Source organism: Nicotiana sylvestris, chromosome 10 (assembly GCF_000393655.2).
Source record: "Nicotiana sylvestris chromosome 10, ASM39365v2, whole genome shotgun sequence".
Taxonomy (NCBI): Eukaryota; Viridiplantae; Streptophyta; class Magnoliopsida; order Solanales; family Solanaceae; genus Nicotiana; species Nicotiana sylvestris.
Genome location: NC_091066.1, coordinates 1,757,307 through 1,901,485, shown reverse-complemented (window position 1 = coordinate 1,901,485; position 144,179 = coordinate 1,757,307). Strand labels below are relative to the sequence as shown.

Sequence of the window (144,179 nt, the reverse complement as noted above, 5' to 3'; positions counted from 1 at the left end):
GTTTTATTTTATTATATATATATATATTTTTTTATAATTAAAAAGACTTTCTTAAAGAAGTCAATAATGGAAAATATTTTTGGATTTTTTGTTTTGAAAATTGGGAGTCTAAAAAAACCTTTCTAGACTTTTTGGCAGGACAAATATTTTTGCAACAAATAAAGATATATATATATTTTTTGGAAATAAAGAAAAACTTATATATATATATATATATATATATATATATTTGCAACAAATAATAAAACCACTTTCAACGTCCGACTCTTTTTATTTTATTATTTTGAATTTTTCAGAAACGAATAAAAAAACTATTTTAAAGTAAGACTCTTTTTCATTTTCATTTTCAGGGGAAGACAAACTATTTTCCTTTATATATATATATATATATATATATATTTGAAAAATAAGACAGAACAACGATTTTTTTTTCTATTTTTCCTTTGCTTTTAATAAAACAAACTAATAAAATATTTTTATTTTTTTTCATTTTCTCAAAATTTCGGCAGAGTTTTGACAGTATTTGGGCATTGGTTTTTTTTTCAAAAATAAACAGTCAATTCCCTAACCGCTATTTCTTTTTTCCAATTTTAAAATATTATTCCTGATATTCAAAAGTCAGTCAACACACAAATCCGGATCAAATAAATGCGCAAGTAGCAGCAAGTAAGATGCATCAGGATGGTCATTTTTTTTTGTACACCTGTCCTAGACAGACCCAACCCCTGTGTTGAGCCTCCAAAGTCAAATGCACGTGATGCAAACAATCGCTCCTACTAGGGATCCGGCATGAAGCTGAGTTATTCTAAGTGAAAAACACCTGAGGCATAATGATATAGCCCTGGCTTACCCAAACGGACAGTTTGAGCCGAAGCGGGGGCAACGTACCGGGAGCACGAAAGTCTACCCGGCCTAGTTACTTGTCCCAACTTCGTCTTATTTGGTATGACTTCTAACAGAAAGGTGGGCCACGCGCACGTGTACACCATAAATTCAGAAGACTCAGAAAGAAGAAGGGTTTTGTAGCAGTTTTATATACACAGTTCAGATAATATTAAAGCGGTAAAAAGCAACATTTAGCACATTAAGCATAAATCATGTAAAAATCAGATAATAAATAAAGCCAACTATAACAATTATTTCAAGCTCGAATTCTTGAACCCTGAACCAGTGGTTCTGGGTATTGTTCCCCAGCAGAGTCGCCAGAGCTGTCACACCTCCTTTTTCCGCCCTCGCGAGGGTGCAGGGTGTTTTCTCCAATTAAAGGACAGTCGAAACGGGATTTGTTTGTTTGTTTCAGAGTCGCCACTTGGGAATTTTAAGGCGTCCCAAGTCACCGGTTTTAATCCCTGAATCGAGGAGAATATGACTCTATCTATTTAACAGTCTGCGCACCAGAAATCCGGATAAGGAATTCTGTTAACCCGGGAGAAGGTGTTAGGCATTCCCGAGTTCCGTGGTTCTAGCACGGTCGCTCAACTGTTATATTCGGCTTGATTATTTTGATTTGTTAAATACATTTTTATTGCATGATTTTATTGTTACCGCTTCTATTTAGATTTAAAGACCCTTCTTTGAATCGAATCACGCGTACGTATATTCGTGTTATAAATTATATTTTTTAAAACATGCGGAGTTGTGTCACGCGCACGTGTACACAATAATATAGATAATATTTTTATTAAAATAATCATTTTCGAAATTATGCTTTAAATAAAATCAAAAACATTCGCCCTTTTGGTATAATTAAGTAGTGAACCTCACATCTCGGGTTTTTATGAAATTAATAATGATATTCTCCGAGAAATCCCTTTTATTAAATATTCGATCGAAGTCACGCGAACGCATAATCCGAATTGCTTTTAGAAATATAATTAGGTTACGCGAACGTATCCCTAATCACAAAAATATTCTTGATGGTAGTATAAATTTTCCACAAATTGTTTATTACATCCATACATTTTTATGTGAAAGTCATGAGAAATAAATATTCTTCTAGTCTCTAAATTCCTTAAAAAGAATTTACAATTTATTGGACGTTGATCGCAATTTATATTTTTTCGCGTATGAATTATATTCCTCAAACCATTCGAATTTGAGGAGTAAAATAAACAACGTGTGATTAATACTACCATTTAGTGAATACAATATTTGCCTACCCAAATAAACAACGTGCAAATTACGTATAAAAATTGGGAAAGAATGGATGTAAGAAAGGAAGTGATATTTTTGAAGAATTTTCATTATTCTATTTGTAGCAAACGCTATTTACACATTTTTGACTTAAAATGTTACAATTTATAAATCTCATCTTTCTTTTACACCACTTGTTTTTAGTCCGAGGTTATAATTATTTAGTTAATTTTTGATTACGAAGATTGAGTTTGAGATAAACACTAACTCTGCCTATGCGAATATTTACAAACACTAACTCTATATTTTGTAAAAAAAATCATCGACATTATTTCATACATTAAAAGAAATGAGTTGATCGCGTTCCTAAAATAACTATGCCATTTGTTATTAAGAAAGAGAACTAATCTACCAATTGATTTAATAAGACGACATCATCTAGCTTTAAACAAAATTGGATATTTGACAAAATAATCTAGTAATGTAATTTCTGGGTATTTCCGTACTATTCTTTACTTAGCTAACAATATCACAAGATTTAATTAATGGCCAATTTTCTGCAATGTTCCCTATCTCAACAATTTAAACAGTAAATGTCATCACTAGTCCTCAAAACATATAAGATTATCGTGGAATTTACTACTCCAGAAGGTTAATTAGTTAACAGTTTATCATGTCAAGTATAATACTATATTAACCAACTAAAACAAAACTGAAACTTAAACTAATAAAATTTAAATGAGTAGAAGACATCCTTATAATTCCAAACTTCATTTACTTGCCATGTTGAAGCTTTTCATGCCATGAATTTAAAATATATACCTGATATTGGAAGCAAAAGAAAATGATGATGAGAATCAGCAGCAGTAATAACAGTACAATAGCAACAACTGCCCAGCAACAGTAACAACCCAGTAACAGACCGGTGGAGTAGTAATCCCAAAAACAAAAGCTTTAAGCTTTAAATGAAACAACAACCATTAATACTAATTTCAAACAAAGAAAGAAAGCAGTAGATTTTTTTTTAGTTTTATTTTATTTTGAAAGCTTAAATATTTTTCGGAATTTTTCTCTCTTCTATTCTCTGTCCGTTTTTTTCTCTCTATCTGTGTGTGTATTTTTTTTCGTATCTCTCTCCCTATTTCTGTTCTTATCTTGTGTTCAAGACTTCATATATATAATCTCATCCCATAAATCTTTTAATCAATTAAATCAATACTTTTTCTCTACCCAACCCATTATCTTTTCACTCATCCCCATTACATTAAATAAACATATCACACCACCCCATTATATTTTGTCCCCCATGCTTCATTTAAAATAATGCAAGATTCCCCCTTTAAATTAAATCTTGTCCCCCCTTTATATTAAACAACTATATCACAACCCACCCCATTTCATTTTGTCCCCCATGCTTCAAATAAACAATTTCAAAATGTACAATTCCTAAACTACCCCTCACGACCTTACTGAAATTACCAAACTACCCCTGAACGTACTACAAATTTACCAAACTACCCATCAGCTATAACACATCAATTAATCAAACTTAACCAAAATATAGACAATATGATCAATTTCTAACAATGTTCAAACAACAATATGAACACGGATGAACATCATAACAACAATATCACATGAACACGATTTTAACAATATTTCAACAACAAATCACATGAACACAAATTGAACAACAAAGAACAACTAAAATTTGATTGAACAATATTTTAGCAACAAACAATCCTATTTTCGGATTCAACAACTACAACAAACAAGTATATTTAGATTTCTAACTTCAATCATATTGAACTTAAAATCAATTCTAACAACATTACAACCAACAATTCCTATATTAAACTTTATGAGATAAATTCAAGAAATAATCACAAATGGTAAACAAGAAATCAAGCTATACAAATTTCGGATTCAAGAACAAACAAACATAATATGAACATGAATTAAATCTAAAAATAAAAACGATGGATTCAAATGATTAAAACCAACATACTTCCCTTATTACAACTAAATTCTTTAGACAAATAACAAGATCGACGAAGAAACAATTATGAACTTAAACTTGAACTTAACAATATTAACAATTTCTAACAATACATAAACACATGAAACAAATTGAAGAAATAGTTAATTAAATTTCAATTTGAATCTAACAAACATCAAACTAACAAATACTTACTTAAACAATAATACAAACATGAAATAAACATGAAAACAACTAATTAAACTTCTATTTTGAAATCTGAAAATTAATTTAACAAACAACATGAACACACTAGAAAATTATTTCAAAGATGAACAACGAACAAAACAAGGATTAAATCATTTAACGATTTTGGATCCGGAAAATATCAAACAAAATATGGACAAAAATAAAACTCAAAAACAACTAACCGGAGATGAATCAACGACGAACTTTGATTGTAAACAAATCTGTCCGAGCCTCGACCAAAGCTCGAACGAACACGGACAACTTGAACAAAGCTTGAATAAACGGGGTTTGTTCAGTGATAATAGTAGCCGGACGCAGCAGCGGAAAGCAACGTCCATGGCGGGCAGCAGCAGCGATCGTACAGTAGACGCCGCGAAGTTGTTGGAGAAGAAAGCAGCAACAACTGCGTGGGCAATAGCAACGAGAACGGAGGGGGATGCTCAACCTTGCATCAGTGAAGCAGTAGCATCAGCTACTGCTAGACGTTGGAGCTTTTGACTGAGGCAAAAGCTCGTTGGTGATGATGCTGCCATGGAGAAGTTAAAGCTTGAGCAGCTGGGGAGGTGGAGGAGGCGTCCATGGATGCTGGACGAAGAAGACGAAATAACGAAGGTGTTCAGCGAAGGGGTCATCGCTTGGTTTGAAGGAGACGGAGGCAACGGGGTCGTAGCAGCCATGAACAGCTGCTACGTGCACTGTGTGTGTGCAGTGAGGGTGAGGAGTATGGAGGGGCAGCCATTGATGGGTGCTTGAGGAAGCTTGAGGAAGAAGAAGAAGATAGGAGGGGGGGCGGATGGTTTAGCAAATTTTAGGGTTTTCTTCATTTTGTTTTATTTTGTTTTTTTGTAAAATGTAAGACAAAGGGGTTTGGGTCTTTTGGGTTATGGACTGGGTCGACCCAGTTCGAAATGGACTGGGTCGTAGGGAAGATTGGGCCATTTTTTGGGCCTGTGGCTTGAAATCGAAGAAGAGGCCCAATTCCGACTTTCTTTATATTTTTGCTCTCTTTTCTTCTTTTATTTTTCTAAAACTAAATTATAAAAATACTTAAACTATTATTAAGAACTAAATTAAGTTATAAAAGCGCAAATTAACTCTCAATAACAATTAACGCACAATTAAGTATTAATTAAGCATAAAATCGTATATTTGGACATTAAATGCTAGAAATGCAAACGATGCCTATTTTGTAATTTTTAATTTTTGTAAAACAAATTTAATTACTAACAATTGTAGAATTAAATCCTACATGCAAAATGCGACATATTTTTGTATTTTTTATTAATTTAGCAAATAAACACGCACAGACAAATGCCAATAATTATTCAAAATATAACAAAATATCACAAAATTGCACACCAAAGAAAAATCATTTTATTTTTGAATTTTTTGGGAGTAATTCTCATATAGGGCAAAAATCACGTGCTTACACCTAACACCTTCCCCTCGGGATAATTTCTAGCCCTTACCCTAATCTCTGGTCTCTTCGATTCTATTCTTCTAAAAGTGTCCTAATGCACTATAATCAATAGGTGGCGACTCTTCAAACTTCAAAACTCAATTCTCGAAAGGGAATAGATTTGTCCTTCCCAATGTCGTATACCCGATTTCGACACCAACTGCGGGGGAGAAAAAGGGGGCGTCGACAGCATAGCGACTCTGCTGGGGATTCCTTAGGCTTTTACCATTGCATGTTGCTCGTGACTTTATTATCTCATTAATTGCTTTATTTACTGTCCTTTATTTTTTCACTGCGAAAACTGACTTGGCTTTTCATGTCTTTTTCTTTTCTTTAACTGCTTCCCTTTACTACTTTATTTCAATATTGTTGTAATTACTGCAATTATTGTAATCATTTATCTTATGAACGTGGAAATACATGTCAATTTGTTTCATTCTTGTAAACTGCATCTTCAACATCATACTTCATTCGTGCCAAACAAATACCATAGCAACGCTTATAATGAGCGGTTGCGCTCTTCCAATATTATCACCCTTTAAATTTGGCAAAGGCTTATTTGCGGTAAAACCAGTCGATCAGCGGTGCAGTCGACGGTTCTGTGCCTTTCCCTCTTGAGTTGTCCGCTCAAGGGTACCTGTCTAATACCCCAATAGGAACCTTACTCTGTTCAATTGTGCATGCATCATGGTCAAACCTAACCGAGTCAGTTATGTTGTCCACATAATGACTCATTAATATAGCCTTGTCTAAAGTCCACTAGGTTTCCTTGAAACCCAAACGGGCACCACCATATTCTGTGCATTTATTTGGAGAACTAAATGCTTTCTATGCTAATTATTGGTTTAAATAATCGAGTCTGGTGGGGTAAGGGTCTAACACTTTGTTTTGCAGAAAATGAGGCACGAAGTCCCCAGATTTGGCATGGTAACCAATGTTCACCCAAGGCTGCTAAATTGGTGGGAAGACCTCCACTCCAGTGATCAGACACTCGTCCATAAATACTTAGGGAATCTGCCCTCTCTTCTAGAAATCCAGCCTGACAACAAAATTATAGAGGCTGCAACTCTATTCTGGGATAGTGACAGGTCCGTGTTCCGCTTCGGGGACCTTGAAATGACTCCTTTGCTGGAAGAAATAGGAGGTTTAGCTGGTATTCCTTAGGAGACTCCGGGTTTGCTTATGCCAGAAAATCGCAAGGGTAGGGTTTCCTTAAGATGATGGGACTAAAGAAGAACCCAGACTTGACATGTTTGAAAAACTCATACATCCCGTTCGACTATCTGTACGAGAGATATGGCCATAGCAAGTCATATCACACTTATTTAGACGAATTTTCCCTCACCTCACTGGGGCATATTCACAGGAGGGTCTTCGTATTAATGTTTTGCTTCCTGGGGATGATAGTGTTCCCTATGAAGAAGTCTAGGATCCACACCAGATTGGCCATGGTAACTAAGACTCTGATGGAAGGGATTGGAGGGCGGCCTTTCAGCATAGTACCCATGATTATTGCGGAGATATACCGAGCCCTGGACAATTGTCAGCGAAGGGCCAGTCATTTTGAGGGATGCAATTTATTACTTCAACTCTGGCTCATGGAGCACCTCCAGAAGGGAGAATACCGGCAGGAAGTCCTGCGCAGAGACTGGGATGATCACATTGCCTTCCACCAGCCAAGGCGTATGAACTATATGCCTAACATGTTCGCTCAGCCAGAGGACGCCGGAGGATGGGTAGAGCTGTTTGAGAATCTGAAGGAGGACCAGGTACAGTGGATGGTTGAGTGGTTCCCTATGGAAGAATTCATTATTCGATCCCGAGATGCGCCATTCCTCATACTCATTGGTCTAAGGGGAACTTACCCTTATGTCCCCCTCCGGGCCATGAGGCAGGCTGGAAGAAAGCAAATCATACCAAGGGTCTACAAAATGAGTAACTTTAGGGCTGATTTCCAAGACGATGATAGCCCTCACAAATGCCAAGCTTAGCACCTATGGCATTGCAAGATCGTCTTAGGGAGAGAATCTATTGAGCCGGACAGGTATCATGTCGGATATGTGCCCCATTATTCGGGTTGGTTGGAAGATAATCACAACGGTATGGGTCAGCCCGGGTTCATTCACGGACACAGAATCATCGATGAGAAAGCTGAAGCACGAGTTAAGTACAATCAACTGCGCAAGAGAATTCGAGAGTGTGAAAATGAGCACCGGGAAATACAGGAAGCCCACCAGAAGCTGATCGACGAATGGAAGGATATGGCTGTCAACGCCAACAAGCGGTTAGGGTATCTGGAGCGAGGTCTAGTAGAATTGGAAGGAAAGTTCTTGAAGAGGATCGAAGACTGCCAGAATGCCGAGGGAAATACGGGCGGGCATTTGGCCCGAGCCTACTTACTGCTAGGATTGCGCGAGCTGGTGCAGCTGTACGAGGGAGGCAAGAATACCGAATCTGGGGAAGGTCCTTCTGGGACCAAGTAGTAGAACTTTTATTTTCTGATTTCATAATGTAATAAGGCCACTGGCCATTGGTGATATTTTATTATTCAGTTGTTTTAAGACTCGTCTTGTTTTTATCAATAAAATGAGGCATTTAGCATTATAAGTTCTCCAAATTTAATTTGTCGTTGGGCCTACCTCGGGCACAACGAGGCACCCAAATTAGGAAACGACTTATATTCCTGCACGAAGTGTTTAAATATCGCAATATTTTCTTTCTCAGAATCCGCACTAACTTTTCACCTTTTTGTTTTTCTTTTATTTTTATTCCCCTCCCCAAAGGTTAGTTCGTGCATTCTGGCATCATCATCATACAGTACGAGATCCAAGGGCCCTCCACCTCCTCCTTTTCCAAGTCTGACCAGAAACAGGAACAAAAGCAAAATGGGAGATGCAAATGCTAGAAAGGAAATTGAGGAGACTTCTCAGAATACTCCAATTACCAAGGGAACTGCTGCTCATCTTGAGCAGACATTGCTGAAATTTCAGGAGGAATTGGACCAAGTCCGGAACTTGGCAAGCCTATCAATCACTCTTGCCGCTCCTGATGTTAATGCCCAGAACCCCGCACCTCCACAGAACACCCCACAACCACAAGTACAACCCGCTCACACCCAAGCCTACAACACATGAAATAACACTCCACTGCTCATTCCTGAATCGCAAAACACCACAAACTACCACCTCCTCAACACTCATGTCTTCATGGACACTATACCCCACTACACCCAGCCAATTTCAGGCGCATCTGACTCAGACGATAAAGACTCCCTTATCAGGAATTTGGCCGCTGAACTCAAGAAGTTAACTAGCCGGTTCCAGGGTGTCGAAGGTAGCAAAGGCGTTGAGGGGTTTAACTACGAAGATCTTTATGTTCAGCCAGATGTTGAACTCCCAGAGGGGTACAAACCTCCCAAGTTGTAGATGTCTGACGGTACAGGTGATACCAGGGTCCATCTAAGAATGTATTGTGATAAGCTGGTAGGAGTTGGAAGGGACGAGAAGATCCGCATGAAGCTGTTCATGAGGAGCCTGAAAGGTGATGTCTTATCTTGGTACATCACCCAAGATTCAAAGAAATGGACAAGTTGGGTGAGCATGGCATGCGATTTTATGGACCGATTCAGGTTCAACACAGAGAACGCACCAGATGTGTTCTACATTTAGAATCTGAAGAAGAAACCCACAGAAACCTTTCACGAGTATTCTACTCGTTGGAGGTCAGAAGATGCTAAGGTCAGGCCAGCCTTAGAGGCAGAGCAAATGAACAGGTTTTTTGTCCGGGCTCAGGATCCGCAATACTATGAAAGGCTGATGCTGATAGAGGGTCAGAAATTCTCTAACATCATCAAGTTGGGAGAAAGGATCAAAGAAGGTATCAAAAATGGTATGGTCACTAATCTTGAAGTATTACAGGCCACCAACAGGGCCTTACAGTCCGGTGGCACGGCAAAGAAAAAGGACATGAATTCTGTAATGGTTGCGCAAAGAACCAAATCCCCTATGAAATACCAAACATACCCCTCAACTCCACTCACATATCAACCTTCCCCAAATTACCAAGAACCCTCACCCACATACCAAATTCCACCACCCGCCTACCCAATCACCTCCACCACCCACATATCAACCCACTTCACCAAGATATTCCCAGCCCTCACCTGTGTACCAAGCATATAACTCTCAACCTTCTCATTACCCATCACCACCTGCTCGCCAAAACTTTCCTCGACCCAGACCAAATTTCGACTGCAGACCTCCCAAACAATATACCGCCATTGCTGAACCAATTGACCAACTATATGAAAGACTCAAAGCAGCCGGTTATGTTACCCTTATACCATCCATAACTCCAGAAAATCCCTCCCAATGGGTCAACCCGAACAAAACCTGCGCATACCATTTCGGAATGAAAGGCCATACCATCGACGAGTGTCGCTTGTTGAAAGACAAGATTCAGACCTTGATTGACAATAAGATCATTATAGCAAAGGAGCCCGTTCCCAATGTCCGTAACAACCATCTTCTTGATCACAAGGGTGGAGGCATTCATATGATCGAGATTGAGGATGATTGGGACCCCAAAGGGTCAATCGGGTTGATTGCTAAAGGAGATGAGCCTAAGAAGCCAACAGTCACCCTCAACCCCATTGTTGTTCAGATCCAGCCTTCTGAGGGCGATTAGATAAATGTGTTTGTACCACTCGAGTTCGAAGCGCCTCATGGAAAGGCGCCGAGGCCAATTGAGGTTGAGTTTGGGATCCTAAAAGCACCTGCACCGTTTGAAGTTGTTGTGTTACCCCCGAGGATGCCTATTCCAGTTTCCATGATAGAAGTAATGTCATTCAATTCAAATGTCATACCTTGGGATTACACAGCAAAAGCTAGGAGAAAAGGGAAGACACATACTGGAGAAGCAATCGCCGCACATGGCATGACCAGAACCGACAAGATATACACTCCAGAACATTTAGTTGAGTCCAGTAAACAAGCCTCTGGACGGTCTGTCGAAACTGGACCCGATAACCTTTGGAGAAAGATACAGTCCAAAGAATACTTGGTCGTTGAGCAACTGAACAAAACACCAGCGCATATTTCCATCCTGGCTCTTTTGCAAATCTCTGAGGCACATAAAAATGACTTGATGAAAATATTGAGTGAAGCTTATGTTCCCAGCAACATAACGGGAGGCGAAAAGGCGAATATGGTAGGACAAGTGCTGGAAAGCCACAAGATCACCTTCCACGAGGACGAGTTACCACCAGAAGGACTGAGTCACAACAAGGAGTTGCATATCACCATGCAATGCGAAGATTATTTCATCACCAGAATCTTGGTTAACGGGGGATCCATCCTTAACATTTGTCCACTAATAACTCTCAGGACATTGGGGAAAGGTTTGCACGAGATCAAAGATGGAGCTATCAATGTTAAAGCTTTCGATGGGTCCCAAAGATCCACCATTGGGGAAATTAGCCTGTGCTTGCAGATGGGACCTACCTGGTTCGATGTGGACTTTCAAGTTATAGACGTCCCGGCATCCTACAATTTATTGTTGGGACGACCCTGGATCCACGCCGCTGGGGCTGTGGTATCAACCTTGCACCAAGCTGTAAAATTTGAATGGAATCACCAAGAAGTGATCATTCATGGTGACGGTAGCAACCCTATATACAGTCGCCCAAACCATCCCGATGATCGGAGGTAGGAGAAGAATATGCGGAGAAACATACCACCACATCGAGCGAGTCAACGTTGTAGACAAGGATAAATGGTGGGATAACAAGATTGAAAGTATCTTGAATTAGTATGGGTACGAACCTGGAAAAGGACTCGGCAAAAACCTCCAGGGAATCCCCAAGCCCATCAAACTGAAGAAACAAGGTACCACATTTGGTTTGGGGTATGAGTACACTTGGGAGGAGTTCAATCACTGGTCACAACCATGGCGCGGCCCCTACAATCCACTGGAACATCTGATACCTCGCCTGAAGCAGACTTTTTAGCCAGCAGATACTATATATGGGACCAAGGAAGATGAAGCATTGGCAGCCATGAAGAATCTGTTTCTAGAAGACGATAATATGGACTGATGTGTTATTTTCAAGGAGGAAGGGGAGGAAGGCCCTTCTGTATAAGCTGTGAACCGAGGAGAACGCTTCAGCAATTGGTCAATCAGAACCACCAGGGCCCGGAAAGCTTCGGGGTAGCAAGGCTAAACAAAAGCACCATGCATCATATTTTTACTTTTTACTAGCTGATTTTATTTCCGCATTATCTTTAATTTTGAAAAAAAAAAGCTCTAATCTTCAAAACAATTATGAATTCAGTCAAAGCAAATCAGTCTATTATATATCTCGCTCTTATTATTTTCTATCATTTAATTTACTTTACACAGCATTACTATTACTTGCCTTGACAATAAACCAGCGATTGTGACTTGCAACGAGACAAAGCAACAAATGGATATGGATTCAGAAGAGGATGATATACCAGAAGAGGTCATCAGAGAGGTTGAGAATTTTGAGAATAGGCCTAAGTCTAACTTGGACGAAACTGAGGTCATTAATTTGGGAGATACAGAGAATGTCAAAGAAACGCGCATCAATGTTCACCTGTCGCCATCAGAAAAGAAAGAGTACACAGAGTTCCTAAAGGAATATGAAGACATATTCGCCTGGTCATATGATGATATGACTGGTCTCAGTACATCCATTGTAGCTCACAAACTGCCAACAGATCCAACATGTCCGCCGGTAAAGCAGAAGCTCAGGAAATTCAAACCCGACATGAGTTTGAAAATCAAATAAGAGGTTACCAAGCAAGTCAAAGCCAAAGTTCTCAGGGTAGTAGAGTATCCGACATGGTTAGCCAACATTGTGCTAGTGCCAAAAAAGGATGGAAAGGTTAGAGTCTGTGTCGACTACCGGGATCTTAACCGACCAGCCCCAAAGACGACTTCCCCTTACCAAACATACACATTCTAATTGTCAACTGCGCCAAGCATGAGTTGCAGTCTTTTGTTGATTGTTTCGCTGGATATCATCAGATATGGATGGATGAGGAAGATGCAGAGAAAACGGCATTCATCATACCATGGGGAATGTACTGTTACAAAATGATGCCATTCGGTTTGAAGAACGCTGTTGCCACCTATATGAAAGCCATGACTACCATCTTTCACGACATGATACACAAGGAGATCGAGGTATATATGGATGATGTCATCATCAAATCCAATAAAGTCAAGGATCACATGGAAGACCTAAGAAAGTTCTTCAACAGACTGAGGAGCTACAATCTGAAACTGAACCCCGCCAAGTGTGCATTCGGGGTTCCTGCTGGAAAATTATTGGGATTCATCGTAAGTCGTAGAGGAATAGAACTAGATCCATCAAAGGTCAAAGCTATCCAAGAATTGCCACCGCCAAAGAACAAGAATGACGTGATGAGTTTCCTGGGGAGGCTCAACTATATCAGCTGGTTCATAGATCAGTCCACGGTCATTTGTGAACCTATCTTCAAAATGTTGAAAAGGACGTTGCTACCAAATGGACCAACGACTGTCAGAAAGCTTTTGACAGAATTAAGGAATACCTGTCAACGCCACCGGTCTTGGTTCCGCCTGAGCAAGGAAGACCCCTATTGCTTTACCTTGCGGTATTAGATGGAGCGTTCGGTTGTGTTCTGGGACAACATGATGAAACAGGGAGAAAGGAGCAAGCCATCTACTATCTCAATAAGAAGTTCACACCATATGAGGCCCGGTATTCCCTTTTGGAACGCACCTGTTGTGCTCTGACTTGGGTAGCGCAGAAGTTGAGACATTATTTTTGTGCCTACACAACTTATCTCATATCCAGAATGGACCCTCTAAAGAATATCTTCCAGAAGCACATGCCCGCTGGCAAGCTCGCCAAATGGCAGATCCTGTTAAGTGAGTTCGACATTGTTTACGTAACCCAAAAAGCAATCAAAGGGCAAGCATTGGCGGATCATCTTGCCGAGAATCCCGTGGACGGAGAATACGAGCCCCTAAAAACGTATTTCCCCGATGAAGAGGTATCTTTCATAGGAGAAGATATTGTAGAGTCCTATGATGGTTGGAGGTTGTTTTTCGACGGAGCAACAAATTTCAAAGGAATTGGCATAGGAGCAGTCCTAGTGTCAGAAACAGGTCAGCATTACCCGGTATCCGCCAAGCTCAGGTTCCCCTGCACCAATAATATGGCCGAGTATGAAGCCTGTATCTTGGGGCTCAAAATGGCCATTGACATGAATGTTCAAGAGTTGTTAGTGATCGGGGATTCGGACTTGCTCATACATCAGGTTCGAGAAGAGTGGGCAACCAAGAACTCTAAAATACTCCCTTACTTGCATCACATACAGGAGTTAAGGAAAAGGTTCATAAAGACAGAGTTCTAGCACGTCCCCAGAATCCAGAACGAGTTTGCTGACGCATTAGCTACTTTATCGTCCATGATCCAGCATCCAGATACAAATTTCATTGATCCCATCCCATTAAAGATTCATGATCAGCCAGCTTATTGTGCCCACATTGAGGAAAAAGCAGATGGAAAACCATGGTTCCATGACATCAAGGAATACTTGACAATAGGGGAATATCCAGAACTTGCCAACGCTACTCAAAAGCGCACACTGCGTAGGTTATCCAGCAACTTCTTTCACAGTGGAGGAATCCTGTATAGGAGGACTCCCGACTTGGGTTTACTAAGGTGTCTCGAGGCAAAGGAAGCATCCAAGTTATTGGACGAAGTGCATGCAGGGACCTGCGGGCCGCACGTGAATGGTTTTGTCTTAGCGAAGAAGATACTCCGGGCAGGATATTTTTGGATGACTATGGAAACAGACTGTATCAAATATGTTCGGAAATGCCATCGCTGTCAGATACATGCCGATATGATAAAGGTGCCTCCAAACGAGCTCACAGCAACGAGTTCACCATGGCCATTCGCCGCTTGGGGAATGGATGTTATTGGACCTAACGAGCCTGCCACATCAAACGGACATAGATTCCAACTGGAAGGGTCCGTACATGGTTCACCGGCTTCTGACCGGAGGAGCCCTTATTCTTGCAGAGATGGAAGGAGAAGTCTGGACGAAGCCAATCAATTCAGATGCAGTAAAACGTTACTATGTGTAATCTTCATACTTTCCTTATGGGATGTAATTTGAACTACGCCTGACCTGATTCCCATTTAAGAGGGGATACGTAGGCAGCCCTATGGGTTCGGTCACAATTTAATGAAAATTCCTTTTCCCCCACCATTGGAACTGGGGCAGAATTTTGAGGAGGACCCTCAAAATTCCGAAGTTGATTTTAGTCCATGTATCGCCAAGAGCGCCGGCCCAGTAAACTGGGGCAGAATTTTGAGGAGGACCCTCAAAATTCCAGAGCGAAAGAGGTTGCAATGTCTTGAACCACGTCACAGTCATTGGTTCATCTAAAAGAAAAATATTTTCGATTATATATTTGCGTTATATTTACTAAATCATGCATAACTATTATCTGAATTGTTGTTGTTTAGTGACGCTACCCCTATGACACACAACGTTAAGAGACCGGGGAAGACGAACTAACCTTTTCCTCTTACAAAACTCACAATTTTTCTTTGGACGCAGGCAGTCGATTCACAATATCATTAGATATATTTATGCCTCATACTTTCTCAAGAATACAACTTCTCAGAATCATCACTTGCCCGCAATTGCTATCCGTACACAATCTCCCTAGCAATCATATCGTCGTAATCGGCTATCATCTAAGAGATCTTACTACTAATCGTCCTTTTACATTTCTCTGCATTGCATACAGCTACTTACCTGCCTTTCGAGACTAAGCTCTGTCTCCATCTGCATTTTGCATAAGGCTACTTATCTGCCTTTCGAGGTTAAGCTCTACCTCCATCCTGCATAAGGCTACTTATCTGCCTTTCGAGACTAAACTCTGTCTCCATATGCATTTTTGCATAAGGCTACTTATCTGCCTTTCAAGGTTAAGCTCTACCTCCACCATGCATAAGGCTACTTATCTGCCTTTCGAGGTTAAGCTCTACCTCCAACCTACATAAGGCTACTTATCTACCTTCCGAGACTAAGCATTGTCTCCATCCTGCATTGCATAAGGCTACTTATCTTCCTTTTGAGGTCAAGTTCTACCTCCATTCTACATAAGGCTACTCATATGCCTTTCGAGACTAAAATCTGTCTCCATCTCGCATGGCTGAAACATCGCCACTTTATTTTTCGAACGGCTGAAATATCGCCACCTGCATTTAAATTCTCGCTTTGGCTGAAAGATCGCCACCCTTTGCATTCATTTGGCTGAAATATTGCCACCTTCTCATGGGCTGAAAGATCGCCACCCTTTGCATTCACTTGGTTGAAAGATTGTCACCTTCTCATGGGCTGAAAGATCGCCAACTTATTCAAAGGCTTCATAGTTCGGAGGCACTATCGGCATAGCCCAAGAACACCATTTCATGGCATGCGAATCTTTAGTTTTATGCTCTTCATGGCCCAGGACATCATAGTCTGAGGACGTCATCCTAACCGTCCAAAGACAGCATTCATGGTCCAATGGGAACTTGCATCATGTTTAAATTATGCACAATACACGCTACATTGCTCACTTGTAGGTACACCTGATAATGAACTACCGTCTCAGCAGGAGCGATCCCGCTCCGGTCCTCCGCAGCCTATTCGACTCCAAACACCTTTTCAAATCTAATCATTTCATCCGTCTTTTCGAATCTCCATCGACACACTCTGTTAATGGTTCCTGAACTACATATGGCCTGATTCCTATAAAATCAGGGATATGTAGGAAGCTCGGAAGCCAGGGCTCGGTTGAAACTCTTTTCAATCACTGATCCGGTCAAAATTGGTCATCTTGTCTTTACCCGACAACTCTTTCATCCTCCTCGGGTAAAGAGGGACAGTTTTTGATACCCAATTTTTCCCGTTATATTTTCAAAATGACATATATGTGCATATATAAGCATCCTAAAGAGTTTTGGCATTTTTAATGATTTTTAAACCAATTTATAGCCTATTCTTTACACTATAAAATCCAATAATTATTCCCAAAGCTTGCCATTTTGGAGGATAATTTATTTCATTCTCATATTTACATCAAAATATAGCTAACATGATTTTTGCATATTTTTACAAATTTGTTTGTTATTTTTTAAAACTAAATTGCATATAATTGCAATACTAGCCTCTTTAAGATTTTATAGCATTTTATAATTATATAAATTGATCCCAGTATTTTAAATTAATATTTATATACTATTTACTGATTCAGTACTTTTAATTTAATTTCAAAATTATTTTTTACTATTTTTATAAAATAAAAGGAAAAAACTGGCTATTTAATATATAGCCCTAACTCGTTTCAATTGTAGCCCCATTTACCTTTCAGTTGTAGCCTTAATTAACCCCAATCTTAACCCCCAATTGGACCAAAATCCCCGATCTAATTTCCCAAATAACCCGACCTATAGCCCATTTATCTTTACCCGCCCGGATTCCTTTTAATCCAGGCCGTTGATCAAATCCTTTTGATCAACAGCCACGATTACCCCTTTCCTTTTAAACTCACCTAACTCAACCCTAATCCCTCATTTCTCTCTGATAGCCGCCTTTGGATACTCTCCTCTCTCAACTCTCTCTCGAAGGGTCCTGAAACCCTAGCCTCTCTCACCCATCTCCGACCATAACCTCACCGGAATCCATGGCTTCCCAGGCCATGAATTGCCTGTACCAACCTTCTTTCACCCTTAAACCATGGGTGTTCGAGATTTCGAGGTCTGACCTCGATGGCGTCCGTTCAAATCCTCTACAGATCTGTGGTTTTATGGCCTCTCCGGCCTTGCTCTGGCGAGTTCAAGATTTAGGAGCCTATCTTTGGCCATTGACATGAATGTTTAAGAGTTGCTAGTGATCGGGGATTCGGACTTGCTCATACATCAGGTTCGAGAAGAGTGGGCAACCAAGAACTCTAAAATACTCCCTTACTTGCATCACATACAGGAGTTAAGGAAAAGGTTCATAAAGACAGAGTTCTAGCACGTCCCCAGAATCCAGAACGAGTTTGCTGACGCATTAGCTACTTTATCGTCCATGATCCAGCATCCAGATACAAATTTCATTGATACCATCCCATTAAAGATTCATGATCAGCCAGCTTATTGTGCCCACATTGAGGAAAAAGCGGATGGAAAACCATGGTTCCATGACATCAAGGAGTACTTGACAATAGGGGAATATCAAGAACTTGCCAACGCTACTCAAAAGCGCACACTGCGTAGGTTATCCAGCAACTTCTTTCACAGTGGAGGAATCCTGTATAGGAGGACTCCCGACTTGGGTTTACTAAGGTGTCTCGAGGCAAAGGAAGCATCCAAGTTATTGGACGAAGTGCATGCAGGGACCTGCGGGCCGCACATGAATGGTTTTGTCTTAGCGAAGAAGATACTCCGGGCAGGATATTTTTGGATGACTATGGAAACAGACTGTATCAAATATGTTCGGAAATGCCATCGCTGTCAGATACATGCCGATATGATAAAGGTGCCTCCAAACGAGCTCACAGCAACGAGTTCACCATGGCCATTTGCCGCTTGGGGAATGGATGTTATTGGACCTAACGAGCCTGCCACATCAAACGGACATAGATTCCAACTGGAAGGGTCCGTACATGGTTCACCGGATTCTGACCAGAGGAGCCCTTATTCTTGCAGAGATGGATGGAGAAGTTTGGCCGAAGCCAATCAATTCAGATGTAGTAAAACGTTACTATGTGTAATCTTCATACTTTCCTTATGGGATGTAATTTGAACTACGCCTGACCTGATTCCCATTTAAGAGGGGATACGTAGGCAGCCCTATGGGTTCGGTCACAATTTAATGAAAATTCCTTTTCCCCCGCCATTGGAACTAGGGCAGAATTTTGAGGAGGACCCTCAAACTTCCGAAGTTGATTTTAGTCCATGTATCGCCAAGAGCGCCGGCCCAGTAAACTGGGGCAGAATTTTGAGGAGGACCCTCAAAATTCCAGAGCGAACGAGGTTGCAATGTCTTGAACCACGTCACAGTCATTGGTTCATCTAAAAGAAAAATATTTTCGATTATATATTTGCGTTATATTTACTAAATCATGCATAACTATTATCTGAATTGTTGTTGTTTAGTGACGCTACCCCTATGACACACAACGTTAAGAGACCGGGGAAGACGAAGTAACCTTTTCCTCTTACAGAACTCACGATTTTTCTTTGGACGCAGGCAGTCGATTCACAATATCATTAGATATATTTATGCCTCATACTTTCTCAAGAATACAACTTCTCAGAATCATCACTTGCCCGCAATTGCTATCCGTACACAATCTCCCCAGCAATCATATCGTCGTAATCGGTTATCAGCTAAGAGATCTTACTACTAATCATCCTTTTACATTTCTCTGCATTGCATAAGGCTACTTACCTGCCTTTCGAGACTAAGCTCTGTCTCCATCTGCATTTTGCATAAGGCTACTTATCTGCCTTTCGAGGTTAAGCTCTACCTCCATCCTGCATAAGGCTACTTATCTGCCTTTCGAGACTAAACTCTGTCTCCATATGCATTTTTGCATAAGGCTACTTATCTGCCTTTCAAGGTTAATCTCTACCTCCACCATGCATAAGGCTACTTATCTGCCTTTCGAGGTTAAGCTCTACCTCCATCCTACATAAGGTTACTTATCTACCTTCCGAGACTAAGCATTGTCTCCATCCTGCATTGCATAAGGCTACTTATCTGCCTTTCGAGGTCAAGCTCTACCTCCATTCTACATAAGGCTACTCATCTGCCTTTCGAGCCTAAAATCTGTCTCCATCTCGCATGGCTGAAACATTGCCACTTTATTTTTCGAACGGCTGAAATATCTCCCCCTGCATTTAAATTCTTGCTTTGGCTGAAAGATCGCCACCCTTTGCATTCATTTGGCTGAAATATTGCCACCTTTTCATGGGCTGAAAGATCGCCACCCTTTGCATTCACTTGGTTGAAAGATTGTCACCTTCTCATGGGCTGAAAGATCGCCAACTTATTCAAAGGCATCATAGTTCGGAGGCACTATCGGTATAGCCCAAGAACACCATTTCATGGCATGCGAATCTTTAGTTTTATGATCTTCATGGCCCAGGACATCATAATCCGAGGACGTCATCCTAACCATCCAAAGACAGCATTCATGGTCCAATGGGAACTTGCATCATGTTTAAATTATGCACAATACACGCTACATTGCTCACTTGCAGGTACACCGGATAACGAACTACCGTCTCAGCAGGAGCGATCCCGCTCCGGTCCTCCGCAGCCTATTCGACTCCAAACACCTTTTCAAATCTAATCATTTCATCCGTCTTTTCGAATCTCCATCGACACACTCCGTCAATGGTTCCTGAACTACATATGGCCTGATTCCTGTAAAATCAGGGATATGTAGGAAGCTCAGAAGCCAGGGCTCGGTTGAAACTCTTTTCAATCACTGATCCGGTCAAAATTGGCCATCTTGTCTTTACCCGACAACTCTTTCATCCTCCTCGGGTAAAGAGGGGCAGTTTTTGATACCCAATTTTTCCCGTTATATTTTCAAAATGACATATATGTGCATATATAAGCACCCTAAAGAGTTTTGGCATTTTTAATGATTTTTAAACCAATTTATGGCCTATTCTTTACACCATAAAATCCAATAATTATTCCCAAAGCTTGCCATTTTGGAGGATAATTTATTTCATTCTCATATTTACATCAAAATATAGCTAACATGATTTTTGCATATTTTTACAAATTTGTTTGTTATTTTTTAAAACTAAATTGCATATAATTGTAATACTAGCCTCTTTAAGATTTTATAGCATTTTATAATTATATAAATTGATCCCAGTATTTTAAATTAATATTTATATACTATTTACTGATTCAGTACTTTTAATTTAATTTCAAAATTACTTTTTACTATTTTTATAAAATAAAAGGAAAAAACTGGCTATTTAATATATAGCCCTAATTTGTTTCAATTGTAGCCCCATTTACCTTTCAGTTTTAGCCTTAATTAACCCCAATCTTAACCCCCAATTGGACCAAAATCCCCGACCCAATTTCCCAAATAACCCGACCTATAGCCCATTTATCTTTACCCGCCCGGATTCCTTTTAATCCAGGCCGTTGATCAAATCCTTTTGATCAACAGCCACGATTACCCCTTTCCTTTTAAACTCACCTAACTCAACCCTAATCCCTCATTTCTCTCTGATAGCCGCCTTTGGATACTCTCCTCTCTCAAACTCTCTCTCGAAGGGTCCTGAAACCCTAGACTCTCTCACCCATCTCCGACCATAACCTCACCGGAATCCATGGCTTCCCAGGCCATGAATTGCCTGTACCAACCTTCTTTCACCCCTAAACCATGGGTGTTCGAGATTTCGAGGTCTGACCTCGATGGCGTCCGTTCAAATCCTCTACAGATCCGTGGTTTTATGGCCTCTCCGGCCTTGCTCCGGCGAGTTCAAGATTTAGGAGCCTATCTTTAGCCATCTCCGACTCAAGACCGGACTTTCTTCCAAGACTTCTTATTTCTAGGGTTTCTTTGAAACCCTAAAGCTATTCGAGGTTTTTCTCTAGTTGTTTTCTTAGATCTATGCTATATATGTGCTTTAATGGAGCTTTAAAACGTTTTCCCCAGTCTTTTCTTTCAAAATTCGTTTCTCTTTCATTTAGGGTTTCTGAAAAGTTTTAAGATGTTTTCTGACTTTTCTTCTTCTACTTTTCTTTGTGTGAATTTGTTTATGCTATGTTCTTATGTTCTCCTTTTCTAACTCGCGTGTTTTTTCTCCTGTGTTCCTGTGTTTGCTGTAGTATGCAAGTTCCTCTATCATGCTCTGGTTTCTATAGCATGCTTTTACATGTCTATCTTATATGTTCCTTTATTTTTACTGAGCTTTTAACCCTTGCCTTTACTGGATCTTTGCTTGAACTCTAAGTATGTTTCACCTACTGTTTTCCTAGGCTTATACTGCCTCTTCTCTTCTAAACTTATTTGAGTGACAAGCTTTACTTAAACGTGTTCCCTGTGTTTCAAATTAGTTTCTACATTCTATTTGCCTTGAGCCTGCTATTTTATTTGATTGTCTTCTCATAACTCTCTGAAGGAGACTACTGAGCCTGTTCTAGTTGTTGTCTTCTCATCTATGCATCTGATCTGAGTCAGAAACCCTAGTATTTGGGGTTTTTGGCAGGCTTGATTTCATGTTTGGACTAGGGTTCTATTCAGAACCCTTGACTCTTTCAGACTCATTCTGAGTCTACGAACTAAACCCTCTTTGTTATGACTCTGAATTTTTCTATACTAGTCTCTCTCTTTGTTTCACATGTTTGTATGTTTTATATATGATAAACTCTTCTTTCAAAAGGTCTTTTGCCAACTTGTGATTGATTCCGAATTCCTTTTTGTAAAGAGTGATTGAGTGTTACTGATTTTCTTAAATTAGACCTCTCTTCACCTTTCTTGGTTGGATTCATGCATACCAGACCTCAACTCCTGATTTTACTGGCTGTTGACTGATTGTCTTTCCTTATTTGCCCAAACCATGTACTAATGTTGTATTCTGGCCCGGACCCGGGCCTTAGTGGGCCTAACGGGCCGGGCCTCACGGTCCCGGGCTTCGTGGTCCCGGGCTCTGGCGGTACCGGGCCTGGCGGTCCCGGTCTTCGTGGGCTCAATGGGTGGAACCGGCCCGTGACGGGCCTAAGCCCACATGGTCCTGTGCTTAACGGGCCGGGCTCGTGGGCTTCGCGGGCCTAGCGGGTTTTTTTTTAAGGCAATTTCTTGTAGTATCATGGCTATATTAAAAATATATATGTAGTATATATGTATATCTAATTATTAAAGTGCTTGACGAAAAAGAAAATAACAAAACAATAGTAAAACACTAAATTGTCATGCATAATATATTTTCTTGTAGTATATTATATTGTATCTTATGTATATATATTCTCTTATATATTTTCTTGTAGTATATATATTGTAGATAATCACAATCATTACCACTTCTACCAATATCAGTAGTAATAGAAATCCGATTAGGTATATGAGTAAATAAATACCGCAAATATTGTTCATATTCATGTTTGAATTTATAAATATCACTCTTAACTGTTGCGCGAGGCCAACCTTTATAAGTAGGATTAAAAACTTTTCTAATATAATGAACCCAATTAGGATTAGAATGCAAAAGTATAAGGTAAGCACATAACAGTAATCATCTTTGCTAATTCTTCACGATCTCTATTTGGATCGTAATATAAAATACCTCCGGTGACAGTGTTAATTCCTGGTTGAACTAGATTTGAACCTGTACTAGGGTTAACCGCAGAATCTACACTTGTCCCCTCTAGTTGCGCTTTCATTTGAAAAAATCTAGCCTTATCTCTAGGGTGTGTTTTTATGTGCCTAGTCAAACTACCCGTGCCGCTACGGTCTCCAGTATATTTATGCACCATTAATTTCCCACAAGTTTTACACTTAGCCTTATTTTGTTCTCTTACTTGAGTAAAAAAATTCCAAACTAATGATGTTTCTAGGCGTTTAGCAGGTTCTCTATTAAAAGTAGGAGTTTCTACAGGTGGGTCGACCGGTGCATCAGTTGGGTTATTAAGAGGACTAGTAGGTGTATCATCTAAATCCGGTGCTTGGGTTTCATCATCATCCTCATTTTCCTCATTATTTTCTAAGATGGTTTCATTAGGATAAAGAGCATTCATAATTTCATCATCTAATCTTTCACCTGGTGCAACATTATGATAAAATTCACTATCGGTAAATTGAAAACAAGGGTGATCACTATCAAGAATTACGGAAGGAGGAGGACGTCTAGGTTGGCGACTACTTTCAACTTGCTTATCTTTTCTAGGTCGGGGAGCCGGGGGAAGGGTAGTTGGTTGGCCACTACTTTCACCGGTTTTATCTTTTCCTTTACCAAACATTTTTTTCAAAGTAAATGCCATATTAATTATAATTATGCAAACTAAACCACACAAAAATATATTCTAAAAACGTAAGAGTTGAAACGAGTTTACCGGATTGCCGAACAACTTCTTGAAAATTGAAAATCGTTGAACACTTGAAAACTTCAATTCAACAACTTCACAATTTTTCACGAAATTTCAACAATAAATTAAGTAATTGTAGTAGAGAGATTGAGAGAGATTGAGAGATATTGAGATATATTGATGAATTGGTGAATAAAAATGAAAGAATGAGGGGGTATTTATAGTTGAGAAATGGGGAAAAGTATAATTATATAAAGTTTGGGGTTAAAATAAAGTTTGGGGGCCAAATGACCATTTTTTAAACATAAAAACGGTCATATTTTCAGCCCAAACGCCTAGATTTTAAATATGGCCGTTGGAGAATTTTAAATTTTTTAAAAAAAAAAAAAAAATAGTCGTTGGGCCGGCCAGGCACGCCTGACGGTCCCGGGCTAAACGGTCCCGGGCTCGTGGGCTCAAACATGAAGACCGGCCCGTGACGGGCTTAGGAGGACCACCAGGGCAGGCCCACCCAGGACCGGCCAACCAGGCCCGTTAGGACTGCGGGCCTGGTCCGGTCCGGTTCAGGCCCGGCCCACCGAGCAGCCCTACCGTGTACTACTATACTCTTTCCTTAAATAAGTTTCTGTGTATTTACCCTTATTGTACTGCTTTGGAAAAGATTTTGAATCAAACACTTTCCTTAATTATTCTGCCCGTTTGAAATCAAAATGCCTTGACTGAAAGGAGATTATATGAGATTGATTGCAAAACTATTTTCTTACCTTTTCTTACTTGTTTTCTGCACTATAAAAGTGGACTACCCTTCTGCACTTGAACAGACTTCAAAAAATTGCACTCTTACACACACAGTAACAAATGTAACTCTGCTTTCTACTCTCTTCTTCTCCCCAATACACAGACTAGTTATGTTGTACTTCTACTTTTTGCCTTCTGAAATACTTTTGAGTTCTCTCTGAATCTTCGAAGTTTTCTACTGAAACCTGAGTTTGTTCCTGCTGTTTGCTTGCTGTGATTGCTCTGCTATTCTATTCTCTTACTTTGCAACTGGTATGTCCATCTTAGTTTAAATACTGCTCCTCCACTGTGTTTCTGCAACCTTGTTACTACTTTTACTATGTGAATTCCCTTTCCCTTTCCCCTTTGTGTGTGAGTTGGGTTCAGGGCATAACAGCACTCTAATATTGCTATCTATGATTCTGAACTGGGTTCCTTGAATCCCTAACTCGATCAATTCCCACTCCCCTTTACCCTTTTATGTGCTTGAGCCTTGGACTTAGGTCTGATAGTATCCTAATCACTATCCAGACCATGGTCTGACCTTCAAAGGTCTGCTACTAACTTGTTTAACCCATACAAGTGGTCAGGGGTGTGCCAGCCTGCACTTGTGGCTAGGCATGACCACCGTCTGTTATGGCTCCCCAATTTCCTTTTTACTTTGCACTTACTCCTAGCTATAAGTTTTGCCCCCCTCTTGCAAGCCATGCTTTGGGACCCCTAAGTTCCCTCTGAACGTAGATGCCTGAGGGTTGGCTCTTCCACACTGCACTAATTCTAATGGTATCCTGGGTGTAAGCAATGCCGGGAATCCTTGAGATTACTCGTAACTTTGAAACACTTTGGATAAAGAGAAGGATTTAGAAATCTGGATTCGGAATTGGTTAATCACATGTTATTAGACATTAAGATTGAATTAGGCTGCTCGGATCTAGTTGTTGGTCTTTGATGTATTTTTATCTTTTTCTGGTTTTTAATAATTTATATAAAACTCGGGGAGCATATTAAAAGGGTGTGGGAGGGGTTTTTCTTTCTTGCATCAAAAAGGGTAGAAATCATGCTTTAGGACTCTATTCTTTAGTTTTACTAGAAATCCTGCCTATAAGTCTGTGTAATATTTCTGATTCAAATCACATAGAAAGCATGCTTATAGGGTTTAACGTTCACATATAGAAATCATGCCTATAGGATATGCATAATCGTTAGGCAAAAACTCTGGGATTAATTAAACAAATTCTGGACAATCAATAATGTAGATACCATGCCTATAGGATTTGCGTCAAAATCGTTTGCCCGTTTTAAAAACTACAACAGCTGGCTAATTAGTTTTTAGATGCTTAATTCAGTAATGTTTTTTCTGAAACTCCAAGCCTTTTGATAATTCTCTCTTAAAAACAGTGTGCATTCGTCTTTAAAAGACCGAGTTCTTCAAGTTTTTGCATCTCTTTCTGAAATGGTTTCTCAAATGTCCTGCCTAAACATTTTTTTAACTCAAAATTCCCGAACCCGTCCTTTAATTAGTTCTGTAGCTTATTATTTTCCTTAGATATTTCTATCTCTGAAACCCTTTCACAACCATTACTGTGTTTTATTTTTACCGCAGTCTATACTTTTTTTCCAAAACTCCTCTGCATTAGACTACTTTTTCCTGAAACCTGGACCTTTTAAACAACTCGCATTAAAATACCTTAATTTTTGACAATTGTATCTGAGTTGCCTAATGCAGACTTTCTGTCTAAATATATGTGTTGAACCAGTCCGCTCGCCGCTTAATGTTTAACTTAAGACCAAATCAGTATATGCTAAGACATGTTAAACTAAGTGTTGTCTGATTTAAGGGGTTTATTTGAGCCTTATTTGTCTGTTTACTCATCCCTTTTATTTGATATTTGTTTTGATTGTCGAATTAGAATTTTGTCCTTTGAAACCCCATAAAGGCCCCATCCCTTTCTTCCCTCTTAGGATTAGAAGTCCTAATACCCCAGGACTGATAGGTTGGGACGGGTACTAGCATGCAATAAGTAAACGAGACTAATCGCACTTGAATACCTTAATGGGGTGGGAAGGGTAGAATATGGATATGATGACCGTTGCGCTAATATCATGTGTGACCCCTCTTCTGAGGAGTGATTGCTGAATATTGCATTGATGTAATCCATATTATCGATAAACCTAGGACCCCCTTCCCCTTTACTTGTTAATTGTTTTTAGCTTTCTTTTAAGACTAATTTTCTAAACTCTCTACTTTTTCAACTCTTAAACTTGTTTGCAAAGCTATGTGAAGCCCTTTACTTTGTTTTCTTACTTGTCTTCTTAAAGTCACGATTGTAGTATGGCCGGGAACCACACTAGTGGATCTTGAGGGGTGCCTAACACCTTCCCCTCGGGATAATTTCTAGACCTTACCCTAATTTCTGGTCTCGTCGATTCAGTTCTTCTAAAAGTGTCCTAATTCACTATAATCATTAGGTGGCGACTCTTCAAACTCCAAAACCCAATTCTGGAAAAGGAATAGAGTTGTCCTTCCCAATGTCGTATACCCGATTTCGACCCCAAATGCGGAGGAGAAAAAGGGGGCGTCAACAGATATCTCCCCTTCATCTTTATCTTTTATTCCGCATTTTTCTAGTCAGATATTGTAGTAGATTGGAATTCTGTATTAGAGGCTCATATTCGTGACACCGGGTCCTATTTGGGGATATGTTGCAGTATTTTGTTAAACTTCAGGCGTTCATCCGTTATTCCATGTTTCTATGCTCTAGAGGTATGTTGGGGACCCGTCTTATGTCTTGGAATTCAGCACGGTTCAATTGAATGAGGATCTGACTTATGATGTGGAGCCAGTGGCTATTTTGGGTCGTCAGGTTCGGAAATTGAGATCAAAGGACATAGCTTCGATGAAGGTGCAATGGAGAGGTCAGCCCGTGGAGGAGGCTACCTGGGAGACCGAGTAGGAGATGCGAAGCAGATACCCTCACCTATTTGAGACTTCAGGTATGTTTCTTGACTCGCTCGAGGACGAGCGTTTGTTTTAGTTGGGGAGGATGTGACGAACCGACCCGTCGTCTCATGTGTTACCGCCCCATTTCCTCCATATTATGCTTCTTCATGTTTCATTATCTGCATTTGGTAAGTTAGAGTTAATTCGGATTGAGTTTGGTAGGAAATGAGACACTTAGTCTCTTTAAAGAAGGATTGGTTTGGAAAAGTCAACCAAAAGTTGACTTATGAGTTAGAGGGCTCGGATGTGATTTCCGGTGATTCGGTTAGCTTCGGGGGATGATTTGTGACTTAGGAGCATGTTCGGAAGTAGTTTTGGAGGTTCGGTGTAGAAGTTAGCCTATTTTGGCGAAGTTTGTACTTTGGCAAATTCCAGTTGGTATGTGAGATTTTGATTCGGGGATCGAAATGGAATTCTAAGAGTTGCAATAGCTTCGTTAGGTGATTTGGGCAAAATTTCAATTGATTCGGAGGTGTTTTGGTTGGGTTTTTGATCGAATGCGACTTTCGGAAGATTTGGATAAACTTAGGCTTGAATTTGATAGAATTTGATGATTTTTGTGTTAACGGTGGTGTTTTGATGATTCGAGCAAGTTTGAATAAGGTATTGGAGCATATCTGTGTTTTTGGTTGAGGTCCCGGGGGCCTCGGGGTGATTTCGGATGGCCAACGGGGTGAATTTTGGATTTGTGTGATTGTTGAAGTTCTGATATCTGGTATTTCTGCATTTGCAGAAAAGGGACCGCAGAAGCGGTTCCGCAGATGCGGTATGGAGGTCGCAGGTGCGGTTTGAGGCCTCGAGGCAGTTTTCGCAGAAGCGGGCATTGGTCCGCAAATGCGGTCACTGTAGAAGCAGAATTGGACCACAGAAGAGGTCCTGGGCGAGTTAGTGAAATCCGCAAAAGCGATAGTCGCAGAAGCAGGTTGGACACCGCTGATGCGAAAATGACTGTTCACAGAAGGGTTTTTAAAGCTTATTTTGTTCCGCAAGTTCAAGCTTATTTCCTCCATTGTTGGACAATCTTGAGAGCTTTTGGACGAGGATTAAAGAGGGTTTCGACTGGGATTGATTGGAGGTGAGTCTTATGACCTAGAAACATCATTTACTTGTAGAATCAACACTTAAATTCATGAAAATTTGACTAAAAATGGAAGAACTAGGGCTTGACTTTTTGAATGAAAAATGGGGATTTGAGGAAGCATTTGAGCTCGGATTTTGGAGCTTTTGTTATGTATAGACTCGTGGAAAGATAAGGAACCTATTGGTGTAAAATTTTCTAGATTTCGAGAAGTGGGCCCAGGGCTCGGGTTTTGCAAATTTTGGGAATCTTGTTGTTTTTTGATTATTTTGATTGGGTTTTATTCCCTTAGTATATTGTGATGTATTGTTGTGGTTTTGGTCAGATTCGACGCGCGAGGAGGTCGATTTGAGAGGCAAAGGCATAGCAAGCTAGACTTTTGGCCGGCTTGAGGTGAGTAATAGATGTAAATGCTGCTCTGAGGGTTTAAAACCCCGGAAATTTCACATTGTAATGCTATATGGAGGCGAGACATGCACTCTATGGCGAGTGCGGGGTCGTTTGCTATTGGGGATTATGACTTGGTCCGTCCCGAGTGATGTTCTTATCGTATCTTTGAGTTGGAACTTTCTTGTTATCATCTTTACTTGAGATTATCCTTACATAGGATTGAATTATTATAATTGGGCTTTGTGCCGATTGTTCGAATCCTTCAGGGGTTGCTATCACTGTTTTCACCTTACTTGTCATATTATCTGATCTCAGTCCTAAGTTTTATTACTCTTTTGAAAACTAAGCTATCCTTCTAAGATTTGATAAACTTGAACAATATTTCATTGACATTTTGAGCTGAGAATTAATGCTTTAAAAAAATGCCCGAAAGCTTATGTGAATTTCTGGACTGAGCACGGATCGGGCTGCGCGCCGCAGCAGTATTATATTGATATTGAGGCCGAGAGCCTAGTTGATACCACGAGATGGATTGATATTGTGCTTGGGCTGTAGGAGCCCCTCCAGAGTCTGTACACACCCCCAATGAGCGTCGTCGACAATAAATAAATGGAGCGGGCTGCACGCCGCAGCGGGTAATAGAGTGTACCATTTCATGTGTTGCATTTTCTCATGCATTGGTTTCATTACCTGTTTATTTGTTGTTTAATTTCCAAATTCCTATATCATTGGTTTGTTTCTTTCTTAGCTATTGCTCTAAATTGCCAGTTATAGAATACTTTACGTATTTCCAGGATTTCTTACTCTCAGTCTTTATTTATGTTTATTACTCATTGGGTCGGAGTACTCACTTTACTCCCTGCACCTTACGTGTAGATCCAGGTGCTTCCCAGGCTGAGTGAGATTTGGTATAGCTGAGCAAAGCTGTTATCCGGGAGTATCGAAGTAGCTGCATGGCGTTCGCAGCCTTGGATCTCTCCCCTCCATCTTTAGCTTTTATTCCGCATTTTTCTAGTGAGACAATGTAGTAGATTGGAATTCTGTATTAGAGGCTCATATTCGTGACACAGCCTATTTGGGGCTATGTTGCAGTATTTTGTTAAACTTCCGCATATTTTATCAGTATTCCAAGACTTTCAATATAATGCCTTAGTATTTTCCCTGTGTTGTATCTATAATCTGTTTAAGTTCAGGAAAGTTTTGTGAAAAGGTCGGGCTTGCCTAGTAGTGTGTTGGCTGCCATCATGACTGGGGTTGGGGTCGTGACAGTTTTCTATCATAACCGCACCTGCGGTTGGGTCCCGCAGGTGCGTGGCCGCAGAAGCGGCACTTGCCATTGCAGAAGCGGAAATGGGTAGGTTCAGCAAGAGTTGCAGTAGGGATGATTTACCGAAGAAGTGATATCGCAGTTGCGTAAGTGGGGTCGTAGGTGCGAAAGGCTTAGTTTAAGTGAAATGTCGCAGGTGCGACCATTGTTCCCCAAAAGCGGACCGCAGGTGCGGTCCCATGACCGCATAAGTTGAATTAGCTGGGCAGAAACATAAAAATTCTTGCCTTCGCAAATTTGAACAATTTTTCCCCTTTTTTTCAAACGGGAAGAAGCCTTGGGGAGCATTTTTAAGGGGGATTTTCAGAGGAATTCATTAGGGTAAGGTCTTTGGTCCCTAAACTCGTTATTGGTGTGATTTTTATCATTTTAAGCATGAAAAATTAAGTAAATTCAGTGGTAATTCAAGGGTTAAGGCTTGACTAATTAGAGATCATTGAGTGATGATTTCAATTTCCAATTGAGGTCCGATTTTGGTACTTTTGGTATAATTGAACTCGTGAGAGCGTAAGGATTTTGGAAATATAAATTTTACCTAATTTTGAGACATGTGCCCGAGGGGAAGTTTTTTCCTTGCACGTGAGGTGACAAGTGCGTACTTGAGCTAATTATTGAAAATTCAATTTTCTTTAAGTAATTTCAATTATGTTCCTTTTTCCTGTTTTATACTACTTGCAATTTAAGCATGTTGTTAGTTTAGAAAAGCATGTTCAATTGAATTAATTGCTTACTTGCTTAAACTGCCTTAATTGCATTATGTAAAGCATGTTAGGTTAGAATTTCCTGTTTACTTGGTACGAAATTGAGCTTACTTGAGTACTCCTTATGTTGTTGCTACGTGTTTTATTTTGGGACTACGGGACGGCATCCCGGGAGATCCCCTACACGTATTTATGATTTGAGTTGAGGTGAGGGATACCGGGAGATCCCCAACACGCATATTGAGGATACCAAGAGATATTCAGGATACAAAGTGATCCCTAGCATATATTGAGGATACCGAGAGATCCTCGGAATACCGAGAGATATCTGGCGTGTATCGAGGGTACTAAGAGATCCTTGGGATACTGAGAGATCCCCGACTATTATCCTTGTGAAAAGTGGTATTTCCTTGTGATTGTTTCTGCCTCTGTTTCAGTTATTGAGTTCCTTACTTTCCCGTATTAAATTCTTATTGTTAGCTTTCAACTATATATCTTATCTTACTCTGTCATACTTTATATTTTTATTTTATCTCAGTAGGGCCCTGACCTTCCTCGTCACTACCCGGCCGAGGTTAGGCTTGGCACTTACTGAGTACCACTGTGGTGTACCCATGACCTTTCTGTACATGGTTTTCATGTGCAGATCCAGGTACTTCGACTCAATCCTATCACCCTTGAGGCAAGGCAACTACTCCAGAGACTTCGAGGTATATCTGCCGCGTCCACAGACCGAAGAGTCCATTTCCATTCTATCTTGTAAAGATAACCCTTCTATCTTTCTGTTTATGTAGACATTTCGGAGTTAGATCACTTTTATTATATTCGTAGCTTGTGATTCATAGGCTTCCGGGTTTTGGTAATATGTATTAGTTTTTGAGAGTTAATGTTGTGTATGACGAGCGGCAGTTTTAAATGTTGTTTTATTACACTATTTCTGTTTTAAATTGTTTTCTTCCACAAATTGGTTTATTTTCCGCATTTTAGGCTTACCTAGTCGTAGAGACAAGGTGCCATCACGATGGTTCACAAAGGATGAACCGGGGTCGTGACACCAATGTGGTGGTCGATGCTTTGAGTAGGAAGTAAGCCAGTATGGTCAGTCTTGCGTATATTTCGGTCGGTGAGAGACCGCTTGCTTTGGATGTTTAGGCTTTGGCCAATCAGTTTGTGAGGTTGGATGTTTCTGAGCTCAGCCATGTATTAGCTTGCACAGTCGTTCGTTCATCATTATTTGAGCATATCCAAGATCGGCAGTATGATGATCCTCATTTGTGTGTTCTTAGGGACACAGTGCGGCACGGAGGTGCCAAGCAGGTCACAGTTGGAGAGGATTTTGAGGCTGCAGGGTCGAGTTTGTGTACCTAATGTGGATGGGCTTCGAGAGTTGATTTTAGAGGAGGCCCATAGCTCTCGGAACTCTATTTATCTGGGCGCCACTAAGATGTATCAGGATTTGCGGCAGCATTATTAGTGAAGAAGGATGAAGAAGGATATTGTTGCATATGTGGCTCGGTGTTTGAATTGTCAGCAGGTAAAGTACAAGCATCAGAGACCTGGTGGTTTGTTCCAAAAGATTGTGATTCCTGAGTGGAAGTGGGAGCGTATCACTATGGACTTCGTTGTTGGACTCCCACGGACTCATAGGAAGTTCGATGCAGTGTGGGTTATTGTTTATAGGCTGACCAAGTTAGCACATTTCATTCTTATGGCAGTCTCTTATTCTTTCGAGAGGTTAGCTGAGATTTATATCCGGGGAGATTGTTCGCCTTCATGGTGTGCCCGTGTCTATCATTTCAGATCGAGGTACGCAGTTTACCTCACATTTTTGGAGAGCAGTTAATCGTGAGTTAGGCACACGGGTCGAGTTGAGCACATCATTTCATCCTCAGACGCACGGGCAGTCCGAGCGTACTATTCAGATTTTGGAGGATATGCTCCAAGCTTGTGTCATTGACTTTGGAGGATTGTGGGATCAGTTCTTACCTTTAGCGGAGTTTTCCTACAAAAACATCTACCATTCGAGCATCTAGGTGGCTTCTTATGAGGCTTTATATGGTAGGCGGTGTCGGTCGCTAGTTGGATAGTTTGAGTCGGCAGAGGCTTGGTTGTTGGGTACGGATCTAGTACAGTAGACCTTGGACAAGGTCAGGATCATTCAGTATAGGCTTCGTACAGCTCAGTCCAAGCAAAAGAGTTATGTCGACCGTAAGGTTCGTGATGTGGCATTCATGGTCGGTGAGCAGGTGTTACTTCAGGTGCCGCCTATGAAGGGCATGATGATATTTGGAAAGAGGGGCAAGCTTAGCCCTAGATTCATTGGACCGTTTGAGATTCTTGAACGATTAGGAGAGGCGGCTAACAGACTTGCGTTGCCGCTGAGTTTATCAGTCGTGCATCCAGTGTTTCATATTTCCATGCTTCGGAAGTATCACGGCGATCTATCCCACGTGTTAGACTTCATCACTGTCCAGTTGGACAAGGACTTGTTCTATAAGGAGGAGACGGTAGTCATTCTAGACAGGTAGGTTCGTCAGTTGAGATCAAAGAGTTTTCCTTTTGTTCGTGTTCAGAGGAGAGGCCAGCCTGTTGACGCAGTGACCTGGAAGTCCGAGTCCGATATGCGGGGTTGATATTCCCATCTTTTCTCTGACTCGGGTACTTATTTTTTATGTCCGTTCGAGGAAGAATGGTTATTTTAGAGGTGGAGAATGTGATGACCCAAAAGGTCATCACTTGTTTTGCAAGTCGATTCTGTGTTCCAAGGCCTTAAAAGAAAACCTCTTTTTGTCTCACCTCGATTGGCGTGCGCAGTCCAAACCCGTTTCCGGAAAGCTTTTATATGAAAACTAAGTGAAATAGGGAAATTGGCTTTTAAAATTGAATAAAGTTGACTTTGGTCAACATTCCTGGTAAACGGACCTGGACCCATAATTCGACGGTCTCATAGGATCTGTAGTAAAATTTGGGACTTGGACATATGCCTGGATCAAATTCCGAGGTCCCAATCCCGAGAAATAAATTTTTAAAGAAAATTATTTTCTAGAAAATTTAAGAGTTTTTGGAAAGGAAAAGATGTTTGAATTAATGGTATCGGGCCCGTATTTTGGTTCCGGAACCCTGTACAAGTTTGAAATAATAATTAGGTTGAATCTGTAAAATTTGGTAAAGATAGGAATTGGTTTGGTATAAAACGGACTTAAAGTTGAGAAATTAGAAATTTTGGTATTCTTGAATGATTTCATGAATTTGGGGTTTAATTCATAATTATTGATGTTAATTTGATGATTTGATTGCACGATCAAGTCCGTATAATGTTTTTAGGTTAGTATGCATGTTTGGTTTGGAGCCCCGGGGGCTCGGGTGAGTTTTGGATAGGCCACGGAGTGGAATTGGACTTAGGATCAAGTGCTGGTATCTGGTATTTTTTATCAGTCTTCGCAATTGTGAAGTTCTCAAGCTTGGTAATTGCGACCCAGGCATCACAAATGCGATCAAATCCTGGGCAGGCCCTATTCGCAAAGCGAACCAGTTATGGGAATTGCGAAGCCCTCCTTTTTGCAAATGCGATGTTACCTTGGTCGCAAATACGACAGAGTCTTCGCTATTACGAAGATAGCAGGTTCCAAAAGGTTCGAAATTGCGAAGATAGCAGGTTCCAAAAGGTTCGTAATTGCGAACCCTGGTCGGAATTACGACATCTGCAACCTGCTAAATCATAACTTAGCCGAAAATTTCTCATTTTTCAAACTCTCTCAAACCTAAAACTTCTTTGGGTTATTTTTCAGAGGCAACTACTCTTCCAAATCGATTGTAAGTCATTTCTAACTCATTTTCTTTAATCTATAACATCTTTTACATGATTTCAACTCAAAATCAAGGGTTTTCATGGGGGAAATTGGGAGTTTTGGGTAGAACTTAGGTTTTTCAAATTTTGGGGATTTGGACCTCGATATATTTGGGTTTGTGGATGAATGGATAATCAGGTTTTGGTTCGAACCTCGAGTTTTGACCATATGGGCTCGGGGTCGATTTTTTACTTTTTGGGGAAATCATTGGAAATCCTATTTTCATGCATTAGAATTGATTCATTTAGCACTTATTCATATCGTTAAGTAAATTGTGGCTAGATACAAGCGAATTGGCGGTGAAAACAAGAGATAAAGCGATAGTTGAGGCTTGAATTGTGTTCGTGGCATCAAGGTAAGTGTTTGGTCTAACCTTAGCTTGAGGGATTAGGAGTCGTGTCTTATTTTCTATGTGTTAATTGTTGAGTACGACATATAGGCATGGTGACGAGTATCTATACGTTGGTGTCAAGCATGCCCGTGAGTCTTATATTATGACTAATGTGCCTCGTTTCGTATTGTTATTGCTTTATATGATGATTTTTATTGTTGAATAAGTCTTGTGAAAGTATTGTTGGTAATTGATCATTGTAGAACGTTGGCTCAAGTTGAGAAATGAGTTGTGAAGAAATTAGGGAAAAGAGAAGAGGTTTATAATATTGTTCCCTTGCCGGGATGTTATTGCTTTTGATATTATCTCCCTTGTCGGGACGTTATTATTCATGATATTGTTTTCCTTGCCAGAATATTGTTGTTATGCTATTATTCCCTTGCCGTGATTTTATTGAAATATTATTGATTCCCTCGCCCAAATTGCTTTGTGATTATTTCTTGGGTGAGGAAGAGTGTAAAACACGAAGGGTGGTGCCGTGTATAATTTTTAAGAGTGTTAATGCACAAAGGATGATGTCGTGCCGATATTGTGAGGTAAAAGCACGAAAGGTGATGCCTTGTCACACGATGTACAATTTCGTGTCATGATATGAGTGGTAATGCACGAAGGATCATTCAGTGTCATGATTATGTGAGGTAAAAGCACGAAGGGTGATGTCGTACCAATTTTATTGATTTTTATGGTGATGACGAGAGTAAAAGCACGAAGGGTGATGCTGTGCACTTGTCTTTTATTTCTGATTCTTGTTGATAATTGAACTATGGTGTTCTTTACATTTATCTGCTATTTTTCTACTGATACTTGTTGTTCCCCGCAGCATGTTTTCCCCTCATATCCTTAGCTGTAAATTTCTGCTTTTACTTTTTCGCTGTATATGATTTAATTACACATGTTTATTTGGTAGTCTGGTCCTAGCCTCGTCACTACTTCGCCGAGGTTAGGCTAGGCACTTACCAGCACATGGGATCGGTTGTGCTGATACTACACTCTGCACTGTGTGCAGATCCCAGTGCTGCAGCTTTTGGACCGCAATGAGGTTGCTGCCTTCAGTCCATTTAGGCGAACCAAGGTAGTCATGCATGCGTACGCATGCCTTGGTGTCTCCTTCTATTTTTCTATATTGTTTCTTCTATGTATTTCTCAAACAACTTGTATTTATCTTTCGAACCCGTATTTGTAGTATTCTTAGACAGTCTGTGAAATTGTGATACCAGATCGGGGCAGTTTTTAGTTTATGAATTTGTATCGGTATTGATATTAAACTGTTACATTTCGTTCTTCCGCTTATTTAATTCTGTTATTTATATAATGCAAATTTACAATTGTTAAAGGATTAAAAATGAAATAGGTAAATATTTGGACTGATTGGCTTGTCTAGCATTCACTAATAGGCGCCATCACGACTCCCAAAGGTGGAAAAATCCGGATCGTGACATATGTAGGAAGTGCTAATATTAGGACTTTACATTTTTTACCTTATAAAACAAAATAGATAAATAAGCTAGAGCACTTGAAAAACGTTACATTTAGGAAGATAGCATAAACCTAAAAAAATCATAAGAAACGAAAAAGAAAAACCCATTACGAAAAAGCTAATTACTTTGGAGTTTGCAATAATTTAATAGAAAGAAAAAATATTCATCCTTAGAAGCAGAAACCATGACCCAAACAATTAATTCTTATTCATGTATGACTTCAGTGACTTTGCCTTTATTTATATGTATTTTTATGAATTTTGATTTTTTTTTTTCAATTCTCTAACAATAAGTTCATGTTATCATAAAAAAGGATGAAAGAAAGAATAAATTCAAGAGGAAAACAAAGAGACGCCAATATGCATGATACTCATTTTATTCTCTTATAAAAAAGTAAGAAATAAAAAGCTATATAATAATTTTAAAAGTTAATAGAAAAATATTCCCGACGGAATTAAGAGGTATTAATATGCATTTTACAAATGGGATTTATAGTTTGGTATGATTTCAAAATTGTAGTATTTTGGATTAATTTTGCCTAATGTTTAGAAGTTTGAAATCAACATATTCTTTTACCTCTATAACTTCAAGTTGAAATTTTAAGTAAGTTGTGAGGAATTCGGACGAGACAAAAGACATAATATATTCTAAGTAAGTTGTAATTAATTTTATTTATTTAAATTTTTCATTCCTTCGAACAAATGACTCTCTATCGTTTTTTATACATTAAGTAATTTATTGTAAAATATCAAAGAGTTATCTTGCCTAAACTGGAAACATTTTTAAGATTAGGATTTCTTTTTTAATAATTCTCGATTTTTATTATTGTTGAATATTATTTCATCATTTTGAGATTTTCTCGCTATACTTAATTTTATTTAATTATTTTGGGAATTTCTCCTTTTCCTTCAAAATAAGTTCTTCAATCCTTAATATCCTGTCGGGTGAACTACTCTGGACTGGTTCCAAAGTCCTATATATGATCACATTTGTTAGTTTGCAAACTTGATTTTTTGTTAGTTCTTGTTTTATAATTCAATCATAAATTTTGAATATTATTTAATTTTTTATTAATAATCTTGCAGATTAAGGTAGAAGAGGTGAAAGGGGCGATGCGTAAGATGTGCAGGGGCGGAGCGATGGGGCCAGACGAAATTCCGATGGAATTCTGGAATAGCGCGGGGCGAGCAGGCTTGGAGTGGTTTACTGGGCTGTTTAATGTTATTTTTAGGACGAAGACGATGCCCGAAGAATGGAGGTGGAGTACAATGGTTGCGCTGTACAAGAACAAGGTTGATATCTAAAATTACAATAATTGTAGGGGTATCAAGCTATTGAGTCATACTATGAAGGTTTGGGAGAGGATGGTGGAGGCCAGGGTGAGGAGGTGTGTGTCTATTTCTGAGAATCAGTTTGGATTCATGCCGGAGCATTTGACTACGGAAGCGATTCATCTGGTAAGGAGATTAGTGGAGCAGTACATGGAGAGGAGGAAGGACTTGCATATGGTGAGGATTGTGGGTGGTGACTCGGAGCATTTTCCTATTGTGATGGGGTTGCACCAGGGATCGGCTCTTAGCCCGTTTTTATTCGCCTTGGCGATAGATGTACTGTCGCATCACATCCAAGGGGAGGTTCCTTGGTGTATGTTATTTGCCGATGATATAGTATTGATTGATGAGATGCGAGGCGGAGTTAACGTAAGGTTGGAGGTTTGGAGATAGACCGTAGAGTCTAAAGGTTTCAAGTTGAGCAGAACCAAAACATAATACTTGGAATGCAAATTCCGTGACGGGACCCATGAAGCAGACGTAGAGGTAAAGTTTGATGCTCAAGTTATCCCCAACAGAGCTAGTTTTAAGTATCTCGGGTCTATTATCCAAGGTAACGGGAATATTAACAAAGACGTCACACATCGCATCGGAGCGAGATGGATGAAATGGAAGCTTGTTTTCGGTGTTTTATGTGATAAGAATGTGCCACCAAGACTTTAGGGTAAGTTTTATAGAGTGGTAGTTCGACCGACTATGTTGTATGGGGCTGAGTGTTGGCTAGTCAAGAACTCCCACTTGCAGAAGATGAAAGTAGCAGAGAAGAGGATGTCGAGATGAATGTGTGGGTGTATCAGGAGAGATAAGATTAAGAATGAAGCTATTTGGGACAAGTGGGAATAGCCTCCGTGGAGGACAAGATGTGGGAGTCGAGGCTAAGATGGTTCGGATATGTTAAAAGGAGAAACATTGATGCTCTTGTTAGGAGGTGTGAAAGGCTGGCCATGGCAAGTATGAGAAGAGGTAGAGGTAGGCCTAAAAAGTACTGGAGAGAGGTGATTAGACAGAACATGGCGCTGCTTCAACTCTGTCACACCTCCTTTTTACCCACCCGAAGGTAGTATAATGGAGTTTTTCCACTTTAAGTGACATTATTCGAAATGGATTATTTATCTGATCAGAGTCGCCACTTGAAATAAATTATGGTGTCCCAAGTCACCGGTTTATTTTAAATCCCAAATCGAGGAAGTTTCGACCTTAAGAGTCTGCGAACCAGAAATTCTAAGTAATGAATTCTTTTAACCCGGGGGGAAGGTGTTAGGCACCCCCGAATTCCGTGGTTCTAGCACGGTCGCTTAGCAATTTATAATTTGCTTAATTATTTAACTACTCATTTTTTAAAATCTATGTGCAATTATCTTTTTATCGTTTTTAAAAACTTGATTTATTCGTAATTAAAGAACTGTGTTATGCGTACGTATACTCTTTTCTTTTGGCGCATCAAAAATCATGTCATGCGAACGTGTCCACAATTAATAACGCTTTGTTTATTTTGTTTAAGAAAAGTTTGGTTGAAGTTGCGCAAACGCATCCCTCGATTTTTTTTAAAACGAGATTCGTAATTGTGTTACGCGAACGTATACACGGTCACGGTGGTTTGATTTATTAGGAGCGTGCTTAAAACATTTTCTACTAGTGCTTCAAGAGTTGATTGTTTCGTATGCGCTTGAATCTGTTTGTGGAAATCTAAAATTTAAGAAATTTTTGCGGAAGGAAAGAGGTGGATTGATTATGGCAAGAGGAGCTAGTTTATGAATTGTCATAAAAATGGGCTAACTCTAAAATGGATCAACAATGTTATTATAGAAATGGGCCCTGCATATTTTCTGTTTCTAGGCCCAAAATTCTTTTACTCCAAAATTAAATCCATAACCAATGTAAAAGCCCAACCTTTCACCTACTCCTAGCAACTTCCCCCCAGATATTTACATTAGATTAAAATATTCTTGCAAAAAAAAAAACTAATAATCTAATCAACGTTCAAACAAAGAAAAATCAAAGGAAACATTGGCATGATTTCATGTAATTATCAAATAAGACATAATAACAGTAAAAGAATGAAGCAACGGTAGGAATTGGACTGAGCACCAATTCAAACAATAACAGGCTTTCTTAAACGCATAAAGCTCTATTTTTAACTTTAAACAAATTCTTGAAGATTCAGTATAAAAATGATACAAAATTAAGCAACAGAATACCATTTAATCTCATTCAACTGCTAAACAGATTCAACAAAGAAATTAAAGAAAAAGCGATATATAGAGTGATATGAATCAAACGGGGAATATATAAATAGAAGTGAACCTGAATCGACTTGCGAGAAAAAGAAAAGAAAACAACTGTCGGAATCCGACAATCCACAGGAACGGAGATCTCCAAACGGACCTCAAATCTACTGGGTTTGGGTGGTGCTTTCAAGTTGCTTTTCGGGATGGTTTGGGAGTTGATTCGGGTCTGTTTTTAAGCTAGTTTCAAGCTGAAATTTGTGGAGAATTTTACTGGTTTTTCAGCGAAGAAGCAGTTGAATTTTCTGTTGTTGTTTGAAGCTTTAGGGACTAGTTTTCATGGTGGAATCAGCTAGTTTTTGAGGTATTTTCAGGTTGTCTTAATGGCTGAAAAGGTGTGCTTCATGGCTGCTTAGGAGCGAAGAAGATGAAGCTCAAAGGGAACAGCTCTGTTGAAGAAGCAGCAACGGCTGGAGATTATCGCCTAAAGAGCTTAGGATGTTCTCTAGCTTTTGGAGAAGATGAAGCACTAGGTGTTTTTCGATGGCCGGAGATGATGACTGCCGTTTTTTGTGTAGTCAAGGTCTACGACCTTTTTCATTTTAGAAGTTATGTGTTATTTTATAGGGGGTAAGATTAGTTTAGGTCAAATAGAAATGGGTATGGGCTCAATGTTTTGGGTTTGAAAGAATTTTGGTCATGAATTTGGGCTAATTAACTTTGGGTAGGAAGACTAAATAAAAATCTTTTTTTTTCATTTTTTCTTTTTCTTTGGTTTTAAAATCTAATAAAATCCTAAATTAATCATAAATCAATCTAATTTGTAAAAATTAAAATTGTTTATCTATTAAAATAACTAGTTAACTTAAAACTAAATGAAAACACTACTTTCTAAAGACTAAAAGCTAAATATGTAAAAATAACATTTTTTTGTGATTTTCTTAATAAAATTAATTCCTATGTGCAAATTGGACCTAAGATGACATGAAATTAAAACGTGACATTTTTTATGATTTTTCTATGATTTTAAAATATTAAAAATGCATAAAATGCAACTAAATAAAGAAAAACTTCTAAAATCTATTAAAAATCATATTTGGTTTATTTTTAGGAGTTATCTTCATGTAGGGCAAAAATCACGTGCTCACAAACTCACTAAGAATATGACCTTTGATAAGAGGGTGTAGAGGTCGAGGATTAGGGTAGAAGGTTAGTGGGTAGTTTTTTAGTTGCTCACCAATAGTCTTAGTAACACGCATGTCCCTTTATATTCTTAGACTTTTATTACGTTATATGATTTTGTTCGCCTCAGGTATTGTATTCCATGTTGCTATTATTTGGTACTAGTTATCCTTTATCTCCCTATTTTTCTTCTCTCTTCCTTTCTTGATTTTCTTCTTTTTCTTCTTCCCCTTTACGAGCCAAGGATCTATTGGAAACAATCTTTCTACCTGAATTAGGTAGGGGTAAAATCTACGTACGAACTACCCTCCCCAGACCCCACATTTTGGAAACATACTGGGTTTATTGTTATTTTTTATTAAAAATCTCGTTTTCATTGATATGGGTACACATGCGACGCATGTATCCTAAAACTAGTCTTATAATTGCAGTAACTTTGTGTAAAGGCAGAAAAATGTTCTCCATGGTTCAGATAAACTAACCAGAAAAACAAGAGACTTCATTAAAAATAGGGAAAGGGCCACAAATGCCAGACAAAAAGGGATACAAGTGATTAGAAAACAAATCATGTTAAAGTTACCATCTATGGGGTTGTGGAAGAAAATCTAGTACCTAACCAAACTAGAAGCATTAGGGTCCTCAAAATGGTGTAAATTTCAACGAGAGAATGGAAGAGTAATGCCATCTTCATGACTTCTTTTTTTTTGCAAATATATATAACTGAAATTTACGAGTTATAAAAATACATGAAAAAAAGAAATTACAATTAAAGAAGAAACAACTCTCAGGAAATCGAGAGAAACAATGACTAGTTGCCCCAAGAAAGAACATATCGACGTGACGAAAATTTGCCTATTCAGTTGAACATATTAGGAAGAGGTCTAACGGCCATGAAAGCATCTACCATCTGCAGGAAAGACCATTCAACAAGCAAGTAAATTAGTGGAATTGAAAACATAAAGAAATAGTAAGAAAAACATAGAGCACGTCGAATGAGAGAGAAACATAAAAAGGAAAAAGGGATACAGTAATTTGGACCAGCAAAAGATGCACTAAAGAAGAACCTCACAACCCCCCCCCCCTTTTTTTTTTTATCCCTGAGCGCACATAATCGAAGAGGCAGCAAATTGAGTGTTGAAATAACAGTGAAGGAATGTCATGCTCATAAGAGGAGCAATTCACACCCTTGACATATCTAGTGACTTGTCCGAGGAAGAGTAAACACCACTCAGCAACAATGAGTTAGGTAAAGGATCCTATGTAGTAAAAGAAAATGGAGAACTGGCGCTAATTTCAATCTCTGTGTTCACTTAAGCTAGCAGACCAAGCTGTATTTTTTGGCCACTAAAGAGAAAATTATGTCATTTGAAATTGAGATTAGTCAGGACAAATTGACTTGATAATCTAAGGGAATTTGAAATGGAGAATGAGTACTTTAAAATTCGGAAGAGCTAGTTCACTTCAGGTTACACCAGAAGTTACTGTTAGTTACCTCATCAGTCACCAATGCCCTAGCCCGTCGATGTCTTTCAACTAGATCTGTTAGAACTTCAGTGAGCCTCTTTTTCACTTCACCTGTTAGCATACGTCCAGACCCATATTCCTGAAAGCGAGCATATGACCATTATTGGTAACTTCAACTACTGGTTAGTCCTTGTGCGAACTAAATTAAACACCAAATGCTGGAGTTCTACCAATGAAAGTTTTGAATTGTAAAGAAATGAGATGACAAAATATGTACACTAACCTCTCTAATGCGTTCCAGCTCAGCATCATCGTCCAGGAAAAAGCCAAGATACTTAAATGGTATATCAACCTAGACAATATCCAAGATGAGAGGTTTTACTTTGCTTTCTTCTTCTTTTTCCGTGGGTAAAGATGATACAAAATTTTAGCAATCCAATCGAGAAGAGAACAGGCAGAGACAACCCGCAGCCTCAAGATGCTATATTCAGGCACATACAACAACAACCCAGTATAATCCCACTTAGTGGGGTCTGGGGAGGGTAGTGTGTACGCAGAACTTACCCCTACCCTGGGGTAGAGAGGCTGTTTCCAAATAGACCCCGGCATCCTTCCCTCCAAGAACTTCCCACCTTGCTCTTGGGGAGACTCGAACTCACAACCTCTCGGTTGGAAGTGGGGGTTGCTTACCATCAGAGCAACCCCTCTTGTCAAATTCAGGCACATACAATTATTTAATAGAAATGCAAGTCCTAGGAATTAGCAAGTGGGTCCATATAAATTTGGTTACCTCCAAGTCCGCTCCGTACTTTCTGTGCAACTCAATTGAGTCTTGCCCACCAGAGAATGCATATCTGTTTATCTGCACATAGTTACAATTTAAAGGGTCATTTATTCTGCTTTGTAGAGATGAGTTATTTAGCATAGAGTAATCAGTCTGGATAATATCCATCTAGGAAACCTATATAAGAACTTCTAAAGGGGAAGCAAACTCCAATAGCCTCAGTTTCCGGTGTTACCTAGCTCAAAATTACTGTAGTGGGACTTGACTCCTACGCTAGGGCATAGTACCTCCCCCCCCCCCCAAAAAAAAAAAAAAGAAACCCCAACTCTTCCCTCCCCACAAACAAGAACTTTAAAAAGAACACATTGAAGTCTGAGAAGGATAAGTATGGAAAAGCAATTACAGAAAAAATTTCTCACTACTGCAAGTATTGATTGAAGACACTAAGGTAACAAAGATGATTTAACAAGATGGTCCAGCAAAATGCTACAGTTGTCCCAGTAATACAAACAAAAGGCGCAATAGAAAGCCCATATATTGATCGGATAATCTCAAACATCATATGAGGCTGCAAACAGAAGATTCAGTCAGTAAAATCCACAACTTAAAACTGTATAAAGGTGAAGGCACACTTGTGCCATTGATGAGAATTGCCCAAAATCAGACAGTGTAATTCCATTACGATTATTGTTGAAAGTCATCTACTATTTAGAAGTATCTTTAACATCAATTGTATGATAAGGTTCTTCTCAAGAGTGTGCATCATAGATATCATTTTTTACTCAATAGGTTGGAAAGCTTATCCCCACTTTGGGATTACACTGGTTTTTTTGTTGTTGTTGTTGTTGTAGGTTGGAAGCAATTCAATTACAATTATCAATGATAACAATAATAGAAAAAGAAAAACACACATTCCACACTCTGTCCAACAGCTATAGTGAGCGCCCCAAAATCTCTTCAATTTGCTCACAAGGTATCAGCTAAATGAAACTAAAATTCCAACATAGTGCAGGTTCTTCATCTAAAAGGCATTGAAGGTCAAAATACACTATCAAGCACAGCAACAGCAATTGCTCGCATTTATAGACAGAGAAACTTCTTAACATCTAGGATTGGAACCATAGAGTAACTTGACTCACCCTAGCTTCTTAACTTCTCCCCTATCTTAGCTTATTTTATTTTATTTTATTTATTTGTTTATTTAGTGGTAGCTGAAACCTGATCAGTAGCTAACCAAATGTTGAAATGGGTTAATTTTTTTGAGAAGGTAACAGATTTCATTATATTAAAAGATAGTCCTTAGCACAAAGACTGTGCTAAGGAGTAAAACCAGGGTTACAAGACCCAAAAAGTTGCAAAAACAATCTTGTAACAGCTACAAAGAACAAATGAGATCTTCTAGAGAATCTACATCTTATACAAGGTCCCATGTTGAAATGGGTTATTAATGTGTATGGAGATAGCGAGAGAGTAGAGATGGATTATTAATTGTTAAATCTTATTAACAGAGTTTATTAGGCAGAGAGGAATGCATTGCTCTGTTGGATCTCTAGAGCACAGAGAAATGTGTGTTACTTGGCATGGTTGGCGGCAAGGGGAGTGATTTTGACAGTGGAAAATCTGAGAAAGAGGAGGATCACATATATCAGCTGGTGTTTCACATGGAAAAGCTCGGGTGAAAATGCAGATAATCTCCTATTGCACTGTCAAGTGACTACTCGTTTATGGAGGGTGGTCCTTAATTTGTTTGGGGTGGAATGGGTGATGTCAGGCACAGTAAAAGAAGCATTGCATAGTTGGGCTCATAGGAGGGTAAAGAGAAGTCTGAGGGCTTGGATTCTTGCCCCATTAGCAATCATGTGGGTTATTTGGAAAGAGATAAATAGGATGCCTTTTGAAGGGGTGGAACAAGATTTTGTAAAATTACAAAGTAGTCTTTTGTTTCTAGTTTCTTTTTGGTGTACTTATGAGATCCCAACTAGTATAGAGGATAGGGCCTCTTTTATTGAGAATCATATTTCGGTGTAGGTTCTCTCCTTTTTGGCATACAGCTTGTATATGGGGGCTTCCCCAATTGTAATAATTATTACCTTTAATAAAAAAAATCTGTGTAATGTGTTAGATACCAAAAATAAGAGAGTAGCAAAAGAACAAAGCATATCCTTCCTAAGCATGTAGGGGTTCTAACAAATCTAGAACTGCCAACTCATTTTACGGTGATGAATGTGAGATGTGTAAAGTATATTTTTTCGGAAGGAATTATTTTCTGAGAAGGTGTGTAATAATACAGTTCACATCATAAAAAACCCCAACCTTGTTTTTTATCTCTTTTGCTGAATCGGTCACATAAATGGCAGAATTTGGATCACTAGCAGACATTTTTCCATTCTCCCCCTGCAAATGTTCAACAAAATGTAGAATATTAACAGAAAGGCAATGCAGAAGAATTTTTACAAGCAGACCCATTAAAAATCAGAAGCTGAAACAACAAACTAATTTGACAAGTAACAAGGATGAGAAACAGTTGTATTTCTACTTATTGGGAATCAGACAGATTACAAGCATGGAGGTGGCCACATCAGAAAAAGAACAAAGATGAAATGAAATAACCATTATATAGTTAGTAATCCATTTCAATTAAGTTGGAACTCAAGAATCATCTGCAATTGCACTAATTAAGAACCAAATTCCACTGGGAAGAGCGTGAAAGTGGTAAAAAGAAAGGGAAAAATGAAAAGAAAATACAGATTTTATTTGACATTTTGGAAATATGAAAGATGATTTATTAGTCAACACACATTTCCATCTGTTAGTAGAAGACAACATTTATATGGAGACTATTTGTAATATGGACAACAATGGTTCTAGCAAACAGTGTTCCAACTAGGACGAATCCTTTGTGAAAAAGTTATTGAAGATGTGGGGCTTTGCTTGACTGAATTGAACATCTAACAAGGAAATTCTTTCTTCAGTTTCCTTGGGGACTGTCTTCCACAGGCTTTATGGAATTTTCATTAAACAGTTTTTTGTAATCCAGAGCTAACATTCTGAATAGATTAGCTTGGTCTCTTATTTTGTAACTTGTTAGCTTCCTGCTATAGCACAGACAAATGTAATGAAGCTAACAACACCTCTTTTGTACAATTTGCATCTTCTTGATGCCAGCAATGAATCTACTTACTTCATCAACAAACAAAAAAAATGTTAATATCGATTGAGAAGTTGATGTGTTACAGTAAGCTTAAGTGTTTTTAACTTCTTTTCATATCAATTCTATGCAGGAGGCAACTCGTTTTCCTAGTCGAGAAATACTTCTCTAGCATGAAGAATCACAATCCAGATGCTAGGCACAAGCAGAATTCCAGGGAGAGAATAAAGCGTTCAGGAATGCTGCATTACTCGGTCTATACAAAAATTAAATAAGTAAATGAACAAACTAAATTTATGTTGTACAGGTCTATGACCAAAATATGCTACATTTATTGGTCTCTAAGCTATGACGAAGCACAAGCAGTAAACTGCAATTTTTTGTCAATCAGAAAGGTGAGAAGTTAACAGTTCCAACTTAGATGCTGAAATACTCATATATAACCAGAATGAAGCACCAAAGCAGAACATTGCTTTCATTTGTAAGAAATTAGGGTCTAAAGACTGTCGCACCTCAAAAGGATCATACCACAGGGCACTGGCAGGTGCTTTAGATTCCAGAATGATGGGTAAGGGAGAACGATGGGTACGCGATAATGATTCTATCTAAATGTTTGATTATTGATGATGTAATATCTTTTTTTAACTATAGTAGTGTCCGGGCCAGCTTGCAGCAAGAAAAGTTAAAACCTTGTAGCAACAAGAAGTTGATGACGGATAAATAAATGTCATAGAACAAATTACTAATTAACTGTAAAAGGCGAAGTCACAGAAGCATCATCATAGTGAAACTTCATTGTATTTGTAACAGAACTAATATTGTTCAGTCACTGGTCTATAAGGAAGGAAAAAAACCTGAAGGGCAGGAAAGAAAGATGATTCAATCAAAGCAGGCTTGTGATAACCTATCCGGGGAGCGACATCTCGAGTCATTCGGAAATAAGGATCCTGAAAAATCATTTACCTATGTTAGTTTTTTCAGTAGGGGGGGGGGAGGAATCTATCATTAATGAAGATCATGGCAGACATTGCAGAGAGAAAAAAGAAAGACATGAAGCAGCAAAACCTCAGCATGATTCCATCTTTTTTTTTAAGTAACATGATATTGTCTATCTATCATCTAACCAGTTTAATTTCAAGCAAACTAGGAGATTTCCGGCTCATGTGACCTACTTAATTAAGCAGATCCACATCAAAGCTTGAACTTGCTAAATGATGTATCAATAAGCACATCCCATGAACTAGCCAATTTACAATTGTTAAAGAGTATTTGAGCGTAACTGCAAGGTTAAGAAGTATAGTTGAATCAACATTCATACTAAAAAAATTAATCCTTTTCAGAATCAGGGAGAAAAGCAACATAGTTCACAATTCTTGAGCAGAGATCAACCAAAGATCGTACTTGTATTTAGAAAAAGCATTAAACCATCTCTCTGGTTTTCATTTTGTTTTACCGTCACATAGACAAAAAAGAAAAGTTACTCTGTATTTGATCAATATTCATTTTGTATGATCTCATATTTACAACAGTTCTTTGTCTGCCAACTTCTAGAAAAATATAACGAGACAATAACTTGAATCCTAGAAATATTATACCATAATTTGAACAGGAATATGACATGGCCCATCCGGCATTTTCCTTTGACAAGTCAAATATCTTTAGTAGAACATGTTGAAGAGCATCATCTATCCAGTCAATTCAGTTCCAAACTTGGAAGAGCTTGCGGAAGTAATGTGTTGTAAGGTGGGCTCTTTCCCTAAAACATATCTTGGTCTTCCACTGGGAGCTAGACACAAAGCTCTAGGTATTTGTAATGAAGTAATTGAAAATTTTGAAGAAAATGGCTTCCTGGAAAATGCAGTATCTCTCTTTGGGTGGTAGAATTACACTCATCAACAATGTGTTGGATAGCATTCCTACCTACTTCTTGTCCCTGTTTCCAACCCCAGCAAAGGTTCAGAGGAGACTTGATCAATTAAGAAGAGATTTTCTATGAGAAGGATTTAGTTAAACTCACAAATTCCATCTGGTTAAATGGCCTCCTCAAAGTGCATGGAGGGCTAGGAATAAAAGATCTCACTTTACACAACAAGAGTTTGTTAATGAAATGGCACCAGAGGTACAACATGGACAACCCCGGGCTGTGGAAAGTTGTAATACAAGCAAAATATGGGGTGGCAAATAACTGGTGTACTAGACAGAGTAGACTGCCACATGGTTCTAAGCCATGGAAACACATTTCAAAGTTATGGGGTGACTTCCAACTCAAGCCATCATTCAAGCTTGGGAATTCTCATATTTCTTTCTGAAAAGACAGATGGATAGGGACAGAGATTCTGAAAGACGAACACCCAAGTCTATCTTTACCAGCCAGCAACAAGGAATCCACTATTGGCAAGATAACGCATGGGCACTGCAGTTCAGAAGAGATATCCAAGACTGGGAACTAAATGACCTGCTGAGATTGCTTTCAAAATTATCAAATATTAACGTCAACCCTCAGGTGAAGGACAAGCTGGAATGGGGGGCTTCCAAAGATAGAACCTATATTGTCAAAAGAGGATATAACAATCTATGCTCCAATAAAGAGCTGATTGACAAATGGACATGGCAGCTTATATGGAGAACCAAACTCCCTATAAAAGTAATTGGTTTTATCTGGACAAGCCTATATGAAGCCTGCCTTACTCAAGACAACCTCAGTAGAAGAAGCATTCCGACAGTGAACAGATGTTTTATGTTTTATGTGCCAGGAGGAATTTGAGAGTGAGACATTTGTTTCTCATTGCACAGTAGCAGCTGGCATATGGAACATGTTTTTATCAGTTTTTGGACTTGATTGGGTCATGCTTTACAGTATCAAGGATGTTTATGAGAGCTGGTGCTCATGGAGAGTTGGGAAATCCATCAAGAAAACTTAGCAAATGGTGCCTGCTTATATTTTTTGGTGCATCTGCAATGAGAGAAATCATAGATGTTTTCATGGGATTTCAACTCCTAATCACTCTCTTAAAGCAAGTAGTCTAATTAATTTATTTATTTAGTTGGTTCAACCAGGCCCCTATAACTAGTTTTGAATTTTTTGGATTGTGTCTGTAGTTATGCAGGCCCCTGTAACTAGTTTTGAATTTTTTTGGATTGTGTCTGTAGTTATGCAGTAAGTTTTTGTATATGAGCAGCCACACTTTTGTTGTATATTTTTTGCTATGCGTCTTCTTGATGCCATTTAATGAAATTTTCTTACTTCATAAAAAAAAATAAAGATATTCATAAAGATGTTGCCAACTTAACAGTAGTGATGTGTACAATCAATAAAAGCCTCTCAATAAAACATATAAATCAAAGAAGAGCTCTTTACATGAGCTCAATGGTTTCTATCATAGTGGATGTTATAATTAGGATGTTATGAGGAGATCCTTGATGCCAATCAAGATTGCTTCTAATGATTGGGACATAACCATCACTCTCAGACAAGACACCCATCCGACTAACATACAACCAAAACTATTTTGTTGACAACAAAACATATTGCTCCATTATAATAATTGCAAAACAAATTGCTTAATCATTCAAATATAATTAGAAATTATAAGGAATCACATGTCAAAAAAATTGAAGAAATCCGACAAAGAAATATAGGAGCAAGAACAAACCTGGTCTATGGCACATGGAATCAAGCAGCGAATGTTATCATTGCCAGAAAACAGATGAGGAAATGAACTTGGGAAGGATGGAACAGCCTGCAATTTTGTATCACCTGTCTAAGTTTCTCTATCATTCTAAACCCAATTCAAATTCCTCAATTTTGAGCAGAGGACGAGTCCATATAAAATTAAAAGCAAGCTACTATTCAGCCTTTTCCTTTTTGCGGTGAGTGTGTGTGTTTTGGGGGTTGGGGGGGGGGGGATATAATGTATACTATTCCACCTTCTTCAGGCTCTCAACTTATCTATTTGCCATGAAAATAAGAAAACAAATATGAAACATAAGGCACATATACTTCACTAACTTTGGTATTACAACAAAATCTAAAAAAGTGTTAAGAGTAAGTTAATAGAAAGACTATGGCTATCACATTGAGGAGGAGGCTACCTGAACTGGTGGAAAACTAACTTTCCCAATGTGATCTTCACCTGTGAAACCAAAAATGCCAACCACCTGAAAAACAAACCGCATAGCGTAATAGGTCAAAAGCCTCTTAACATAAGATGCTCCTGTGGATGTAAAGTAAGCAGAAATCACCTTATTGTATGTGACACATTTTGCAACCTTCACCATGTTCTTGTAAAAGGCACTATGCAAAAAGTTCTTGTTAGAAACGGACCATAAAACTATGTAAATACAACTCCTGGAGCTGTACACACAGAGCAGAAAGAAAACACAAGTTGATTGCATCCTTGTACGACTACGACCACTTAAATTCTACTTGTGACAACAACAACAACCCAGTGGAATCTCACAAGTGGGGTCTGGGGAGGGTAATGTGTACGCACGCCTTACCTCTGCCTTATGAAGGTGGAGAGGCTGTTTCTGATAGACCCTCTGCTCAAAATTAAATTCTACTTATGACATAACATGTAAAGCTAAAATTTCCATTCTAAAAGGCAACTTTCAGTCTAATCACTTCCATAGCAACAAATAGAAACATGAAAACCAAATTACATAGTCACCTCCTCTCCCCGCCCCCCTAAAGAAAAGATATTGTTACATTGATGACACTTCCCATAAAAAAAAATCCCAACACTCATGTCATGCTGTATCAGTTGCTTCAATCATCTGTTAGATATTATTTTCAACTGTTTAACTCAAAATATCACCAAAATAGAATCTTTATACTGTATACAGCTCCTTGTATGATTACCGTATGTATACTTGCTTACCTACTAAACACTGAAAAATATCAAAAAAGGATTCTCATACCAAACACAATCAGGGAAAAAACAAAGTTACTCACTTACCCACCAACATAATCGAAATCAGAGAAAATGAAAGTCTTGGAAACATCAAATCCACACGCTATAATATCTTTAGCATTCTCACGAGCAAGTCTTTGGCTTTCTTCCACGGACAAATTCTTCCACATACATTTCTCATCATCTGTCAATTGTATTACTAGCGGCACTTTAAATGCATCCTGCAAATATCTAAACACAACAAAAACAAAATAAATTCACACCAAAAAAAAAAATTCTTTTAAAAAAATTTGCAATCAAGTCCTCCCAATTAAATTAATTACTTTGTGAACATGAAGGGGATAAGGTGACCCAAATGCAAGGCTTCAGAGGAAGGTCCTCTGCCAGTATATAGATAGAACTTTTGCCCTTTTTCATAAGCGTCCAATATATCGTTGAAATCACGATGAGCGAAGAAAACTCTGCGGCGGAGGAAAACGTGAGCCGGCCGATTCGTGAGGCGTTGAACACGCTGGATTAAGGATTCGTCGAGCCTCTGGCAACCGAATTTATCGATTAATTTGTCGTAGTCAATCTTGCCGCCGTCTTTTGCTGATACTTCCCATGGGTTCACTACTTGCTCCTCCTCTTCCACCAACTCTTTCGCCTCCTCCCTTTTCTCCATTGTTGTTGTCACAACTCCTTTTCACTACACCTGCAAGGGCATAAATGAGTTTTCCCAATTAAAGGACAATCGAAACGGGATTTATTTAAAGAATTCAGAGTCGCCACTTGGGAGATTTATGGTGTCCCAAGTCACCGGTTGAATCCCGAATCGAGGAAGATATTGACTATGTTTAATAGTCCGCAAACCAGAAATCCGAGTAAGGAATTCTGTTAACCCGGGAGAAGGTGTTAGGCATTCCAGGGTTCTGTGGTTCTAGCACGGTCGCTCAACTGTTATATCTGGCTTAGTTATCTGATTTTAAAACATTTTGAACCTATGTGCCAATTTTAGCTTTTAACCGCTTTTATTCAATTTTTTTAAAGAAAGTTGAACGTTGTTTAAAACGTGTCTTTGGATCGCGTCACATGAAATGCACCCGCAATCCTGAACACATTTTATTCAACGTTTTGGGATTTGATTTGGGTCACATGAAATGCACACCCGAGTTTAAGAAGGTAAATTATTAAAATACGCGGCTAAAGCAACTACGCGTTTACAATTTGCGAGGGCCACGGAATTTACTAAATGGCACACCTCAAATTCTAAGGACAAAACAAGATTAATCAAATGAGGCCCGTGCAATTGTCATTTTTGTTCAGCACGGCACACCTCTAATTCTAATTTAAAAGAGAACTGCATTTGGAGGACCGTCAACTTTCAAACCCCTTTTATTTATTTAAGGAAAATTCAAGGTTATTTAAAACACATCGCGAGCCACGCTACATGAAATGCACCCGCGGTTCACGACACGCTCTATTTAACCTTGTTGGAAATTAGAGCCGGATCACATGAAATGCACCTCCGGATTTGTAACATACTCGTTATTAATACTAGTCAGATTTTTCCGAACACTCCTTAAATAGCCTTAATTTCAGAAGAAACCAATTCTGATACATACTGTATGACCTTTCTATATGTATGTCATAAGTATAATTTTGACATATAAATGAGTAAACATAGAAAATCCACGCCAAGCATTACATATAAAACAGATAGCGTGAGGCATGAAACAAAATTCTATACGCTAAGAGAAGTAGATAAGATTAAATTACCAAATATAATTCTACACCATAAGAAATTATTAAATGTTTCTCTATCTGAGAAATTGGAACTTGACTCACCCATAAGTTTTATCCCATTTCAATCACTTATAACTAAATAACTACAACAACAACAACAACAACAACAACAACATACCCAGTAAAATCCCACTAGTGGGGTCTGGGGAGGGTAGGATGTACGCAGACCTTACCCCTACCCGGAAGGGTAGAGAGGCTGTTTCCGGGAGACCCTCGGCTCAACAGGAGATATAATAATAATAAAAAAATAAAAAAAACAGAGCCTAAAAAGACACTCTTCTGCCTCTGCTGCTTGCTCCAAACAGAGCCAAAAAAAAAATAAGAGAAGAAGAAAGAGGAAGGGAAGAAAGAAAGAGCCTCTGCTCTGCTGGTCGAAAAACAGAGCACAAAAAATAAAAGACAAGAAGAAGAAAAAAGAAGAAGACAACAATGGTTGAAGTCGAACTGTCGAAGAAAAAAGAAGAAGAAGAAGACAGCAATGGTTACTGTCGCTGAAATAGAAGAAGAAGAAGAAGAAAGGAGAAGAAGAAGAAAAGAAAAGAAAGAAACATACCTGGGTTACTGTCGCTGATGGCTGAAGATGAATCCCAAGCCCTAATTTTTCTGTTGCTGAGAAAAGATCGCTGAAGGAGAAGAAGTGAAAAACCCAAGCCCTAATGTTTTAAAGTGTTTGCACCTTTTACTTTCTTTTTTTCAAATAGCGACGCCGCCTCTCGCTACACAAGCAGAGGCGCTCGCCTTTTACAATCGCAACGCAACCAAAATAGCGCAGGCTGCTCGCATCGCATCGCCTCACGCTACTGTGAGACACACAGTCAAGGGATACAAGAATGACGCGTTCTCTAAAAATTTATCTACCACTTGCAACTAAGTTCCTGCTAATCAAATTTCCATATAATAACCCTACTTTAATCTGCCAATCACAGAGGACATTCTCTTCCCATCCACTAGCAAGCTATCATACTTACTAAATAGCAGGCAGAAAATAATTGCATAAGCATTGAGAAAACCACCACTAGTTCCACGTATTTTTTTATGGCTAAAAAGTGTTGATTGTTTCAGATCCAACTAATTACGGACCGAGACATAATTATTGATTCATTTGTATCACCTAAAAGTTTAAGCATGTAAGATTAACACAAGCCCATACTATGACATAACAGTGTCACATTGGGAATAGGAAAAACAACATTTCCACAATATATACTTCAAGCAGCTACACAATAGACAACAAAAGAGAAGACTAAAAACAAGCATAACCTTGCAAATAGCAAGTATTCTCTTAAAAACAACTAAGTTGTTGAAAACTCAAAAGCCTTGGTCGAGTTCACTGACATTTAAGGCAACAACCTCAATATTCCTCACACTTTATCTTTTTCCCCACCAACGTTTATATAATATCCAATGAATTTAAGTTATAACTAAATACACAAATTTAAGTTTCATCCACAAAGATGCAAAGAAAGCATCCCGACTCTTCCATTTACGGAAAAAAGCAAATTGACACCGCCCTGTTAAACAAAACTAAACATATGCTCAAGAACCATATTACAGTGATACGATAGACACAACAATCTCAGGAACAGAATTAACAAAAGATTCAACACACATGCCAAATTTCAGTGATTCAATAGATCCTTTATCCGGTTAAACCAACTCACATCTAAGCTTTGCAATTCTGAAAAGTTGCCAAAACTGAAGCAAACCACCCGGTTTAAAGCAGAAAACTATTACTCAAAATGTCACACAACATCATATAATCGGACAACAACTGAATTTGAAGCACATAATCGTCACATAAGCGACGCAATGAAACAGAGGAAAAGGAAAATTGAGTACTAAAATTTGCAGAGTGATAAAGGAAAAATTATTACATATTTCAGTGTAATAGATCATCCAACGACATTTACAGCATTTCGAATCGAAAGTACATACCTGAAACGCGAATAAAAATCGGAAAATAAACCAGACAAAGACCAAAGCGAAACCGGAACCTCGGCAACTGAACAACAACAACAACAACAACAACAACCCAGTGAAATCCCACTAATGGGGTCTGGGGAGGGTAGTGTGTACGCAGACCTTACCCCTACCCCGAAGGGGTAGAGAGGCTGTTTCCGAAAGACCCTCGGCTCAATAGAACAAATCAGTTGTAATTAATTTGGTGGTACCTATTACTAATATAATCAAAGAGGTTCTAGGGACTGTGTCCAAGAAACCCCGACTAACCCTGGAAAGAACAAAAAAGGAAGAAGAAATGCAGGAATAACACGTTATGAATGAAAGAGTTGTATGATTTTGATATCATCATCAACCAATAATAATACTGAACCATGGGCTTAAAATGATAAGCCTATAATACGAAGCCTATAGTTCCCCAGAATTTCTAGTTTCATTATCATATTTCAATTGGTGATAAATAAGGAAATGATGATCCCAAAAACACTTCCAACTGGCAGCTCTTAAGACGAAGTCTAATAATAGTATAAGTAAAAGCTGTTTCTTGATCTACATCTGTAGATGCTCTTCTGAAGAAAGAAGAGCTAGCAAATACAAACTATCAACAAAATCCAATGAAGTATTCTACGATCACTTCCACAATGACATGACTGCCACCCACTAAAATTCACAAATGAAACAAAATAACCGTATATAGTTTGTAACCTTTCTAAAGTAGGTGCTACTGTTGTTTAGTACTTTCCAAATTGTAAAATAGAAAATGAACCGTAATACTCACATATTAGATATAATTAGCTTCATTCACAGATCCTTTGTCTATCTATACCTAAGTTAACTTTAAAGGTCATATAAAGCACCGCTTAATAGCCAACAGTGCTCTCACCGTCAACCCAGGATTTGTTAATGCATTAATGTATAAAACTGAAGAAAGATACGCCAGACAAAACAATAAATCAACAGATACACGGATCACATAAGCGACAAATGGAAGGAAAAAAAACTCCAACATCAATGCGTCTCACGTCTCATTTTAACCCGAGAAATCAAGTCAATGTGTTACGACAAAAACATAAATGATGATGACGAGGAGGAGAAGGGGCTGGATTCTTTCATTCTTCATAAACTTGAACCGTATCAAGCTCATCTATAAATGCATAATAGTTGTCGCCGCCTAATTAAAACTAGCTATTCTTGGTCCATATATGTATCAACACGTGTTTTACAAGGTAACGTGGATAATGTTTCCAGGAGAAAGAACAGCTAACATTCCCACAGCAAGTTCTTTTTCCTTGTCGCGAACAACATCAGATGACCTCTCGCAGATTATTATCTCATTGACCTATTCTTCTCGTTCATGCCCTCTCACTCTCGCCTTGTTCCTTTTCTTTTTTTTAAAGATAACTTTCCTGGTGTTCTCCTTCCAATCGTTCCTTCCAGCCCTCATTCACCTACTCATTATCTATTTAATAGTTTCTTCTATCTACATAATTTAAAGGGCAACCAGCCGCCACTCGATTTGGGGCCCTCCATCCGTCATAATAGATAAACCAAAGCAGTCTACGATTGCCGGTTTTTAGGAATAGAATTTATAGGAATATTTATGAAGCAGCTAAAGAAAATCGCGCCCCCAACCTTCCAACTAGAAAGACTAATTAAACATAAAATTCAATTTCTGTTCTTCCCGTTTCCCGTTTCAGGCTGAAAATTGTTTAAAACATTAGTTTGATTATGCTAAAAGTAAATACTTAGTTAATAATATACTGCACCAGCTCAGAAATAGTAGTGTATATGAGCGTGAACTGTAAAGTAAGGAGTGGAAAACGTCAAGCTTTTTTGGTAGAAATTTGATGAACAGAGGGAGCAAGACTGGAACATATCTAGGAAAGAGCTACTGGAACTTGTTGAAGTTGGCATTTTAACTGAAGATGACACTGAAGAGGCTACCGCTGCCAGTTTCAACTCTGTATGTTCTCTATCCTAGCATAGTGTTATATTTGTGCATAAAATAAGCCTAATTCTGCTAATAACGATTTTGCCTTGACCAGTGTGGACCTACTAATTTTAGTTCGGAAGGCCTATGAAGAACAAAATATTTCCCAAATATACTTCAATTGAGCTTTGTGAGAACAGAGAAGAGCAGTTTTTGGTTTTAATTCTAAAAAGCAATAGGGCAACCTTCTAATTAAAATACATATCAAAATACCAAGCATCACACAATGTATCAGAAAAGAGTTACAGACATAACTCTTGAAAAGTCCAACAACTAAAACCCATAAGGCAGAGATTTTCTTGTGCAGAAAATCAATTGTTTGTGCAGCAAGAGCAGTATCATATCTACCCATAAGGCAGTGGTTTTTTCACTCTCAGAAATAAGAAACTTAGGGCATACCACACAACAAAGAATCGCGTAAAAAACTGCTCTTTGGAACTTTGTCGAAAAATATCAGGAAAAATAACAGACCCATACCACACAACATCTCATTTCAGAATTTTGAGAGGAATACCAAACATGCAATCACCAAAAAGTTTAGAATTTCAATAAAAATAACTTACCCCAGCAAAGAGATCGTCAACACCGAGAAGGGCTTTACACGATGATATTGTTGGAAAAATTGCTTTCTACTCCTTATTTGAGTACAACCTCGGCAACTGAACGTCCCTTGAAATTGGATTGAGTTTGACCCTGTTTTGGCTCGTCCCAGATCTGTTCTCACTATTGTTCACTCGATTTTTTTCGGACTGAAATTCCCATCCCTGTTTGTATGTGTGTGTATTCAGATACGGAGAAGATGATGACGAACGAAGGTTCGTTAGGTTTCAGCGTCTGGTCGTTGATGGTTAGGAAGAAACCATGGCAGAAGGCTCGAGATGAAGATAGGATAGGGATGGGGTCGTCCGTTTTTCACTGTTGCGGCTCTTTTTCTTCTTAGGGTTCCGCTCGTTCCTCCTCCTCTTTTGGTGGGTTGATGATATTGTATTATATGAGTGATTTTGTCACCTGAGGAGAGGAGAAATTCCTTAGAGAAAGTGACAAAATTCATGAGCTCTTTCCTTTTTTTTTGTTCTTCAATTATGTAAAGAAAACTTTTAAAAGTCAAAATGAACCCCACTAACTACGAGAACCAAATATGACATTACTCCCAACTCAAATTATACTATAAGAATAATTCACAATGATCCCATAAAAACTTAAAAGATATTTACTTTTTTTCTTTTAAAAACATATTATGATAACACTAACTAATAAAGCTAATATTAGTGTAGTAAACCCACAAATCATGTGACTATTTTTGTGGTTTTCAGTTTCACAAATAAGATATATTTTAAAAATTGCTAGAAAAAAATATTAATTAACTAAATTAAAGGAAAATATTTTTTGTAGTTTTTTATTTTTAAGGTGAATAAAGCAAAAAAGTTTTAAAATGTCAAAATAGCGATATTAGGCCTAAACTAAATATTTAACACTAAAATGTGTAAAATCTCGGGGAGGATAAAAAATTACATGTCTACAGCTGTAATGTTGTTCTAGTGGGTTCAGAGATTTAGAGAGAAAGTGCAAAAACCTTAGAATGGCTGAATGTTGATAGATAAGAAGGTTTTAAGTGTCACAAACAGAAACTTGTGGGGGAAAGGGAGTGTCATTAAACTTTTGTATAAAAAGATACTCCAATTAAAAAAGTGTAGATGTTATGAATATAATTGTACATAGAGTGAATGCCTATATTTTAGATAGTTTGTTATTTTGTAGCTAAGTCATTTTGTCACGACCCAAATTGGAGAGCCGCAACGGGCACCCGATGTCTTACCCAATCGAGTACCAACGTAGCATATCTTTCTTATCATACCATCATGGGTAAATGGGCCGGAAGGGGCTATGATATAACCAAAATAAAACATAAGGGAATGCTTGACATAGGACGACCCAACATGTAATACAAACTTATACATGTGACATACGGTCCTATAAGACCAAAATGAACACTCGTACACTGAACATAGGCCGATAAGGCCATACAATCTTTCATATACATGACGTCTGTCTACAAGCCTCTAAGAGTACATACACATCATAAAGGTGAGGACAGGGCCCCGTCATACCAATCAATATGTTCATACTGACCAAATAGGCAACTCCGGAGCAAGTGGAGTGCACCAACACCTTCCGCTGAGCTAATAGCCTACTAGAAAGGAATGTTAACCTGTATATCGGGACCTGCGGGCATTAAACGCAGCACCCCTAGGCAAAAAGGACGTGAGTACGAATAAAGCACTGAGTGTGTAAGGCAGGAAAGTGTAAACAATAACAGTAATGTAAAGAGAGATAAAGGAGATACAATCTGTAACATTGGAGTGCCTCTAGGGGGCTACTAATATGAAATGCATAATACATATATATACATAAACTTTTAAAAACATACGCCTTTGTGGGCATCATCATCATCTTATCATACCCGGCCTCAAAGAGGACTCGGTAAAAGCGTACCCGGCCGTCACAAGGCTTGGTAGAATCGTACCCCCGCCACGTGGAGATCGGTAAACCCACCTAATTAGTGGTCGCACAATAGTTGTCGTACCCGGCCAACTATAGCACGACTTAGTAGAGTAAAATATATATATAGATATAATGCATGCTGGACTCATGGAATCACGTTCTAAACCTTTCGGAGTGACATAAGGTCGTTGTACCTTTAACTAACATTATGGACATCCATACCATTAATATGAAACTCAATAGGATTCAAGGATCATACATACATTTATATAGTGACTTTATAAGGAAAGAACAATATGGGTAGCCTTAGTTGCTAGGAGTAGAACCGTTATGAAATAACGTATTGTTTATGTTCATTTCACTTTAGATCATGCCAAAAGAATGAGGGAAGTACCTTAACATACCTTAAACTTGTTGAGTCCTTAATACCTTCCAAGCAACTCTTCAAACAAGTCAACTCAATCTATCATAATCTAAGGAGATTCAAAATCAGTGTTGAGCAAAGGCAAAGTCTGTAACTTAAGCTAACAACAGCATACATAGAGAAAAGGAAATAGGTGAGGAGAAGAAGAAGAAGAAAAAGAAAGTTGCAACAAGTAGGAGTTGATGCTTACTCGAGTGAAAAGACGTTGAGCCTCTTCGAAGAAGGTAGATGCGTCATTAAGTTCAACGACATCATCGACCCCGATAAACCAATCCCGTAAAAGATCTTCTTCACTGGAGACTCCGCCTACGTCAGGCATCTGCAAGTCCCGAGCCTCTCTTACGGCCTCCTCGGAGTAAGACGGCAGAGAGGGAGAATGACCTAATGTCATGGCCCCGAGCAAATCGCTTGGGCATTTTCTTTAGTGTTAGGGATTTTTGAACCTGCCCCCTCAAGTGTGCTTGTTGATGGCCGAGGAACAATCTCGACCTCAGGCGATTCTAGGGCTTTACCTGTATCTTTCTTTAGAGCCTCTTCACCACGAGGCAGGGCCTCCGGTTCGGAAGACTTGGCAGCTTCGACCTGCGGGAGTCGAGGCTGAGATGGTTCGGATATGTTAAAAGGAGAAACATTAATGCTCTAGTTAGGAGGTGTGAAAGGTTGGCCATGGCGAGTATGAGAATAGGTCGAGGTAGGCCTAAAAAGTACTGGAGAGAGGTGATTAGATAGGACATGGCGTTGTTTCAGCTTTGTCACACCTCCTTTTTACCCACCCGAATGTAGTATAAGGGAGTTTTTCCACTTTAAGTGACATTATTCGAAATGGGATTATTTATCTGATCAGAGTCGCCACTTGAAATAAATTATGGTGTCCCAAGTCACCGGTTTATTTTAAATCCCAGATCGAGGAAGTTTCGACCTTAAGAGTCTGCGAACCAGAAATTCTAAATAAGGAATTCTGTTAACCTGGGGGAAGGTGTTAGGCACCCCCGGATTCCGTGGTTCTAGCACGGTCGCTTAGCAATTTATAATTTGCTTAATTATTTAACTACTCATTTTTTAAAACCTATGTGCAATTATCTTTTTACTGCTTTTAAAAACTTGATTTATTCGTAATTAAAGAACTGAGTTACGCGTACGTATACTCTTTTCTTTTGGCGCGTCAAAAATTATGTCACGCGAATGTGTCCACAATTAATAACGCTTTGTTTATTTTGTTTAAGAAAAGTTTGGTTGAAGTTGCGCAAACGCATCCCTCGATTTTTTTTAAAACGAGATTCGTAATTGTGTTACGCGAACGTATACACGGTCACGATGGTTTGATTTATTAGGGGCGTGCTTAAAACATTTTCTACGAGTGCTTCAAAAGTTGATTGTTTCGTATGCGCTTGAATCTTGTGGAAATCTAAAATTTAAGAAATTTTTGCGGAAGGAAAGAGGTGGATTGATTATGGTAAGAGGAGCTAGTTTATGAATTGTCATAAAAATGGGCTAACTCTAAAATGGATCAACAATGTTATTATAGAAATGGGCCCTGCATATTTTCTGTTTCTAGGCCCAAAATTCTTTTACTCCAAAATTAAACCCACAACCAATGTAAAAGCCCAAACCTTTCACCTACTCCTAGCAACTTCCCCCAGATATTTACATTAGATTAAAATATTCTTGCAAAAAAAAAAAAACTAATAATCTAATCAACGTTCAAACAAAGAAAAATCAAAGGAAACATTGGCATGATTTCATGTAATTATCAAATAAGACATAATAACAGTAAAAGAATGAAGCAACAGTAGGAGTTGGACTGAGCACCAATTCAAACAATAACAGGCTTTCTTAAACGCATAAAGCTCTATTTTTAACTTTAAACAAATTCTTGAAGATTCAGTATAAAAATGATACAAAATTAAGCAACAGAATACCATTTAATCTCATTCAACTACTAAACAGACTCAACAAAGAAATTAAAGAAAAAGCGACATATAGAGTGATATGAATCAAACGGGGAATAGATAAACAGAAGTGAACCTGAATCGACTTGCGAGAAAAAGAAAAGAAAACAACTGCCGGAATCCGACAATCCACAGGAATGGAGACCTCCAAACGGACCTCAAATCTACTGGGTTTGGGTGGTGCTTTCAAGCTGCTTTTCGGGCTGGTTTGGGAGTTGATTCAGGTCTGTTTTTAAGCTAGTTTCAAGCTGAAATTTGTGGAGAATTTTACTGGTTTTTCAGCGAAGAAGCAGTTGAATTTTCTGCTGTTGTTTGAAACTTTAGGGACTGGTTTTCATGGTGGAATCAGCTAGTTTTTGAGGTTTATTCAGGTTGTCTTAATGGCTGAAAGGTGTGCTTCATGGCTGCTTAGGAGCGAAGAAGATGAAGCTCAAAGGGAACAGCTCTGTTGAAGAAGCAGCAACGGCTGGAGATTATCGCCTAAAGAGCTTAGGATGTTCTCTAGCTTTTGGAGAAGATGAAGCACTAGGTGTTTTTCGATGGCCGGAGATGATGACTGCCGTTTTTTGTGTAGTCAAGGTCTACGACCTTTTTCATTTTAGAAGTTATGTGTTATTTTATAGGGGGTAAGATTAGTTTAGGTCAAATAGAAATGGGTATGGGCTCAATGTTTTGGGTTTGAAAGAATTTTGGTCATGAATTTGGGCTAATTAACTTTGGGTAGGAAGACTAAATAAAAATCTTTTTTTTTCATTTTTTCTTTTTCTTTGGTTTTAAAATCTAATAAAATCCTAAATTAATCATAAATCAATCTAATTTGTAAAAATTAAAATTGTTTATCTATTAAAATAACTAGTTAACTTAAAACTAAATGAAAACACTACTTTCTAAAGACTAAAAGCTAAATATGTAAAAATAACATTTTTTTGTGATTTTCTTAATAAAATTAATTCCTATGTGCAAATTGGACCTAAGATGACATGAAATTAAAACGTGACATTTTTTATGATTTTTCTATGATTTTAAAATATTAAAAATGCATAAAATGCAACTAAATAAAGAAAAACTTCTAAAATCTATTAAAAATCATATTTGGTTTATTTTTAGGAGTTATCTTCATGTAGGGCAAAAATCACGTGCTCACAAACTCACTAAGAATATGACCTTTGATAAGAGGGTGTAGAGGTCGAGGATTAGGGTAGAAGGTTAGTGGGTAGTTTTTTAGTTGCTCACCAATAGTCTTAGTAACACGCATGTCCCTTTATATTCTTAGACTTTTATTACGTTATATGATTTTGTTCGCCTCAGGTATTGTATTCCATGTTGCTATTATTTGGTACTAGTTATCCTTTATCTCCCTATTTTTCTTCTCTCTTCCTTTCTTGATTTTCTTCTTTTTCTTCTTCCCCTTTACGAGATCTATTGGAAACAATCTTTCTACCTGAATTAGGTAGGGGTAAAATCTACGTACGAACTACCCTCCCCAGACCCCACATTTTGGAAACATACTGGGTTTATTGTTATTTTTTATTAAAAATCTCGTTTTCATTGATATGGGTACACATGCGACGCATGTATCCTAAAACTAGTCTTATAATTGCAGTAACTTTGTGTAAAGGCAGAAAAATGTTCTCCATGGTTCAGATAAACTAACCAGAAAAACAAGAGACTTCATTAAAAATAGGGAAAGGGCCACAAATGCCAGACAAAAAGGGATACAAGTGATTAGAAAACAAATCATGTTAAAGTTACCATCTATGGGGTTGTGGAAGAAAATCTAGTACCTAACCAAACTAGAAGCATTAGGGTCCTCAAAATGGTGTAAATTTCAACGAGAGAATGGAAGAGTAATGCCATCTTCATGACTTCTTTTTTTTTGCAAATATATATAACTGAAATTTACGAGTTATAAAAATACATGAAAAAAAGAAATTACAATTAAAGAAGAAACAACTCTCAGGAAATCGAGAGAAACAATGACTAGTTGCCCCAAGAAAGAACATATCGACGTGACGAAAATTTGCCTATTCAGTTGAACATATTAGGAAGAGGTCTAACGGCCATGAAAGCATCTACCATCTGCAGGAAAGACCATTCAACAAGCAAGTAAATTAGTGGAATTGAAAACATAAAGAAATAGTAAGAAAAACATAGAGCACGTCGAATGAGAGAGAAACATAAAAAGGAAAAAGGGATACAGTAATTTGGACCAGCAAAAGATGCACTAAAGAAGAACCTCACAACCCCCCCCCCTTTTTTTTTTTTATCCCTGAGCGCACATAATCGAAGAGGCAGCAAATTGAGTGTTGAAATAACAGTGAAGGAATGTCATGCTCATAAGAGGAGCAATTCACACCCTTGACATATCTAGTGACTTGTCCGAGGAAGAGTAAACACCACTCAGCAACAATGAGTTAGGTAAAGGATCCTATGTAGTAAAAGAAAATGGAGAACTGGCGCTAATTTCAATCTCTGTGTTCACTTAAGCTAGCAGACCAAGCTGTATTTTTTGGCCACTAAAGAGAAAATTATGTCATTTGAAATTGAGATTAGTCAGGACAAATTGACTTGATAATCTAAGGGAATTTGAAATGGAGAATGAGTACTTTAAAATTCGGAAGAGCTAGTTCACTTCAGGTTACACCAGAAGTTACTGTTAGTTACCTCATCAGTCACCAATGCCCTAGCCCGTCGATGTCTTTCAACTAGATCTGTTAGAACTTCAGTGAGCCTCTTTTTCACTTCACCTGTTAGCATACGTCCAGACCCATATTCCTGAAAGCGAGCATATGACCATTATTGGTAACTTCAACTACTGGTTAGTCCTTGTGCGAACTAAATTAAACACCAAATGCTGGAGTTCTACCAATGAAAGTTTTGAATTGTAAAGAAATGAGATGACAAAATATGTACACTAACCTCTCTAATGCGTTCCAGCTCAGCATCATCGTCCAGGAAAAAGCCAAGATACTTAAATGGTATATCAACCTAGACAATATCCAAGATGAGAGGTTTTACTTTGCTTTCTTCTTCTTTTTCCGTGGGTAAAGATGATACAAAATTTTAGCAATCCAATCGAGAAGAGAACAGGCAGAGACAACCCGCAGCCTCAAGATGCTATATTCAGGCACATACAACAACAACCCAGTATAATCCCACTTAGTGGGGTCTGGGGAGGGTAGTGTGTACGCAGAACTTACCCCTACCCTGGGGTAGAGAGGCTGTTTCCAAATAGACCCCGGCATCCTTCCCTCCAAGAACTTCCCACCTTGCTCTTGGGGAGACTCGAACTCACAACCTCTCGGTTGGAAGTGGGGGTTGCTTACCATCAGAGCAACCCCTCTTGTCAAATTCAGGCACATACAATTATTTAATAGAAATGCAAGTCCTAGGAATTAGCAAGTGGGTCCATATAAATTTGGTTACCTCCAAGTCCGCTCCGTACTTTCTGTGCAACTCAATTGAGTCTTGCCCACCAGAGAATGCATATCTGTTTATCTGCACATAGTTACAATTTAAAGGGTCATTTATTCTGCTTTGTAGAGATGAGTTATTTAGCATAGAGTAATCAGTCTGGATAATATCCATCTAGGAAACCTATATAAGAACTTCTAAAGGGGAAGCAAACTCCAATAGCCTCAGTTTCCGGTGTTACCTAGCTCAAAATTACTGTAGTGGGACTTGACTCCTACGCTAGGGCATAGTACCTCCCCCCCCCCCAAAAAAAAAAAAAAGAAACCCCAACTCTTCCCTCCCCACAAACAAGAACTTTAAAAAGAACACATTGAAGTCTGAGAAGGATAAGTATGGAAAAGCAATTACAGAAAAAATTTCTCACTACTGCAAGTATTGATTGAAGACACTAAGGTAACAAAGATGATTTAACAAGATGGTCCAGCAAAATGCTACAGTTGTCCCAGTAATACAAACAAAAGGCGCAATAGAAAGCCCATATATTGATCGGATAATCTCAAACATCATATGAGGCTGCAAACAGAAGATTCAGTCAGTAAAATCCACAACTTAAAACTGTATAAAGGTGAAGGCACACTTGTGCCATTGATGAGAATTGCCCAAAATCAGACAGTGTAATTCCATTACGATTATTGTTGAAAGTCATCTACTATTTAGAAGTATCTTTAACATCAATTGTATGATAAGGTTCTTCTCAAGAGTGTGCATCATAGATATCATTTTTTACTCAATAGGTTGGAAAGCTTATCCCCACTTTGGGATTACACTGGTTTTTTTGTTGTTGTTGTTGTTGTAGGTTGGAAGCAATTCAATTACAATTATCAATGATAACAATAATAGAAAAAGAAAAACACACATTCCACACTCTGTCCAACAGCTATAGTGAGCGCCCCAAAATCTCTTCAATTTGCTCACAAGGTATCAGCTAAATGAAACTAAAATTCCAACATAGTGCAGGTTCTTCATCTAAAAGGCATTGAAGGTCAAAATACACTATCAAGCACAGCAACAGCAATTGCTCGCATTTATAGACAGAGAAACTTCTTAACATCTAGGATTGGAACCATAGAGTAACTTGACTCACCCTAGCTTCTTAACTTCTCCCCTATCTTAGCTTATTTTATTTTATTTTATTTATTTGTTTATTTAGTGGTAGCTGAAACCTGATCAGTAGCTAACCAAATGTTGAAATGGGTTAATTTTTTTGAGAAGGTAACAGATTTCATTATATTAAAAGATAGTCCTTAGCACAAAGACTGTGCTAAGGAGTAAAACCAGGGTTACAAGACCCAAAAAGTTGCAAAAACAATCTTGTAACAGCTACAAAGAACAAATGAGATCTTCTAGAGAATCTACATCTTATACAAGGTCCCATGTTGAAATGGGTTATTAATGTGTATGGAGATAGCGAGAGAGTAGAGATGGATTATTAATTGTTAAATCTTATTAACAGAGTTTATTAGGCAGAGAGGAATGCATTGCTCTGTTGGATCTCTAGAGCACAGAGAAATGTGTGTTACTTGGCATGGTTGGCGGCAAGGGGAGTGATTTTGACAGTGGAAAATCTGAGAAAGAGGAGGATCACATATATCAGCTGGTGTTTCACATGGAAAAGCTCGGGTGAAAATGCAGATAATCTCCTATTGCACTGTCAAGTGACTACTCGTTTATGGAGGGTGGTCCTTAATTTGTTTGGGGTGGAATGGGTGATGTCAGGCACAGTAAAAGAAGCATTGCATAGTTGGGCTCATAGGAGGGTAAAGAGAAGTCTGAGGGCTTGGATTCTTGCCCCATTAGCAATCATGTGGGTTATTTGGAAAGAGATAAATAGGATGCCTTTTGAAGGGGTGGAACAAGATTTTGTAAAATTACAAAGTAGTCTTTTGTTTCTAGTTTCTTTTTGGTGTACTTATGAGATCCCAACTAGTATAGAGGATAGGGCCTCTTTTATTGAGAATCATATTTCGGTGTAGGTTCTCTCCTTTTTGGCATACAGCTTGTATATGGGGGCTTCCCCAATTGTAATAATTATTACCTTTAATAAAAAAAATCTGTGTAATGTGTTAGATACCAAAAATAAGAGAGTAGCAAAAGAACAAAGCATATCCTTCCTAAGCATGTAGGGGTTCTAACAAATCTAGAACTGCCAACTCATTTTACGGTGATGAATGTGAGATGTGTAAAGTATATTTTTTCGGAAGGAATTATTTTCTGAGAAGGTGTGTAATAATACAGTTCACATCATAAAAAACCCCAACCTTGTTTTTTATCTCTTTTGCTGAATCGGTCACATAAATGGCAGAATTTGGATCACTAGCAGACATTTTTCCATTCTCCCCCTGCAAATGTTCAACAAAATGTAGAATATTAACAGAAAGGCAATGCAGAAGAATTTTTACAAGCAGACCCATTAAAAATCAGAAGCTGAAACAACAAACTAATTTGACAAGTAACAAGGATGAGAAACAGTTGTATTTCTACTTATTGGGAATCAGACAGATTACAAGCATGGAGGTGGCCACATCAGAAAAAGAACAAAGATGAAATGAAATAACCATTATATAGTTAGTAATCCATTTCAATTAAGTTGGAACTCAAGAATCATCTGCAATTGCACTAATTAAGAACCAAATTCCACTGGGAAGAGCGTGAAAGTGGTAAAAAGAAAGGGAAAAATGAAAAGAAAATACAGATTTTATTTGACATTTTGGAAATATGAAAGATGATTTATTAGTCAACACACATTTCCATCTGTTAGTAGAAGACAACATTTATATGGAGACTATTTGTAATATGGACAACAATGGTTCTAGCAAACAGTGTTCCAACTAGGACGAATCCTTTGTGAAAAAGTTATTGAAGATGTGGGGCTTTGCTTGACTGAATTGAACATCTAACAAGGAAATTCTTTCTTCAGTTTCCTTGGGGACTGTCTTCCACAGGCTTTATGGAATTTTCATTAAACAGTTTTTTGTAATCCAGAGCTAACATTCTGAATAGATTAGCTTGGTCTCTTATTTTGTAACTTGTTAGCTTCCTGCTATAGCACAGACAAATGTAATGAAGCTAACAACACCTCTTTTGTACAATTTGCATCTTCTTGATGCCAGCAATGAATCTACTTACTTCATCAACAAACAAAAAAAATGTTAATATCGATTGAGAAGTTGATGTGTTACAGTAAGCTTAAGTGTTTTTAACTTCTTTTCATATCAATTCTATGCAGGAGGCAACTCGTTTTCCTAGTCGAGAAATACTTCTCTAGCATGAAGAATCACAATCCAGATGCTAGGCACAAGCAGAATTCCAGGGAGAGAATAAAGCGTTCAGGAATGCTGCATTACTCGGTCTATACAAAAATTAAATAAGTAAATGAACAAACTAAATTTATGTTGTACAGGTCTATGACCAAAATATGCTACATTTATTGGTCTCTAAGCTATGACGAAGCACAAGCAGTAAACTGCAATTTTTTGTCAATCAGAAAGGTGAGAAGTTAACAGTTCCAACTTAGATGCTGAAATACTCATATATAACCAGAATGAAGCACCAAAGCAGAACATTGCTTTCATTTGTAAGAAATTAGGGTCTAAAGACTGTCGCACCTCAAAAGGATCATACCACAGGGCACTGGCAGGTGCTTTAGATTCCAGAATGATGGGTAAGGGAGAACGATGGGTACGCGATAATGATTCTATCTAAATGTTTGATTATTGATGATGTAATATCTTTTTTTAACTATAGTAGTGTCCGGGCCAGCTTGCAGCAAGAAAAGTTAAAACCTTGTAGCAACAAGAAGTTGATGACGGATAAATAAATGTCATAGAACAAATTACTAATTAACTGTAAAAGGCGAAGTCACAGAAGCATCATCATAGTGAAACTTCATTGTATTTGTAACAGAACTAATATTGTTCAGTCACTGGTCTATAAGGAAGGAAAAAAACCTGAAGGGCAGGAAAGAAAGATGATTCAATCAAAGCAGGCTTGTGATAACCTATCCGGGGAGCGACATCTCGAGTCATTCGGAAATAAGGATCCTGAAAAATCATTTACCTATGTTAGTTTTTTCAGTAGGGGGGGGGAGGAATCTATCATTAATGAAGATCATGGCAGACATTGCAGAGAGAAAAAAGAAAGACATGAAGCAGCAAAACCTCAGCATGATTCCATCTTTTTTTTTAAGTAACATGATATTGTCTATCTATCATCTAACCAGTTTAATTTCAAGCAAACTAGGAGATTTCCGGCTCATGTGACCTACTTAATTAAGCAGATCCACATCAAAGCTTGAACTTGCTAAATGATGTATCAATAAGCACATCCCATGAACTAGCCAATTTACAATTGTTAAAGAGTATTTGAGCGTAACTGCAAGGTTAAGAAGTATAGTTGAATCAACATTCATACTAAAAAAATTAATCCTTTTCAGAATCAGGGAGAAAAGCAACATAGTTCACAATTCTTGAGCAGAGATCAACCAAAGATCGTACTTGTATTTAGAAAAAGCATTAAACCATCTCTCTGGTTTTCATTTTGTTTTACCGTCACATAGACAAAAAAGAAAAGTTACTCTGTATTTGATCAATATTCATTTTGTATGATCTCATATTTACAACAGTTCTTTGTCTGCCAACTTCTAGAAAAATATAACGAGACAATAACTTGAATCCTAGAAATATTATACCATAATTTGAACAGGAATATGACATGGCCCATCCGGCATTTTCCTTTGACAAGTCAAATATCTTTAGTAGAACATGTTGAAGAGCATCATCTATCCAGTCAATTCAGTTCCAAACTTGGAAGAGCTTGCGGAAGTAATGTGTTGTAAGGTGGGCTCTTTCCCTAAAACATATCTTGGTCTTCCACTGGGAGCTAGACACAAAGCTCTAGGTATTTGTAATGAAGTAATTGAAAATTTTGAAGAAAATGGCTTCCTGGAAAATGCAGTATCTCTCTTTGGGTGGTAGAATTACACTCATCAACAATGTGTTGGATAGCATTCCTACCTACTTCTTGTCCCTGTTTCCAACCCCAGCAAAGGTTCAGAGGAGACTTGATCAATTAAGAAGAGATTTTCTATGAGAAGGATTTAGTTAAACTCACAAATTCCATCTGGTTAAATGGCCTCCTCAAAGTGCATGGAGGGCTAGGAATAAAAGATCTCACTTTACACAACAAGAGTTTGTTAATGAAATGGCACCAGAGGTACAACATGGACAACCCCGGGCTGTGGAAAGTTGTAATACAAGCAAAATATGGGGTGGCAAATAACTGGTGTACTAGACAGAGTAGACTGCCACATGGTTCTAAGCCATGGAAACACATTTCAAAGTTATGGGGTGACTTCCAACTCAAGCCATCATTCAAGCTTGGGAATTCTCATATTTCTTTCTGAAAAGACAGATGGATAGGGACAGAGATTCTGAAAGACGAACACCCAAGTCTATCTTTACCAGCCAGCAACAAGGAATCCACTATTGGCAAGATAACGCATGGGCACTGCAGTTCAGAAGAGATATCCAAGACTGGGAACTAAATGACCTGCTGAGATTGCTTTCAAAATTATCAAATATTAACGTCAACCCTCAGGTGAAGGACAAGCTGGAATGGGGGGCTTCCAAAGATAGAACCTATATTGTCAAAAGAGGATATAACAATCTATGCTCCAATAAAGAGCTGATTGACAAATGGACATGGCAGCTTATATGGAGAACCAAACTCCCTATAAAAGTAATTGGTTTTATCTGGACAAGCCTATATGAAGCCTGCCTTACTCAAGACAACCTCAGTAGAAGAAGCATTCCGACAGTGAACAGATGTTTTATGTTTTATGTGCCAGGAGGAATTTGAGAGTGAGACATTTGTTTCTCATTGCACAGTAGCAGCTGGCATATGGAACATGTTTTTATCAGTTTTTGGACTTGATTGGGTCATGCTTTACAGTATCAAGGATGTTTATGAGAGCTGGTGCTCATGGAGAGTTGGGAAATCCATCAAGAAAACTTAGCAAATGGTGCCTGCTTATATTTTTTGGTGCATCTGCAATGAGAGAAATCATAGATGTTTTCATGGGATTTCAACTCCTAATCACTCTCTTAAAGCAAGTAGTCTAATTAATTTATTTATTTAGTTGGTTCAACCAGGCCCCTATAACTAGTTTTGAATTTTTTGGATTGTGTCTGTAGTTATGCAGGCCCCTGTAACTAGTTTTGAATTTTTTTGGATTGTGTCTGTAGTTATGCAGTAAGTTTTTGTATATGAGCAGCCACACTTTTGTTGTATATTTTTTGCTATGCGTCTTCTTGATGCCATTTAATGAAATTTTCTTACTTCATAAAAAAAAATAAAGATATTCATAAAGATGTTGCCAACTTAACAGTAGTGATGTGTACAATCAATAAAAGCCTCTCAATAAAACATATAAATCAAAGAAGAGCTCTTTACATGAGCTCAATGGTTTCTATCATAGTGGATGTTATAATTAGGATGTTATGAGGAGATCCTTGATGCCAATCAAGATTGCTTCTAATGATTGGGACATAACCATCACTCTCAGACAAGACACCCATCCGACTAACATACAACCAAAACTATTTTGTTGACAACAAAACATATTGCTCCATTATAATAATTGCAAAACAAATTGCTTAATCATTCAAATATAATTAGAAATTATAAGGAATCACATGTCAAAAAAATTGAAGAAATCCGACAAAGAAATATAGGAGCAAGAACAAACCTGGTCTATGGCACATGGAATCAAGCAGCGAATGTTATCATTGCCAGAAAACAGATGAGGAAATGAACTTGGGAAGGATGGAACAGCCTGCAATTTTGTATCACCTGTCTAAGTTTCTCTATCATTCTAAACCCAATTCAAATTCCTCAATTTTGAGCAGAGGACGAGTCCATATAAAATTAAAAGCAAGCTACTATTCAGCCTTTTCCTTTTTGCGGTGAGTGTGTGTGTTTTGGGGGTTGGGGGGGGGGGGATATAATGTATACTATTCCACCTTCTTCAGGCTCTCAACTTATCTATTTGCCATGAAAATAAGAAAACAAATATGAAACATAAGGCACATATACTTCACTAACTTTGGTATTACAACAAAATCTAAAAAAGTGTTAAGAGTAAGTTAATAGAAAGACTATGGCTATCACATTGAGGAGGAGGCTACCTGAACTGGTGGAAAACTAACTTTCCCAATGTGATCTTCACCTGTGAAACCAAAAATGCCAACCACCTGAAAAACAAACCGCATAGCGTAATAGGTCAAAAGCCTCTTAACATAAGATGCTCCTGTGGATGTAAAGTAAGCAGAAATCACCTTATTGTATGTGACACATTTTGCAACCTTCACCATGTTCTTGTAAAAGGCACTATGCAAAAAGTTCTTGTTAGAAACGGACCATAAAACTATGTAAATACAACTCCTGGAGCTGTACACACAGAGCAGAAAGAAAACACAAGTTGATTGCATCCTTGTACGACTACGACCACTTAAATTCTACTTGTGACAACAACAACAACCCAGTGGAATCTCACAAGTGGGGTCTGGGGAGGGTAATGTGTACGCACGCCTTACCTCTGCCTTATGAAGGTGGAGAGGCTGTTTCTGATAGACCCTCTGCTCAAAATTAAATTCTACTTATGACATAACATGTAAAGCTAAAATTTCCATTCTAAAAGGCAACTTTCAGTCTAATCACTTCCATAGCAACAAATAGAAACATGAAAACCAAATTACATAGTCACCTCCTCTCCCCGCCCCCCTAAAGAAAAGATATTGTTACATTGATGACACTTCCCATAAAAAAAAATCCCAACACTCATGTCATGCTGTATCAGTTGCTTCAATCATCTGTTAGATATTATTTTCAACTGTTTAACTCAAAATATCACCAAAATAGAATCTTTATACTGTATACAGCTCCTTGTATGATTACCGTATGTATACTTGCTTACCTACTAAACACTGAAAAATATCAAAAAAGGATTCTCATACCAAACACAATCAGGGAAAAAACAAAGTTACTCACTTACCCACCAACATAATCGAAATCAGAGAAAATGAAAGTCTTGGAAACATCAAATCCACACGCTATAATATCTTTAGCATTCTCACGAGCAAGTCTTTGGCTTTCTTCCACGGACAAATTCTTCCACATACATTTCTCATCATCTGTCAATTGTATTACTAGCGGCACTTTAAATGCATCCTGCAAATATCTAAACACAACAAAAACAAAATAAATTCACACCAAAAAAAAAAATTCTTTTAAAAAAATTTGCAATCAAGTCCTCCCAATTAAATTAATTACTTTGTGAACATGAAGGGGATAAGGTGACCCAAATGCAAGGCTTCAGAGGAAGGTCCTCTGCCAGTATATAGATAGAACTTTTGCCCTTTTTCATAAGCGTCCAATATATCGTTGAAATCACGATGAGCGAAGAAAACTCTGCGGCGGAGGAAAACGTGAGCCGGCCGATTCGTGAGGCGTTGAACACGCTGGATTAAGGATTCGTCGAGCCTCTGGCAACCGAATTTATCGATTAATTTGTCGTAGTCAATCTTGCCGCCGTCTTTTGCTGATACTTCCCATGGGTTCACTACTTGCTCCTCCTCTTCCACCAACTCTTTCGCCTCCTCCCTTTTCTCCATTGTTGTTGTCACAACTCCTTTTCACTACACCTGCAAGGGCATAAATGAGTTTTCCCAATTAAAGGACAATCGAAACGGGATTTATTTAAAGAATTCAGAGTCGCCACTTGGGAGATTTATGGTGTCCCAAGTCACCGGTTGAATCCCGAATCGAGGAAGATATTGACTATGTTTAATAGTCCGCAAACCAGAAATCCGAGTAAGGAATTCTGTTAACCCGGGAGAAGGTGTTAGGCATTCCAGGGTTCTGTGGTTCTAGCACGGTCGCTCAACTGTTATATCTGGCTTAGTTATCTGATTTTAAAACATTTTGAACCTATGTGCCAATTTTAGCTTTTAACCGCTTTTATTCAATTTTTTTAAAGAAAGTTGAACGTTGTTTAAAACGTGTCTTTGGATCGCGTCACATGAAATGCACCCGCAATCCTGAACACATTTTATTCAACGTTTTGGGATTTGATTTGGGTCACATGAAATGCACACCCGAGTTTAAGAAGGTAAATTATTAAAATACGCGGCTAAAGCAACTACGCGTTTACAATTTGCGAGGGCCACGGAATTTACTAAATGGCACACCTCAAATTCTAAGGACAAAACAAGATTAATCAAATGAGGCCCGTGCAATTGTCATTTTTGTTCAGCACGGCACACCTCTAATTCTAATTTAAAAGAGAACTGCATTTGGAGGACCGTCAACTTTCAAACCCCTTTTATTTATTTAAGGAAAATTCAAGGTTATTTAAAACACATCGCGAGCCACGCTACATGAAATGCACCCGCGGTTCACGACACGCTCTATTTAACCTTGTTGGAAATTAGAGCCGGATCACATGAAATGCACCTCCGGATTTGTAACATACTCGTTATTAATACTAGTCAGATTTTTCCGAACACTCCTTAAATAGCCTTAATTTCAGAAGAAACCAATTCTGATACATACTGTATGACCTTTCTATATGTATGTCATAAGTATAATTTTGACATATAAATGAGTAAACATAGAAAATCCACGCCAAGCATTACATATAAAACAGATAGCGTGAGGCATGAAACAAAATTCTATACGCTAAGAGAAGTAGATAAGATTAAATTACCAAATATAATTCTACACCATAAGAAATTATTAAATGTTTCTCTATCTGAGAAATTGGAACTTGACTCACCCATAAGTTTTATCCCATTTCAATCACTTATAACTAAATAACTACAACAACAACAACAACAACAACAACAACATACCCAGTAAAATCCCACTAGTGGGGTCTGGGGAGGGTAGGATGTACGCAGACCTTACCCCTACCCGGAAGGGTAGAGAGGCTGTTTCCGGGAGACCCTCGGCTCAACAGGAGATATAATAATAATAAAAAAATAAAAAAAACAGAGCCTAAAAAGACACTCTTCTGCCTCTGCTGCTTGCTCCAAACAGAGCCAAAAAAAAAATAAGAGAAGAAGAAAGAGGAAGGGAAGAAAGAAAGAGCCTCTGCTCTGCTGGTCGAAAAACAGAGCACAAAAAATAAAAGACAAGAAGAAGAAAAAAGAAGAAGACAACAATGGTTGAAGTCGAACTGTCGAAGAAAAAAGAAGAAGAAGAAGACAGCAATGGTTACTGTCGCTGAAATAGAAGAAGAAGAAGAAGAAAGGAGAAGAAGAAGAAAAGAAAAGAAAGAAACATACCTGGGTTACTGTCGCTGATGGCTGAAGATGAATCCCAAGCCCTAATTTTTCTGTTGCTGAGAAAAGATCGCTGAAGGAGAAGAAGTGAAAAACCCAAGCCCTAATGTTTTAAAGTGTTTGCACCTTTTACTTTCTTTTTTTCAAATAGCGACGCCGCCTCTCGCTACACAAGCAGAGGCGCTCGCCTTTTACAATCGCAACGCAACCAAAATAGCGCAGGCTGCTCGCATCGCATCGCCTCACGCTACTGTGAGACACACAGTCAAGGGATACAAGAATGACGCGTTCTCTAAAAATTTATCTACCACTTGCAACTAAGTTCCTGCTAATCAAATTTCCATATAATAACCCTACTTTAATCTGCCAATCACAGAGGACATTCTCTTCCCATCCACTAGCAAGCTATCATACTTACTAAATAGCAGGCAGAAAATAATTGCATAAGCATTGAGAAAACCACCACTAGTTCCACGTATTTTTTTATGGCTAAAAAGTGTTGATTGTTTCAGATCCAACTAATTACGGACCGAGACATAATTATTGATTCATTTGTATCACCTAAAAGTTTAAGCATGTAAGATTAACACAAGCCCATACTATGACATAACAGTGTCACATTGGGAATAGGAAAAACAACATTTCCACAATATATACTTCAAGCAGCTACACAATAGACAACAAAAGAGAAGACTAAAAACAAGCATAACCTTGCAAATAGCAAGTATTCTCTTAAAAACAACTAAGTTGTTGAAAACTCAAAAGCCTTGGTCGAGTTCACTGACATTTAAGGCAACAACCTCAATATTCCTCACACTTTATCTTTTTCCCCACCAACGTTTATATAATATCCAATGAATTTAAGTTATAACTAAATACACAAATTTAAGTTTCATCCACAAAGATGCAAAGAAAGCATCCCGACTCTTCCATTTACGGAAAAAAGCAAATTGACACCGCCCTGTTAAACAAAACTAAACATATGCTCAAGAACCATATTACAGTGATACGATAGACACAACAATCTCAGGAACAGAATTAACAAAAGATTCAACACACATGCCAAATTTCAGTGATTCAATAGATCCTTTATCCGGTTAAACCAACTCACATCTAAGCTTTGCAATTCTGAAAAGTTGCCAAAACTGAAGCAAACCACCCGGTTTAAAGCAGAAAACTATTACTCAAAATGTCACACAACATCATATAATCGGACAACAACTGAATTTGAAGCACATAATCGTCACATAAGCGACGCAATGAAACAGAGGAAAAGGAAAATTGAGTACTAAAATTTGCAGAGTGATAAAGGAAAAATTATTACATATTTCAGTGTAATAGATCATCCAACGACATTTACAGCATTTCGAATCGAAAGTACATACCTGAAACGCGAATAAAAATCGGAAAATAAACCAGACAAAGACCAAAGCGAAACCGGAACCTCGGCAACTGAACAACAACAACAACAACAACAACAACCCAGTGAAATCCCACTAATGGGGTCTGGGGAGGGTAGTGTGTACGCAGACCTTACCCCTACCCCGAAGGGGTAGAGAGGCTGTTTCCGAAAGACCCTCGGCTCAATAGAACAAATCAGTTGTAATTAATTTGGTGGTACCTATTACTAATATAATCAAAGAGGTTCTAGGGACTGTGTCCAAGAAACCCCGACTAACCCTGGAAAGAACAAAAAAGGAAGAAGAAATGCAGGAATAACACGTTATGAATGAAAGAGTTGTATGATTTTGATATCATCATCAACCAATAATAATACTGAACCATGGGCTTAAAATGATAAGCCTATAATACGAAGCCTATAGTTCCCCAGAATTTCTAGTTTCATTATCATATTTCAATTGGTGATAAATAAGGAAATGATGATCCCAAAAACACTTCCAACTGGCAGCTCTTAAGACGAAGTCTAATAATAGTATAAGTAAAAGCTGTTTCTTGATCTACATCTGTAGATGCTCTTCTGAAGAAAGAAGAGCTAGCAAATACAAACTATCAACAAAATCCAATGAAGTATTCTACGATCACTTCCACAATGACATGACTGCCACCCACTAAAATTCACAAATGAAACAAAATAACCGTATATAGTTTGTAACCTTTCTAAAGTAGGTGCTACTGTTGTTTAGTACTTTCCAAATTGTAAAATAGAAAATGAACCGTAATACTCACATATTAGATATAATTAGCTTCATTCACAGATCCTTTGTCTATCTATACCTAAGTTAACTTTAAAGGTCATATAAAGCACCGCTTAATAGCCAACAGTGCTCTCACCGTCAACCCAGGATTTGTTAATGCATTAATGTATAAAACTGAAGAAAGATACGCCAGACAAAACAATAAATCAACAGATACACGGATCACATAAGCGACAAATGGAAGGAAAAAAAACTCCAACATCAATGCGTCTCACGTCTCATTTTAACCCGAGAAATCAAGTCAATGTGTTACGACAAAAACATAAATGATGATGACGAGGAGGAGAAGGGGCTGGATTCTTTCATTCTTCATAAACTTGAACCGTATCAAGCTCATCTATAAATGCATAATAGTTGTCGCCGCCTAATTAAAACTAGCTATTCTTGGTCCATATATGTATCAACACGTGTTTTACAAGGTAACGTGGATAATGTTTCCAGGAGAAAGAACAGCTAACATTCCCACAGCAAGTTCTTTTTCCTTGTCGCGAACAACATCAGATGACCTCTCGCAGATTATTATCTCATTGACCTATTCTTCTCGTTCATGCCCTCTCACTCTCGCCTTGTTCCTTTTCTTTTTTTTAAAGATAACTTTCCTGGTGTTCTCCTTCCAATCGTTCCTTCCAGCCCTCATTCACCTACTCATTATCTATTTAATAGTTTCTTCTATCTACATAATTTAAAGGGCAACCAGCCGCCACTCGATTTGGGGCCCTCCATCCGTCATAATAGATAAACCAAAGCAGTCTACGATTGCCGGTTTTTAGGAATAGAATTTATAGGAATATTTATGAAGCAGCTAAAGAAAATCGCGCCCCCAACCTTCCAACTAGAAAGACTAATTAAACATAAAATTCAATTTCTGTTCTTCCCGTTTCCCGTTTCAGGCTGAAAATTGTTTAAAACATTAGTTTGATTATGCTAAAAGTAAATACTTAGTTAATAATATACTGCACCAGCTCAGAAATAGTAGTGTATATGAGCGTGAACTGTAAAGTAAGGAGTGGAAAACGTCAAGCTTTTTTGGTAGAAATTTGATGAACAGAGGGAGCAAGACTGGAACATATCTAGGAAAGAGCTACTGGAACTTGTTGAAGTTGGCATTTTAACTGAAGATGACACTGAAGAGGCTACCGCTGCCAGTTTCAACTCTGTATGTTCTCTATCCTAGCATAGTGTTATATTTGTGCATAAAATAAGCCTAATTCTGCTAATAACGATTTTGCCTTGACCAGTGTGGACCTACTAATTTTAGTTCGGAAGGCCTATGAAGAACAAAATATTTCCCAAATATACTTCAATTGAGCTTTGTGAGAACAGAGAAGAGCAGTTTTTGGTTTTAATTCTAAAAAGCAATAGGGCAACCTTCTAATTAAAATACATATCAAAATACCAAGCATCACACAATGTATCAGAAAAGAGTTACAGACATAACTCTTGAAAAGTCCAACAACTAAAACCCATAAGGCAGAGATTTTCTTGTGCAGAAAATCAATTGTTTGTGCAGCAAGAGCAGTATCATATCTACCCATAAGGCAGTGGTTTTTTCACTCTCAGAAATAAGAAACTTAGGGCATACCACACAACAAAGAATCGCGTAAAAAACTGCTCTTTGGAACTTTGTCGAAAAATATCAGGAAAAATAACAGACCCATACCACACAACATCTCATTTCAGAATTTTGAGAGGAATACCAAACATGCAATCACCAAAAAGTTTAGAATTTCAATAAAAATAACTTACCCCAGCAAAGAGATCGTCAACACCGAGAAGGGCTTTACACGATGATATTGTTGGAAAAATTGCTTTCTACTCCTTATTTGAGTACAACCTCGGCAACTGAACGTCCCTTGAAATTGGATTGAGTTTGACCCTGTTTTGGCTCGTCCCAGATCTGTTCTCACTATTGTTCACTCGATTTTTTTCGGACTGAAATTCCCATCCCTGTTTGTATGTGTGTGTATTCAGATACGGAGAAGATGATGACGAACGAAGGTTCGTTAGGTTTCAGCGTCTGGTCGTTGATGGTTAGGAAGAAACCATGGCAGAAGGCTCGAGATGAAGATAGGATAGGGATGGGGTCGTCCGTTTTTCACTGTTGCGGCTCTTTTTCTTCTTAGGGTTCCGCTCGTTCCTCCTCCTCTTTTGGTGGGTTGATGATATTGTATTATATGAGTGATTTTGTCACCTGAGGAGAGGAGAAATTCCTTAGAGAAAGTGACAAAATTCATGAGCTCTTTCCTTTTTTTTTGTTCTTCAATTATGTAAAGAAAACTTTTAAAAGTCAAAATGAACCCCACTAACTACGAGAACCAAATATGACATTACTCCCAACTCAAATTATACTATAAGAATAATTCACAATGATCCCATAAAAACTTAAAAGATATTTACTTTTTTTCTTTTAAAAACATATTATGATAACACTAACTAATAAAGCTAATATTAGTGTAGTAAACCCACAAATCATGTGACTATTTTTGTGGTTTTCAGTTTCACAAATAAGATATATTTTAAAAATTGCTAGAAAAAAATATTAATTAACTAAATTAAAGGAAAATATTTTTTGTAGTTTTTTATTTTTAAGGTGAATAAAGCAAAAAAGTTTTAAAATGTCAAAATAGCGATATTAGGCCTAAACTAAATATTTAACACTAAAATGTGTAAAATCTCGGGGAGGATAAAAAATTACATGTCTACAGCTGTAATGTTGTTCTAGTGGGTTCAGAGATTTAGAGAGAAAGTGCAAAAACCTTAGAATGGCTGAATGTTGATAGATAAGAAGGTTTTAAGTGTCACAAACAGAAACTTGTGGGGGAAAGGGAGTGTCATTAAACTTTTGTATAAAAAGATACTCCAATTAAAAAAGTGTAGATGTTATGAATATAATTGTACATAGAGTGAATGCCTATATTTTAGATAGTTTGTTATTTTGTAGCTAAGTCATTTTGTCACGACCCAAATTGGAGAGCCGCAACGGGCACCCGATGTCTTACCCAATCGAGTACCAACGTAGCATATCTTTCTTATCATACCATCATGGGTAAATGGGCCGGAAGGGGCTATGATATAACCAAAATAAAACATAAGGGAATGCTTGACATAGGACGACCCAACATGTAATACAAACTTATACATGTGACATACGGTCCTATAAGACCAAAATGAACACTCGTACACTGAACATAGGCCGATAAGGCCATACAATCTTTCATATACATGACGTCTGTCTACAAGCCTCTAAGAGTACATACACATCATAAAGGTGAGGACAGGGCCCCGTCATACCAATCAATATGTTCATACTGACCAAATAGGCAACTCCGGAGCAAGTGGAGTGCACCAACACCTTCCGCTGAGCTAATAGCCTACTAGAAAGGAATGTTAACCTGTATATCGGGACCTGCGGGCATTAAACGCAGCACCCCTAGGCAAAAAGGACGTGAGTACGAATAAAGCACTGAGTGTGTAAGGCAGGAAAGTGTAAACAATAACAGTAATGTAAAGAGAGATAAAGGAGATACAATCTGTAACATTGGAGTGCCTCTAGGGGGCTACTAATATGAAATGCATAATACATATATATACATAAACTTTTAAAAACATACGCCTTTGTGGGCATCATCATCATCTTATCATACCCGGCCTCAAAGAGGACTCGGTAAAAGCGTACCCGGCCGTCACAAGGCTTGGTAGAATCGTACCCCCGCCACGTGGAGATCGGTAAACCCACCTAATTAGTGGTCGCACAATAGTTGTCGTACCCGGCCAACTATAGCACGACTTAGTAGAGTAAAATATATATATAGATATAATGCATGCTGGACTCATGGAATCACGTTCTAAACCTTTCGGAGTGACATAAGGTCGTTGTACCTTTAACTAACATTATGGACATCCATACCATTAATATGAAACTCAATAGGATTCAAGGATCATACATACATTTATATAGTGACTTTATAAGGAAAGAACAATATGGGTAGCCTTAGTTGCTAGGAGTAGAACCGTTATGAAATAACGTATTGTTTATGTTCATTTCACTTTAGATCATGCCAAAAGAATGAGGGAAGTACCTTAACATACCTTAAACTTGTTGAGTCCTTAATACCTTCCAAGCAACTCTTCAAACAAGTCAACTCAATCTATCATAATCTAAGGAGATTCAAAATCAGTGTTGAGCAAAGGCAAAGTCTGTAACTTAAGCTAACAACAGCATACATAGAGAAAAGGAAATAGGTGAGGAGAAGAAGAAGAAGAAAAAGAAAGTTGCAACAAGTAGGAGTTGATGCTTACTCGAGTGAAAAGACGTTGAGCCTCTTCGAAGAAGGTAGATGCGTCATTAAGTTCAACGACATCATCGACCCCGATAAACCAATCCCGTAAAAGATCTTCTTCACTGGAGACTCCGCCTACGTCAGGCATCTGCAAGTCCCGAGCCTCTCTTACGGCCTCCTCGGAGTAAGACGGCAGAGAGGGAGAATGACCTAATGTCATGGCCCCGAGCAAATCGCTTGGGCATTTTCTTTAGTGTTAGGGATTTTTGAACCTGCCCCCTCAAGTGTGCTTGTTGATGGCCGAGGAACAATCTCGACCTCAGGCGATTCTAGGGCTTTACCTGTATCTTTCTTTAGAGCCTCCGGTTCGGAAGACTTGGCAGCTTCGACCTGCGGGAGTCGAGGCTGAGATGGTTCGGATATGTTAAAAGGAGAAACATTAATGCTCTAGTTAGGAGGTGTGAAAGGTTGGCCATGGCGAGTATGAGAATAGGTCGAGGTAGGCCTAAAAAGTACTGGAGAGAGGTGATTAGATAGGACATGGCGTTGTTTCAGCTTTGTCACACCTCCTTTTTACCCACCCGAATGTAGTATAAGGGAGTTTTTCCACTTTAAGTGACATTATTCGAAATGGGATTATTTATCTGATCAGAGTCGCCACTTGAAATAAATTATGGTGTCCCAAGTCACCGGTTTATTTTAAATCCCAGATCGAGGAAGTTTCGACCTTAAGAGTCTGCGAACCAGAAATTCTAAATAAGGAATTCTGTTAACCTGGGGGAAGGTGTTAGGCACCCCCGGATTCCGTGGTTCTAGCACGGTCGCTTAGCAATTTATAATTTGCTTAATTATTTAACTACTCATTTTTTAAAACCTATGTGCAATTATCTTTTTACTGCTTTTAAAAACTTGATTTATTCGTAATTAAAGAACTGAGTTACGCGTACGTATACTCTTTTCTTTTGGCGCGTCAAAAATTATGTCACGCGAATGTGTCCACAATTAATAACGCTTTGTTTATTTTGTTTAAGAAAAGTTTGGTTGAAGTTGCGCAAACGCATCCCTCGATTTTTTTTAAAACGAGATTCGTAATTGTGTTACGCGAACGTATACACGGTCACGATGGTTTGATTTATTAGGGGCGTGCTTAAAACATTTTCTACGAGTGCTTCAAAAGTTGATTGTTTCGTATGCGCTTGAATCTTGTGGAAATCTAAAATTTAAGAAATTTTTGCGGAAGGAAAGAGGTGGATTGATTATGGTAAGAGGAGCTAGTTTATGAATTGTCATAAAAATGGGCTAACTCTAAAATGGATCAACAATGTTATTATAGAAATGGGCCCTGCATATTTTCTGTTTCTAGGCCCAAAATTCTTTTACTCCAAAATTAAACCCACAACCAATGTAAAAGCCCAAACCTTTCACCTACTCCTAGCAACTTCCCCCAGATATTTACATTAGATTAAAATATTCTTGCAAAAAAAAAAAAACTAATAATCTAATCAACGTTCAAACAAAGAAAAATCAAAGGAAACATTGGCATGATTTCATGTAATTATCAAATAAGACATAATAACAGTAAAAGAATGAAGCAACAGTAGGAGTTGGACTGAGCACCAATTCAAACAATAACAGGCTTTCTTAAACGCATAAAGCTCTATTTTTAACTTTAAACAAATTCTTGAAGATTCAGTATAAAAATGATACAAAATTAAGCAACAGAATACCATTTAATCTCATTCAACTACTAAACAGACTCAACAAAGAAATTAAAGAAAAAGCGACATATAGAGTGATATGAATCAAACGGGGAATAGATAAACAGAAGTGAACCTGAATCGACTTGCGAGAAAAAGAAAAGAAAACAACTGCCGGAATCCGACAATCCACAGGAATGGAGACCTCCAAACGGACCTCAAATCTACTGGGTTTGGGTGGTGCTTTCAAGCTGCTTTTCGGGCTGGTTTGGGAGTTGATTCAGGTCTGTTTTTAAGCTAGTTTCAAGCTGAAATTTGTGGAGAATTTTACTGGTTTTTCAGCGAAGAAGCAGTTGAATTTTCTGCTGTTGTTTGAAACTTTAGGGACTGGTTTTCATGGTGGAATCAGCTAGTTTTTGAGGTTTATTCAGGTTGTCTTAATGGCTGAAAGGTGTGCTTCATGGCTGCTTAGGAGCGAAGAAGATGAAGCTCAAAGGGAACAGCTCTGTTGAAGAAGCAGCAACGGCTGGAGATTATCGCCTAAAGAGCTTAGGATGTTCTCTAGCTTTTGGAGAAGATGAAGCACTAGGTGTTTTTCGATGGCCGGAGATGATGACTGCCGTTTTTTGTGTAGTCAAGGTCTACGACCTTTTTCATTTTAGAAGTTATGTGTTATTTTATAGGGGGTAAGATTAGTTTAGGTCAAATAGAAATGGGTATGGGCTCAATGTTTTGGGTTTGAAAGAATTTTGGTCATGAATTTGGGCTAATTAACTTTGGGTAGGAAGACTAAATAAAAATCTTTTTTTTTCATTTTTTCTTTTTCTTTGGTTTTAAAATCTAATAAAATCCTAAATTAATCATAAATCAATCTAATTTGTAAAAATTAAAATTGTTTATCTATTAAAATAACTAGTTAACTTAAAACTAAATGAAAACACTACTTTCTAAAGACTAAAAGCTAAATATGTAAAAATAACATTTTTTTGTGATTTTCTTAATAAAATTAATTCCTATGTGCAAATTGGACCTAAGATGACATGAAATTAAAACGTGACATTTTTTATGATTTTTCTATGATTTTAAAATATTAAAAATGCATAAAATGCAACTAAATAAAGAAAAACTTCTAAAATCTATTAAAAATCATATTTGGTTTATTTTTAGGAGTTATCTTCATGTAGGGCAAAAATCACGTGCTCACAAACTCACTAAGAATATGACCTTTGATAAGAGGGTGTAGAGGTCGAGGATTAGGGTAGAAGGTTAGTGGGTAGTTTTTTAGTTGCTCACCAATAGTCTTAGTAACACGCATGTCCCTTTATATTCTTAGACTTTTATTACGTTATATGATTTTGTTCGCCTCAGGTATTGTATTCCATGTTGCTATTATTTGGTACTAGTTATCCTTTATCTCCCTATTTTTCTTCTCTCTTCCTTTCTTGATTTTCTTCTTTTTCTTCTTCCCCTTTACGAGATCTATTGGAAACAATCTTTCTACCTGAATTAGGTAGGGGTAAAATCTACGTACGAACTACCCTCCCCAGACCCCACATTTTGGAAACATACTGGGTTTATTGTTATTTTTTATTAAAAATCTCGTTTTCATTGATATGGGTACACATGCGACGCATGTATCCTAAAACTAGTCTTATAATTGCAGTAACTTTGTGTAAAGGCAGAAAAATGTTCTCCATGGTTCAGATAAACTAACCAGAAAAACAAGAGACTTCATTAAAAATAGGGAAAGGGCCACAAATGCCAGACAAAAAGGGATACAAGTGATTAGAAAACAAATCATGTTAAAGTTACCATCTATGGGGTTGTGGAAGAAAATCTAGTACCTAACCAAACTAGAAGCATTAGGGTCCTCAAAATGGTGTAAATTTCAACGAGAGAATGGAAGAGTAATGCCATCTTCATGACTTCTTTTTTTTTGCAAATATATATAACTGAAATTTACGAGTTATAAAAATACATGAAAAAAAGAAATTACAATTAAAGAAGAAACAACTCTCAGGAAATCGAGAGAAACAATGACTAGTTGCCCCAAGAAAGAACATATCGACGTGACGAAAATTTGCCTATTCAGTTGAACATATTAGGAAGAGGTCTAACGGCCATGAAAGCATCTACCATCTGCAGGAAAGACCATTCAACAAGCAAGTAAATTAGTGGAATTGAAAACATAAAGAAATAGTAAGAAAAACATAGAGCACGTCGAATGAGAGAGAAACATAAAAAGGAAAAAGGGATACAGTAATTTGGACCAGCAAAAGATGCACTAAAGAAGAACCTCACAACCCCCCCCCCTTTTTTTTTTTATCCCTGAGCGCACATAATCGAAGAGGCAGCAAATTGAGTGTTGAAATAACAGTGAAGGAATGTCATGCTCATAAGAGGAGCAATTCACACCCTTGACATATCTAGTGACTTGTCCGAGGAAGAGTAAACACCACTCAGCAACAATGAGTTAGGTAAAGGATCCTATGTAGTAAAAGAAAATGGAGAACTGGCGCTAATTTCAATCTCTGTGTTCACTTAAGCTAGCAGACCAAGCTGTATTTTTTGGCCACTAAAGAGAAAATTATGTCATTTGAAATTGAGATTAGTCAGGACAAATTGACTTGATAATCTAAGGGAATTTGAAATGGAGAATGAGTACTTTAAAATTCGGAAGAGCTAGTTCACTTCAGGTTACACCAGAAGTTACTGTTAGTTACCTCATCAGTCACCAATGCCCTAGCCCGTCGATGTCTTTCAACTAGATCTGTTAGAACTTCAGTGAGCCTCTTTTTCACTTCACCTGTTAGCATACGTCCAGACCCATATTCCTGAAAGCGAGCATATGACCATTATTGGTAACTTCAACTACTGGTTAGTCCTTGTGCGAACTAAATTAAACACCAAATGCTGGAGTTCTACCAATGAAAGTTTTGAATTGTAAAGAAATGAGATGACAAAATATGTACACTAACCTCTCTAATGCGTTCCAGCTCAGCATCATCGTCCAGGAAAAAGCCAAGATACTTAAATGGTATATCAACCTAGACAATATCCAAGATGAGAGGTTTTACTTTGCTTTCTTCTTCTTTTTCCGTGGGTAAAGATGATACAAAATTTTAGCAATCCAATCGAGAAGAGAACAGGCAGAGACAACCCGCAGCCTCAAGATGCTATATTCAGGCACATACAACAACAACCCAGTATAATCCCACTTAGTGGGGTCTGGGGAGGGTAGTGTGTACGCAGAACTTACCCCTACCCTGGGGTAGAGAGGCTGTTTCCAAATAGACCCCGGCATCCTTCCCTCCAAGAACTTCCCACCTTGCTCTTGGGGAGACTCGAACTCACAACCTCTCGGTTGGAAGTGGGGGTTGCTTACCATCAGAGCAACCCCTCTTGTCAAATTCAGGCACATACAATTATTTAATAGAAATGCAAGTCCTAGGAATTAGCAAGTGGGTCCATATAAATTTGGTTACCTCCAAGTCCGCTCCGTACTTTCTGTGCAACTCAATTGAGTCTTGCCCACCAGAGAATGCATATCTGTTTATCTGCACATAGTTACAATTTAAAGGGTCATTTATTCTGCTTTGTAGAGATGAGTTATTTAGCATAGAGTAATCAGTCTGGATAATATCCATCTAGGAAACCTATATAAGAACTTCTAAAGGGGAAGCAAACTCCAATAGCCTCAGTTTCCGGTGTTACCTAGCTCAAAATTACTGTAGTGGGACTTGACTCCTACGCTAGGGCATAGTACCTCCCCCCCCCCCCAAAAAAAAAAAAAAAGAAACCCCAACTCTTCCCTCCCCACAAACAAGAACTTTAAAAAGAACACATTGAAGTCTGAGAAGGATAAGTATGGAAAAGCAATTACAGAAAAAATTTCTCACTACTGCAAGTATTGATTGAAGACACTAAGGTAACAAAGATGATTTAACAAGATGGTCCAGCAAAATGCTACAGTTGTCCCAGTAATACAAACAAAAGGCGCAATAGAAAGCCCATATATTGATCGGATAATCTCAAACATCATATGAGGCTGCAAACAGAAGATTCAGTCAGTAAAATCCACAACTTAAAACTGTATAAAGGTGAAGGCACACTTGTGCCATTGATGAGAATTGCCCAAAATCAGACAGTGTAATTCCATTACGATTATTGTTGAAAGTCATCTACTATTTAGAAGTATCTTTAACATCAATTGTATGATAAGGTTCTTCTCAAGAGTGTGCATCATAGATATCATTTTTTACTCAATAGGTTGGAAAGCTTATCCCCACTTTGGGATTACACTGGTTTTTTTGTTGTTGTTGTTGTTGTAGGTTGGAAGCAATTCAATTACAATTATCAATGATAACAATAATAGAAAAAGAAAAACACACATTCCACACTCTGTCCAACAGCTATAGTGAGCGCCCCAAAATCTCTTCAATTTGCTCACAAGGTATCAGCTAAATGAAACTAAAATTCCAACATAGTGCAGGTTCTTCATCTAAAAGGCATTGAAGGTCAAAATACACTATCAAGCACAGCAACAGCAATTGCTCGCATTTATAGACAGAGAAACTTCTTAACATCTAGGATTGGAACCATAGAGTAACTTGACTCACCCTAGCTTCTTAACTTCTCCCCTATCTTAGCTTATTTTATTTTATTTTATTTATTTGTTTATTTAGTGGTAGCTGAAACCTGATCAGTAGCTAACCAAATGTTGAAATGGGTTAATTTTTTTGAGAAGGTAACAGATTTCATTATATTAAAAGATAGTCCTTAGCACAAAGACTGTGCTAAGGAGTAAAACCAGGGTTACAAGACCCAAAAAGTTGCAAAAACAATCTTGTAACAGCTACAAAGAACAAATGAGATCTTCTAGAGAATCTACATCTTATACAAGGTCCCATGTTGAAATGGGTTATTAATGTGTATGGAGATAGCGAGAGAGTAGAGATGGATTATTAATTGTTAAATCTTATTAACAGAGTTTATTAGGCAGAGAGGAATGCATTGCTCTGTTGGATCTCTAGAGCACAGAGAAATGTGTGTTACTTGGCATGGTTGGCGGCAAGGGGAGTGATTTTGACAGTGGAAAATCTGAGAAAGAGGAGGATCACATATATCAGCTGGTGTTTCACATGGAAAAGCTCGGGTGAAAATGCAGATAATCTCCTATTGCACTGTCAAGTGACTACTCGTTTATGGAGGGTGGTCCTTAATTTGTTTGGGGTGGAATGGGTGATGTCAGGCACAGTAAAAGAAGCATTGCATAGTTGGGCTCATAGGAGGGTAAAGAGAAGTCTGAGGGCTTGGATTCTTGCCCCATTAGCAATCATGTGGGTTATTTGGAAAGAGATAAATAGGATGCCTTTTGAAGGGGTGGAACAAGATTTTGTAAAATTACAAAGTAGTCTTTTGTTTCTAGTTTCTTTTTGGTGTACTTATGAGATCCCAACTAGTATAGAGGATAGGGCCTCTTTTATTGAGAATCATATTTCGGTGTAGGTTCTCTCCTTTTTGGCATACAGCTTGTATATGGGGGCTTCCCCAATTGTAATAATTATTACCTTTAATAAAAAAAATCTGTGTAATGTGTTAGATACCAAAAATAAGAGAGTAGCAAAAGAACAAAGCATATCCTTCCTAAGCATGTAGGGGTTCTAACAAATCTAGAACTGCCAACTCATTTTACGGTGATGAATGTGAGATGTGTAAAGTATATTTTTTCGGAAGGAATTATTTTCTGAGAAGGTGTGTAATAATACAGTTCACATCATAAAAAACCCCAACCTTGTTTTTTATCTCTTTTGCTGAATCGGTCACATAAATGGCAGAATTTGGATCACTAGCAGACATTTTTCCATTCTCCCCCTGCAAATGTTCAACAAAATGTAGAATATTAACAGAAAGGCAATGCAGAAGAATTTTTACAAGCAGACCCATTAAAAATCAGAAGCTGAAACAACAAACTAATTTGACAAGTAACAAGGATGAGAAACAGTTGTATTTCTACTTATTGGGAATCAGACAGATTACAAGCATGGAGGTGGCCACATCAGAAAAAGAACAAAGATGAAATGAAATAACCATTATATAGTTAGTAATCCATTTCAATTAAGTTGGAACTCAAGAATCATCTGCAATTGCACTAATTAAGAACCAAATTCCACTGGGAAGAGCGTGAAAGTGGTAAAAAGAAAGGGAAAAATGAAAAGAAAATACAGATTTTATTTGACATTTTGGAAATATGAAAGATGATTTATTAGTCAACACACATTTCCATCTGTTAGTAGAAGACAACATTTATATGGAGACTATTTGTAATATGGACAACAATGGTTCTAGCAAACAGTGTTCCAACTAGGACGAATCCTTTGTGAAAAAGTTATTGAAGATGTGGGGCTTTGCTTGACTGAATTGAACATCTAACAAGGAAATTCTTTCTTCAGTTTCCTTGGGGACTGTCTTCCACAGGCTTTATGGAATTTTCATTAAACAGTTTTTTGTAATCCAGAGCTAACATTCTGAATAGATTAGCTTGGTCTCTTATTTTGTAACTTGTTAGCTTCCTGCTATAGCACAGACAAATGTAATGAAGCTAACAACACCTCTTTTGTACAATTTGCATCTTCTTGATGCCAGCAATGAATCTACTTACTTCATCAACAAACAAAAAAAATGTTAATATCGATTGAGAAGTTGATGTGTTACAGTAAGCTTAAGTGTTTTTAACTTCTTTTCATATCAATTCTATGCAGGAGGCAACTCGTTTTCCTAGTCGAGAAATACTTCTCTAGCATGAAGAATCACAATCCAGATGCTAGGCACAAGCAGAATTCCAGGGAGAGAATAAAGCGTTCAGGAATGCTGCATTACTCGGTCTATACAAAAATTAAATAAGTAAATGAACAAACTAAATTTATGTTGTACAGGTCTATGACCAAAATATGCTACATTTATTGGTCTCTAAGCTATGACGAAGCACAAGCAGTAAACTGCAATTTTTTGTCAATCAGAAAGGTGAGAAGTTAACAGTTCCAACTTAGATGCTGAAATACTCATATATAACCAGAATGAAGCACCAAAGCAGAACATTGCTTTCATTTGTAAGAAATTAGGGTCTAAAGACTGTCGCACCTCAAAAGGATCATACCACAGGGCACTGGCAGGTGCTTTAGATTCCAGAATGATGGGTAAGGGAGAACGATGGGTACGCGATAATGATTCTATCTAAATGTTTGATTATTGATGATGTAATATCTTTTTTTAACTATAGTAGTGTCCGGGCCAGCTTGCAGCAAGAAAAGTTAAAACCTTGTAGCAACAAGAAGTTGATGACGGATAAATAAATGTCATAGAACAAATTACTAATTAACTGTAAAAGGCGAAGTCACAGAAGCATCATCATAGTGAAACTTCATTGTATTTGTAACAGAACTAATATTGTTCAGTCACTGGTCTATAAGGAAGGAAAAAAACCTGAAGGGCAGGAAAGAAAGATGATTCAATCAAAGCAGGCTTGTGATAACCTATCCGGGGAGCGACATCTCGAGTCATTCGGAAATAAGGATCCTGAAAAATCATTTACCTATGTTAGTTTTTTCAGTAGGGGGGGGGGGAGGAATCTATCATTAATGAAGATCATGGCAGACATTGCAGAGAGAAAAAAGAAAGACATGAAGCAGCAAAACCTCAGCATGATTCCATCTTTTTTTTTAAGTAACATGATATTGTCTATCTATCATCTAACCAGTTTAATTTCAAGCAAACTAGGAGATTTCCGGCTCATGTGACCTACTTAATTAAGCAGATCCACATCAAAGCTTGAACTTGCTAAATGATGTATCAATAAGCACATCCCATGAACTAGCCAATTTACAATTGTTAAAGAGTATTTGAGCGTAACTGCAAGGTTAAGAAGTATAGTTGAATCAACATTCATACTAAAAAAATTAATCCTTTTCAGAATCAGGGAGAAAAGCAACATAGTTCACAATTCTTGAGCAGAGATCAACCAAAGATCGTACTTGTATTTAGAAAAAGCATTAAACCATCTCTCTGGTTTTCATTTTGTTTTACCGTCACATAGACAAAAAAGAAAAGTTACTCTGTATTTGATCAATATTCATTTTGTATGATCTCATATTTACAACAGTTCTTTGTCTGCCAACTTCTAGAAAAATATAACGAGACAATAACTTGAATCCTAGAAATATTATACCATAATTTGAACAGGAATATGACATGGCCCATCCGGCATTTTCCTTTGACAAGTCAAATATCTTTAGTAGAACATGTTGAAGAGCATCATCTATCCAGTCAATTCAGTTCCAAACTTGGAAGAGCTTGCGGAAGTAATGTGTTGTAAGGTGGGCTCTTTCCCTAAAACATATCTTGGTCTTCCACTGGGAGCTAGACACAAAGCTCTAGGTATTTGTAATGAAGTAATTGAAAATTTTGAAGAAAATGGCTTCCTGGAAAATGCAGTATCTCTCTTTGGGTGGTAGAATTACACTCATCAACAATGTGTTGGATAGCATTCCTACCTACTTCTTGTCCCTGTTTCCAACCCCAGCAAAGGTTCAGAGGAGACTTGATCAATTAAGAAGAGATTTTCTATGAGAAGGATTTAGTTAAACTCACAAATTCCATCTGGTTAAATGGCCTCCTCAAAGTGCATGGAGGGCTAGGAATAAAAGATCTCACTTTACACAACAAGAGTTTGTTAATGAAATGGCACCAGAGGTACAACATGGACAACCCCGGGCTGTGGAAAGTTGTAATACAAGCAAAATATGGGGTGGCAAATAACTGGTGTACTAGACAGAGTAGACTGCCACATGGTTCTAAGCCATGGAAACACATTTCAAAGTTATGGGGTGACTTCCAACTCAAGCCATCATTCAAGCTTGGGAATTCTCATATTTCTTTCTGAAAAGACAGATGGATAGGGACAGAGATTCTGAAAGACGAACACCCAAGTCTATCTTTACCAGCCAGCAACAAGGAATCCACTATTGGCAAGATAACGCATGGGCACTGCAGTTCAGAAGAGATATCCAAGACTGGGAACTAAATGACCTGCTGAGATTGCTTTCAAAATTATCAAATATTAACGTCAACCCTCAGGTGAAGGACAAGCTGGAATGGGGGGCTTCCAAAGATAGAACCTATATTGTCAAAAGAGGATATAACAATCTATGCTCCAATAAAGAGCTGATTGACAAATGGACATGGCAGCTTATATGGAGAACCAAACTCCCTATAAAAGTAATTGGTTTTATCTGGACAAGCCTATATGAAGCCTGCCTTACTCAAGACAACCTCAGTAGAAGAAGCATTCCGACAGTGAACAGATGTTTTATGTTTTATGTGCCAGGAGGAATTTGAGAGTGAGACATTTGTTTCTCATTGCACAGTAGCAGCTGGCATATGGAACATGTTTTTATCAGTTTTTGGACTTGATTGGGTCATGCTTTACAGTATCAAGGATGTTTATGAGAGCTGGTGCTCATGGAGAGTTGGGAAATCCATCAAGAAAACTTAGCAAATGGTGCCTGCTTATATTTTTTGGTGCATCTGCAATGAGAGAAATCATAGATGTTTTCATGGGATTTCAACTCCTAATCACTCTCTTAAAGCAAGTAGTCTAATTAATTTATTTATTTAGTTGGTTCAACCAGGCCCCTATAACTAGTTTTGAATTTTTTGGATTGTGTCTGTAGTTATGCAGGCCCCTGTAACTAGTTTTGAATTTTTTTGGATTGTGTCTGTAGTTATGCAGTAAGTTTTTGTATATGAGCAGCCACACTTTTGTTGTATATTTTTTGCTATGCGTCTTCTTGATGCCATTTAATGAAATTTTCTTACTTCATAAAAAAAAATAAAGATATTCATAAAGATGTTGCCAACTTAACAGTAGTGATGTGTACAATCAATAAAAGCCTCTCAATAAAACATATAAATCAAAGAAGAGCTCTTTACATGAGCTCAATGGTTTCTATCATAGTGGATGTTATAATTAGGATGTTATGAGGAGATCCTTGATGCCAATCAAGATTGCTTCTAATGATTGGGACATAACCATCACTCTCAGACAAGACACCCATCCGACTAACATACAACCAAAACTATTTTGTTGACAACAAAACATATTGCTCCATTATAATAATTGCAAAACAAATTGCTTAATCATTCAAATATAATTAGAAATTATAAGGAATCACATGTCAAAAAAATTGAAGAAATCCGACAAAGAAATATAGGAGCAAGAACAAACCTGGTCTATGGCACATGGAATCAAGCAGCGAATGTTATCATTGCCAGAAAACAGATGAGGAAATGAACTTGGGAAGGATGGAACAGCCTGCAATTTTGTATCACCTGTCTAAGTTTCTCTATCATTCTAAACCCAATTCAAATTCCTCAATTTTGAGCAGAGGACGAGTCCATATAAAATTAAAAGCAAGCTACTATTCAGCCTTTTCCTTTTTGCGGTGAGTGTGTGTGTTTTGGGGGTTGGGGGGGGGGGGATATAATGTATACTATTCCACCTTCTTCAGGCTCTCAACTTATCTATTTGCCATGAAAATAAGAAAACAAATATGAAACATAAGGCACATATACTTCACTAACTTTGGTATTACAACAAAATCTAAAAAAGTGTTAAGAGTAAGTTAATAGAAAGACTATGGCTATCACATTGAGGAGGAGGCTACCTGAACTGGTGGAAAACTAACTTTCCCAATGTGATCTTCACCTGTGAAACCAAAAATGCCAACCACCTGAAAAACAAACCGCATAGCGTAATAGGTCAAAAGCCTCTTAACATAAGATGCTCCTGTGGATGTAAAGTAAGCAGAAATCACCTTATTGTATGTGACACATTTTGCAACCTTCACCATGTTCTTGTAAAAGGCACTATGCAAAAAGTTCTTGTTAGAAACGGACCATAAAACTATGTAAATACAACTCCTGGAGCTGTACACACAGAGCAGAAAGAAAACACAAGTTGATTGCATCCTTGTACGACTACGACCACTTAAATTCTACTTGTGACAACAACAACAACCCAGTGGAATCTCACAAGTGGGGTCTGGGGAGGGTAATGTGTACGCACGCCTTACCTCTGCCTTATGAAGGTGGAGAGGCTGTTTCTGATAGACCCTCTGCTCAAAATTAAATTCTACTTATGACATAACATGTAAAGCTAAAATTTCCATTCTAAAAGGCAACTTTCAGTCTAATCACTTCCATAGCAACAAATAGAAACATGAAAACCAAATTACATAGTCACCTCCTCTCCCCGCCCCCCTAAAGAAAAGATATTGTTACATTGATGACACTTCCCATAAAAAAAAATCCCAACACTCATGTCATGCTGTATCAGTTGCTTCAATCATCTGTTAGATATTATTTTCAACTGTTTAACTCAAAATATCACCAAAATAGAATCTTTATACTGTATACAGCTCCTTGTATGATTACCGTATGTATACTTGCTTACCTACTAAACACTGAAAAATATCAAAAAAGGATTCTCATACCAAACACAATCAGGGAAAAAACAAAGTTACTCACTTACCCACCAACATAATCGAAATCAGAGAAAATGAAAGTCTTGGAAACATCAAATCCACACGCTATAATATCTTTAGCATTCTCACGAGCAAGTCTTTGGCTTTCTTCCACGGACAAATTCTTCCACATACATTTCTCATCATCTGTCAATTGTATTACTAGCGGCACTTTAAATGCATCCTGCAAATATCTAAACACAACAAAAACAAAATAAATTCACACCAAAAAAAAAAATTCTTTTAAAAAAATTTGCAATCAAGTCCTCCCAATTAAATTAATTACTTTGTGAACATGAAGGGGATAAGGTGACCCAAATGCAAGGCTTCAGAGGAAGGTCCTCTGCCAGTATATAGATAGAACTTTTGCCCTTTTTCATAAGCGTCCAATATATCGTTGAAATCACGATGAGCGAAGAAAACTCTGCGGCGGAGGAAAACGTGAGCCGGCCGATTCGTGAGGCGTTGAACACGCTGGATTAAGGATTCGTCGAGCCTCTGGCAACCGAATTTATCGATTAATTTGTCGTAGTCAATCTTGCCGCCGTCTTTTGCTGATACTTCCCATGGGTTCACTACTTGCTCCTCCTCTTCCACCAACTCTTTCGCCTCCTCCCTTTTCTCCATTGTTGTTGTCACAACTCCTTTTCACTACACCTGCAAGGGCATAAATGAGTTTTCCCAATTAAAGGACAATCGAAACGGGATTTATTTAAAGAATTCAGAGTCGCCACTTGGGAGATTTATGGTGTCCCAAGTCACCGGTTGAATCCCGAATCGAGGAAGATATTGACTATGTTTAATAGTCCGCAAACCAGAAATCCGAGTAAGGAATTCTGTTAACCCGGGAGAAGGTGTTAGGCATTCCAGGGTTCTGTGGTTCTAGCACGGTCGCTCAACTGTTATATCTGGCTTAGTTATCTGATTTTAAAACATTTTGAACCTATGTGCCAATTTTAGCTTTTAACCGCTTTTATTCAATTTTTTTAAAGAAAGTTGAACGTTGTTTAAAACGTGTCTTTGGATCGCGTCACATGAAATGCACCCGCAATCCTGAACACATTTTATTCAACGTTTTGGGATTTGATTTGGGTCACATGAAATGCACACCCGAGTTTAAGAAGGTAAATTATTAAAATACGCGGCTAAAGCAACTACGCGTTTACAATTTGCGAGGGCCACGGAATTTACTAAATGGCACACCTCAAATTCTAAGGACAAAACAAGATTAATCAAATGAGGCCCGTGCAATTGTCATTTTTGTTCAGCACGGCACACCTCTAATTCTAATTTAAAAGAGAACTGCATTTGGAGGACCGTCAACTTTCAAACCCCTTTTATTTATTTAAGGAAAATTCAAGGTTATTTAAAACACATCGCGAGCCACGCTACATGAAATGCACCCGCGGTTCACGACACGCTCTATTTAACCTTGTTGGAAATTAGAGCCGGATCACATGAAATGCACCTCCGGATTTGTAACATACTCGTTATTAATACTAGTCAGATTTTTCCGAACACTCCTTAAATAGCCTTAATTTCAGAAGAAACCAATTCTGATACATACTGTATGACCTTTCTATATGTATGTCATAAGTATAATTTTGACATATAAATGAGTAAACATAGAAAATCCACGCCAAGCATTACATATAAAACAGATAGCGTGAGGCATGAAACAAAATTCTATACGCTAAGAGAAGTAGATAAGATTAAATTACCAAATATAATTCTACACCATAAGAAATTATTAAATGTTTCTCTATCTGAGAAATTGGAACTTGACTCACCCATAAGTTTTATCCCATTTCAATCACTTATAACTAAATAACTACAACAACAACAACAACAACAACAACAACATACCCAGTAAAATCCCACTAGTGGGGTCTGGGGAGGGTAGGATGTACGCAGACCTTACCCCTACCCGGAAGGGTAGAGAGGCTGTTTCCGGGAGACCCTCGGCTCAACAGGAGATATAATAATAATAAAAAAATAAAAAAAACAGAGCCTAAAAAGACACTCTTCTGCCTCTGCTGCTTGCTCCAAACAGAGCCAAAAAAAAAATAAGAGAAGAAGAAAGAGGAAGGGAAGAAAGAAAGAGCCTCTGCTCTGCTGGTCGAAAAACAGAGCACAAAAAATAAAAGACAAGAAGAAGAAAAAAGAAGAAGACAACAATGGTTGAAGTCGAACTGTCGAAGAAAAAAGAAGAAGAAGAAGACAGCAATGGTTACTGTCGCTGAAATAGAAGAAGAAGAAGAAGAAAGGAGAAGAAGAAGAAAAGAAAAGAAAGAAACATACCTGGGTTACTGTCGCTGATGGCTGAAGATGAATCCCAAGCCCTAATTTTTCTGTTGCTGAGAAAAGATCGCTGAAGGAGAAGAAGTGAAAAACCCAAGCCCTAATGTTTTAAAGTGTTTGCACCTTTTACTTTCTTTTTTTCAAATAGCGACGCCGCCTCTCGCTACACAAGCAGAGGCGCTCGCCTTTTACAATCGCAACGCAACCAAAATAGCGCAGGCTGCTCGCATCGCATCGCCTCACGCTACTGTGAGACACACAGTCAAGGGATACAAGAATGACGCGTTCTCTAAAAATTTATCTACCACTTGCAACTAAGTTCCTGCTAATCAAATTTCCATATAATAACCCTACTTTAATCTGCCAATCACAGAGGACATTCTCTTCCCATCCACTAGCAAGCTATCATACTTACTAAATAGCAGGCAGAAAATAATTGCATAAGCATTGAGAAAACCACCACTAGTTCCACGTATTTTTTTATGGCTAAAAAGTGTTGATTGTTTCAGATCCAACTAATTACGGACCGAGACATAATTATTGATTCATTTGTATCACCTAAAAGTTTAAGCATGTAAGATTAACACAAGCCCATACTATGACATAACAGTGTCACATTGGGAATAGGAAAAACAACATTTCCACAATATATACTTCAAGCAGCTACACAATAGACAACAAAAGAGAAGACTAAAAACAAGCATAACCTTGCAAATAGCAAGTATTCTCTTAAAAACAACTAAGTTGTTGAAAACTCAAAAGCCTTGGTCGAGTTCACTGACATTTAAGGCAACAACCTCAATATTCCTCACACTTTATCTTTTTCCCCACCAACGTTTATATAATATCCAATGAATTTAAGTTATAACTAAATACACAAATTTAAGTTTCATCCACAAAGATGCAAAGAAAGCATCCCGACTCTTCCATTTACGGAAAAAAGCAAATTGACACCGCCCTGTTAAACAAAACTAAACATATGCTCAAGAACCATATTACAGTGATACGATAGACACAACAATCTCAGGAACAGAATTAACAAAAGATTCAACACACATGCCAAATTTCAGTGATTCAATAGATCCTTTATCCGGTTAAACCAACTCACATCTAAGCTTTGCAATTCTGAAAAGTTGCCAAAACTGAAGCAAACCACCCGGTTTAAAGCAGAAAACTATTACTCAAAATGTCACACAACATCATATAATCGGACAACAACTGAATTTGAAGCACATAATCGTCACATAAGCGACGCAATGAAACAGAGGAAAAGGAAAATTGAGTACTAAAATTTGCAGAGTGATAAAGGAAAAATTATTACATATTTCAGTGTAATAGATCATCCAACGACATTTACAGCATTTCGAATCGAAAGTACATACCTGAAACGCGAATAAAAATCGGAAAATAAACCAGACAAAGACCAAAGCGAAACCGGAACCTCGGCAACTGAACAACAACAACAACAACAACAACAACCCAGTGAAATCCCACTAATGGGGTCTGGGGAGGGTAGTGTGTACGCAGACCTTACCCCTACCCCGAAGGGGTAGAGAGGCTGTTTCCGAAAGACCCTCGGCTCAATAGAACAAATCAGTTGTAATTAATTTGGTGGTACCTATTACTAATATAATCAAAGAGGTTCTAGGGACTGTGTCCAAGAAACCCCGACTAACCCTGGAAAGAACAAAAAAGGAAGAAGAAATGCAGGAATAACACGTTATGAATGAAAGAGTTGTATGATTTTGATATCATCATCAACCAATAATAATACTGAACCATGGGCTTAAAATGATAAGCCTATAATACGAAGCCTATAGTTCCCCAGAATTTCTAGTTTCATTATCATATTTCAATTGGTGATAAATAAGGAAATGATGATCCCAAAAACACTTCCAACTGGCAGCTCTTAAGACGAAGTCTAATAATAGTATAAGTAAAAGCTGTTTCTTGATCTACATCTGTAGATGCTCTTCTGAAGAAAGAAGAGCTAGCAAATACAAACTATCAACAAAATCCAATGAAGTATTCTACGATCACTTCCACAATGACATGACTGCCACCCACTAAAATTCACAAATGAAACAAAATAACCGTATATAGTTTGTAACCTTTCTAAAGTAGGTGCTACTGTTGTTTAGTACTTTCCAAATTGTAAAATAGAAAATGAACCGTAATACTCACATATTAGATATAATTAGCTTCATTCACAGATCCTTTGTCTATCTATACCTAAGTTAACTTTAAAGGTCATATAAAGCACCGCTTAATAGCCAACAGTGCTCTCACCGTCAACCCAGGATTTGTTAATGCATTAATGTATAAAACTGAAGAAAGATACGCCAGACAAAACAATAAATCAACAGATACACGGATCACATAAGCGACAAATGGAAGGAAAAAAAACTCCAACATCAATGCGTCTCACGTCTCATTTTAACCCGAGAAATCAAGTCAATGTGTTACGACAAAAACATAAATGATGATGACGAGGAGGAGAAGGGGCTGGATTCTTTCATTCTTCATAAACTTGAACCGTATCAAGCTCATCTATAAATGCATAATAGTTGTCGCCGCCTAATTAAAACTAGCTATTCTTGGTCCATATATGTATCAACACGTGTTTTACAAGGTAACGTGGATAATGTTTCCAGGAGAAAGAACAGCTAACATTCCCACAGCAAGTTCTTTTTCCTTGTCGCGAACAACATCAGATGACCTCTCGCAGATTATTATCTCATTGACCTATTCTTCTCGTTCATGCCCTCTCACTCTCGCCTTGTTCCTTTTCTTTTTTTTAAAGATAACTTTCCTGGTGTTCTCCTTCCAATCGTTCCTTCCAGCCCTCATTCACCTACTCATTATCTATTTAATAGTTTCTTCTATCTACATAATTTAAAGGGCAACCAGCCGCCACTCGATTTGGGGCCCTCCATCCGTCATAATAGATAAACCAAAGCAGTCTACGATTGCCGGTTTTTAGGAATAGAATTTATAGGAATATTTATGAAGCAGCTAAAGAAAATCGCGCCCCCAACCTTCCAACTAGAAAGACTAATTAAACATAAAATTCAATTTCTGTTCTTCCCGTTTCCCGTTTCAGGCTGAAAATTGTTTAAAACATTAGTTTGATTATGCTAAAAGTAAATACTTAGTTAATAATATACTGCACCAGCTCAGAAATAGTAGTGTATATGAGCGTGAACTGTAAAGTAAGGAGTGGAAAACGTCAAGCTTTTTTGGTAGAAATTTGATGAACAGAGGGAGCAAGACTGGAACATATCTAGGAAAGAGCTACTGGAACTTGTTGAAGTTGGCATTTTAACTGAAGATGACACTGAAGAGGCTACCGCTGCCAGTTTCAACTCTGTATGTTCTCTATCCTAGCATAGTGTTATATTTGTGCATAAAATAAGCCTAATTCTGCTAATAACGATTTTGCCTTGACCAGTGTGGACCTACTAATTTTAGTTCGGAAGGCCTATGAAGAACAAAATATTTCCCAAATATACTTCAATTGAGCTTTGTGAGAACAGAGAAGAGCAGTTTTTGGTTTTAATTCTAAAAAGCAATAGGGCAACCTTCTAATTAAAATACATATCAAAATACCAAGCATCACACAATGTATCAGAAAAGAGTTACAGACATAACTCTTGAAAAGTCCAACAACTAAAACCCATAAGGCAGAGATTTTCTTGTGCAGAAAATCAATTGTTTGTGCAGCAAGAGCAGTATCATATCTACCCATAAGGCAGTGGTTTTTTCACTCTCAGAAATAAGAAACTTAGGGCATACCACACAACAAAGAATCGCGTAAAAAACTGCTCTTTGGAACTTTGTCGAAAAATATCAGGAAAAATAACAGACCCATACCACACAACATCTCATTTCAGAATTTTGAGAGGAATACCAAACATGCAATCACCAAAAAGTTTAGAATTTCAATAAAAATAACTTACCCCAGCAAAGAGATCGTCAACACCGAGAAGGGCTTTACACGATGATATTGTTGGAAAAATTGCTTTCTACTCCTTATTTGAGTACAACCTCGGCAACTGAACGTCCCTTGAAATTGGATTGAGTTTGACCCTGTTTTGGCTCGTCCCAGATCTGTTCTCACTATTGTTCACTCGATTTTTTTCGGACTGAAATTCCCATCCCTGTTTGTATGTGTGTGTATTCAGATACGGAGAAGATGATGACGAACGAAGGTTCGTTAGGTTTCAGCGTCTGGTCGTTGATGGTTAGGAAGAAACCATGGCAGAAGGCTCGAGATGAAGATAGGATAGGGATGGGGTCGTCCGTTTTTCACTGTTGCGGCTCTTTTTCTTCTTAGGGTTCCGCTCGTTCCTCCTCCTCTTTTGGTGGGTTGATGATATTGTATTATATGAGTGATTTTGTCACCTGAGGAGAGGAGAAATTCCTTAGAGAAAGTGACAAAATTCATGAGCTCTTTCCTTTTTTTTTGTTCTTCAATTATGTAAAGAAAACTTTTAAAAGTCAAAATGAACCCCACTAACTACGAGAACCAAATATGACATTACTCCCAACTCAAATTATACTATAAGAATAATTCACAATGATCCCATAAAAACTTAAAAGATATTTACTTTTTTTCTTTTAAAAACATATTATGATAACACTAACTAATAAAGCTAATATTAGTGTAGTAAACCCACAAATCATGTGACTATTTTTGTGGTTTTCAGTTTCACAAATAAGATATATTTTAAAAATTGCTAGAAAAAAATATTAATTAACTAAATTAAAGGAAAATATTTTTTGTAGTTTTTTATTTTTAAGGTGAATAAAGCAAAAAAGTTTTAAAATGTCAAAATAGCGATATTAGGCCTAAACTAAATATTTAACACTAAAATGTGTAAAATCTCGGGGAGGATAAAAAATTACATGTCTACAGCTGTAATGTTGTTCTAGTGGGTTCAGAGATTTAGAGAGAAAGTGCAAAAACCTTAGAATGGCTGAATGTTGATAGATAAGAAGGTTTTAAGTGTCACAAACAGAAACTTGTGGGGGAAAGGGAGTGTCATTAAACTTTTGTATAAAAAGATACTCCAATTAAAAAAGTGTAGATGTTATGAATATAATTGTACATAGAGTGAATGCCTATATTTTAGATAGTTTGTTATTTTGTAGCTAAGTCATTTTGTCACGACCCAAATTGGAGAGCCGCAACGGGCACCCGATGTCTTACCCAATCGAGTACCAACGTAGCATATCTTTCTTATCATACCATCATGGGTAAATGGGCCGGAAGGGGCTATGATATAACCAAAATAAAACATAAGGGAATGCTTGACATAGGACGACCCAACATGTAATACAAACTTATACATGTGACATACGGTCCTATAAGACCAAAATGAACACTCGTACACTGAACATAGGCCGATAAGGCCATACAATCTTTCATATACATGACGTCTGTCTACAAGCCTCTAAGAGTACATACACATCATAAAGGTGAGGACAGGGCCCCGTCATACCAATCAATATGTTCATACTGACCAAATAGGCAACTCCGGAGCAAGTGGAGTGCACCAACACCTTCCGCTGAGCTAATAGCCTACTAGAAAGGAATGTTAACCTGTATATCGGGACCTGCGGGCATTAAACGCAGCACCCCTAGGCAAAAAGGACGTGAGTACGAATAAAGCACTGAGTGTGTAAGGCAGGAAAGTGTAAACAATAACAGTAATGTAAAGAGAGATAAAGGAGATACAATCTGTAACATTGGAGTGCCTCTAGGGGGCTACTAATATGAAATGCATAATACATATATATACATAAACTTTTAAAAACATACGCCTTTGTGGGCATCATCATCATCTTATCATACCCGGCCTCAAAGAGGACTCGGTAAAAGCGTACCCGGCCGTCACAAGGCTTGGTAGAATCGTACCCCCGCCACGTGGAGATCGGTAAACCCACCTAATTAGTGGTCGCACAATAGTTGTCGTACCCGGCCAACTATAGCACGACTTAGTAGAGTAAAATATATATATAGATATAATGCATGCTGGACTCATGGAATCACGTTCTAAACCTTTCGGAGTGACATAAGGTCGTTGTACCTTTAACTAACATTATGGACATCCATACCATTAATATGAAACTCAATAGGATTCAAGGATCATACATACATTTATATAGTGACTTTATAAGGAAAGAACAATATGGGTAGCCTTAGTTGCTAGGAGTAGAACCGTTATGAAATAACGTATTGTTTATGTTCATTTCACTTTAGATCATGCCAAAAGAATGAGGGAAGTACCTTAACATACCTTAAACTTGTTGAGTCCTTAATACCTTCCAAGCAACTCTTCAAACAAGTCAACTCAATCTATCATAATCTAAGGAGATTCAAAATCAGTGTTGAGCAAAGGCAAAGTCTGTAACTTAAGCTAACAACAGCATACATAGAGAAAAGGAAATAGGTGAGGAGAAGAAGAAGAAGAAAAAGAAAGTTGCAACAAGTAGGAGTTGATGCTTACTCGAGTGAAAAGACGTTGAGCCTCTTCGAAGAAGGTAGATGCGTCATTAAGTTCAACGACATCATCGACCCCGATAAACCAATCCCGTAAAAGATCTTCTTCACTGGAGACTCCGCCTACGTCAGGCATCTGCAAGTCCCGAGCCTCTCTTACGGCCTCCTCGGAGTAAGACGGCAGAGAGGGAGAATGACCTAATGTCATGGCCCCGAGCAAATCGCTTGGGCATTTTCTTTAGTGTTAGGGATTTTTGAACCTGCCCCCTCAAGTGTGCTTGTTGATGGCCGAGGAACAATCTCGACCTCAGGCGATTCTAGGGCTTTACCTGTATCTTTCTTTAGAGCCTCCGGTTCGGAAGACTTGGCAGCTTCGACCTGCGGGAGTCGAGGCTGAGATGGTTCGGATATGTTAAAAGGAGAAACATTAATGCTCTAGTTAGGAGGTGTGAAAGGTTGGCCATGGCGAGTATGAGAATAGGTCGAGGTAGGCCTAAAAAGTACTGGAGAGAGGTGATTAGATAGGACATGGCGTTGTTTCAGCTTTGTCACACCTCCTTTTTACCCACCCGAATGTAGTATAAGGGAGTTTTTCCACTTTAAGTGACATTATTCGAAATGGGATTATTTATCTGATCAGAGTCGCCACTTGAAATAAATTATGGTGTCCCAAGTCACCGGTTTATTTTAAATCCCAGATCGAGGAAGTTTCGACCTTAAGAGTCTGCGAACCAGAAATTCTAAATAAGGAATTCTGTTAACCTGGGGGAAGGTGTTAGGCACCCCCGGATTCCGTGGTTCTAGCACGGTCGCTTAGCAATTTATAATTTGCTTAATTATTTAACTACTCATTTTTTAAAACCTATGTGCAATTATCTTTTTACTGCTTTTAAAAACTTGATTTATTCGTAATTAAAGAACTGAGTTACGCGTACGTATACTCTTTTCTTTTGGCGCGTCAAAAATTATGTCACGCGAATGTGTCCACAATTAATAACGCTTTGTTTATTTTGTTTAAGAAAAGTTTGGTTGAAGTTGCGCAAACGCATCCCTCGATTTTTTTTAAAACGAGATTCGTAATTGTGTTACGCGAACGTATACACGGTCACGATGGTTTGATTTATTAGGGGCGTGCTTAAAACATTTTCTACGAGTGCTTCAAAAGTTGATTGTTTCGTATGCGCTTGAATCTTGTGGAAATCTAAAATTTAAGAAATTTTTGCGGAAGGAAAGAGGTGGATTGATTATGGTAAGAGGAGCTAGTTTATGAATTGTCATAAAAATGGGCTAACTCTAAAATGGATCAACAATGTTATTATAGAAATGGGCCCTGCATATTTTCTGTTTCTAGGCCCAAAATTCTTTTACTCCAAAATTAAACCCACAACCAATGTAAAAGCCCAAACCTTTCACCTACTCCTAGCAACTTCCCCCAGATATTTACATTAGATTAAAATATTCTTGCAAAAAAAAAAAAAACTAATAATCTAATCAACGTTCAAACAAAGAAAAATCAAAGGAAACATTGGCATGATTTCATGTAATTATCAAATAAGACATAATAACAGTAAAAGAATGAAGCAACAGTAGGAGTTGGACTGAGCACCAATTCAAACAATAACAGGCTTTCTTAAACGCATAAAGCTCTATTTTTAACTTTAAACAAATTCTTGAAGATTCAGTATAAAAATGATACAAAATTAAGCAACAGAATACCATTTAATCTCATTCAACTACTAAACAGACTCAACAAAGAAATTAAAGAAAAAGCGACATATAGAGTGATATGAATCAAACGGGGAATAGATAAACAGAAGTGAACCTGAATCGACTTGCGAGAAAAAGAAAAGAAAACAACTGCCGGAATCCGACAATCCACAGGAATGGAGACCTCCAAACGGACCTCAAATCTACTGGGTTTGGGTGGTGCTTTCAAGCTGCTTTTCGGGCTGGTTTGGGAGTTGATTCAGGTCTGTTTTTAAGCTAGTTTCAAGCTGAAATTTGTGGAGAATTTTACTGGTTTTTCAGCGAAGAAGCAGTTGAATTTTCTGCTGTTGTTTGAAACTTTAGGGACTGGTTTTCATGGTGGAATCAGCTAGTTTTTGAGGTTTATTCAGGTTGTCTTAATGGCTGAAAGGTGTGCTTCATGGCTGCTTAGGAGCGAAGAAGATGAAGCTCAAAGGGAACAGCTCTGTTGAAGAAGCAGCAACTGCTGGAGATTATCGACTAAAGAGCTCAGGGTGTTCTCTAGCTTTTGAAGAAGATGAAGCACTGGCTGTTTTTTGATGGCTGCCGTTTTTTGTGTAGTCAAGGTCTACGTCCTTTTTCATTTTAGAAGTTATGTGTTATTTTATAGGGGGTAAAATTAGTTTACATCAAATAGAAATGAGTATGGGTTCAATTTTTTGGGATTGAAAGAATTTTGGTCATGAATTTGGGCTAATTAACTTTGGGGTAGGAAGATTAAATAAAAAAAATCATTTTTTCTTTTTCTTTGGTTTTAAAATCTAATAAAATCCTAAATTAATCATAAATCAATCTAATTTGTAAAAATTAAAATTGTTTATCTATTAAAATAACTAATTAACTTAAAACTAAATGAAAACACTACTTTCTAAAGACTAAAAGCTAAATATGTAAAAATGATATTTTGTTTTTGTGATTTTCTTAATAAAATTAATTCCTATGTGCAAATTGGATCTAAGATAACATGAAATTAAAAAGTGACATTTTTTGTGATTTTTCTATGATTTTAAAATATTAAAAATGCATAAAATCCATTAAAAGTCATTTTTGGTTTATTTTTAGGAGTTATTTTCATGTAAGGCAAAAATCACGTGCTCACAAGCTCACTGAGAACATGACCCTTGATAAGAGGGTGTGGAGGTCGAGGATTAGGGTAGAAGGTTAGTGGGTAGTTTTTTAGTTGCTCACCGATAGTCTTAGTAGCACGCATGTCCCTTTATATTCTTAGACTTTTATTACGTTATATGCTTTTGTTCGCCTCAGGTATTGTATTTCATGTTGCTATTATTTGGTACTACTTATCCTTTATCTCCCTCTTTTTCTTCTCTCTTCCTTCTCTCTTCCTTTCTTGATTTTCTTCTTTTTCTTCTTCTCACCCTTTACGAGCCGAGGGTCTATTGGAAATAATCTCTCTACCTGCATTAGGTAGGGGTAAAATTAGCGTACGAACTACCCTCCCCAGACCCCACATGTTGGAAACATACTGGGTTTATTATTGTTTTTATTAAAAATCTTGTTTTTATTGATATGGGTACACACGCGATGCGTGTATCCTAAAACTAGTCTTATAATTGCAATAACTTTGTGTAAAAGCAGAAAAATGTTCTCTATGGTTCAGATAAACTAACCAGAAAAACAAGAGACTTCATTAAAAATAGGGAAAGGGCCACAAATGCCAGACAAACAGGGATACAAGTAATTAGAAAACAAATCATGTTAAAGTTACCACAAATCCATCTAAGGGGTTGTGGAAGAAAATCTAGTACCTAACCAAACTAGAAGCATTAGGGTCCTCAAAATGGTGTAAATTTCAACGAGAGAATGGAAGAGTAGTGCCATCTTCATGACTTTGTTTTTACAAATATATATAATTGAAATTTACGAGTTATAAAAATACATGAAAAAAAAATTACAATTAAAGAAGAAACAACTCTCAGGAAATCGAGAGAAACAATTACTAGTTGCCCCAAGAAAGAACATATCGACGTGACGAAAATTTGCCTATTCAGTTGAACATATTAGGAAGAGGTCTAACGGCCATGAAAGCATCTACCATCTGCAGGAAAGACCATTCAACATGCAAGTAAATTAGTGGAATTGAAAACATAAAGAAGTAGTAAGAAAAACATAGAGCACGTCGAATGAGAGAGAAGCATAAAAAAAAACTAGCGGCACTTTAAATACATCCTGCAAATATCTAAACACAACAAAAACAAAATAAATTCACACCCAAAAAAAAAACTTCTTTTAAAAAAATTCGCAATCAAGTCCTCCCAATTAATTTAATTACTTTGTGAACATGAAGGGGATAAGGTGACCCAAATGCAAGGCTTCAGAGGAACGTCCTCTGCCAGTATATAGATAGAACTTTTGCCCTTTTTCATAAGCATCCAATATATCGTTGAAATCACGATGAGCAAAGAAAACTCCGCGGCGGAGGAAAACGTGAGCCGGCCGATTCGTGAGGCTTTGAACACGCTGGATTAAGGATTCGTCGAGCCTCTGGCAACCGAATTTATCGATTAATTTGTCTTAGTCAATCTTGGCGCCGTCTTTTGCTGATACTTCCCATGGGTTCACTACTTGCTCCTCCTCTTCCACCACCTCTTTCGCCGATCTATGAGAAGGATTTAGTTAAACTCACAAATTCCATCTGGTTAAATGGCCTCCTCAAAGTGCATGGAGGGCTAGGAATAAAAGATCTCACTTTACACAACAAGAGTTTGTTAATGAAATGGCACAAGAGGTACAACATGGACAACCCCGGGCTGTGGAAAGTTGTAATACAAGCAAAAAAGGATTCTCATACCAAACACAATCAGGGAAAAAACAAAGTTACTCACTTACCCACCAACATAATCGAAATCAGAGAAAATGAAAGTCTTGGAAACATCAAATCCACACGCTATAATATCTTTAGCATTCTCACGAGCAAGTCTTTGGCTTTCTTCCACGGACAAATTCTTCCACATACATTTCTCATCATCTGTCAATTGTATTACTAGCGGCACTTTAAATGCATCCTTCAAATATTTAAACACAACAAAAACAAAATAAATTCACAAAAAAAAACTTATTTTAAAAAAATTTGCAATCAAGTCCTCCCAATTAATTTAATTACTTTGTGAACATGAAGGGGATGAGGTGACCCAAATGCAAGGCTTCAGAGGAAGGTCCTCTGCTAGTATATAGATAGAACTTTTGCCCTTTTTCATAAGCGTCCAATATATCGTTGAAATCACGATGAGCAATGAAAACTCCGCGGCGGAGGAAAACGTGAGTCGGCCTATTCGTGAGGCGTCGAACACGGTGGATTAAGGATTTGTCGAGCCTCTAGCAACCGAATTTATCGATTAATTTGTCGTAGTCAATCTTGCCGCCGTCTTTTGCTGATACCTCCCATGGGTTCACTATTTGCTCCTCCTCTTCCACCACCTTTTTCGCCTCGTCCCTTTTCTCCATTATTGTAATTCTGTTCTAGTGGGTTCGGAGATTTAGAGGGAAAGTGCAAAAACCTTAGAATGGCTGAATGTTGATACATAAGAAGGTTTTAAGTGTCACAAACAGAAACCTATGGGGGAAAAGGAGTGTCATTAAACTTTTGTACAAAAAGATACTCCAATTAAAAAAGTGTAAATGTTATGAATAGAATTGTACGTAGAGTGAATGCCTATACTTTAGATAGTTTGTTATTTTGTAGCTAAGTCATTTTGTCACGACCCAAATTGGAGGGCCGCAACGGACACCCGATGCCTTACCCAATCGAGTACCAACGTAGCATATCTTTCTTATCATACCTGTCACACCTCCTTTTTCGCCCGCGCCGCCCGCGAAGGGGCACAGAAGGGAGTTTTTTCCAATTAAAGGACAATCTAAACGGAATTTATTTATTTATTTCAGAGTCGCCACTTGGGTGATTTATGGTGTCCCAAGTCACCGGTTGAATCCCGAATCGAGGAAAAGAATGACTTTGTTTAACAGTCTGTGCACCAGAAATCCGGATAAGGAATTCTGTTAACCTAGGAGAAGGTGTTAGGCATTCCCGAGTTCCGTGGTTCTAGCACGGTCGCTCAACTATCATATTCGGCTTGATTATTTGATTTTATACAATTATGAACTTATGTGCAAACTTTAAACTCTTTACCGCTTTTATTATTATTATTATTATTTTAATAGAGAATTACAACATTGTGAAAAACGTATCTCGAACCACGTCACATCGATGTACCCATGGTTGTTGACATGTTTTGACTCCGTTGAAATTTGGATTTGGGTCGCATAAATGCGCACCCGAGTTTAGGGATGTAGTATTATTAAAATCGTGCCTAAAGAATCTAACGCTTTATTACTTTGGAGAAGGCCGTGAAATTTGCTAAATGGCCCATCTAGAAATCTAAGTATTCAATTAAACAATTATTGAGAGCGCCGCAATTTGTGCGTTTTATTGGGCGAGACTCATCTTATTTGTTTTAAAAGGACAATCCTAAAATGCCTACATTTTTCTCTATTAAATTTGTCTCTACAAAATGAAAGAGAAAAGGTCTTAATTTATTTACATGTTTGAGTTGTTATAGTTGGGTTTCAAATATGATTCATAAAATCTGAAAATAATGCAATCAGGACAGTCTGTTGCCAATGTGGGCCCATGCCCAACCCATATGGCACAAAACTGGATCTGGGCCATATCATTCACATGTTCCTACCTAATTACATTATACTAGGCATGTTCACAATTTGTCAAATTAAAAAAAAAAAACTTGGCAATCTAATTTTAATCCTAGACCATTTACATACTGAAATTAACCAATAGTATTTAGCTAAACAATATTCCTACAAGTTCCGAAACGGTCTATTCGTTTAATGAACTAAGTGTTGAATGTTTAAGAATAGTCTAAATCAGTTAACATGCTTTTGAGACATGATAATCATCTAACAATAATGAATTAATTCGACAGAGTTACTACACCATTTATTTATTTTTTAGGCAATACCTAGATAGTTCGTCCGCTAAGCTATCGTCAGATGTTCCACTATATATATTAAACAGCTACATGATTCTGATTAGAGTAAGCTAAATAATTTATATATACAAATAAAATTCAGAATATAATTAAAATAAATTCAGAACTTCAACTCTTCATTTCGTATTCATGCTTCATGTTTCAGTTTACAGTAACCAGCATGACAGTTGTGTACTTGATATTGGAAGCAAAAGAAAAGGGAGATCAGCAGAAATTCAGTAGCATACAACAACAACAACATCTAGCAACCAGTAACAACCAGCCACGAGAAACTAGTGCCAGATTTTAAAATCAAGATAAAAATCCAGAAACTCCAACAACAATCAACGGACAGAAGCAAAGAGAATCTTTTCAGCTTTGAAAGACTAGTTAATGTTTAGCCCTTAATTTCTGAATCTGTATATCAGAATAGTTAGATTGTATATACTACTCTTCTTTTGAATTTCCAGAATGTTTTTCTTTGTATTTTTGGAAGTCTTAATATTTTTGGAATTTTTCTCTCTCTTCAATATTCAGCTCCCCTCTTTTTCCTTTCCTCTCCCTGAAATCTGTTCAAGTATATCCTATTTATTTCTCAAAACAGACCTCTTAACCAATTAATCAAATAATAAAACCCTCCACTTTCTCTTACCAAACTCACTACTACATAAAAAATGTAATTATTATTATTTACTCAACTTTTCTTGAGCCCCGCAATCCCACTATGTCTTGTTCCCCATTTTTTATTAAACAAGTGCATTATTCCCCACCATTATGTCTTGTCCTCCACCAAGTAATATTTTAATATAATTAAAATATTATTTAATCTTAATGGACAAAGCACTCAAAAATAAAAATTGTTCAGATTTTTAGTTTCAAAAATACCCCTCCGACCTTACTGAAATTACCATTTTATCCCTGAACGTACTGCAATTTACCAATTTACCCCCATCAGCTATAACCAATTCACCTAATCAAGTCCAACCAAAATATAGCAAATATAACCAATTTCTAAACAAATTCAAACAACAAATCCCATGAACACATATTGAACAACATCAAATTTAATGGGAATAAGTTAACCATATTGGGAACCAATCCTGGTTAACTTAGACACAAATGAACGAGCAAAGAGACAACAATATTAACAACAAAAGTAAACTGAAACAACATGAATCACAATTAACTGAATCGAAATGCAAACTGAAATCATATGATGAACAACAAAGAGCAGGAAACTAAACAATACACAAAACGAAACCATTTGAACCAATACAATAATAAACACTCATGGGAATAGCCACAGTTTAAACCAAACATTTGAACTTCCTAACTTGAAATATGCAACAATACAAAGAAGGAGAAAAATCAGAATAAAACAAACTTTTAAATTTTACCCGGAACGAGAATTAAGCAAAAGATGAACGAAAGCTAACAACAACACAAAAAATAGGTCGGAATCCTACCATATTAAAAGGGATTGGGTTCGAATGACAACCTCGACGCACTGGAACTCAACGTCCTCGACTGTGTATGGACTGCTTCGACAAACCCGACCAAAGCTCAAACAAACGAGATGGTTGAGTCTCGTTTTTTGGACTGGAGGCGACGGAAAAAGGGTGAAGCAGTGGCGATGGGGTTTGGTTTCGAACTAGCTGCTCGACGAGGATGGATGCAGCAGGAGCAGCAGAAGCAGCTTGGTTTTGGAGCAGCAGCCGGGACAGTAAGGTCATTTGGTTGAAAACGATGCAAAAGAAACAGTAGGTGACGGGGTGGAGAAGAAGACGCAGCAGCAGCCATGGGTGTCGAGCTCAAGCTCGAGCTTGACGAAGAAGATGAAGCAGTGGCAGCGGAGTGCATTTGGATGTAGCAGAAACAACAGTGATGAAGCAGTAGCTGGTTCATATCTGCCATGGATGTCGAGACGGAGCTCGAAGGTGGTCGTTTGGTCGTTCATAGCTTGAGGACGACGATGGAGATGGTGTTGGTTGTTTGTTCGAGCTGGGGTCGTGAGGGCGATGAAGAACGACGTGTGTGTGTATGTGTGTGTTGAGGGTGAGGCGTGAGGGGGAAAGACAGCAGCCATGGCTGCTTGCTTGGGGAAGGTGATGGAGAAGAAGAGGGAAAGAGAGGGGGGGGTGGATGGGTTTTCTTTAGGTTTAGGTTTTTTTTTTGTTTTTTTTGTGAAATGTAAGATTGAGAGATATGGGTGTTGGGTATTTGGGTTATGGACTGGGTCGACCTGGTTTGAAATGGACCGGGTCATGGGGAAGGTTGGGTATTTTTTGGGCCTATGGTTTGAAATTGAAGAAGAGACTCAATTCCGACTTTCTTTATATTTTTTTCTCTATTTTCTTTTACTTTATAATTAATAAAACTAAAATTCTAAATTAAGTTATAAACTAAATTAACTTATCAAAAATACTAATTAATTCCTAGCGGCAAATATCATACATAATTAAACCAATTAAGCATAAAATTGTACAATTGTACATTAAATGCTAAAAAATGCAAAAATACATATTTTTATGATTTTTTCATTTTTGTAAAACAAAATTAATTACTTCTAATTGTAGAATTACATATTAAATGCAAATGTGACACATTTGTTTTATATTTTTATTAATTTAACAAATAAACATGCACAGACAAAAAATATAAATAATTATCCAAAAATGCCACGAAAATTCAAAAATTGCACACAAAGGAAAATTGTTTTATTTTGATTTTTTTGGGGGAGTAATTCTCATATAGGGCAAAAATCACGTGCTCACAATACCATCATGGGTAAATGCGCCGGAAGGGCCGTCATGATATAACCAGAATAAAACATAAGGGAATGCTTGACATAGGACGACCCAACATGTAATACAAACTTATACATGTGACATACGGTCCTATAAGACCATAATGAACACTCGTACACTGAACATAGACCGATAAGGCCATACAATCTTTCATATACATGACATTTGTCTACAAGCCTCAAAGAGTACATACACATCATAAAGGTGAGGACAGGGCCCCGCCATACCAATCAATATGTTCATACTGACCAAACATGCAACTCTGGAGCAAGTGGAGTGCACCAACACCTTACGCTAAGCTAATAGCCTACTAGTAAGGAATGTCAACCTATATATCGGGACCTGCGGGCATTAAACGCAACATCCCTAGGCAAAAAGGATGTTAGTACGAATAAATCACCGAGTATGTAAGGCAGGAAAGCGTAAACAAGAATAGTAATGTAAAGAGAGATAGAGGAGATACAACCTGTAACATTAGAGTGTCTCTAGGGGGCTACTGATATGAAATGCATAATACATATATATACATAAACTTTTAAAAATATACGCCTTTAGGAGCATCATCATCATCTTATCATACCCGGCCTCAAAGAGGACTCGGTAAAAGCATACCCGACCATCATAAGGCTTGGTAGAATCGTACCCGGCCACGTGGAGATCGGTAAACCCATCTGATCAGTGGTCGCACAATAGGTGTCATACCCGGCCAACTATAGCACGGCTTAGTAGAGTAAAATAGATATATAGATATAATGCATGCTGGACTTATGGAATCACGTTCTAAACCTTTCGGAGTGACATAAGGTCGTTGTACCTTTAACTAACATTATGGACATCCATACCATCAATATGAAACTCAATAGGATTCAAGGATCATACATACATTTATATAATGGCTTTATAAGGAAAGAACAATATGGGTAGCCTTAGTTGCTAGGAGTAGAACCGTTATGAAATAGCATATTATTTATGTTCATTTCACTTTAGATCATGCCAAATGAAGGAAGTACCTTAACATACCTTAAATTTGTTGAGTCCTTAATACCTTCCAAGCAACTCTTCAAACAAGTCAACTCAATCTATCATAATCTAAGGAGATTCAAAATCAGTGTTGAGCAAAGGCAAAGTCTGTAACTTAAGCTAGCAACAGCCTACATAGAAAAAAGGATATGGGTGAGGAGAAGAAGAAGAAGAAGAAAAAGAAAGTTGCAACAAGTAGGAGTTGATGCTTACTCGAGTGAAAAGACGTTGAGCCTCTTCGAAGAAGGTAGATGCGTCGTTGAGTTCAACGGCATCATCGACCCCGATAAAGCAGTCCCGTAAAAGATCTTCTTTATTGGAGACTCTGCCTACATCAGGCATCTGCAAGTCCCGAGCCTCTCTTACGGCCTCCTCGGAGTAAGACGACAAAGAGGGAGAATGACCTAATGTCATGGCCCCGAGCAAATCGCTCGGGCATTTTCTTTAGTGCTAGGGATTTTTGAACCTGCCTCCTCAAGTGTGCTTGTTGATGGCCGAGGAACAATCTCGACCTCGGGCGATTCTAGGGCTTTACCTGTATCTTTCTTCAGAGCCTCCTCACCACGAGGCAGGGCCTCCGGTTCGGAAGACTTGGCAGCTTCGACCGGCTTCCTGGATCGGGTCACCAACGCTGAGCCCTCGCCCTCGTCTTCTTCCTCATTGTGCAACTGGTGGATAGAGTCTATGTCCACGTGAATGTCATTCCTCATATATCTCCAAGTAGGAGCCCTTTTATCTTGTGGGTCTTCGGGCTTCGAAACCCTTTTCCTCTTATTATCTTTCCTAGGTTTTGGAATCGGGGACTCGATCTCTTTCCCACGAGGGGCCAGCCTCATTTCGAAGAAATCTCCAATGCCTGCATAAATAAAAATTAGGTATGAGAAAAGAAATGTCTCCGATAAAGAGGAAAGCGTCAAAAACTTACAGGAAGAACTTACTGTGGTGTTTGGATTCCCATCCGCCCCTTGCCAAATCACGCCAACAACGTTCATTATACGAGGAGGTCGCAACTAGTTTTCGGACCCAGTCTTTGAGGTCGAGGACCGCATGAGGCATCCAAGTGACTGCTGCAAAAAAAGCTGAAGGCATCATGCAATGCAAAAACAAAATACAGAAAATTACTGGGGAAACAACTTCACTTACGGTCGGGGATCCACTCATCTGGGAACGACATTTTCTCCTCAGGGATGATATCGCAGGTCCTCACTTGAATGAACCGGCTCATCTAGCCCCGATTTTTATCCTTGTCGTTGCTAGCAAAGAAGGACTTGTTCGACTGGTGTTGGAGCTTGATCAACCCTCAAAAAAGTTGAGGCCGATACAATCGGATAAGATGACTGAGGGCGAAGCCTATGAGCCAGAAAGAGGGGTGGATCTAGCCGAGGGAGACTCGATATCTTTTGCAGAAGTCGATCACGATTGGATCGAGGGGACCCAGTGTGAAGGGGTAAGTGTAAACACTTAGGAACCCCTCCACGTGAGTGGTGATACTCTTCTCGGTGGTGGGGATCTTTACCACAAGCTCATTCCCCCAACCAAAATCCTTTTTCATGCCCTTGAGTTGTTTCTTCATTATTGAACAGATATGCCTCGATGCATGCTCACATCGGCCAGGAATCACGGGGGGTTTTCAACTTTGAAGTCTTTATTTATGACGCAGGCGCCAGGAACGATCTCGTGAAGGGATGTCACTTTGTCACCAGCCCGACGGGAAAAAGAGATGGAAGTTTTTTCTTTTTAAGGAATGGTTTTGGAAGTTTTTGCCATTGATTCAGGTTAAAGGAAGCGGAAAGAGATGGAGTTTGATATTTTTCTTTACACTAAAGGGGCGGAGCAGCAACTAACAAAGGAGAGAGATGAAGAGAAGGAGAGATCAGAGAAATTGCAAGATGGAAGTAAAGTCCTTAATTCAAATAAGGAGCCATGTATTTATAGGTAAGCAACGACGGTTTGACGACGCTAGTGGCCGATCATTACTCGCACGCATTTAATGTTTTGGGGAAGCAAACCGACGGGACGTTTCGATCACCTCGAGCGCTTACATAACGAGGATGAAGTCATCATTAGGGGATCCATAAAATCGAAGCTCAAATTGTTTCTTATCATCTTATTCTAAGAAACGCGGGGACTATCTATATACGGTCAAAATCAGGTATGCCGGATTAGGTAGGCTCGAGGAATCGCTTCAAGAATAAGTCCAAAATAGACTGGGCTCGAGCCCGATGGCGGAGTTCGAGGCTTGAAGATCGAAGTGCTTGATGAACATCGAGGTCGAATATAACCAACCTCGAGATAATACCATTGTGATTTTGTAACATAAAAGGCAAGATTCCCGCAACAACCCTAAGATTAAGGCGTAAATTCTGGAACGAATTTGTACGAATTTGTACTAGGCGGTTAGACAGTTGTCCCAATAAGATTCTCTACTAAAAATAGAAATGTATCTTGTTAAGGACTCCCCTATTATATAAAGGGGAGCCCATTCAGTTGTAACATCATCAATCATTGGAAAAGGAATATACATTCTTCACTTTCTTGCTTATCACTCATCAGAATTGTCTTTTAGCTTTATTGTTCTTACTGACCTATCTCGAGGCCACCTTAGCTCGAGGTCGAGACTGGCTTACACATTGGTTTGATTCAACTTATTTCTTTAATTTATATGTTTATTCCTTGATTATCAGTTGGTATTGGACTAAACTACAACTTTAAGACCTCAATACAAATTTAATTGTTACTCAGATTTTAAGGTAAATAATATTACTAGAAAATGCTATCTTGTTTACTTGTGCGACATATAGTTTGTCTTGGACTAAAATGGCCCAAAGATATTCTTAACATTGTGTGATATAGTCCGCTTTGGACCAAACCCGCACGGTTTTTCCACATGGCATTACACCATTAAATGATTCATACACCTTATCTGTAGGCTCCTAATCTTTTCAGCTACCAATATGGGACTTTGTTCGCACACCCAACAATTTGATGACATTATATTCTTAACAAACACTGATTTTTTTGTTTGTCCTTTTAGCATTTTACTTTACTACTATATATAAGTGTGAAAGGGTGTACGAACACCGCTGTGAACAATTGTACTAAGAGTATTGTTAGTTGTACTATAGAACTTGTGCTTATTTTATTGGTGAATGAATTTCCTTGCTTTTAACTATATAATAAGTGGAAGTCCCTTTGGTACGACGAAGGGCATTGTCATAAATATGTGTTGCTTTATGGGTAATTTAGTAATTCTGTATCATTTCTTTGGGATGCGTGTATTGCAACACCTTCAAATAAAATGATTTATAGCCCGTTTGGCCAAGCTGCAAAAGTCAGCTTATTTTGAGAAGTGTTTTTTTTCAAAAGTGCTTTTCTCAAAAGTACTTTTGGTGAGAAGCAGTTTGTGTTTGGCTAATTAGTTTGAAAAACACTTCTGAGCAGCAATTAGTGTTTGACCAAGCTTTTAAAAACTACTTCTAAGTGTATTTTTCTCAAAAGTGCTTCTCAAAAAAGTGATTTTGGAGAGAAACTACTTTTTTCTGCTTCTCCAAAAATGCTTCTACTTCTCCTTAAAAGCAATTTTTTTCCTCCCAAAAGCTTGGCCAAACAACTAAATTTTTGGCCAAAAGTGCTTTTGGCCCAAAAAAAAACCACTTTTGGCCAAAAAGAAGCTTGGCCAAACAGGCTATTACATAGATACCATCGATGTTCCTTCTTCTTGCTTATCTTCTGTTGTTCCTGTTTCAATTGTCTCAAATTCTTTTATTCTTTCTGGTCTTCCTCTTTTAAGTATGTGCTCCTGCAATCTTTCTCATTTATTTGGTGATTTTTCTTGTAATCTTTCTTTGTTTTGGTACTATCTGTTAGTGAAAATCAGGATTTGATCTTCACTCCTGTAAAATTTATCCATCTTTGTTCTACTTGAATCTGGTGTGAGCTCTCTGGTTTGATGAGTTATTTGTGTAATTTCTTTTTGTTTATTGCAGTTTCTCTGTTGGCAATTGTAGTTTGGTGAGTATATATTAATTTATTATTATTTTGAATAATTTCTTACTAGAATTTTTACATGCATATCAATAACTATACATGTTTCATACATGCATTATGTATTTTGATACTAACTTATCAATTTAAAATTAAACTATTTTATTGAAAATTTGATTTGTGCTATATACTACAGATTGATTCTAGAAAGGAAGAGATGAGCAATGGAGGAGGAGGATGGGTGATTTGGCTCAATTTTAACTCATAGATAAAAATATTAGACAAACGAATCCCAGACGGTGAGTAGTTGATTGTACTCCGCAGCTATTTTCAAAGCCGCTATTCTCCCGCCCATCTTTAATTATTCTATAGATTTATGTCTATCTCTTTTTCATATGTATGTTTGCTAGGTTTTGGAATTGACAAAAGGTCTATTTTTGGTCAAAAATTAATTCGCTCATCAAGTTCTTATTTATCTGCTGAAAATCGATGTTTTGGCTTTTTTCTTTTCTAATTTGTAGGTTTTGTTGTTCCTAGGATTATATGCATATGAATTTTCTCTTAAAATTGCTAATGGTTGCCAATTATTTGACATATTCTCTCCATATAGTAGCTAATGCTTTATGTATTTGTTACTTTACTATCATTCACTTTTTCTTTGAAGCAGAGGTGAGAGATATGGGGATCCATTCTTTGGGTGTTGGTTGTTTATTGTCCATTCGTAGCCATTATCTCTTTTTTGGTGAGTATATTCTTTGAAATATTAGTTTCATTATAAGATTCTTCTATTAATTGTTTGTCCGTTATATTTTGTTCTGTATTTCGTGAAAGATATAGTGATTTTTGTTTAATTTTTGGTGAGTCATAAGACGTTAAGCGAGCTCTATTAATGTGCTAAGAAAACAAAACCTTTATTCGATGAATACACATAAAGCGTGAAATTTGACAAAAGAAAAGTTGAAATTAAGACGATCTATAGTTCTTATGTGTAACAGACATTTCTGTTAGAACTATATGTCCTTACATACGTACATACTAACGAAAAATTGGAATATTATTTAGAAGCTTAAAGAATAGTAGATGAAGGAAGAAATTAACTCATAAATGCAAAGTTTTCCTTCTCATATGTTTGCTGCGGGTCCATTATGTGTCCTTGTCTTTGTTTATTTTTTTCTGTTTGTTACTAAGTTTATCTATTGGTAGATTTCCAATTCGTCTTTCTTGCCTCTCCCTGAGTATTATTCCTTGTTTATCTCTGAAAAGGTATCAACAAATTGACTTGCCAACCTACTTGGATCATCAATTAGAGTTTGAATGAAGGTATTTACCACCATACACTCATGTTCTTTGATCTCAAGCTAAACCAAGTAAGCAACTGAGTATTGCTTCGTCTAGCTTTTTTTTTTCCATGTATTTTACATCTATTTTCACTTGCATGCATTTTCCCTGACATCACATGAATAAAATATTGAAGGTGCAGCAAATTCATGCTTTACTATTTTTCTTTATATATATGCTGAAGTGTCTTCAACTAACATAATTGCTCTGCAATTGCTTTGGGACTTTCATACCAAATTCATGCTTTACTCTTTCAACCCTGTTAGCAATCACAAGAATCAGTGAAACATCACATTAGATTATTAGAAAATATCCATTAAAACTATACAATTTTCTGAAAGATAATATGCGAACATGCGAACAGATTATCGTCCAGCATATTTTCCATTCAAGAATAGACAGAAGGTTACCATGCTGAAAATTTGTGTGAGATTTAAGAGGTATTTCTTTCTAAATAAATTTTAACTGAATTATATAGCACCTAAAAATTTCTCATACATTTGTAGAAAAAGAGATGATATTGAGGCATAATTGTACTCTGCCCAATAAAGTGGTTGAGACGCTTTCGATAAACATGCTCTCTTTTGGCTAATTTGAGCAAGTTCATCTCTTCAATTCAAATCTATATATGTTTGTTTGATCGTTAGGCCTATGAGAAACTCTAATAAGAAGCTCCTACCGGATCCAAGAGGGGCGATACCCGATTCCCCAATCCATTACTCATTCCTTCCCGACTTTGAGTTCTCTATTGAGAGGATAAATCAGAGAAAGTTCTTGCAAGATATGCAGATAGTAATTAAGTGGATTTGATATTTTTATAGCATTACCAACTGCTTCTCCCTGTCAATTCTATTATGCTTCACTGCAGCATTGGCGCAAGGATGACAAGTATAAATGGTTAAGTGTGATACTTGAGAATATCTTCTGGAAGAGGTAACTCTAATCCAGTGTTCAAATTTATTTTACAAATGTAAGGCTGAATTTTACAAATCCAGTGATAATGTTTATCTCTGGTTGGTTATGATGTACATACATGATGTGTCTCAATTTTACCTCTCTCTATCTTTAATCATTAATGTTTGGTATGTCTTGGAAAGTTATACTTCAAAAAAAATAAATTGTTTGGTATGTCTTTGAAAGTGTTAAATACTAAATTATTTCTAAAATGTGTTATACGTTCTATATGTCTTTATGTTAGGTTCTCACTCGATCATCCAATGGCTCGCTTAAAAATCGAATAAAATCTCTCTAAGAAAAAAAAATGCTTCAAATGAGATTTAGTCTTTTGTTTTTCCTCAAGTATAAACGATTGAGATGCTCCACTTTTCATGTCAATACTTATCATCACTAGATTAAAAGAAGTATTGCTATCATGTAAGGCGAGAGAAGTATCTGTTCTCTTTGAATTTCTGAAGAACTAGTCTTAGTGTACGTGCGTTGCACGTGTTTATCGCGTCAATAATAAAATATTATTGATAATATATTTTTCCTCATATAAATAATATTGACATTACTATTTATACTTATGAATAACGTGTTTCGGTAATGATATAGGTGCGTTGCATGTATGAGAAAAATTAGGACTCATACGTAGTTAAAATAGGAAAATTATTTAATAGTCAATATTTTAGGTGATTCCAAACTCTTAAATATTAGGAAAATAATTAAATTACTATTTTATCTAGTGTGAAATCTATTTTTAAAGGACAAAAAAGGCTAACGACATTTCGCTAAGGGCTATTCTCTAGGTGACATGCACCCTAAAGTGTTTTTGCCCTTGCCTAGGTGCTGCTATCATTCCCCTTGGATCACTACACTAACTGACAAAATTTTGAGATGCTATGTTAATCAATGTGCAGGCCGGTTGGTAAAGTTAGTTTTATACTAAGAAGTGTCTTTTACTATTCCTGTCACCTACTTTATCTTAACCTTACGGTGCTTGCAAGTCCGAGTTTTGATAAATCGGGATAGAGGGAGAGAGACATAAACCTACCTTTTACTTAACTTGCCTTCTTATACATAGACATCCACTATATGAATGTGAAATCTATTCCAAGTAGAGATGGAATATATCGTTTAACTACATGTTTTTTTAGGCAGAGTGCAGAGTGTACTGTTATGTTTTATTTATGATGATTCATGTAGTTGACAAGAGGGGTTGCTCTGATGGTAAGCAACCTCCACTTCCAACCAAGAAGTTGTGAGTTCGAGTCTCCCCAAGAGCAAGGTGGGAAGTTCTTGGAGGGAAGGATGCCGGAGGTCTATTTGGAATGTTGTTGTTGCATGTAGTTGAATTTAGTACGTATTTTATGCTTAAAATAGCGCACTCATAAATTTTTTCGCAGATACCAAATGCAGGTTCTTTAAGAAAATCGTTCTTCTAAGTATAGATCGAGCAACCAAAACTCTGATGGAGTGCACTTGATGATGAAGTGGTTTGCTTAATTAAGAAAGTTGAGATCATTTTTATTGTACTTTTAGGGATTATTTACTTTCTTGTAGATGAAAATGGGATGAGCACCAGTAGAGTTAAAAAGGTTTGCTGCATTTTTTTGTCAAGCTTTGCTCCTTTGTAACAAAAAAAAAAATTCATATGCATTTTTTAGAAGACAATTGACTTCACTGATTTGTTTTTTTTCAAGCAATAGAAAAGTTCATGGTTACAAGATCAAATATTCTTAAGAGTTGTGTGTGCCTCTACTAAATTCTTGGCCATCCAACTAAGCTGCAATATATTAATCAGGCTGTAATAAATAAGGAAACATTTAGTAAAAATTCGCAAACATAAGAGATGATATTTAGTAAAAATTCACAAACGTGAGAGATGTTCTTCTCATGATTTGAGGTAAAGCTCATAGCTATTGAATGTAAATAACACATAGCTGTTAATGTATATAGAAATAAGCACGGCCCCGGTATGCTCTCAGCCCAAGCACGGGCCCCAGTATACTCTCGAGCCCGTGCTCTAATGTATATAGAAATAAGCACGGCCCCGGTATGCTCTCAGCCCAAGCACGGGCCCCAGTATACTCTCGAGCCCGTGCAGAGCACGGGCCCCAGTATGCTCTCGAGCCCGTGCAGAGCACGGGAGCCTACATGCACGGGCCCAGTATGCTCTCGATGTGTACTCTTTATTTTCCCCCAAATGGACGGAGCTGCTCTTATTTGTCATGTCCCTTTGCTTCTCTTGAGCTTGGAGCAAAATTCATCATCCATACTTTGGTAATCCATCTTGGCGTGTACCCTTATTATGGGTTTCTTACAGTGGCGAAGCTAGCCTTTTGGCTATAGGTTCGGCTGAACCCATTAGCTTTGGTCCAAATCCTATATTTGTCTTAAATTTTTTATTGAATATGTATAAATTTTGACTTTAGAACCCAGTAGCTTAAAAGAACTAGAATTCAGAACCCATAAGCTTCAAATTCTAGCTCCGCCTCTGGTTTCTTAGTGTATGCGTTCATGGAGAATAGTAGCATGGAGTAAAGCGTCCTTAGAAAATATGATACACCTCAATTCCATGGTTCAATATATATCGAATTGCACTGGAAGTGGCCTCTGCCCTCGCCTTCCTTCACAATTCCAAGACAAGTGCGAAATTCTTCATCGTGATCTAAATCCCGCAAACATATTGCTTGGCCTCTCAACCGTGATCTTTGTTTCTTCATGGTGACCATGTAAGTATTTGATTCAATTTCTTTAGAGATTATTCAGTTAGAATTCATCTGCCTCTGTATTTTCTTTGTGTTTTAGTTTTCTTTTTCCCTCAGTGTTGATGATTTTAGTTATTTGGTTTATATATATATATATATTGTTATTGCTTTCTTGATGGATTATGTATATGAATGTGGTTATTTGCTCAAACGACTCTATGAAATTTTCTGCTAAGGTGCGCAAACTGCTACTTCATTGAGCATACAAAATTTTCCCCTGAAGCAACAATAGTACACTACTTGATAAGAAAGGATTTTGAAAAACATGTGAGCATTGTGAGCTCTCCTTATCGTCTGTAGAACCAGCACAGATGGGCTGATTATTGAACAATTAAATTTTCATCTCAAAGGTGTTGCGTGAGTCAGTCTGGGCTTGGAGGGACTGTAATTTTTTTTATTATATTTTGTATTATTTCTTTGAATCTTTTGCTGTCCTAGAGATTCACGTGCAAATATTGATGTTGTACAAATAGAAATTCCAAATCGAAGGTGGTTTTCCGTGCAAAGAGATTAAATTGTTCAGATTGTGGATTTACGTATATTCAATCTTTAAGAGTTTTTTTAAAATTACACTTGGAACCTGTCCTTGGAGAAACTATATATGATGTTTCCATATCAAATACTTCTCCGCTTTATTGTGACTAAAGGTGCTGATCTCACTTTAATATTTTTAGATCTGGAGTTCCAAGTATAAGTTACTTTGGCATGGACTCGTATCTTCTCTCTTTAGTATTATTTCATTTGTATTTTTGGAGTGGAATAAAATATTGGTTGTGTCCGAGGAGTAGGCAAAATTAGCCGAACCTCGTAAATTCTGGTGTTCCTTTATTGTCTTATTTATTATTTGGTGGCTGTCATAATTTTTGGTATAGTAGTTGTGACTTATTCACACTATATACATTTAGCTTCCGCAACATAAGTTACTTTAGCATGGACATAACTTGCGATATTCTCATCATTGGCATGATACCTTGTACTGTTAGTATTTACTCGGTTTTGAAAAGCACTGAAGAAATCTCTCACGTGCTGTTTCTGGAATAGCAAAGGTTCACTACCAACCTGGGGACTGATCTGGCACTCACAACAAATGGTGATTTAATGGATGCCAATAATTAATGTACTTGAAGATACAAACTTTCCTGTAGTTTTGAGAATGACTCAATCTGTTAAGTTTGACAAATATTTTTGTCCCACATCGGTGGGAAAAGAAGAGTTGGGGGGATTTTCTCCTTATAAAAGAAAGTCTAATGTTTAGGATTTATACACACCTCTCATTTGCCTTCTTATCTTCTTAAGACATTTGTATCTTCTCTCTTTAGTATTATTTCACTTGTATTTTGGAGTGGAATAAAATATTGGTTGTGTCCGAGGAGTAGGCAAAATTAGCCGAACCTCGTAAATTCTGGTGTTCCCTTTTATTGTTGCTTTATTGTCTTATTTGTTATTTTGTGGCTGTCATAATTTTTGGTATAGTAGTTGTGACTTATTCAGGCTATATACATTTGACTTCCGTAACAATTGGTATCAGAGCCAAGGTACTGTCTAAGTATGCTCTGTGGTTGCAGCATAGTCTGATCTTCCACATCAGAAAAGATTTATCTTGGTAACTGAGTCAAGGTTCTGTCTGAGTATGCTCTGTGGTTGCAGCTTAGTCTGATCTTCTACATCAGAAAGGAAATAATCTTGATTTGTGTCGTCAGCTATTAAATAATATTTGTGTCAAATATGGGAGACAATAAACAAGAAGAATCTACATCAAGTGTCAACAATACGTCATCATTGGCATCTTCGCTTATGACAAGAATTGTGTCAAATGCGAAATTTGCGGTAGAAATTTTTGACGGGTCCGGGCATTTTGGGATGTGGCAAGGCGAGGTTCTAGATGTCCTTTTTCAACAAGGGCTAGATCTTGCCATTGAAGAAAAAAGACCAGATGTTATTGGAGAAGAAGATTGGAGAATTATCAACCGTGTTGCTTGCGGTACCATTCGATCCTACCTTGCTAGAGAGCAGAAATATCCATACACAAAGGAAACTTCTGCAAGTAAATTATGGAAAGCACTGGAGGATAAATTTTTGAAGAAAAATAGTCAAAATAAATTGTACATGAAGAAGAGACTGTTTCACTTCACCTATGTTCCTGGTACCACGATGAATGAACATATCACCAGTTTCAATAAGTTGGTCACAGATTTGCAAAATATGGATACAACTTATGATGATGGTGACTTGGCCTTGATGTTGTTGGCGTCACTTCCTGATGAGTACGAGCACCTTGAAACTACTCTACTCCATGGAAATGACGAAGTTTCTCTCAGAGAAGTTTGTTCGGCTTTGTACAGCTATGAACAAAGAAAGCGAGAAAAACAGAAGGGCGGAGAAGGAGAAGCACTATTTGTGAGGGGTCGTCCTCAAAATCAAACGAGGACAAAGAAGGGAAGATCCAAGTCAAGATCCAGACCCAGCAAAGATGAATGTGCCTTTTGTCGAGAAAAAGGGCACTGGAAGAAAGACTGTCCGAAGTTGAAGAATAAGGCCAAACATAACAATGGAAAGGCCATTATGGATTCAAATGTAGCTGATTGTGATGATTCAGACTTCTCATTAGTTACAACAGAGTCATCAACATCATCAGACATATGGTTGATGGACTCGGCTTGTAGCTATCATATGTGTCCCAACAGGGACTGGTTCATGGAATTTCAAGAAGGAGAATATGGAGTCATCCACACAGCGGATAACAGCCCTCTTACCTCATATGGCATTGGTTCAATACGATTAAGGAACCATGATGGAATGATCAGAACATTGATAGATGTTCGATATGTACCGGATTTGAAGAAGAATCTCATCTCTGTGGGAGCCCTAGAATCAAAAGGGTTCAAAATCATTGCAGAAAATGGAGTGATGAGAGTATGCTCCGGTGCACTAGTGGTAATGAAGGCTAATCGGAAGAATAATAATATGTACCGCTATCGTGGCAGTACAGTTATTGGGACAGCGACAGTGACATCCAGTGACGACAAAGAGGCAGAAGCAACCAAGCTATGGCACATGCGCTTGGGACATGCTGGAGGAAAATCCTTGAAAACTCTATCAGATCAAGGATTGTTAAAAGGAGTAAAGGCTTGCAACTTGGAGTTTTGTGAGCATTGTGTCAAAGGGAAACAGACAAGGGTTAAATTTGGTACAGCGATCCATAATACTAAAGGCATTTTGGATTATGTACACTCTGATGTTTGGGGTCCTTCCAAAACACCTTCATTGGGTGGGAAGCACTATTTTGTAACCTTTGTTGATGATTTTTCTCGAAGAGTGTGGGTGTATACAATGAAAAACAAAGATGAAGTGCTGGGAATTTTTCTCAAATGGAAGACGATGGTGGAGAATCAAACAGGCAGGAGGATCAAGTGTATTCGCACAGACAATGGAGGTGAATACAAAAATGATCATTTCAATAAGGTCTGTGAAAATGATGGCATCGTCCGACACTTCACTGTTAGACATACACCACAACAGAATGGAGTGGCAGAACGTATGAACCGGACCTTGCTGGAGAAGGTACGGTGTATGTTGTCCAATGCTGGCTTGGGCAAAGAATTTTGGGCTGAGGCAATTACATATGCATGTCACCTCATTAATCGTCTACCATCTGCTGCTATTGATGGCAAAACACCATTTGAAAAATGGTACGGAAAACCTGCTGTAGATTATAACTCTTTGCACGTGTTTGGCTCAACTGCATATTATCATGTGACGGAGTCAAAATTGGATCCAAGGGCAAAGAAGGCTATTTTTATGGGAATTACTTCTGGAGTCAAAGGATATCGCTTATGGTGTCCTATGACAAAGAAAGTAATATTCAGCAGAGATGTTACCTTTGATGAATTTGCTATGGTAAATAAGGTAACAGAAGATACCAAACAAAATGAAGGTGCTTCTAAGCAGGTGGAGTTTGAGGGAAAATTTATTTTTCCTACACAAGAAGCAGAGGAGGAAACAAATGAAGATTACCCTCTGGAAGGAGAGCCAGTAGAGGAGATTCCAACTCAGGAATCTCAACAACAACTTGAATCAATAGCAACCAGCAGGCCAAAAAGAACAATAACGAAACCTGTTCGTCTCATAGAGACGGTTGCTTGTGCAACCTCAATTGTAGCTGATGATGTTCCTACTACTTATAAAGACGCTGTCCAAAGTTCAGAAGAAGATAAGTGGAGGATTGCCATGAATGATGAAATACAGTCCCTTCATCAGAATCATACATGGAGATTGGCCAATCTCCCGAAGGGAAAGAAAGCAATTGGGTGCAAATGGGTATTTGCAAAGAAGGAAGGATTTCCTAACCAAGTAGATGTTCGCTACAAAGCAAGATTGGTGGCCAAAGGATATGCTCAAAAGGAGGGAATTGATTACAATGAAGTGTTTTCTCCAGTTGTAAAACATTCCTCCATTAGAATTATGTTGGCTTTGGTAGCACAATTGGATTTGGAACTAGTTCAGATGGATGTAAAAACTGCGTTTTTACATGGAAACTTGGAGGAGGAAATCTACATGACTCAGCCAGAAGGATTCAAAGTTGCTGGAAAAGAAAATATGGTGTGCAAACTTGAAAAATCGTTGTACGGATTGAAACAATCTTCTAGACAATGGTACAAGCGATTTGACGAGTTTATGTTGCGGCAAGGGTACAAGAGAAGCAAATACGATCATTGTGTGTATTTGCACAAGCTTAAAGATGGTTCCTTTGTATATCTTCTCCTATATGTTGATGATATGTTGATAGCTTCCAAGAATTCGGAAGAAATTGATAAGTTGAAGATTCAACTGAAGAAGGAGTTCGAGATGAAGGATTTGGGTGAGGCAAAGAAAATTCTTGGCATGGAGATAATTAGAGATAGACGTTCAAAAAAACTCTGTTTATCTCAAAAGGAATATTTGAAGAGAGTACTTCAACGTTTTGGCATAGATGACAAGACTAAGCCAGTTAGTACTCCACTTGCTTCCCATTTTAAGCTAAGTACTACTATGTCGCCAATGGATGAAGCTGAACGAGAGTATATGTCAAAGGTACCATACGCAAATGCTGTTGGTAGCTTGATGTATGCAATGGTTTGCACAAGGCCTGACATTTCACAAGCTGTTGGAGTTATTAGCAGATATATGCACAATCCAGGGAAGGAGCATTGGCAAGCTGTGAAGTGGATTCTACGGTATATTCATAATACTGTAGATGTCGGGTTAGTTTTTGAGCAGGAAGACAATCAGTCTGTAGTTGGATATTGTGACTCAGATTTTGCGGGTGATCTGGACAAACGAAGATCAACTACTGGTTATGTGTTTACTTTTGCAAAGGCACCAGTTAGTTGGAAGTCTACTTTGCAGTCAACAGTTGCTTTGTCTACAACAGAGGCAGAGTACATGGCTATTACAGAGGCTGTGAAAGAGGCAATTTGGCTTCAAGGATTGCTAAAGGAGCTTGGTGTTGAACAAAAAGGTATCACAATTTTTTGTGATAGTCAAAGTGTTATTCAATTAGCGAAGAACCAAGTTTATCATGCAAGGACGAAACACATTGATGTTCGGTATCATTTCGTACGAGAAATCATAGAAGAAGGTGGAGTCACGGTGAAGAAAATTCATACTACGGAGAATCCTGCTGATATGCTGACAAAGGTGGTGACTGCGGTCAAGTTTCAACATTGTTTGGATTTGATCAACATTGTTGAAAACTGAAGATTGAAGATGAAGACACAATCAAAATTTGTTATTGAGAGAAAATTGAAGATGTGGAATTTTGCCAAGATGGAGATTTGTTAAGTTTGGCAAATATTTTTGTCCCACATCGATGAGAAAAGAAGAGTTGGGGGGATTTCCCCCTATAAAAGAAGGCCTAATGTTTAGGATTGAAACACACCTCTCATTTGCCTTCTCATCTGTTTAAGGCATTTGTATCTTCTCTCTTTAGTATTATTTCACTTGTATTTTTGGAGTGGAATAAAATATTGGTTGTGTCCGAGGAGTAGGCAAAATTAGCCGAACCTCGTAAATTCTGGTGTTCCCTTTATTGTTGCTTTATTGTCTTATTTATTATTTGGTGGCTGTCATAATTTTTGGTATAGTAGTTGTGACTTATTCACACTATATACATTTGGCTTCTGCAACACCATCTACCTTGGAAAACAGCTGATATATGCCTTTGCCTAGATAACATAAGCAAAGAGCATGTTAATAACTCAACGGGAGAAAAGGAACATTTGCACAAAGAAATGCAAAAGCATTGAAAAATGCTTCTTGCTTTTAAGCGTGTTCTTCTCATTTCAACTGCTAAATTCTGATCAAAGAAGGATCCATGGTTTATGTCTATTCATGTTAAAGATCTATAATTATATTTATGTCTATTCATGGCTTGACATCTTTGTGCAGAAGCTTATTATAGTTTTTTTTTTTAATTTGTAAACGTTTCAAAATATCTATGAACCATGTTTAATTTGTTTATGAACCATGTTATGCAACGCATGGAAATGTAAAGAGCACAGTAGATTGGAAGTGAGGTAATATATATGAACCTCTACTGTGCTGTTGTTTTTGGAATAGCAAAAGCTTACTGTTAGTTGGATAGATAATGGATTAAATGTACATGTGCTTGCTAGAAGATACACACTGAATAACCTAGAGTTGTATGGTATTCTTACAACAACAACAACAACCCAGTATAATCTCACTTAGTGGGGTCTGGGGAGGATAGTGTGTACGCAGACCTTACCCCTACCCTGGGATAGAGAGACTGTTTCCAAATAGACCTCTGACATCCTTCCCTCCAAGAACTTCCCACCTTGCTCTTGGGAAGACTCGAACTCACAACCTCTTGGTTGGGAGTGGAGGTTGCTTACCATCAGAGCAACCCCTCTTGTATGGTATTCTTAGGCTTTTGAAAAGAAAATTGTCCTATTATGCATTTCATGAAAAAATTACCTAGTTTTGGTTATGTATCTTAATTTTAATGTTAATATGGAGCACTATTTCTGTTGGTACCATAGAAAAAAGCTGATCACCAAATATGTCGGGCCCGTGCATTAGGGTGCTAAGACGTTCTATTGATTCGTTCCTCAAGGTATCTTTTTATTTTTCTAGTTTTATACTTATATTAGTGTGTGGACCTTTTTGTTCTAAAGTTCTTCAGCGATTTTCTTTTAATTTTTCTTTAATCTTAATGTATTTTCCATAACTTATTTATCATCATGTTGTCTTATTTTATCACATGGCCTAAACCTCGTGCTGCAGTAGATAAAATGTCTTTCTTACGCCGTAACATTAACTCTCAATTTCGTATAACGTTTAAAGTTAGGATACTCAGTATTAAACTTCGAAAAATTAAAAGAAAAATGAATTTCCCTTGTAAGGTGGGTATTGAAGAAAAAAAAAAGTTGCTCTTAAATTACAGATTAGGAGCAAAGAAACTTTTACCAGAAAAGGGGTCATTAATTAAAGTGTACGAAAAAGAAGTCACCATTGGGGGTGTATAAAATAAAGAATTTAATAATCAAAAGGTTAACGTTGCTGCGTAATTTGATATTTTGATTACTTTTTATAATTAGGATTTGTCCATTATAGGTTGAAATTAAATTTGTACCTCAAAGGTGATAATTAGCATCTCAAATCTCCCATTTACTTTCAACTAATTTATAAGACTTTCTTTGAATATAGAATTTTGAAACGACTATTAGAACCTCAATGAGAACATTTTGTAATATCTGAAGGATGTTATCGAAAATTTGGAACTTACCTTTTTCTCTTGAAATTGGATATACTTCTTGTAAGTAGAAAAATATCACATATTATAAGATATGAAAATCTATTTGAAGGTTGCTTAATTGGATCAACTTTAGGGTTCAATTGCTAGCCCTTGGCAGTCACCACATGCAGAAGACTTCCTTTTTCCAAAAACATCCAATTCGGGTTAGCTCATTTGATCATAGTGGGATTTCGAGTAGTACTACACTTTTAATTGAAAAAAATGGCAAAACAACTAAGAAGATCACATAACTAAATGGTGACAAGTTGTTCTATGATTCATTGAAGATATAGATTTTCAAGAAGAAGGGAAACTCAAATTAGACTTGGGAAGAGCGAACATTACTATATACAAATCGATACAAGATAAAAATTTGATGACGTTTGATTACGATGAAAAAGGTAAATTTGGCTTCATATACTACTATAACATTATAAAAACTACAACAACAACTATCCAGTGTAATCTCACTAGTGGGGTCTCGGGAGGGTAATGTGTATACAGACCTTACCCCTACCCTGAAGGCCAGAGAGGCTGTTTCCGCGAGACCCTCGGCTCAAGAAGGAGACAAGAAACGATATATTAGTACCATCAATAGAATAATAATAAAATAACAATAATATAGGAAATACGAAATAGATGAAAATTACAATAATAACCAGTAGATAAAGCCATGCATTAGTAGATAACCACTAGCATCGTCCTAAAACTAAATCTTAACTGTCTAGTCCTACTCGGGTGTGCCGTAGAAATATTCGCAACTTCCTCCTAACATACAACCTTAATGCTCGACCTCCACAATACCCTGTCAAGGGCCATGTCCTCAGTAATCTTAAGTCGCGCCATATCCTGCCTGATCACCTCTCCCCAATACTTCTTGGGCCACCCTCTACCTCTCCTCGTGCCCACCACAGCTAGTCGCACATACCTCCTCACCGGTGCATCAGTGCTCCTTCTATGAATGTGCCCGAACCATCTGAGTCTTGCTTCCCGTATCTTATCCTCTATGGGGGGCACACCCACCTTCTCCCGAATATCTTCATTCCTAATCATATCCATCTTTGTGTGCCCCTACATCCACCTCAACATTCTCATCTTTGTTACTTTCAACTTCTGGATATGTGATTTCTTAACGGGTCAATACTCAGTCTTGTACAATAAAACAGGCCTAATCACTGCTCTATAGAACTTACATTTTAGTAACGTTGGCACTTTCTTGTCATACAAGATACCCGACGCTAACCTCCACTTCATCCACCCTACCCCAATACGGTGTGTGACATCCTCATCGATCTTCCCAATCCCCTGAATAACCGACCCAAGGTACTTGAAATTGCCCCTCTTGGAAATAACTTGAGAGCCAAGCCTCACATTCACCTCTGCTTCCGTTGGCTCGACGCTGAACTTGCACTCTAGATATTCCGTCTTAGTCTTGCTCAACTTGAAACCCTTCGACTCAACGGCCTGTCTCCAGCCTCTCGTTGACGCCGCCTCATGTCTCATCAATAGTTTGTATAACATTATACAAACTATTTTTTTTTGGGTAGAAGTACTCATATTATTCTGATCTACATGTACTATTCTTCTTCCTGAATGGTAGTGAATGTGCATATTTTATTATAAGGAGTTGAGGTATATTTTACTTCTATAGAATTATTAGGTCTCACACCTAATCTTTCTTCCAAGTAAGTATACCTAACTCTCATGTAAAAGTGAAAAGCATCAAGAAATGACTAAAAAGCCATTTGTGTTGTACCATTCGGGACCCCGTGCAGTCATGCAAACACTTGTGTATGCTCTTTCTTCTCCATCATCAATCATTCAAACACTCAAGATACTTTTAACTTTTATCTCTTTCTTAACTACATTTAAATGTGAATTTAATATGACTATCTTTTTGTTCAATTTTAATATCCTTATGCAATTAATACTAAGAAATATTTCTTTCCAAAAGAGAAAAAGAAAAGAAACAATATTGTTGCATAAGAAATGTTGGTACAATAATTGAGGTCACACTATAATATTATATGTAAGTAATATGTTTTAGAATTTCCAATTATTAGTTACTAAAACAAGAAAGACGTACAACTTTGACCAGTTGGTTGACAATATAAACTTCCATCTTGTTGGTGAGGTTTCAATTGCTAGCCTTGTAATCCTCTCATGTATATAAGCGCACACACATTTTGTTGAACATGGGGGCTGCACATTTACATTTTGGTTATAAAAAAATAGTACTAATTTAAGAGGAAAAATGCTGATCCTAAGAAAAGTAAGATTGAGCGTCCTTTTTGTGTTTGTACAACAATACACGTTGAAGCTTTTATTGTAAAATGTAAGCATTCCATTGAGGCGGCTTATATATAAAAGGTAAAATTCAATTTAGAAAAGAGAAAATATTAGTGCAGTGTGGTCTCAATCTCAAATTGAATCACTTTTCACCTAGCGTTAAAAAGTGAATATACGAGGGTTCACTAGTTATGCTTTGATCTTTGTTAAAATAATTTTTGGTAAAGATCCCAACCAAATATGTAGATAAAACTTGTGAAATAATAAAGCAATTATTGAGCGGCAAAATGGTAAAAGTAGACCCCATTTTACTTTTTGCATAATTGAATATAAAATTCAAGAAACAAAACAATTTAATGATTGTGGAAATAAAAGCATGTAATATATGGACAATTATTTTTCCACAAACTAAAAAGCAAAAGCACACATTGATCAAGTGCATGCAGTCACCATAGTTTAGTAATCTTTAGAAAATGAATATTCCTAATAACTAAAATTTAGTTTTGTTTCCTTTAATCTTGCACTAGATATGGCATGAACTTCAGTTGATGCTAGATCACCTTGACTTTTATATATATCCAAGAAAATTTAGGTCACTTTCACATATGTAGCTATCATCTTTACCTTTCTCTCCTTCTACGACAACTACATGTGACTCATACACGGAACTCTAGAATTCCCTACACCTATTTATTGTTAATTTCCTTTGCTTAACAAGCTTGGTTTTCTCTATGTGTTTATCGGGCGGGCTGGGACGGGCTGAACACAAAAATGGTCAGCCCGTTAGAGTTATGGGAGGGTTGTTAGCGGGCTGAAGTTAACGGGCTAGTGGCGGGCTGGAATTTTTCGGGTTCTATAGGGCCCGTACGGGTTCGGGTCTAGCGGATTCGGGCAGGTTCGGGCTTTCGTTTTTTTTTTTAATATTATTTTTAACTATCTTATATTTTTCTTTTAACGGTCAGATTTAATTTTTTTAAAAAAATAAAAAATTAGGCGGTTTTGCGGGCTGTCGCGGGCTGCGGCCCGTTAAGAACCCGTTAAGGGCTTAACGGGTTGTGGCGGGTTCGAGTACCCGTTTGGCGAAAACTTAACGTTACTAACCCGTCCTCCGGCCAACCCGTCCCAATCCGCACACATATGCACAGTAACAGGCTGGACCGAGCTGACCCGAGTTGAACCGGGTTGTTAGCGGGTCAGCCTGGCCCGATTAACACCTCTAGTTTTCTCTAGTAGACTAGTGTTTTCTTCCTTGGGGTGTATAGCTGTAAGCTTTAGAACAACTCCCTTTTCTTTTTTTCACTGTTTTCATTTCCTAATACGCAAAATAGTCTAAAATGACATTTATACTTTGCCACTTTGTCATTCGGGTCCCTAAACTTAATGAAGCTGTATCTAGACACCTTTACTCGTTCAAAAGTAATATTTTAAACCCTTCTGAACATTGACCAAGCCTATGTAACATTTGTTTTTTGTTGAGTTGGATAAAATGCGTGACTACACGCTTTAAGAAGCGAGTAAAAGTTTATGATTTTAATTAAAAATACCATAAAATGAAAAGAAAAGAAAAAATAAAGGGGGGTTAACGCCCAGAAGCATCAGTTTAATGGTGATTGCATTTTATGTTCTTTGAACACAAGCTAAACTCTTGGAATTTATCCATTTCCTAGTCTTGGTTGTCTAGGTTTTGCATCTATAAAACTACATATTTGTTGGTTTTCAAATTGAAAGTAAAAAAGAAAAAGTTGTGGCTTAATTGAAAGCATAAATTTGAGGCTGTTAACCAACATCTACTTAGTTTCCTTATGATGCAGTTGGAGGAGTGTATAGCGCTGAAAGGCTTAATGGCTTATTAGCTGCAAACTGGAAAAGCTTTGCACGCCAGAATTACTTCGATTCACACGGCATTTTTCTTTCCACACTCTGGTTTGGGCCTCTGTTGGTTATTGCGATAATAATCTTGGTGAGTTCATTTGGTCATTCCTTTCTGTTTGTTTCCGTCATTTCTAGTGTTTTCACTCACTAATTTGCTGCGCGCTTTTCTTCTTTCCAGGTTAATACCCTCTTTTCACTATGTTACCTGATTGTGAGGTGGAAAAAAGCCGAGCTTAGACACAGGGCCAGACTAGCTCGTAACAAGGAGGATTAACAAACATAGTGCTGCTCTGCTATGACTGGAGCATAGGGTAGGCTCTGCTAATGGCTGATTTTCAGAGAGAGAAAGGCATGAATGCGTTTGTTAGAGAAAATTTTAGGATTCAACTTCTTCTTTTCCAAAAATAGTTTTGTGAATACAAATAATGACATGGAATATTTTTATGTGACGTGGATAATATGGCGAGACGATTGAGGAACACGTACGGTCAGAAGGGTTTAAAAAATTACTTTTGAACGAGTAGAGGTGTCTAGATAAAACTTCTTTGTGGACCGGTATGGCAAAGTGACACAAGTATAAGTGTCAGGCTATTCTGCATTCATAATATGCTTTCTTGCCTCCTCTGTTTTGGTATCTTTTTCAGCTTCTTCTTCAAATGATCTTTTCCAATTCAAAATTTGAACTCCTCTTTAGCAACCCTTTTTCTTTGCCTTCTCAAGCAAGAACACTGCGCAGTATTCCAACCCTTTTTGAATTCTTGAATTCCAAATCTCTTGAGTTCTTGAGCTAGTTGGTGCCATATATAGGGTGTACAAATAGATAAAGTTCTCTTCGTTTCTTGTTATTAGCAAGTTTTTACCCTCTTTAATTCCAATTCTTGGAGACCCTTTTGGATTCTTGAGCTAGTGTGGGAGTAAAACGTTCAAAACAGATAAAGATGATCATGATGTTTTTGGAATGAAAATTTTGTTTTGGATGCCAAGTTTATCTTTTCTTGTTTTAAGAAAGTTCTTGATTCTTGACAAAGAAGCCTTTAATTGAGGTGTAAAAAAGAGAAGGGAATTATGGGGATGAAAGATGGTATTTGGATATCAATGATTTTGGGGTTTATGGTACTAGGAAAAGTGTATGGAATTGGAGCAAACTGGGGAACACAAGCAACACATCCTTTGCCACCAAATATAGTAGTGAAGCTGCTCAAGGACAATGGAATTCAGAAAGTGAAGCTGTTTGATGCAGATTCAGATATATTTAAAGCACTGAGTGGGTCTGGAATTGAAGTAATGGTTGGAATCCCAAATGAAATGCTTTATAGTTTAGCTAACAGTTTGGGTGCTGCTGAGAAATGGGTTGAGAAGAATATCTCTTCATTTTCTCTCTTCCAACAGTGTTGATATCAAGTCAGTTTCTTCTTATTATTAGGTTATTTTTACTGATGGTACAAAATATATTTACACAATAAGTTCACGAAATTATATGATAAGCTTTAATTATTAATGTGGTAAAAATTATGACTAATCTTATCACATGTTAAGTTATACACTCTATCAGTGTAAATAAGTTAACTCCTCAAACTTGACTAAAAGATTATTATTGTATTTTGAAAGTTAGATTAGTTAGATTTTGCAATTTTGTCTGAAATTGATAAGAATTTAGTACGGGAGAAATTCAAAAATAGCCAGATGTACAAGTGATCATTCAAAAATAGTCACAGTTTCAAAAGTAATCGAAATTTAGTCACTTTTCGTGTAAAAATAAATCTTAACAAAAACACTGTTCAAAATCCGAAAAAATACTCCTGCATAATATACTGGAGTTCCAGTATAATATACCGATTCAGCATAATATACTATACTTTGGAGCGCCGGTGCTCCAGTCTCCAGTATATTATACTGGCGCCGACAAAGTATACTGGTCCAGCATAGTATGCTAGAAGTTCATAAACAGGTGCACTGAACTCCAGTATTTTATGCTGGACCGGTCTCTATTGCAACAAAATAATGACTATTTTTCAATGACTTGACAAATGCTAGCTATTTTTGAATGATTAGTCCGAAAACTGGCTAGATTGTGCTATTTTGACATTTAGTACGTAGGTAACTTTGTCAAACAGGCAAATAAGGTAGGTAGTTGTCACTTTTCTGTTTGATTTGATAAGTAAATTTATACTATATCTTTTATGATTTGTTCTTTTCTAGTTACACTTATAGTTAAATTCTTGAACCCTCATTCCTCCAGCTCCCCCAAGTTAAAAAGAAATTAGATATTACCATGACTTGATTGTTGCATTCGAAACTTGAGTACTGTTATGGACTCATAGTCAAGTTGCAGGCATTTTAAAAGAAATACTAGGTCATAAAGGGAATCCTGAGAGAGGCGATTACTCCAACTATCGTTCGATCTATACTAGATCGGACCAACTGTTCTTTCTCACCTCGTCTACATTCTTAACAGCCGTCTTAGGTTCTCGTTTGTCAATGTCAAGCGTACTTGATCAGAGCATGATAATATTTACTAAATCTGACTGCCATGTTTAAAGAAGTATACAAACAGAGAAGACCTCTAAGCAACTTGACTTTTCCTTTGAGAATTGTCAACCTAGCTTGTTTAATTTTGGCAGAATTACATGGGACTGTTTGTATCTAGTCTATCTAATGCTAACTGTAGCCAAACACAGAGAGGTTCGCTCAAAGACTAGTTTCCTGATATACCAATAGCTGAGCTTTTTTCCTTCAGTTTTGCTAAATAAAGTTATTTCTGTCCAGATATGTTGCAGTTGGAAATGAACCATTTCTATCTCAGTTTAATGGAACATTTCTGTCAACAACATTCCCAGCTCTTCAAAATATCCAGGCAGCCCTGATAAAAGCCGGTCTTGGCAATCGGGTGAAAGTCACTATTCCTCTCAATGCCGATGTATACGAGAGTTCAAGTGAAAAACCTTCAACAGGCGACTTCAGGCAAGATATCCGTGATCTCATGGTGAACATTGTCAAGTTCTTGAATGACAATGGTGGTGCATTTACTGTCAATATCTATCCTTTTATAAGTCTCTACAATGACCCCAACTTTCCTGCTGACTATGCTTTCTTCGACGGATACTCAAATGCCATCGATGACAATGGGAAAATTTACAACAACGTGTTCGATGCAAACCACGATACCCTGCTTTGGGCGTTGCAGAAAAATGGATACCCAAATATGTCGATCATAATAGGGGAAATCGGATGGCCAACAGATGGAGACAATAATGCAAACTTAAAGGCTGCCCAGAGATTCAACCAAGGATTCATGACACACATTTCAGGTGGAAAGGGGACTCCAATGAGACCTGGCCCTATAGATGCTTACCTGTTCAGCCTGATCGACGAGGACGCGAAAAGCATCCAGCCTGGTAACTTTGAACGCCATTGGGGAATATTTTACTTCGATGGTACGCCTAAATACAATCTTTCCCTGGGTGCAAACAATGGAGGTTTAGTACCAGCAAATGGTGTTCGTTATCTGGCTCGCCAGTGGTGCGTGCTGTCACCCTCGGCTAGTCTTGATGATCCACAGCTAGCTGATAGTGTGGGCTATGCATGTTCACATGCTGATTGCACCAGCCTCGGGCATGGGACATCATTTGCGGATCTGGATACTCGTGGTAACATTTCATATGCATTCAACAGTTACTATCACGAAAATGACCAGCTAGCTATTGCCTGCAAGTTTCCGAACCTTTCCATGATCACAAACACAGATCCATCACCACCGGGTGGAACCTGTAAATTCAAAATAATGATCCAAGCGAGTAGTCCTAAAAGCCATAAGAGTAATGCGTTTACATCTAAGCCTGTCAATGTGATGCTTTTGATTATAGTTTCTTTGTTGAGTGTTTTGTAGAACTTCTTGAGTTATTTATATATTCCTGTCATTTTGTGTTGAAATTGCCATCATATATGTGTACTTAAACTTGTCTGTAACAATCTCTCAGAGGAAACCGCGGCTTTCACAAAGTGTAAACCTGCTGATTTCCTAAGCAGACAGGTTTTTAACATTTTCATAATGCAAAACGATATATCCTACTAATCCTAATGTGAAGATGGAATGATAAAAGTAGTTGTATGAGTGTTTTCTTGACTAAAAAGTTAATGCTTCTTTCCCTTTTCATCTTCTTTCTCCCTCGTACTTGAAGCAGTTGTAATTCGGTCTGAGCATTACATAGCATAACAGTAATTCATAATTACGAAGTACAAGACATAAGGAAATTAAACTTCCTATAGTCAACATTGGAGACAACGGAAGATAAACAACACGTTAATTTCATGAATTGTCACTCTAACTCTTAAAATACTATTTCGGATGAATGGTGAGTTGCGTCGCTCTTTGATCAGCATTATAACGCTTAGGAGCTCTCTCTTTTATGGCAGAGATCTCGCCATACCAAGAACATCAAGGGACGTCAAGCCTTTTCTGAAATTGGAATTTTATTGCACCACAGTACTTGTTAGCTTTAAATTTTAATTATGACAAATATAAAATAGGTCTAAGAATACACATTAGACTTGCAGGTACTCAAATACAATATCAACAAGTACTAAAAAATCAGGACGAGCAAAAGGAAAAGGAATAGATCTGCCTTTGCGGACCAAAACTAAATAAGGAAGGAAAATCAAATCATACTTGAAAAAATACCTGTCAGATCAATCAAAGCAATTTGAATAAAGAAAGAAGATGTATACTGAGTAAAGGAATCATAGATTGGAATCATTTACGGGAAGAAGACAAATCAGGCGGAACCACGGAAGAAAAAAATATCGATAAGCAACTGTCAACAATGGAAATAGAAGAGAAGATCAAGTTTCATAAAAGAGAAGATCAAGGTCAAAGAAACGCTCTAACCTTATTCTTGGAAAGAATCATTTAAAACTCTTTCCAATAATCAAATCTCTTGAGTTATCGAATCTCTGTCATTATCATATCAATCAAGTTCTACATCTACCAAGATCTCAAACGACTAGAAAGCTCATCGGCTATATGTCACGATATGGGATTCTCATTCTTGGGATCATGATGACGCCTAATATTTTACTTGCTAGGCAAGCCAACATTAAATATAATTGTTAATCATTTTTAACAATTCAGATCAAATGAAAACCAATAAGCTGAATAGCGTGAAATGGAGTGAATAAACTAATAAATGATGAAATCCAAATACAATCTCATAACTGGTGTCACGAATACACGAGCGTCTAGAGTACTATAAATAATAGTCAGAATAAAAACATAACTGTCTGAATCAAAATAAACAGCTAAGATGGTATACTAGTCAAAACTGGGCGACCTCACTAAATGCTATCGGGACCAACTCCGGTATCTGCACAAGAATTGCAGAGTGTAGTATGAGTACAACCGACGTCATGTACTCTATAAGTGTCGAGGCTAACCTCGACGAAGTAGTGACGAGGCAGTAACGATCCGGCCGGTCGTTTCGAAAGTTGTAGCATGTTCCCCCATTTACTGCTCATTTTATGCCTTACAGTTGTTATGTGACTTGCCAGGGTAGTTGGATCGGGTTCGGAGAGGTTTTCGATTAAATTGATACATTTAGTCTCAAGGTTGGAAGCTTAAGTTGAAAAGATTGAACGGATGTTGACTTATGTGTAAACGGCTCCAGAATGAAGTTTTGATGGTTTTGTTAGATTCGTTGGGTGATGTGACGACCCGGCCAGTCGTTTCATGAGTTACCGCTCTGTTTCTCCCATTTCTGCTTCTTATTGCTTTGTCTATCGTATGTAATCGGGTTGGTTGGCTCGGATTCGGAAAGGATTTAGTAAGGTTTGAGACACTTAGTCTCTTTTGAGAAAGTTTAAGTTGGAAAAGTCAACCGATGTTGACTTATGTGTTAGAGGACTCGGATGTGAATTCCGATGGTTTGGATAGCTTCGGGAGGTGATTTGGGACTTAGGAGCGTGATCGGAATGTGTTTTGGAGGTCCGGAGTAGATTTTGGCTTGAATTGGTGAAATTGGATTTTTGACGTTTTCCGGTTGATAGATGAGATTTTGATATAGGGGTCAGAATGGAATTCCAAGAGTTGCATTAGTTTTATTGTGTCATTTGGGATGTGGGTGTAAAATTTCAGGTCATTCGAACGTGGTTTGGTTGGGTTTTTGATCAAAAGCGTAATTTAGAAGTTTTTGGAATTCTTAGGCTTGAATCCGATGCGAATTTGGTGTTTTGATATTGTTTTGAGCATTCCGAAGATTAGAACAAGTTTGAATGATGTTATGAGATATATTTGTATGTTTGGTTGAGGTCCCGGGGGCCTCAGGTGAGTTTCAGGTGGTCAATCGGACCATTTCATGTTGTTGAGAATTGCAGAAAACTGTTGAAGTGTTGCAGAGAAATTTGACCTTCCCGTTCGCGAGAAGGCCCTCGCGTTCGCGAAGGGTTAGCAGGTGAGGTCGGAGTTTTAGCCTTCGCGTTCGCGAGGAAGGCTCCGCATTTCGGAAGGGCTGGGAAATTATGCATCGCGTTCGCGATAAGGGGAGACGTTCGCGTAGAGGAAGTTGGGCAGTTGGGTTTTAGGGTGTTTGTTTCATCGCGTTCGCGAGAGAGGGAGCGTGATCTCGAAGGGTCAAGCTAAGGAGACATCGCGTTCACGAGTGGCTGGTCGCGTTCACGTAGAGGATTTTTTTATAAAAGTTGGTTTGTGCTTCGCGAATGCGAGGTGTTGACCGCGGTCGCGAAGAAGGAACTGGGGCCTGGGCAGAATGTTTAAATAGTCATCTTGTCCGCGATTTTGGGGTTTATTTCCACCATTTTTGAGCGATTTTGGAGCTTTTTGAAGAAGATTGAAGAGGGATTCAAGGGGAAACACTTGGAGGTAGGATTCATGGACTCAATACTCGATTCTAATGTGAAATCTACCTAATTAATCATGAAAATTAAGCCTAAAATTGAAGAGCTGGGGCTTGTAATTGGAGACCTAGAATTTGGGATTTGAGGGGATATTTATGGTTGGATTTTAATGTTTTTGGTATGAATGAACTCGGGGAGTGATTGTCACTACCCAAAATCCCAACCCGGTCGTGATGGCACCTCTCGTGAGGACAAGGTCAGCCAATCAACAAAACAGTACATCTCTTTATAATTACTTAGCAGGAATAAGTCTAAATCATGGGCAATATAATCTTAAATGCGAAATAAACGTGATAGAACAAGGAAAACCCTCCCAACTCAACCCAAAATCGGGGTGTCACAAGTCATGAGCTACTACAGAGTTTACTAATATTTTACAAAGTCTGGAATTATCATAAATAATAAAGATAAGGGAGAAAACGGGGCTGCGGACGTCAACAGCTACCTCGTTACTCCTAGTCGCCGCCTGGTCTGGAAAGAATCAGCGCTCAGGAGCGAACTCAGCTCTGCCTGTATCTGCACACATGGTGCAGGGAGTAATGTGAGTACTCCGACCCAGTGAGTAATAAAAATAAATAACGACTGAAAACATGAAATCTCATAACGGCACAATATAGCGCTATCCCAAGCAGTAAAATCAGTTATACAGTAAAATAGTGAGTATCAGATAATTCTTCTTTTAAAACAGTAAAGACAAATAATTTCCACAGTAAGGATAAATCAAAAGCT

General features: G+C 37.8%; 5 protein-coding genes and 1 long non-coding RNA gene across 35 annotated transcripts; 3 read left to right on the top strand and 3 right to left on the bottom strand.

Annotated features, from left to right (window-relative positions):
* The first annotated feature begins 10,628 nt into the window (after window positions 1–10,628).
* Window positions 10,629–14,984, top strand: LOC138880391 (uncharacterized). The gene is made up of 5 exons (XM_070160464.1): window positions 10,629–11,524; window positions 12,219–12,381; window positions 12,870–13,385; window positions 14,309–14,556; window positions 14,750–14,984. The coding sequence occupies exons 1-5, from the start codon at window positions 10,629–10,631 to the stop codon at window positions 14,982–14,984; spliced, it is 2,058 nt and encodes a 685-aa protein (XP_070016565.1).
* Window positions 14,985–42,343: 27,359 nt separating this feature from the next.
* LOC104217808 (tryptophan--tRNA ligase, cytoplasmic) lies at window positions 42,344–63,189 on the bottom strand. Of its 11 annotated transcripts, none has more exons than XM_070160243.1 (15): window positions 62,668–63,189; window positions 60,623–60,691; window positions 59,847–59,963; window positions 58,280–58,724; window positions 52,306–52,676; window positions 52,028–52,213; window positions 51,312–51,363; window positions 51,162–51,227; window positions 50,723–50,809; window positions 47,924–48,016; window positions 46,235–46,315; window positions 43,928–43,999; window positions 43,421–43,489; window positions 43,166–43,276; window positions 42,344–42,580 (listed from the first exon to the last, which is right to left on the bottom strand). In XM_070160243.1, the coding sequence occupies exons 5-15, from the start codon at window positions 52,644–52,646 to the stop codon at window positions 42,530–42,532; spliced, it is 1,209 nt and encodes a 402-aa protein (XP_070016344.1). In that variant the 5' UTR covers window positions 52,647–52,676; window positions 58,280–58,724; window positions 59,847–59,963; window positions 60,623–60,691; window positions 62,668–63,189; the 3' UTR covers window positions 42,344–42,529. The 11 variants fall into 11 exon arrangements, with proteins under 11 accessions (XP_070016344.1, XP_070016349.1, XP_070016348.1 ...); XM_070160248.1 differs by having other exon boundaries at window positions 60,623–60,681; XM_070160247.1 differs by lacking the exon at window positions 62,668–63,189 and adding an exon at window positions 60,833–61,189.
* A 1,244-nt stretch (window positions 63,190–64,433) lies between these two features.
* On the bottom strand, window positions 64,434–85,256 carry LOC138880334 (tryptophan--tRNA ligase, cytoplasmic). Of its 11 annotated transcripts, XM_070160226.1 has the most exons (16): window positions 84,735–85,256; window positions 82,921–83,291; window positions 82,711–82,779; window positions 81,935–82,051; window positions 80,368–80,812; window positions 74,394–74,764; window positions 74,116–74,301; window positions 73,400–73,451; window positions 73,250–73,315; window positions 72,811–72,897; window positions 70,013–70,105; window positions 68,324–68,404; window positions 66,018–66,089; window positions 65,511–65,579; window positions 65,256–65,366; window positions 64,434–64,670 (listed from the first exon to the last, which is right to left on the bottom strand). In XM_070160226.1, the coding sequence occupies exons 6-16, from the start codon at window positions 74,732–74,734 to the stop codon at window positions 64,620–64,622; spliced, it is 1,209 nt and encodes a 402-aa protein (XP_070016327.1). In that variant the 5' UTR covers window positions 74,735–74,764; window positions 80,368–80,812; window positions 81,935–82,051; window positions 82,711–82,779; window positions 82,921–83,291; window positions 84,735–85,256; the 3' UTR covers window positions 64,434–64,619. The 11 variants fall into 11 exon arrangements, with proteins under 11 accessions (XP_070016327.1, XP_070016331.1, XP_070016329.1 ...); XM_070160230.1 differs by lacking the exon at window positions 81,935–82,051 and having other exon boundaries at window positions 82,701–82,779; XM_070160228.1 differs by lacking the exon at window positions 81,935–82,051.
* Window positions 85,257–86,500: 1,244 nt separating this feature from the next.
* LOC138868193 (tryptophan--tRNA ligase, cytoplasmic) lies at window positions 86,501–107,200 on the bottom strand. Of its 10 annotated transcripts, XM_070160237.1 has the most exons (16): window positions 106,806–107,200; window positions 104,991–105,361; window positions 104,781–104,849; window positions 104,005–104,121; window positions 102,438–102,882; window positions 96,464–96,834; window positions 96,186–96,371; window positions 95,470–95,521; window positions 95,320–95,385; window positions 94,881–94,967; window positions 92,081–92,173; window positions 90,392–90,472; window positions 88,084–88,155; window positions 87,577–87,645; window positions 87,322–87,432; window positions 86,501–86,737 (listed from the first exon to the last, which is right to left on the bottom strand). In XM_070160237.1, the coding sequence occupies exons 6-16, from the start codon at window positions 96,802–96,804 to the stop codon at window positions 86,687–86,689; spliced, it is 1,209 nt and encodes a 402-aa protein (XP_070016338.1). In that variant the 5' UTR covers window positions 96,805–96,834; window positions 102,438–102,882; window positions 104,005–104,121; window positions 104,781–104,849; window positions 104,991–105,361; window positions 106,806–107,200; the 3' UTR covers window positions 86,501–86,686. The 10 variants fall into 10 exon arrangements, with proteins under 10 accessions (XP_070016338.1, XP_070016342.1, XP_070016340.1 ...); XM_070160241.1 differs by lacking the exon at window positions 104,005–104,121 and having other exon boundaries at window positions 104,771–104,849; XM_070160239.1 differs by lacking the exon at window positions 104,005–104,121.
* Window positions 107,201–119,362: 12,162 nt separating this feature from the next.
* Window positions 119,363–123,551, top strand: LOC104242155 (uncharacterized). Its single transcript, XR_011403066.1, has 6 exons — window positions 119,363–119,567; window positions 119,737–119,839; window positions 120,208–120,282; window positions 120,804–120,860; window positions 121,747–121,811; window positions 123,224–123,551. It is a non-coding gene; the product is annotated as an uncharacterized lncRNA (long non-coding RNA).
* Window positions 123,552–136,813: 13,262 nt separating this feature from the next.
* On the top strand, window positions 136,814–140,483 carry LOC104225838 (glucan endo-1,3-beta-glucosidase 5-like). The gene is given in 3 exon segments (XM_009777704.2): window positions 136,814–137,915; window positions 137,917–137,945; window positions 139,311–140,483. Coding segments are annotated over 3 exon segments (1,455 nt in total). The 5' UTR covers window positions 136,814–137,609; the 3' UTR covers window positions 140,431–140,483.
* Window positions 140,484–144,179: the final 3,696 nt, after the last annotated feature.

Coding starts and splice junctions, on each gene's coding strand:
- LOC138880391 (XM_070160464.1), top strand. CDS start 10,629: ATGCCTATTCCAGTTTCCATGATAGAAGTAATGTCATTCAATTCAAAT. Junction 11,525..12,218: donor AACCATCCCGATGATCGGAG/GTAGGAGAAGAA, acceptor TACTTTACACAG/CATTACTATTACTTGCCTTG. Junction 13,386..14,308: donor TACCAAATGGACCAACGACT/GTCAGAAAGCTT, acceptor TCCATGATCCAG/CATCCAGATACAAATTTCAT.
- LOC104217808 (XM_070160243.1), bottom strand. CDS start 52,646: ATGGAGAAAAGGGAGGAGGCGAAAGAGTTGGTGGAAGAGGAGGAGCAA. Junction 46,316..47,923: donor CTTTCTTTCCTGCCCTTCAG/GTTTTTTTCCTT, acceptor GAACATTTGCAG/GGGGAGAATGGAAAAATGTC. Junction 43,277..43,420: donor AGCTGGAACGCATTAGAGAG/GTTAGTGTACAT, acceptor GCTCGCTTTCAG/GAATATGGGTCTGGACGTAT.
- LOC138880334 (XM_070160230.1), bottom strand. CDS start 74,734: ATGGAGAAAAGGGAGGAGGCGAAAGAGTTGGTGGAAGAGGAGGAGCAA. Junction 74,302..74,393: donor ATCCCCTTCATGTTCACAAA/GTAATTAATTTA, acceptor TGTTGTGTTTAG/ATATTTGCAGGATGCATTTA. Junction 72,898..73,249: donor TTAGTTTTCCACCAGTTCAG/GTAGCCTCCTCC, acceptor ACAAAATTGCAG/GCTGTTCCATCCTTCCCAAG.
- LOC138868193 (XM_070160241.1), bottom strand. CDS start 96,804: ATGGAGAAAAGGGAGGAGGCGAAAGAGTTGGTGGAAGAGGAGGAGCAA. Junction 95,386..95,469: donor AATGTGTCACATACAATAAG/GTGATTTCTGCT, acceptor TTTGTTTTTCAG/GTGGTTGGCATTTTTGGTTT. Junction 87,433..87,576: donor AGCTGGAACGCATTAGAGAG/GTTAGTGTACAT, acceptor GCTCGCTTTCAG/GAATATGGGTCTGGACGTAT.